The 144,179-nt window shown below is 41.2% G+C and overlaps 3 protein-coding genes across 8 annotated transcripts; all 3 read left to right on the top strand.

Annotated features, from left to right (window-relative positions):
- The first annotated feature begins 937 nt into the window (after positions 1 to 937).
- Positions 938 to 22,115, top strand: tmem41b (transmembrane protein 41B). The gene is made up of 7 exons (XM_078415391.1): positions 938 to 1,205; positions 5,410 to 5,524; positions 9,638 to 9,766; positions 11,457 to 11,550; positions 15,491 to 15,595; positions 16,916 to 17,054; positions 19,030 to 22,115. Exons 1-7 carry the CDS (start codon positions 1,082 to 1,084, stop codon positions 19,197 to 19,199), a joined length of 876 nt encoding a protein of 291 aa, XP_078271517.1. The 5' UTR covers positions 938 to 1,081; the 3' UTR covers positions 19,200 to 22,115.
- Positions 22,116 to 28,527: 6,412 nt separating this feature from the next.
- On the top strand, positions 28,528 to 112,580 carry dennd5a (DENN/MADD domain containing 5A). Of its 3 annotated transcripts, XM_078415388.1 has the most exons (23): positions 28,528 to 28,739; positions 57,966 to 58,037; positions 58,917 to 59,026; positions 62,481 to 63,153; positions 73,485 to 73,672; positions 73,916 to 74,233; positions 76,765 to 76,974; positions 78,349 to 78,583; positions 82,340 to 82,490; positions 82,962 to 83,055; positions 84,689 to 84,820; positions 86,010 to 86,162; positions 92,620 to 92,707; positions 93,205 to 93,286; positions 95,302 to 95,430; positions 97,200 to 97,321; positions 99,752 to 99,897; positions 102,237 to 102,355; positions 103,726 to 103,907; positions 106,627 to 106,709; positions 107,200 to 107,323; positions 107,812 to 107,980; positions 110,381 to 112,580. In XM_078415388.1, exons 1-23 carry the CDS (start codon positions 28,646 to 28,648, stop codon positions 110,562 to 110,564), a joined length of 3,858 nt encoding a protein of 1,285 aa, XP_078271514.1. In that variant the 5' UTR covers positions 28,528 to 28,645; the 3' UTR covers positions 110,565 to 112,580. The 3 variants fall into 3 exon arrangements, with proteins under 3 accessions (XP_078271514.1, XP_078271515.1, XP_078271516.1); XM_078415389.1 differs by lacking the exon at positions 57,966 to 58,037; XM_078415390.1 differs by lacking the exons at positions 97,200 to 97,321; positions 99,752 to 99,897; positions 102,237 to 102,355; ... (3 more) ...; positions 107,812 to 107,980; positions 110,381 to 112,580 and having other exon boundaries at positions 92,630 to 92,707.
- A 17,651-nt stretch (positions 112,581 to 130,231) lies between these two features.
- Positions 130,232 to 140,880, top strand: sinhcafl (SIN3-HDAC complex associated factor, like). 4 transcript variants are annotated; one of them, XM_078414816.1, is made up of 8 exons: positions 130,232 to 130,314; positions 131,879 to 132,024; positions 134,403 to 134,502; positions 135,639 to 135,759; positions 136,253 to 136,403; positions 139,038 to 139,187; positions 139,613 to 139,710; positions 140,684 to 140,880. In XM_078414816.1, the coding sequence occupies exons 2-7, from the start codon at positions 131,897 to 131,899 to the stop codon at positions 139,677 to 139,679; spliced, it is 717 nt and encodes a 238-aa protein (XP_078270942.1). In that variant the 5' UTR covers positions 130,232 to 130,314; positions 131,879 to 131,896; the 3' UTR covers positions 139,680 to 139,710; positions 140,684 to 140,880. The 4 variants fall into 4 exon arrangements, with proteins under 4 accessions (XP_078270942.1, XP_078270940.1, XP_078270944.1 ...); XM_078414814.1 differs by lacking the exon at positions 140,684 to 140,880 and having other exon boundaries at positions 139,613 to 139,864; XM_078414815.1 differs by lacking the exon at positions 140,684 to 140,880 and having other exon boundaries at positions 130,246 to 130,334; positions 139,613 to 139,864.
- Positions 140,881 to 144,179: the final 3,299 nt, after the last annotated feature.

Genomic DNA, 144,179 nt, shown 5'->3' on the forward strand with positions numbered 1-144,179 from the left:
ACATTTTTTTATGCAACATCATTGCCCAAGTATCAGAAGTGATTGCATGTCAATTTCCAAAGTAATTCTCTTATGGCATCTCATAGTGAATCTGGTGGCCTGTGTTCTTAAGAGACATTGATGTTTGATTAATGTGAGGCTAGTTCAGGTTGGTATTGTGTTATAACTGCAAAAAACAAAGTGTTTCTAATTCATGAATCGAGTTATATCCAATTCGTGTTATGGAAACTCTTTATAGCAGAACGACCAGTACAAGAATTAAAAACTCAAATGTAACTTTTCAAAGCTAAATAGTTAGGTTTGAGAGTTCTATGTCATGTTCAGTTATAGAACACAGTTGTGAGTCACTGTGATGGATGTTGGTGTTGGGGTCGTGTGTCCTGTGTTCTTTTCTTTTTTGCTGTGTCTTGTGACTGCTGAAATTTCGTTCGGTATTTATACCGAATGACAATAAAGTTCTGTTATGTTATGTTATGTTATGTGGGGATAGGACAGGAAAATAGGGATGAGGAAGAAGACCTGAATAAATGGCAAAGGATGCAAATAAGACCAAATGGTCCATTACTCCTATTTATGAATCTAAGCGGCTTTAAGAGATGAATGGCTGGCCCCACTTCACTTCTTACTTCACTTTCTGTGCGAATATTTTTAAAAGATTTATGAATGTCTTTTTTAATTTATTGCTTGTCTTGTTTTCCTTGATCCTGATTTAAGTTCTACTTATCTATACTTTTATCGTCGAGAGCAGTCCTGTCTGATTGAAGCATTTCTAATTCTTAACATATAGCATCGGCGATATTTTGATACTGAATTTTAAAATGCCACGACCTTGGTGTAGTTGATTGCAATTTGGAGAGCAGAGAGAGAGAGAGAAGGAGGGGGTGGAGCGAGTGTGTTCGCTGACAGTGCACCCGCCGGCCCACGGGGGCGCCGCAGCTCCCGGTGCGGCCGGCCGCTTGGTGCGCGTCCCTCCTGTCTCCTGCTGCACTCGCGGGAGGTGAGAGGGCAACAGCGCCGGGCAGCCGCCGGTTCCTGTTCATCCTTCACCGCTTCCCAGGTTCCGCCTTGACTCGGGATAAACATGGCGAGAAGGAGAGCCGATGTGGGACAGCAATCGGGCTCGGTCCTGAACCATGTCAGCCCACGGACAGCGGAGCCTGCTGTGGACGACGAGAGCGGCCGAAGCGGCAGCGAGGACGTTAAAGGTGAAGGAAGGGTGGGGGAGCGTGGGACGGAGCCGGTGCTTGCTGCGGCTTTCCGTTGACGACAATGAACGGTGACAGGAGCTGATGGAGTGATGGGGACCCTCCCTCCCTCCCTCCCTCGCCAGCCGCTCCCCCCTTCCCCCCATGCCAACCGTCTCGCCTCCGAACCCCCCCCCTCCCCTTATGGGCCTGTTTCTCAGCTGTATCTCTAAAGTCAGCCAACCTAGCCTCTAATACACGGGGTCTTATCCTCATGTGCGGCGCCTTATAAAAGGCCTTCTGAAAGTCCAAGTAAACCACATTCACCAACTTTCCCTTTGTCTATCCTCCTTGTTACTTCCTCAAAGATTTCCAATAGGTTTTTCAGGCAAGATCTCCCCTTAACAAAACCATGTTGACTTCAGTCTATTTTATCATGTGCTTCAAGTTCCCCAGAAACCTCATCCTTAATAATGGGCTCTAAAATTTTAACAACCACTGAAGTGAGAATAACCGGCCTATAATTTTCTTTCTTTCGTCTCACTCTCTTCTTAAACAGTGGAGTTACATTTATGATGTTCTAGCCCTCTAGAGCCATTCCTGGCTCTCGTGATTTGTGAAAATGTAGTTGTTTTTTATTGCCATGTGTACCAAGGTACAATGAAAAGCTTTAAGGTTGCGTGCAATTCAGTCAAAGTAGAGGCGTTGCTACCAATGTCTCCATAAGTTCTACAGCTACCTCTTTCAGAACCCTGGGGTGTAGTCCATCTGATCCATTTGACGTTTTTGTAAATTCTAGGAGCAGGATTAGGCCATTCTGCCCATCAAATCTAATCCATCATTCAATCATGGCTGATCTATCTTTTCCTCTCAACGCCATTCTCCTGCCTTCTCCCCATAACATTTGACACCTTTTCTGATCCATCTCTGCTTTAAAAATACACAATGACTGGACCTGTGGAAATGAATTCGACAAATTCACAACCCACTGACTAAAGAAATTTCTCCTCATCTCCTTTATAAATGTACGTCCTCATCCACCGACAGACCTTTCAACTTCCCAAGCACCTTCTCCTCTGTAATAGCGACTGAACTCACTTCTTTCCTCCGACCCTCTTGAATTTATGGCATGTTGCTGGAGCCTTCTTTGAAGATTGATGCAAAAAAAGTATTTGGTCCGTCCACCATTTCAGTGTCCCTCTTTTCTACTTCTCCAGTGTCATTTTATAAAGGTCCAATGTCCAATTTGACCTCTCTTACTCTTTGTATATCTGAAAAAAACTTTGGTGTCCTCTTAGTTTTTAGTTTAGAGGCACAGTGCGGAAACAGGCTCTTCAGCCGACCAGATCCGCGCCGACCAGCATTCCCCGCATATTAACACGATCCTACACACACTAGGGACAATTTTTACATTTACCAAGTCAATTTACCTACAAATCTGTATGTCTTTGGAGTTTTATATTATTAGCTCGTTCATATTTCATCCTATCCTTATTGATTTTAGTTGCCTTCAATTGATTTTTAAAGGCTTCCCAATCCGCTATCTACCTGTTAATCTTTGGCTTCTCTTTTGCTTTGATGGTGTCTTTGACTTCCTTTGTCAGCCACAATTGCCTAATGCTCCCTTTATTGTTTTGTTTTCTTTGTGATGAAAAGATCCTGTGTTTTTCATATTACTCCCAGAAACTCCTGGCACTGCTGCCTCACTGTCATTCCTGCTAGGGTCCCCTTCCAATCAACTTTAGCCAGCACCTCTCTCATGCCTGTGTAGTTTCATTTACTCAGCAGTAATACTGATATTTCAGATTTTGACTACTAACTCTTAATCTGCAGGTTGAATTCTATCGTATTATCATGCCTCCTCCTCCCCACCCCTCCGTCTCACCTCCTGCTGTTGTGTTTGGACACAATCGCAAACTCTGTTCCATCACTTTAACCCTCTGCTGAGTTGCGGCCAGTGATAAAAATAGTTCAAATATATGGCAGGATGTAGATCAACTCCAGACATGGGTGGAGAAATGGCACATGTAGTTGAATCCTCGCAAGTGTGAGGTGTTGCACTTTGGGAGTTTGAATGTAATGGGAAAGAGTATGGTTGATGGTAAGTCCTTAACAGTATTGATGAACAGAGGGATCTTGGGGTCCAGATCCATAACTCCCTGAATGTGGCCACACAATTTGATAAAGTAGTAAAGAAGGCTCGCCTTCATTGGTTTGGGGCATTGAGTCAGGAAGTCATGATGCAGCTTTATAGGACTTTGGTTAGGCCGCATTTGGAGTAAAGTGTTGCAGGAAGGATTTGGCGATTGTGGAGAGGGCGCAAAAGAGAATTACACAAAATGCTGCCTGGATTAGGGGTTATTAGCTATCAGCAGAGGCTGGACAAACTTCGATTGTTTTCTCTCAAATTCCAAAATTGAGGGGAAGCCTGATAAAAGTATATAACATTATGAGAGACATAGAAAGGGTAGACAGTCAGAACCTTTTTCCTAGGAAGAAAATGTCAAAGACGAAAGGGCAAAGATTCAATGTGGAGGGGCAAGGTTTTAAGGAAAAGTGCAGGTCAAGTTTTTTTTCACAGAGGGTGGTTGGTGGAGGCAGATAAGATAGTGGCGTTTAACAGTCTTTTAGATAGATACGTCAGTTTGCAGGGAATAGAAGGATTATAGATCATGTTTGTGCAGGCAGGTGAGATGCGTTTATCTTGGCATTGTGGGTAAAGGGCCTGTTCCTGTGCTGTACTCTGCTCAAAGTTTCTCAACAATTACATGAAAATGAATCATTCACTTGACACGGAAATAAACTTTGGATACGGAGATAGTATCACATCTTTCTGCCTCTGATATTATTTGACTCCACCCCTGCCTCAGCATAAATACTGAAGTTCTTATCCATGGTTTTGTTACCTCTAGAATTGCCTGTTGCAATGTACCCCAAGAAATGCTGCCATTTGTAAGTTTCAAAATTGATCCCATCTCATGATAAAGCCAGCTTTCAACCTACCTGCTGCTTGCTGAACTATCTTGTGTTCATTATAGTGGTGCATTGATTTCTATAATCGTCAATCTTCAAACCATTTTATGTTCTCACCTCCCTGCTTCGGTAATGTCCTCCAACCCTTTAAGATATTTTTTTGTTGTTAAAAGTCTAAGAAAATACAAACTTAATAAGTAGCTCTCTCATCATTAGATTCTCTTTGTAGCATTGTGTTTTCATTCAATGTTATGGTCGCTGTTATCAGATGGCAGTTATAGTGTATGTCAACAAGATTATTGGTCACAAGAGTCCCTTTAAACAGACATGGGAATAACATGCAGATGTGACACAGCTTGCAAAACAAAAATTGTGTATCTGGTAGTTTTAGTTAATCAATGAATAGAATTTAATCACACTAAAGATAAAATGGTCTTTCTCATCAAACCAATAGGAAAATTTCCCAACTATTTTTGTAAATAATTGCCTTAATTTCAATGAAAGAGACTATTGTGAACTTATCTATCAATAATAAAGTGATGTTTTTAAAGTAATTTGGTCAAGAGAAATGAAATGAAAAGTTTACAAGTATCATATCAACCATGTTGTTATGCCTGGCAGAGAAGATTGTAGGTTCAAGATTTGAGCACGTATCTAGATGTGCCTTGTGTTGATCACAGGGTGTAGTGTATTGTTGTAGATATCACTCTTCAAAGGTGTTTAGTTTAGAGATATGGCGCAGATGCAGGTCCTTTGGCTCACCGAGTCCGTGCCGACCAGCGATCACCCGTACAGTAGCACTATCCGACACACTAGGGACAATTTATAATTTTTTTACTGAAGCCAATTAACCTACACAAATATTTACAAGAGATTTACATTCATAATTTTATAAATATACTCTTAAAAAAACCATTTGAACAGGTTTGACACAGGGCAGAGGCTTGGTCATCTGTCAAGGGTTTCCAGAGAGATATTTGGTTTGGTTTGCACATATCACTGTCGCAGTCTGAGAGGCCTTGTGGCTGCTCAAAGACTCATTGTTTGCAGGATCCCTATGGGCTGTGCAATGGACCTTCCTGATCTGGTAAGGTGTTCATGGGAATGTAATAGAGGGCCGTCCAAGGGATGCATCAATGGATGTGTATCAAGGTCTTTGAACCAGAACTATACATGTATCTATTTCATGCCATGTTTTGTTAATGGTGCAATGTTTTTTACCTAATCAGAGTGTTTTTTGTTTTTATTTAAGTGCAAACACCAGAAGGGGGTTCAACCCGAATGTCTCTCTTCATTCTTTTTTCTACCTTCCTCTCAGCTGCTTTTATTATGTACTTAGTGTACAGGAATTTCCCAGAGCTTGACGAGTAAGTATAAAATTGCAAGGAAAAAAAAATGGTCATCGTGTTAACTGTATCTGAATTAATCATGTTAAAACACTAAATATTACTCAGAATTGCTTGTGTTATTCTGATGATTCATAAGAAAGAATAATGACAATTCTGCACCGTCAAATTATTGATGGATCTGCGTTTATTTTATCATTCTATCGAGGCTCACTAGAGTAATAACTTGGTCTTCAGGTTATACCATGCTCCCTTTACCATTCACCTGAATAAGGATAAAATATTTGTTTATTGTGTCCTCAAGAGTAGCACTTCAGTCAATATGACATACTGAACTGGAATATTATTTTGCTTAATCCTGTCCCTATACCACCTCCTCACATCTATCCAGTAATCCCAACCGTCTGTAGATGAGCATGTGATCCATGGATGAGCATGCCTCTTGCTTGGATGAGCTTCAGGTGTATTTAGTACCCAATCGTATGATAATGCTTTGGCACTAAATGCTTTTAGATGTGTTGTACAACATGATGCAACTCAAATATTAAATTGCCTTGTAATGTTAATGGAATAGCTAACTTTTTTGTATGGCATCAAGTTTATCTTCTACCGCTGGAATCTTAGTACTACAATTCAAACAATAACTGTAAAATGCAAATTGACCATTTCTTCAAGTGTAAAAACAGTGAGTAAAGGATCATCAAAAAAAAGTGGTACATTTTCCAGACAAGATTGATGAGGAATTGACCAAATGTTTCTATTCTGGCCATCTGTAATCATGTCATGGTGCCCAACCACATTGGGAATACCAAATACAGTAGGTGAGGTTAGAGGTGGTGCATGTGGACCTCTGTCTCACCTGGAAGGACTGCTGAAAGTCCCTGGAAAGATGTAAGGAGAAGGTAAAGGGACAGGTGTTACTTCTCCTGCAGTTACAAAGGAAAGTACTTGGGGAGGAGCTGGTTTGGGTGGGAAGGGGTGAATGAATCAAGGAGTTGTGGAGGGAGCTATCTCTGCAGAAGGTGGAAAGGGGTGGGGATGAGTAGACGTGACTAGTGGGTATTGAAGATGGCAGAAATGTTGGTGAATGATGTGCTGCATGCTAAGGCTGGTGGGGTGAAAGATTAGGATGAGGGGAACTCTATCCTAGTTCCATCCGGGGCGAGGTGAGCCAGAGCAGAACTACAGGATGCAGAGGAGACATGAGTGAGGGAACCATCGATGACAGCAGGAGAGAAACCATGTTTACTAACGGAAGACTGAAGAAAGACAGCTGAGATAACCTCGAAAAATTAATTCCCTGTCTCATTTTCAAATCTACCCGTGATGGTGTATCACTTGGCTCTGCAAACTTTTCACATCCTGTATCTCTGCTGTCAAAAGATATGATTAAAGATTCAAGTAACATTTTCAAGTTTCTTTCATGGTTCATTACTTCACTTTAGGTTGGAGAAATCTCTCATTGACTCCTGATCAGTGTCAAGTTAGTGATCTCTAGGGGCTGTGATGACCACAGTGGTGCTGTTATCTCAATTAGATGCAAATCCACTTGGCATCCAATTTCTGATTTCCATCTAGTTAACCCATGCTAACATGGTTACATCCTTGAATGTGAGCAAGCACACAAGGTTATGATGTAACTGCCATTAAGTAACTTAATTGTCACCTAGTCACATTTGAAAATAGGTCTGGAGTATAATTAGAAAATTTAAAGTAATGTGAAATAATGTTGGAATGTATACATGTGGATTTCACTGCTCATTTTTTTTAACAGTCTTAAAGTCATGCAGCATGGAAACAGGCCCTTCAGCCCAACTAGCCCATGCCGACCATGATGCCCTAATTACATTAGTTGCACCTGCCAGTGTTTGAACCATATCTCTTTTAAAAGGTTTCCTATCCATGTACCAGTTCAAATGTCTTTTAAATGCTATTATGGTACCTGCCTCAACTATCTCCTCTGGAACTCATTTCATATACCTATCAGCCTCTGTGTGGAAAAAGTTGCCCCTCAGATTTCTATCATATCTTTCCCTTCTCACCTTAAACCTATGTTCTCTGATTCAAGACTCTCCTACTTTGTGTAAAATACTTTGTGTTCACCCCCTCTATTCCCCTCATGATCGTATATACCTCTAAAAGATCACCCCTTAGCCTTCTACACTCCAATGAATAAAGTCTTAGCCTGCCCAACCTCTCCCAATAGCTCAGGGCCTCAAGTCCTGGCAACATCCTTGTAAATCTTCTCTTCACTCTTTCTAATTTAACACCATCCTTCCTGTAGTAGCATAACCACAACTGACACAATACGTTGTGGTCAGTGTCTTGTACAACTGTAACATCCCAACTTGTGTATTCAATGCCCAGACAGATGAAGGGCTATGTACCAAAAGCATTTTTTACCATCCTATCTTCATGTGAAACCACTTTCAAGCAACTATGTACCTGCACTCCAAGATCCTCCACTGTACAACACTCCCCAGGCCCCTGTCAACGTCCTGGCCTGATTTGACTTCCCAAAATGCAACACTTTGCACATTATCTGCATTAAACTCCATTAACCATTACTCATCCAACATGCTGAACTGATCAAGAACCTGCAAAAAAAATTTGATAAACATCTTTGCTGTCTACAATACCACCCAGTGAAGTATCATTTGCAAACTTACTAATCATGCCTTGTATATTGTCGTTCAAATTATCGATATAAAACACAAACAGCAATGGGCCAAGCACTGAGGCACACCACATCACAGGCCTCTGGTCTGAAAAACAACCTTCCACCATCACATAGTCTCATGGACACCGCCTGCTGGGCTTCGACTCTCTCTGGACCTTTTTATTTCCAACTGCCAGCGTGACATTAACCGCCTTGACCACCACTCCCCTTACCCACTTCAGTCTCACCACCTCTGAAAGCACAACCCTCCTAGTCTGAAGAAGGGTCCCTACCAGAAATGTCACTTATCCATGTACTCCAGAGATGCTGCCTGACCCACTGAGTTACTCTCGCACTTTGTGTCTTTTTTTTTTCTTCGTCCATCACCCTCTGCTTCCTTCAATGAAGCCAATTCTCAATCCAGTTGGCTAGCTCTCCCTGGATCCCATGCGATCTCACCTTCTAGAGCAGCCAACAACTTCTAATGACAATCTCTTAATTCTATTAAAATAAAAATGCCCCCCATCCTGAACTCTTGACTCAAAACATCAACTATCCATGTTCTCCAGAGCTGCTGCTTGACCAATAAATTAGTCCAGCACTTTGTCTATTTTTGTAAATCAACATCTGCAGTTCCTTATTTCTCCTTTTAAAAGCTTTCCCATAACTTGTCTTTTTTAAAAAACAAATTTTTGGTCTAATTCTATTCACTGTGGTTTGATAATGATTTTTTAATTTTGCCTTTTCTTTCTCCCTTTGTCAATCTCCTTTGAATGTTTTTATTAAAAGTGATTTTGTGAATGATTCATGCAATGCTGCAGCTCAGTGACTGTTCTGCTCATTGTTCCTCATTGCTCCTATTCTGCTCATTGTTCCAAAGCTATTCAGCACTTCCATCCTCTGCTATAGTGCAGGCTTTTTGCTTGATTAACTCACTTATAAAATGTTAGGTTTTAATTGTATTGAGGGCAGCAGTGAGTTTTCCCCTCCCTAACCTTCCACCCCTAAATTCCTTCGGGGTCCAGATGGTCATTAATCATAATAAATAATCAACCATCAATTAAATGTAACCTTGAATTATATCGGTAAATAAGTTCAGAATACTGGCAGTTTGGAAAATGTTTATGAAGAAACCTTTGGGCAGCACAGTGGCACAGCGGTAGAGCTGCTGCCTTGGAGACCCACGTCCGCTCCTGACTACGGGTGCTGTCCGTGAAGAGTTTGTACATTCTGTCTGTGACTACATGGGTTTTCTCCAAATGCTCCGGTTTCCTCCCACATTCCAAAGACATACAGGTTTTTTAGGTAAATTAGATTCTTTAAATTATCCCTAGTGCGTGGAATGCAAAAGTGGGATAACATCAAACTAGTATACGGTTGATCGATGGTCGGCATAGACTTGGTGGGCTGAAGGGCCTGTTTTCAACTAAAACTCAAATAATTAATTAATCATTCTGCTTTTTGGGTCTTCATAGAGAGGAGCGAAAAACCATTGTAATTCCTAAGGACATGGATGATGCCAAGGCATTGGGGAAAGTTCTTTCCAAATACAAGGACGCTTTCTATGTACAAGTGTTAGTTGCATACTTCACAACATATATTTTGTATCCTTTCATGTGCAGTTAGCGCAATGTCTCCACAGTAGAAGGGTGGGACATTAAAACCTACATCTATCATCCTCCTGGTCTTTTTGACATGCAATGTGCTATATCTGACATACCATGGTAGAATGCAAGGTTTTAATGCTATATACAAGTTCCTGATTTTGATGCAGATGTTAGTCTCCGTGGGCTGTAGGATGAAAAACAGAAGTCACCCTTGTATTTGCAATTCTTTGCAAGAGGATGATGTAATAAAGGCAAAACTTTTGAAATCATGAGGGTGGTTTTGGAAAGAGTTAAAAGCAGACATTAAACTGCGTGAGTTATTGGTGGGGTTGGGATGAGGTGGGGGAGAAGCATTACAGTACATCTCGTGTAAGAAAATAACTGCAGATGCTGGTACAAAAATCGAAGGTATTTATTTCACAAAATGCTGGAGTAACTCAGCAAGTCAGGCAGCATCTCAGGAGAGAAGGAATGGGTGACGTTTCGGGTCGAGACCCTTCTTCAGACTGATACATCTTTATGTATCTTTAAGTACATCATTAAGTATATCTACTTTACTTACAGTGCACCTCGTTCACTTCAGTCCTCCAGAGTGGCCAGAGAAAGGAATGGAATCAGTTGTGTAAACCAAGTTTAACAAATGATGGGAGAGGACAGAATTTGTCTCCAAGATGGAATTGGCAAAGACTTCTGCTGGTCCAGTTCCGAATGTCAAATACCCAGTGTAATAAGCCTGATCTAATGGAGATGGCTGTTTTACATGTATTGTGGCATGGGGATGACACTGAGTTGGGCAGTGACCACACCGACATTTACAGTAGGGTGAATTCACACAATATACACCCTTCTGTCTCCACTCATTTTATGAAATCTTTTAATTTAATTGCATCCACTTTGACTTTGTCATGGAGTCATACAGCACGGAAATAGGCCCCTCAGCCAAACAGCACCCGCCATATAAAATGCCCATCCAAGCTGGAACCATTTACAGGCGCCCGGGCCATATCCCTCTAAACCTTTCCTATCTATGTACCTGTCCAAATGTCTTCTAAATGTTATTATTGCACCAACCTCAACTTTTGTTCTGGCAGCTCAGCTCGTTCCATATACACTCTCTGTGTGAAAAGGTTGCCCCTCAGATTCCTATTAAAATTTTTGCCTCTCATTTTAAAGTTCTTAATTTGCCTAACCTGGAAAAAAAGACTATATATCCACCCTATCTATTCCCCTCGTGATTTTATACACTTCTTTAAGATCATCCCACAGTTTCCTTCACGTCAACAAATAAAGTCCAAGGCCGCCCAATCTCTCCCCATAGCTCGGGCTCTCGAGTCACGGCAACATGCTCATAAATATTCTTGGGTTTAGGTTCATTATTTCCAGCTTAACGGCATATTTTCTATCATAGGGTGACCAAAACTGAACAGAATGTGCATGGTTGTTTAACCTGATTGAACATTGATGAAGTAATTGTTGTAATTATATAAAGAAATAAATGCATCTGTGTTGTAGGAATAAGGAGATCTTCTGCGATAGCTAGTTGTACATATGGAAAGATTTAAGAATTGTTGCCAGTTGCATAACACTTAGAGTTACAAATGTACAAGCAGGATGATCATGTTATCAGAATGTTTCAAGGCATATTACAATTTTTTCAAGAAACAATCCTTGACTTCATTCTTTAAAGTTTACAGACCTTTGCCATACCAGGTTCCATATTTCTTAGCATCCTTTCTGGATTTCTGTACCCTTTTCCATTGGCGCTTTTCCTCGTCTGCCTGGTAAGTTGAATTTGATAGAATAAATATTTATTGTTGATATGGAATACTACATAACAATTCTGTTCAGATCTGTTCAGTAGATTAATATCCGTTTTATCTAGTTTATCTGAACCATTTAAGAAACCCTGCTGCTCGTTTGTTGAAGTACAATAGCTGGAGGAATAAATGGACAATTTTCTGGTAGCGCACGGTAGCGCAGCGGTAGAGTTGCTGCTTTACAGCGAATGCAGCGCCGGAGTCTCAGGTTCGATCCTGACTACGGATGCTGCACTGTAAGGAGTTTGTACGTTCTCCCCGTGACCTGCATGGGTTTTCTCCGAGATCTTCGGTTTCCTCCCACACTCCAAAGACGTGCAGGTATGTAGGTTAATTGGCTGGGTAAAATGTAAAAATTGTCCCTAGTGGGTGTAGGATAGTGTTAATGTACGGGGATCACTGGGCGGCACGGACTTGGAGGGCCGAAAAGGCCTGTTTCCGGCTGTATATATATGATATGATATGATATGAAGTATATGGGGAAATATCCATTATGTTTCAGAGGTGGTAATGGTAACATAACCAAATTTCAAATTGTATAAGCGACCAACTTGTATGATCTTTAAAAGATCATTTAATGAAAAGGAATGAACACTCAAGTCAAGCATTTTACACCACAGAAGCAGGCTCTTTGGCACACTCCATCCATGAGTCAAGTCGAGAGTAGTTAATTGTCAGGCGAAGGTGGGTAATTGTCATAGGTACAATGAGATTCTTACTTGCTGCAGCTTTGCAGGCCCATTAATGCTAAGCACAAATAAATATACAATAAGCAATATAATACAATAAATTAATAATCAGTAATACTAGGTAACCAGACCGTAATTGTTACCAAACTGAAGTTTGTAGTGCAACCAAAATAAAATCTACAATAGATTGTAGTCGCTGAGGTGGTGGTGTTCAAAAGCCTGATAGTTGTTGGGAAGAAGCTGTTCTTAAATCTGGGGGTCATAGTTTTCAGGCCCCTGTGCTTTTTTCCTGATGGTAGTAGTGAGATGATAGGATGGACAGGGTGGTATGTGTCGTTGGTGATATTAGCTGTCTTTTTTAAGGCAGTGCCTCCTGTTTATCCCTTAGATAGTGGGGAGGTCAGTGATGACCAAATTTTCTACTACTTCCTTCTTTCTTGGGTATTCAAGTTACCAAACCAGGCCATGATCTAACCAGTCAGTATGCTCTCTACCACGCACTTGTAGAAGTTAAATAGAGTATTAGGTGACATACAGAATCTCCACAATCTTCTAAGGAAATAGAGATGTTGATGAGCTTCCCTTTTGATTGCAACAATGTTCTGGGCACAAGACCGATCATCAGAGATATGCACGCCCAGGAACTTGAAGGTGTTGCCTCTCTCTACTGTTGTCCCGTCAATAAAGACAGTTTTAAAGATCCGTGACTTTCCCCTTTTGAAACTCCTTCTCAATCTCCTGAGTGTACTCGGACTCATTGTTACCCATTATTCGTCCAACAAGGATGGCATTATCGGTGAATTTAAGGATAGTGTTGGGGCTCTGTTTAGTTGCACAGTAATGGGTATAGAGTAGAGCAAGGGAGTGAGCACGTAGCCTTGAGGTGCAACTGTGCTGATGGAAGTGTTTTTGCCTATTCGTACTGATTGTGGTGTGCAGATGAGGAACTCAAGTATCCAACTGCAAAGGAATAAGCAGAGACCCATTTCACGGAGTTTCATAAGTTTTGAGGAGATGTTGGTTTAGTTTAGTTTAGAGATACAGCATGAAAAGAAGCCCTTCAGCCCTCTAAGTCGACGTCAACCATCGATCACCTATTCACATTAGGTCCGTTATCCCACTTTCTCATCCAATCCCTACACAGGGACAATTTACAGAGGTCAGTTAACCTATGAACCTGCATGTGCTTGGAATGTAGGAGGAAACTCGTATAGTCACAGGGAGAATGTGCAAACTCCACAGGGATCGAACCCAGGTTTCTGGCGCTGTGAGGCAGCATCTCTACCAGTTGTGGCACTGTGTTGCCCATTTTTGTTGAGCTGCAGTCGACGAACAGCATCGTGGAGTAATTGTACTTATTGTCCAAATGGTCCAGTGCATTGTGGAGAGCCAGTGATGTCTCATCCCTCATTGATCTATTGTGGCAGTAGGCAAATTGCGAAAGCAGCAGTCAATATGCGTTGTAACCAATTTCTCAATACATTTCATCACCATGAACATTCGGTCGGTAGTCATTGAAACATGTCAACTTGTTCTTCTTTTGCGCCACTATTATAGATGTCTTTTTAAATCAGGTGGGGACCTCAGATCTTTTTGCCCATTTACACAAATCCCAGAGAGACACAAAAAGATGGAGTAACTCAGCGGGACAGGCAACATCTCTGGAGAGATCAGAAGAAGGGTCTCGACCTGAAACGTCACCCATTCCTTCTCTCCAGAGATGCTGCCAATCCCACTGAGTTACTCCAGCTTTTTGTGTCTATCTTCGGTTTAAACCAGCATCTGCAGTTCCTATTGCACAAATCCCATATTAGTTCATATTCTTCAATATCTTAGGGTAGACACAAGCAACCACAGATGCTGATTTACACACAGAAAAACTACCTCTTTGAAATATCTTTTACAGGCTTTATCTTGCTCTAAATGTTATACCCTTTATCCTGTATCTGTACCCAATGGGTGGTTTCTGATGACTGGATAGCACCAACAAAAAGCTTTGACAAAGCTCGGTATATGTGACAATAATAAACTAATTTAGACTAAACTAAAACTAGCAGATGGAAGACATCATAAAATGTTAATAACTAGGGAGATGCAGGGGTCCATCCCCCTCATTGAAAGTGGCAACATATTTTGATAGGATAACTTCTTGATTCTCGTAATACTCCAATAAAAGTTTTAAAAAAACCTTTTACCAGTGCCCCTGTGTGTTTTTTACAATGGCGTTGAAGCAAATCATGACATGTACATTTTTCTGGTATCAGTGATATTTTTCTTCTTCCTTTTATAATGGCCCTTGAACTGAACAAATAGTTAAGAGATAATCAAGTAGGGTAGATTTGGAGTACATATAGGTCAGACAAGTTAACAATGAGTTATGCACAGTACCAGTATGGGTTTCAGTGACAGTGCAGGTATAAAAGCAGCTTGTGAGCCCAAAATAAGTTCTTATTTTCTAAACCCTAAACCTTTATTTAATATTCTTGATTTAACTGTGATATTTTAACATGCTCTCTTGAGAATTCAATTGAAAACTTTTGAAGCTCCTGTCCTGTTGATGAAAACGGCAGGAATTTGGGACTCAGCGATAAAGTTGCTGCCTTACAGCGCCTGAGACCCGGGTTCTATCCTGACTTTGGGTATTGTCTGTACTGAGATTGTACGTTCTCCCTCTGACTGCTTGGGTTTTCTCCAGGTGCTCGGGCTCCCTCCCACACTCCAAAGACGTATAGGTTTGTAGGTTAATTGGCTTTGGTAAAAATTGTAAAGTTTCACTAGTATATAGGATAGTGCTGGTGACTACTGGTCAGCATGGACTCGGTGGGCCGAAGGGCCTGTTGCCACACAGTATCTCTAAACTAAACTAATGTAAATAATTGAAAATTGTGAATTAGCGTTTGATATTTATCACTTAAAAAAAAAGATGTTATGTATTTCTCTTCTTGATTCTTGGATTGCGTTTAAAAAGGTAACCTTTTTAAAATCTTGTATTTCTGTTGACTTTGCATTTACACATGTAACTTTTAATTTTTTAATCTTGCGTAACTAACTAGTGGAGATGAATAAGCTTTGAGTTTGTTTGCACAAAATAAAGGAACAACTTAAAGAAATGCCTGCCATAGTGCAATCAAGTTGAAGTCCTTAATGACCATTATTTGTGAGGGAAATCTTTTGTTTTAAAACAATGTGGATATTTTTTTCTTCAATAATTCCAGTGTTCCGGTCTTGGGGCTTCATTCTGCTACATGCTCTCATATTTAGTTGGTCGACCAATTGTTTATAAATATCTAACTGAGAGAGCAACAAAATGGTCACAACAGGTAACATCTATTTTTTTTAACCTATTTTTACTGGGAATTTACATGGAATGCAATGGATGAATGTGCAGTTTAAAACAATGTTTTAAAATGAAGCACAATTTTAGAGATGATGTAAGGATGCCGTTCTTAGTGCTTAAGAAATTGTATTTTTGGAATAGCATGTTCACCATCTGGTTAATCATCTTTACAAATAAAATGTATTTGTTCGTCTGTACCAAATTATTTTTGCTGCACTACCTGGGCAAACATTTTCCCACTAGTAGTTACAAGATTGCCAGCTAAAGAAACATTTTATTATGCCCAAAAATGTTGCCTGTCAAGTTGAAAAACAAAACACTGAGTCTGAAAATCAAAAACATAAACAGAAGATTAGAAATATGGATGAGATCTGAGGGCCATGTGGAAAAACCTGGCCCTCAGATCTCATCTAAATCTTTGCGGTGTACCCCTTTCTCCTTAAACCTGTTTTGGATACCCTTACCTTGGGGAAACGTCTGACTGTCCAACCTTTCTGTGCATCTCACAATTTTATAAACCTCTATAGGGCCCCTCACTCTTCTTCACTCCAGGGTAAAAGTTCCAGCTCATTCAGTCTCCCCACAACTCAAGTCTTCCAATGCCAGCAACATGGCAACTTACCCACGGATCCTCTCCACACCTCCTCTATCCCAATCACATGCTCCACCCCAGCATGGCACAGTGATCAGACCTCCATTACACACTCCCAAGAGTGAATCCACCGATGTCCTGTACAGCTGGAACATGAAGTTACGGTTTACGGTGTCGCTTCCCCATCACTCTCCATCTTTCAAATATTGCTTTATGTCCATGTTAATATCTCTAATGATCTGGCCAGAGTTCAATTTTTTTTCTCATGACGTTGACCAGGAGGATTGATAATGGCAGGCTGGTAGATGCTGTCCACATGGACTTTTGATAAAGGTCCGCCTGGTGACTGATCCAGAAGGTTAGATTGCATAGGATACAGGGTGAGCTAGCCAACTGGATGCAAAATTGCCTTGGTTGGTATCTACTTCCTAGACATTGGAAGTAGTTTCTTCTATCAGTTCTCCCAGAAGATTTAGCTTCCAAGAAATAGCCAATACCACTGAGTATGAAGAAGGGTCTTGACACGAAATGTAGTCATCTGTTGCTCTGTACATTCTTGCAATATTATTAATATATTTTCTATATATTATGTAACTGGTAATGTACTTAGCCTAAAGTGAATGCAAGAGAAATATTCATGGCTGAAAGCAGTGGACTGCAAATCATTTAAAATGCACCTAATTAGCAAATGCTTTTAATTCATTTTTGCAGGTCGACAAGCACAGGGATCATCTTATTAATTATATAATATTTTTAAGAATTACTCCTTTCCTGCCGAACTGGTTCATTAACATCACGAGTCCTGTAATAAATGTACCACTGGGTGTCTTTTTCATTGGCACATTCTTAGGTAAGTGTGTGTTATTTCTTGAAATATTTTTTTTTGTCGTAGCTTTCAGTTGGTCCTAAGCAATGGAACTGGTAACATATGTGTAGTAGGAGTAGCATACCTCCCTGACTGCCTGCTTTTCTATTAAATAAGATCATAGGTGGTCTTTTACCTTGTGTCAATTCCCCCCATGTCTTTTAATTTCTTTAATATCCCAAATTCAAAAGAACTTACTCCAGCATCGACTCAATATCTAAGCCTGCTCTCTTGGGTAGAGAATTCCAAGGTTTCACATACATCTGGGTGAAGGGGTTTCTTCTTGTATCAGCGCTGAATGGCTGACCCTTGGTTCAAGAAACCCCAGCCAAGAAAGTATCATCCTTGCAACCACTTTGTCAAACCCTGGGAGAATTTTGTATGTTTCAAATAGAACATGACTTTGAACGTGGGGTGAAATAGGTCCAATCTTCTTAATCTCTCCTCACAGCCCCAACTTTCTAGTCTGGTGAATTGAGGGTACAATCCCTCCATTGCAAGTAAACGTGTCTTATTCAGCACTTGGCATACAGAATTGAGAGCACTAATGGAATTGGCGCATTATATATAGATGTGTTATTGACAACACCACTGTGCTGTGAACCTGGAGGGAACCAACTTGAGTGCTAATCTTTCTATTGGCTTTGCAGCAACAATGAAACTGTTCAATTCATTTCATTCTATTGAGTTTTGATGAAGAGTGAGCCACTGAAACAATGCAATAGATGCCTGAGGGGAACTGGTGTAGGACAGGATGGGGCAAACGGCGCAGAGACGGTGCTGAGATGTGAGGCTGGTGTGTGGCCACTGATGTATTTTTGTTACCGCAGGAAAATCTCTGGGCTGGGGAGAGCTGTGCAGCCAAGCAGAGAGGGGAAGGCTGCAACTTCCATCATATTCAACTGGAGGCGATGAGGGAGACCATGGGATCTGGGCAGCTTATCAACACATGAAACTTTTGCTGGTCATCCCCAGCAATGGCTTTCTCTTTCCATTGTACATTGCTTCACATTGAGCCAAAGGGACAATGGGATCACCATTTATTGCTGCCAGGTGGCAAGGGCTCCTGCTAATTACCTGACACAATAGCACAGACACTTGAGTGAATGTCTTTTCAGATACATTTTGCTTTTCACATGATTGCATGTTAGGATTCCAGATTAGAAGTCAAAAACAAATTAATGCTCTGGCGTGCAGGATTTAGGATTGTAATATGGATCAATAAGTCCTGTTGAAATTTCAAACATTGTTCTTTCGAAAACCATAATGAAGATGGGGAAAATAATTAAAAAGTGCCAGATCAAATTGAATGTCTGTATGTAGAGCTAATAGATTTTATTTTTATAATACTTTGGAACTAGGGAAGAGAGGAGGCTTTGGTGAGTAGATTCACAGATACCACCACCATGTTAATTCTGTTTTGCCCTCTACAGATGCTGACCATTTTCACCGTACAGGTCCTCCCCAGGGTACACAACCCGAACAAATCGGAAATGTGGCCACAAACCTATCCCACCATTGCAGAAGATGCCTGCAGTCCCACCCAGTGGCAAATCTATCTCACCAATCTCCCAAACACTCACCCATATGTATGGCCTATACATAGGTAGGGCACTTGAGCCAAGGACACTGCCCTGAGAAACTGAATAGAGACTAGGCCTAATCTTAATCATGTCGAATGTTTAATGCACTCTTCAGTGGTTGATTGGTGATCAAGCATTGGAGTAATATTTTTGTTGTTGCTTGTCCAGGGATACTGACTTAATTACTGTACTCTTCTCCTTGCCCCGGTTGAGTTTAGCGAACCCAGCACTGACCTGGAGGCTTGGAAAGTCACGGTGTACTTATCATTCAAATAATCTTTTCAAATAAACTTGTTTATCAGAGTTCTCGTGATAAGAGATATTATATACAATAGCCATTGAAGAGAATATTAAACTTTTTTTCTGTTTCCCTTTAGGCGTAGCACCCCCATCATTCGTGGCTATCAAAGCTGGCACAACTCTTTACCAACTTACAACGGCAGGAGAAGCTGTTTCTTGGAATTCAGTTTTTGTCCTCATGTTCTTGGCAGTTGTCTCCCTCCTTCCAGTGTTTTTCCAGAAAAACCTGAAGCAAAAGTTCTCTTAGCTGTATTTCAATCTTACAACTCATAACTTGGATCAGAATTTATCTTTAAGAGAATGTCCACTAAGTGGGTTGTAGTAAAGAGTATATTTGGAATTTGATACATCTGCCATTTTTTTATGAAAATGCACATTTTAAAAATATGACTTAAATTAATTCTTTATTCATTAAACCATCACCTTTCCCTGCTTTTACTTCCTTGGCATTGGCTGAGTTACATAATATAGTGAAGATCGCTTGCTTTTATATTGACATAGCTACATTATACAATAAAATTCTAAACTGAGTAAAGTACTTGCTAGTATTGCAAGTCTATCCCAAATTCACTTACTTGTCCTTAGCCACAAACTAAAAGCAAAATACAGTGTCAATTGTAGAGAATGGAATAGAATTCTGGAAGTGTAGAGTGAAAAGTGGAACTACTGCTGCTTTTACATTTACCATTACATTGGGGGAAGATTCTCTTTAACAATAGTTTTTTCCTGTTTTTGTGGTTCAATATTGTGGAAACATTTATGCAGGGTTCTTCAAAGGTTCTTTTTAAAAAGTGGCATACACCTTCAACAGTATTAAGAACTGCAATAAATTCTCATTCTTGATGTATTATTATTTGTATCATACATGTTTTTGATCCCAAAGCAATTATATGATATCACAATAGAATTTCCCGATGCAAATCTTTATTGGAAAGGATGAAGTCTAGATTCTTTATTGTTATTTCTGCATTCAGCCCCAATGTACTATCTTTCTTTTTTCTCCCGGGTTTGGCTTTACATTGTAAATTTTCACGTGTTGTATGATCCTACAAAATAAGTAAAAGTGCACTGTTTACAACTGTACATTTCTTAAAAATGTATTATAATTTGTCTTCTGTACTGATAATTAAAAAATGACCACTAGGTGGCACGTGACTCTCAAAACCTGATGTTATAAAGGTTATGATAAGGTGAATTTCTAGTTCAAGCTTGTTTATTTGTAGGAGATGTGAAGCAATAGCTGATGTTCCTCCTACAGTTATGACAGTTGGGAGAGGTGGAGGAGAGTGAAATTGAAAATTCCTAGGCTGTTTCACGTATTATCAAGTTGCAGTTTGAAGGGGCCTGAGGAGAAAAGGTAAGGTTTCCCATTCGGTAAAGATTTAGTGTATGATTGAAGGAAACCAATAGGATCAAGGAAAAATAGTATCACAATTGATGGTTTACTTGAGAGTTTGCCAGACAAATATTGCTGCCTTGCATATCAAAAAATAACAAATAATCATTATTGTTTAACTGTTAAATTGCTACTAAATATTCCATAGAAGTGATTTCCAAAATTTTCATGATTCTTGCAAGATTAATGCAAAAAATTTGCAATTGCTGAAAAATGTATCAAAATGCTTGAATTCCCAGCAAGTCAATTGGCTTCTTAAAAGAGGCAATGATCAAAAATCAACTTAACTTGCTAATGCATTTCCATTTTATTGGGAAATATCTTGGTTCAAATCAATGAAAGAAAAAAAAACCAAATGGAGACACAAGAAACTGTAGGCACTGGAATCTTGAGTAAACAAAAAGTGTTAGGAACTCAGCGTCAGGAAGCATCTGTAGAGGGAAATAGACAGATGACCCGAAATGTCAAATGCCATGTCAATGTATGTTTCTTCCCAGAAATTAATCGTTTTTTGTAACCCTGGCTTGATGATCCTTGTATGAGTTGAAAGCTTTGTAGTAGGGCAAGATTACCCGAACAGTTTCCGGGAAGGTTCTCCCTTCACATACCATGAGAAAGTTCATCTTTGGGCGGAGGTACAAAATTTACTACTTACTGCATGAAATTATTTTTCCCCAAGTTATCTGTCTTCCTTAGACCATCACCTTGAATCATTGTTCTTTGGTCCTCGAGCCTTCTAATGAGTTTCTCCTTATTCAATTTAAACCTTTAAGATTTTGAATACTTCTCCCCAATTGAATGCCTCCAAAGGCCTGTTCCGATGCCCTACTATTCTGTGTTCCATGTCCTCTATATTTTAAATGGCATGAAAAGTAGCCTAGATCTCTACGTAAGGATTCCTCGTGGCAACTAACTAATTTTATCTCAACAAAAATATGGTTGAAAAATGTCAATATATTAATAATTATAAGATCATTATAGATGCCTGTTGTTACTTTTGGTTAATCTATTTTTTAGTCATTCATGCAATCTATCATTTATATTAAAATCTAAAAGCAAAATACTGTAGATCGTGGAAGTCTGAAATAGAATAAATACTGGAGATCCTCGGCAGTTCAGGCGGCATCACTGGAGAAAGAAACAGAATTAACATTTCAATCAATGATCTTTTGCCTAAACACATTCATTTGTACTTGCCTACAATTACTATTTCAAAGCAATTGATTTGTCGGATCAAATAATGGGTGTCAGAGTTATGGGGAGAAGGCAGGAGAATGGGGTTAGGGGGGAGAGATAGATCAGCCAAGATTGAATGGCAGAGTAGACTTGATGGGCCGAATGGCATAATTTTGCTCCTATCACTTATATCTTTAATTGTTTTTGGAAACGAAAGATCATTGAAACTCAAGAATCACAGCACAGGAGGCTATTTGGCCCAATCTCCGACTGTTTATGCTGATAATTGAATTTTCTTTCATTTAAATTAATGTTATTTGCCATTTTTATTCACTGTTCACATGTTCATTAAAAAGCTTGTGGGTGTATGACAGGATACGTTTAAAAATAGATGATCCTATCCAATAGCCTTCATACCTGTTTTGAAGTGATTTTTACATTAAATACTGAATACCTGGTGTGATCTACAGAGAGTCGCTATTTTCGCAAGCAGCTTTAAAATTCTCGATCAGAATGCAGCAAAAATTGTAAGTCTATACATTGCCCCCGTTCAATGGGTATCTCTTTTAAAAAGCTTGCTGACTCTACTGGTTTAACTGAACACCTGCGATCGGTTGGCTAAGGCCTACTGGATCTCCTGGAAGCTAACTGGGTAAACAAACAGCCCAGGAATCCTCCCTGAACAATAGGGGCTAAAAAAAGTCAAAGTTCAATTCCTAAGTGAATTGCGCATAGCTGGAGTACTAGATATGCTATTGCAATTATTCTTTTTGTTTTCCAATCATGGGGTAAATTACAAGGATTTATATTTCTGATCACTGATCATTTTCTTTAACTTATCTAATGGAACTGTTTAGTTGAAACTACTTAATACAGTGTTCTGCTGAAGTACATGTATTTATCTTTTCAGCACTCATACTGATGGCATAACTATGAAGTAAATAAGTGAATTGTGTCAGAGCTTTTTGCATCCTGGTAACAATAGACACAGCTCAAGAAGGTTGATATCTTTTTGAGAAACAAATTGAACAAATGTAATGTTTTACTTGCTAAATTGTTTGGTTCTTCTCCAGACACGCTGGAAGATAGTAACAAATTACAACTTAAGAACCAACTCGATAACATTAAAGTGTGTGGTGTCGTAGATAGTTGAGCAAGCAGGCTGAGGAATAGTTAGTGGGGTTTTTGAAAAAAGTGTCTTTTTTATTTTGTATTAACATGAAAGCTGCCTCAGGTGTAGGAGCAGATTATGGCCAAACATTGCAAACACACTTGAAAACGAGGTTTCTTCTCATAATCAAGAGGGAGGGACACTCCCATAATCCCAGTTTTATGCTTCACCTTATCAAAATGGTCCTTCCAGTTCTCGGTGTAAGCCCAGCTCCTCTGCACCAAATCCCATGTTAAAGGAAGAAAGGTCAGTTGGCTCAATTGCCAAGGAATATAGTATTTGCTTTGTTTCCTGAGGCCAGTTTCAATTAGTTGACAGGCTCATCAGTTTGTGGGCTGCCATTGGATATGAAAACGCAATCCTGCCCATGTACTGCAGGTCATTGATCTGAATACTGAGGCTCGACATATCTCCCAGACCTGAATCCGTTTTATGGATTCAGCAAAAGACAACACAACACACAAGCAAGATAGAGAAGAGAGGGTGGCCTTGGTTAACACTGGATTTATTCAGGAAACTTTTCATTTCCCACCTTTTAATTAGGTTTCAATTAGACCAATGTTTTGAGGAACAGTTCTATTCAACTGGAGAATAATTTTAGACTTCCTGCCATGCATAGACCATTCTTAGTGGTGTTCCATTCAGCTGGTGTTATTTATGAGGGAATATTTCACTGTCAGTAAATACCCTCATGGTGAAGATGAAGACTGGCATTCCTTGAATGTTTTCAATGGGTGATGCTTGCTGCAAAACCTGATAAATGTTTCCAACTGTCACCATGTAAGATAATTTTAACAAGCAAATGTTAAAGAATGAAAATAGCCCCCTCCAAAGACCTATCTCCTTAAATTCCATTATTATCTATGGAGACATTGAAATCTAGGTATTTCTGTCACAATGTTGTTCCCTTGTCTCCATCTGAAACAACTTTTTTTGTTCGTGCTGCCAATTTGCTCTTTATTTTCCACAAAGTCTATAAGAAAAACAATAGAAAAAAGGGAAAAAAGCAGGGTAAAACTGTGCAGTGGTTCGTGCTGTTGCTTCAAAGTTCCAGGGACTTGGGTTCATTCCTGACCTTGGGTGTTGTCTCTGGGGACTTGAGTATTCTCTCTGTGACTGTATGGGTTTCCCCTAAGTACTATAGATCCCAAGGATGTGCCAGTTAAGTTACTTGGTCACTGGAAATTATTCTCCAGTGAATGGTGAAAGAATCAAAGCAGTATGTTTTGTTTGTATGAGTATGATTGTGTATATGAGATGAGTATGTTTGAGAAAAAATAAGTTGCAAGGATCCACAAAATGAGACGGGAATGGGACTGATGTGATTGCTCTGTGGAAGGATAGCATTTCCCCCATGGGCCAGATGGCATCTTCACATCATAATAATAAATTACTATAAAACCTGTGCATTTCTACCTCTGGTGAACAGCTGGAAAAACCTAATTAAATCTCTTATTTCATTTGTATTTCATTATATTCAAGTAACCATAAGAAATAGATGCTGGCATTTTAGAAGTGTTTAGAATATTCAGTCTCGGGTGAAGAAAATGTATTGATATCTTGAGAAGCAAAAGAAAGTTAATGAATTAATCCTGGTACACCACTCCACCCCACTATGCAGGCCAGTTGAATTAAGTTTATTCCCTATTCAATGTTTCATTTGCCAACGTCATCCAATATGCAAAGTCAAGACACTAGAAGCTAATAAATCATATTAAAAATGTAAAAATTCTAAAATACAAATTACATAAATAAACATTCACAAAATTAATCTAGTGAGTAACTAATTAAATAAGGATCCCTAAATCAGTTATTAATGCTTACATAAGGCTGGTTAATCTCAACCAAACGGCACAGTGTTACAGTGGTGGAATTGGTGCCTCACAGTGCCAGAGAAATGGTTTTGATTCTGACTCTGCTGTCTGTGTGGAGTTTGCACATCCTCCCTGTGACCCCTTGGGTTTCCTCTGGGAGTTCTGGTTTCCTTCCACATCCCAAAGACGTGTAGGTTCGTAGTTTAATTGGCCTCTGTAAATTGCCCCTACCATCTCCCAACTCGCACACCCTCTGTCACGCTATATTCTTACTTCTCTTGTCATTAAGCTGGAAAGAGTACAGAGTACAGAGGAGATTTATGAGGATGCCACCAGGATTCGAGGGCCTGAGCTAGAGATTGGGCAAGCTTAGACTTCTTTCCTTGGAATGCAGGTTGCTCACTGGAGATCTTATAAATGTGTGTAAAATCATGAGGGGAATTGACAGGGTGAATGCACCAAGTCTTTTACCCAGGTTAGGGAATTGGAGGACAGGATTAAGGTGAGAGGGGAAAGATTTAATAGGAACCTGAGGGGCAACCTTTTCACTCAGAGGGTGGTAGGTATTTAAGAGACACTTGAACAGAAAAGGTTTCGTGGGATATGAGTCAAATGTGGGTAAATGGGAGTTTGGACTCAAAACATCATTGTCCACAGATGCTGCCTGACTCCAGCACTTTGTGTTTAGCTCAAGGTTCCAGCATCCTGGAACAACTCTATGACTCTATTAAATGGGACTAGCATAGATGGGGCATCAAGGTTGGCATAGGCAGGATGGGCTGAAGGATCTCTCTGTGCTGTATGAATATGACTCAATGAATTTTTCTGCAGTCTTGTGTGTCTTTATATTTTACTGCCATACTGAGTAGGTGTCACATTGTCTGAATCTGGAAACTTTGAAAGCTGTTTGTGGTGTTAAATATGACATAATATTCTTTGAAGAAGAATAAAGACTAATCCCACTGATCTGACCAATAACAGAAGTTAAATTGATTGGCCCCTGTCTCAATGCTTTTTCTGGAACAATGTGCCCGCAGAAGAACACTCACATTGTAACACAATGACTTCATTTCAAGATGAGGATTTAATGCGCATGTAGTGCAAGCATGTGACAGCAATAATATGGTTGCATACAAGCATATGCATTATTTGAAAAAGAGGATCTACTGCTTTGGAATTCTATCAGCATGTAGAAAAGCAATGAGACTAAATCATTTGTTACAATTAATGCAAAATGACCTTTTGATATAATACCAATTGTGTTTCATCATCAAAAGTCAATTCCTCCATTCCTGGTGTCTAATAGCCCTCGCCTATCACTCTGAATAATTCACTAATCAGAAAATATAGTTTTAATGTTCCTTGTTGACAGGTTACTGTAGGGGGAAACAGAATCGTGAGGATACAATGAATGTCAGACCTTTGTTTATTCAGTCACTTGTCCGGATTCACACAAATTTGTTTTTATGTGATATTCACCTGAAAGATTAGCTAGGTTTATTTCTCTACAAACAGAACGTGGAACAAAATAATATCTTTGAGCGGACAAACATTGTCTGCTGTAGTGATGAGTGCCCCAGTGTGAAATGGTCGAAATCAAACGGCCAAAGAAGGAGCGGTATGAAAGTCTAAATACTTTAATTGAAGGGAGGCACAGTGTATTCTGAAAGCTGAATGTGATTGATATTACTGGGAGGCATCAGTGATAAATGATCTGAGTGGAACAGGTCAGAGCTCATTTTATGTCCATTCTCCAGTCTGCTGCCTGCTACTATGAAATTCACTTGCAAAATTAATTGCTGAGGTAGAAATTATACTAACATTGAAGTTTTGTTAGACCATTTGGGCGAAGGAGGGGGAATGGAGGAATATAAGAACAAATAGTGCATTTGTGGGTAAAACAAGTGTTTGCATGGATGGTAAATGGTAACTTGATCTAATTAGACTAAATAGGCTTAATGAAAGTAATTTCATTATAATATCACAGATGCATTCTTCTTACCAATTGTGGTGTTGCAATCTCTTCCAGCGACTCTCCATTGTTGTTTCATGGTGAGATTATACTCTAATTTCTCTCAACAACTTAGGAAAATGCAAGAAATACTCACGCAGCATCTGTGGAGAGAGAGAAACATGGTTAATGTTTCAGGTGAAGACCTTTCATCAGAAACTTTAGATGAAAGGCCTTCGACCAGAAACTTTTTCTTTCTTTCTCACCAAAGATAGTGCCCAACATACTGCTTTCAAAGCAATTTATGTTATTTTATTTTAAATTTCTCGGATCTGCCTTATTTTTCTCACCATCCATCAGCCCATGGTTGAATGGTCAGCTTTGCAGATTGCTTCATTTTTTCTGAAGTTGCAAGAGTATTTGCAATCTTCAGTGAACATCCTACTACTCTGCGCTTGGGATGAAAGAAAGACTCATTGTTGAAAATGGTTGGGCCTGGGAATCTATCCTGAAGAACTCTTGCTGTGATGTGATCAGATTTGGACGATTCACGTTCAACAGCCACAGTCACTTTCTTAGTGCAAGGTATGGTTCTAACCATGGGAACAGTTTCCCCTTGATGCCCTTTGACTTCAGTTTACCACAGACTGCTTGAAACCATTCTGTTAATTGCTATCTTTGCCATCTCCACAACATTGAATAAGCAATCAGTTGTCGTCATGGTTATTAAATCCCCTTTGACCTGTTCCACCCTCTCTCTGCATTGTCTACCTTTCTTTGAAATTTCTCTTCAGAGATTTGTTGATGATCTAATTGTTGATGATCTAATTCTGGCCTCTTGAGCATCTTCAGTTTAATTTTTTGCAGGATTGCCAAGGCTCTGCACACATAATTGTTCCCAAATTTCATTTCTTCTCCACCCCTTTGATCAAACTCTTTGTCATCTGTTCTAATTTACCTTGATATGTTTCAGTGTCAAATTGTATTCAATAATGTTTTTGCTAAATGTCGTGGGACATTTTATTATGTTTTAAACTAAATATAATTGGCAGATATTGATTCAAAATAATAGCTGTAGCTGGGCTAGCAATATCAAAATAAATTCACATGTACACCCATCTCAATAAATCAGCAAAATATTAAAAAGAAAATCTGTTCCTTTGAGAACTTTGTCCTTTTACTCATAATTTTGGTCCATCATGCACAATACTAGACCGTGAAAGCTACATTATCTAATCCCGTTTTGCTTCAATATTCAACACAAAATAAAAGTACAGTTAGGTATTCTGTTATCTGAAGAAACATGCGGGCACAGCCAGAGATGGACAATAATAAACAAGAATGTGTCATGTTCACAGATTTCTTTTTCCAGATTTTTTTACTGTGCTAAAATGAAATGATGTCACTATTGCAGGCGAACAAATCCACTTTTACCAACTTTCCATCAGCTGTGAAAAAGGCATAGATTTGCATTATATTTTCACCTGAAGTTTGTATTTTGCATATATAGAAAAGTACTCTGTTGAAATAATAACTTTCGAACTGAGATAGAGGGGGAAGGGTGAGGAGGAGGGAGTAGGAGAAGTATGGTGTGAAGGAGGGAGTAGGAGAGGGGGGTGAGGAGGAGGGAGTAGGAGAGATAGTGTGAGGAGGAGGGAGTAGGGGAGATAGTTTGAGGAGGAGGGAGTAGGAGAGATAGTGTGAGGAGGAGGGAGGGTGAGGAGGAGGGAGTAGGAGAGATGATAGGAGGAGGGAGGGTGAGGAGGAGGGAGTAGGAGATAGTGTGAGGAGGAGGGAGGGAGGATGAGGAGGAGGGGAGATAGTGTGAGGAGGAGGGAGGGATGGTGAGGAGGAGGGAGTAGGGGAGATAGTTTGAGGAGGAGGGAGTAGGAGAGATAGTGTGAGGAGGAGGGAGGGATGGTGAGGAGGAGGGAGTAGGAGAGATGGTGTGAGGAGGAGGGATGAAGAGAGGCAGGACAGTTCTCAGTGGCTGCCTTTGTGAGGCGGGGTCTTATTGCAGCTGAGTGGTGAGTTGCTCCTTTAAGGGTTGTCTGCAGCCCGGCATGCAGCGCTGTTCCGTGCTAGGCGTTGCAGTGCGAGCAGTGATGGAAGCGTCGACGGCGAAGCCGGGTTGAGGAGCAGACTGTGCATAGCGGCCACGGGGATTCTCAGCCCAGCGGGCACCATGACTGCCAACACCGCCGGTTGCCGCTTTGCAGATTACTTCGCCGTATCTGGTCTGGACGTGGAGACGGGGTTGGAGCCGGACGAGCTCTCGGGTGAGTGTTTTATTTTATTTACAATGTAACCAGTCGCTTCTGTGATTGGAGCCGAGCAAACCGCAAACTTTAAACCCCCCCGGCCTCTTGGCTCATTGTACTAAAGATGTACGCACAGGAACAATTCGACAAAGTAAATCGGAAGCAGAGTGATTATAAGTGTGAAAAGAATGATTCGGTAGGTGTTTGGGTCGAATAATACCAGCGTTGTTGCCATTCACTCTTGCAGGAAGTGATGATGTAGTAGTGCTAGCTGCCTTTTGACAGTTCGCGCTCTGGAAATGGAGTTTGCTTTGTCCACTGTTTAATTGAATAACAGATTCTGAAATGTATAGCATCACTTTGGGTTTGATATGCCAAGTTCTATAATGTTGAGCAAATCTTGCAATCATGCAAATATTCATTGCTGCATAACAATTTTACAGAAGTGCTGTTATTTGCGGGTTTTTTTTAATAGTGTGTACATAATTCATGCTTACATTCCTATATCTGATAGAAAATTTGACAAATCCGCTGTGTTTATTAACCTGCAGCACATAATTATGAATGTATTAATTTGCAGGTTGATGTTTGCATGTGAAGATACAGACATGGAAAACACTGGTTTTCAATTTGCTCTTTGACTGTATTAAATGTAGTATTAACATTTGTGAGTGAACAACAGGAATTCTGATGACATGTTTTAAGATAAATCTGTTTTTGTAAATTGGGAGCAATTTGATCAAAGTCCTGTTAGTCAAGAAAGTCATGTTATTGCCGACATATATCTATCTTTCAGGGATGCTACTTTTTGACACTTACGTCGGTGCAGCTTAACCGTCTCACGATGAATATTTTGGATGTATATTTGCTTTCGATCGTTGTAATTGTTTTGTGGTATGCCCTGTCATTTTTTTTTTTTACCAGTTTATCCTACATCGTTTTATAAGTCGTAGATTTTATAGGTAAATATTTTGAAGGGATGTCGTTCAAATCTACCTACCATTACATGCATTCAACCTTCAGTGCATAATTTGTCCAGGATTTTCTTCCACCACTTTGTCTTCAGTGAGCTAAAGGAACATGCTGCACTTTTAAAATTTCTGGTACTACTTTATAAATACTGTGGAAGTATACGATCTTCCCAATTAACTATTATTTTGTGGCAAAAAAAATAGTTCTCGAACGTTAGGTGCGGCAATTTTATCTGAAAGAGTCATAGAGTTGTTTACAGATTGGCAATGCTTTCGTGTCTTCTGTATGTTTGGAAATGTCTGTTTTTTATAATTCCGGCGAAGTCGTGGCACGGTTCATGTGCAGTATTTTTACGTGATCAAGTTCTTGGAACTATAATTTATTTTGCACGGCTCGCTGTACTTTTCGTTGCTGGATTATTGGGTCTGGGTGATTCTTATAAACAATGGAGAGTGCCTTTGGAAGATTGTAGCGAGAGTTGACTCGAATCATCTGCTTTCAAATTGTCCTTGGGGTCCATCCACATCAGTTCCTCTCAAGCGAGGCTCAAAAAGGATGATGTCATTGCAACAGAAACTCTCTACAGGAAAGGCAGCAACTGCTGTATGTTTCTCTCTGGGGAAGCTAGCTACAGGACCAATCATACCAGGGGCATTGGTGTAAAGCGAATGCGGTTGTGCGCGGTATTCCAGAATACTAATGGCCAAATAATATTAATAATTTTCTTTTAATGACACAGTTGCTCGATTTGAACTAGGTTTTCAAGCACTGTTTTATAATGTGCATCGGAACATTTCAAGGCTGTCAGATACACCGGGTATGAAACGGAACAATGAAATTCGTGCTGCAGCTTTACAGGCACATTAAACGCTATCACAACAAATACAATCATCAAAGATAGTCTCAAAACGCTGGGGTAACTCAGCGGGGCAGGCTGAGTAATGTCTCCGGACATTAGTAATGGATGACGTTTCGGATCGAGACCCTTCTTCAGACAGATTCGAAATGTCACCCATTCTTTCTCTCCAGAGATGCTGCCTGTCCCGCTGAGTTACTCCAGCATTTTGTCTATTTTCGCTGTAAAACAGCATCTGCAGTTCCTTCCTGCACAGTACAATAATCATTTGTTCTCAGGAAAACCAGATGAAGATAGTACAAAAATCTAAGGTACATTGCAACAATATTAGTGCAACGTCTGTAATAGTTCAGTGCTGAGATAGGGTTATGGTCAGGGTTATTTCCCTCTGAATGTGTATTTGCTTTGTACCATATTAATCCGTTACAGGTTATTTTGGTACAAATAGTGAATATAAATCTTATTCTTAAAATTGAACTCAAAATTTCACAAAGATTTTTATGGTTTAAGCTTCGGAAATATTTTGGAATCTGAGGGAAAACTTTTGTCAATTGGTTTCAGATATTATAACTGCTGTTGCAGTTATTTAGAAGCCCATTTCAAGTGTGGTATAATTTGTGATGAACTCAAAACATAAAGTTGTAACTCATTGACAAGTCTGCTATTTTAATGAATGCCACTATTGGAGTATAAATTGGCATACAGTACTATGTTAAAGGCATTAATTAGTCTTAATTTGGAGGTAATACTTTGTCAATGGAGTTGGAGTACGGAAAGCAAGTACCTTCTAGGAATTAGTAGTGCAGAGGGGTGAACTAAAAATCCAGCCACCTGAATTCCAATTCCAATATGGTAGTTGGGGATTTTGAACTTGTCCATTAAATAAACTAGATTTTAAAAAATGAATACCTTTTATCATCTCAAACTCTTTTCACAATTTCCATGTACATCACGTACCAGAGTCATGTATCATGGCCCATTTGGAAGTGGCTGCAAAGATGTGTATAATTTAAAGGGGTAAACATGGGAGTCTTAGACTACATATCGCATGAAATCAGGGCATCAGGACAAAGGTGGTGAAAGTTTTGCATTTGCTCATCGGCAATGAAGGGTGTCATCAATATTGTTAAACAAGAGAGTATGTATGACGGAACTGCAGATGCTGGTTTAAACTGAAGATAGTCACAAAGTGCTGAAGTAACTCAGCGGGACAGGCAACATCTCTGGAGAGAAGGAATGGATGGCGTTTTGGATCGAGACCCTTCAGATTGAAAGTCAGGGGAAAGGGAATTGAGAGATATAGACGATGATGTTGAGAGATAAACAACAATGAATGAAAGATATGCAAAAAAGCAAAGTATGATGTCTCCTCCAACCTCATCTACTGTATCCGTTGTTCAAGGTGTGGCCTCTTTTACATCGGCGAGACCAAATGTAGACACTGCAATCGTTTCACTGAACACCTTCGCTCAGTCCGCTTGGACCTACCTGATCTCCCGGTTGCTACACACTTTAATTCCCCTTCCCAGTCCCACACTGACCTTTCTGTCCTGTCCTGCTGAGTTACTCCAGCATTTTGTGTCTATCATCTGCATATGTCAGTATACTGTGCCCATATTTACATTTGTAATAATCTATTTCCACAGTAAGTACTTGCCTGTTTTGATTTGCTTTGGTTAAAACTCCATAAGAGTCAGAAACGCATGCTTAGAGAGATTGTGATCCACAACTGGTAAAGCGAAGGTGCCCCCTTCTGTAGATGCAAGATCCATCGTGATTTTATTTGACCTGAGAATGGACAGTGTGAGTAATCCTTTGTTCATATCTACTCCACAAAGAGTCTTGGAGTTACACAACATGGAAACAGGCCCTCTGCCCAACCTACCTGTACCAACCAAGTTGCCTTGCTGAGCTAAGTTTGGTTTTAGTTTGGTTTAGAGATACAGTGTGGAAATGGGCCCACCGAGTCCGTGTCGATCAGCAATCACCTGTACACTAGAACCTATCCTACATGCTGGGGACAATTTACAGAAGCTCTCCTTTCTCGCCCTAAACCTCTAGCCTCTAGTTTTGGATTGCCCTACCGTGGGTTCAAGACTGTGACCATACAGGTCACCCTTCAACCTCCTTCGCTCCAGGAAAAAACAGGCCCAACATGTTCAGTTTCTCCATGTAACTCAAGCCCACCAATGACATTGTGAATCTTTTCTGTATCCTCCGTAGCTTGAACACATCCTTCCAGTAGCATGGGGACTAGAACTGTGTACAATAACCCAGGTGTGGTCTTACCAGCAAGTGGGAGAATGAATCACCATGCTTTCAGGAGATCAGGTGCCAGGCCTCCTTGGTGCTCATTTAATTTTTCCATTGTAATCTTTCCATTATAGTTGTCTAATGTTAGTCGATTGCTGCCATAAATATCCATCAAAAACCGCCAGAAAAGGAAGAATGTCATACATTTAAAAGTAACAATGTTAACCAATGAAAAAGGTATACTTTCTCCTCACCATTTCCTTTTCTTCTTATCCCCAACCAGTTTAAAAGACATGTACCACCTGCAAGGAAATGACTTTCTCATTTCTAAATTAACTTTATGTGGAAAACAGGAACCAGTGCAGGGGAAGCCGAGAAATGGGGGCGGGAAGTCCTGAAATGGGAACTGATACTGGAAACTCTTTAAGAGAGGAATAGTTCAGCTTCTACATTATTACAAGTTGTCTTGTTTTAGCTACTTGAATTATGCTGAACATGGTTCAATTGCTGTGAATGGAATGCTGTTTTAATAAGAACGATGAAAAACATTCCTTGGCTAAATGTGTTCTAATACTATCACAACAAAGAGAAACTAAACTCAAAACAAAGACAGTAAATTCTGGAATGAGTGTTGCCCCGCCCAGAATTATGAGTCTTTCTTTCCTTTCCCATGTGGCTTCTAGATTAGGCATTCAGTTGCAAATGCCTTGGTTTCCTGCTATCATGTAAGGTTGCTTTTCCAACATTTTAACCTAGCTGCAAAATATTCGTTTTTCAGATATTTAATCATTCCATTATCTGTTTCTTTTTTTTGCTTTTCTCTTTTTTTGTTTCCTCCTGAAGTTCATTCAAAAATCCTGAAGTTCTGACAGTTTCAAGTGAACATTTGGGTAGTGAGCAGTCCAGTATCTCTCAAAGATTTAATCATATGCTGGTTATTAGTTGCCTCTATATATTAAGGCAAGATATTTTGAAGCATTATGAAATGCTGAGCTGCTGATGACAAAATTATTGATGGCTAGAGTAAGGGTGTCAAGGAGAAAGCAGGAGAATGGGGTTGAGAGGGAAGATAGATCAGCCATGATTGAATGGCGGAGTAGACGATCGGCTGAATGGCCTAATTCTGCTCCTGTCTCTTATGAACTTATAAATAAAGTTATGAGCATTTGAGAAGGATTTGTGATGCTGATGGATTTTTGTCAATATGTCTGAAATGTACATAATGCTTTTTGATTGGATTCCTTCTGCGAGGTGAAACCGGGTAGCATAAGTAGCATCGACAGATCACTTCCAGATAAGCACTATGCCTTTGATGTGTGCTTTGAAAGGGAGAACAATGACACACCAACATAAGCCCCTGATGTCCCTCTGTTCTCTGTCCCTGAGATCAATGTCAAAGCATCTTCAAGTGGGCAAATCTCTGCAAGCATCCATCCCAGATAGTGAACCTGTGCAAACCAACTAGCTGAGGCATTCAAGGACATCTTCAAACTCCTGCTTATGAGGTTCCTATCTGCTTCAAAAGGATATTGAAACATTAATAAGAGCATGGTGACCTGCCTCAAATCATATTGTTTGGTAGCACTTGCATCCACCATAATGAAGAATTTTCAAAGATCAGTTACAGTGTGAATCAAATACTGCCTCAGAAATGACCTGGATCTGCTTCAATTTGCTTATTGCCACAATGGGTGAATAACTGATACCATCTTATTGGATCTCCACTTTGCACTGGATCATCGAACTTAGGTAATGCTGATGTTTGTTGACTGCAGTTCAGCATTCAGCACTATTATTTCTTCAAAACTCATCACCAATCTCCAAGGCCTGGACCTCGGTTCGGTGCCTTACTTTCCATCTGGACTTCCAATCGCAATCAATGTGGATTGGAAACAACATCTCCATCACTGACCATCAACACGTGTGCACCTCAAGGTTGCATTCTTAGACCCCTCCATTAATCTCTTTATGCCTCTAACTATGTGGTGAAGCACAGCTCAAATTCCAACTACAAATTCACCAACATCACCACTGTTCTCGGCCGAATTACAAGTGGCGAAGACTCGACGTACAGGAGAGAGATGGAACACCTGGTTGAGTGGTGTGGCACAACAACCTCTCGCTTAACGTCAACAAGACCAACCCAGTAGGCAGAAAGAGGAAGTCAGGAGACCACATGCCAGCTTTAATTGGTGGGTCAGTGATGGGGAGAGTTAGCAGCTTTAAATTCTTGGCCATTAACATCTTGGATGACCTTGCCTGAGCCCAGCATGTAGATGTAATCTGATTTCCACCCCAAACCACTGATTTGCTTTAGTAGTCCTGAGCCTCCCAGTCCACCTCCCTTTCCCTTCTCCCACCACCAAAGTCACTTCTTCCTGAAGTTCCCTAACCGTTACTCAACTCTGTTTGCAATCTTCTCGCCATCAGCACTCCATTCCCATGGACTTTGTCCCCTGTGGTGCATTTTCCATTGCAGAAGGCTGCAGCACCCTTTTGATAGTCTGGGGCATCAAGCTCGACTGACAAGCTCAAGCATCAAGCAGCATGCAACCTGTGACCGAAATGGTTGTTACCGTTCTGCGACAGCACTCATTTACAACACCTGTAGCCTGAAGAGAACAGGAAAGAAAATTAAAGATAAACTAAGAAGCAAAGATTTATACCCTCCAGATTTCAGAACATTTGAGCTTGCTACTTGTCACAGTGATGAAAACAGTGTGTTCAAACATTTGGAACTGCAATCTGCTAAATCTAGTTTTGTTTTGTCATAATTTTGGCAAGTTTAATTTCTCCTTTTTTTCTAAAGAAAAAAGGTGTCTGAGTTTGGGAATGCAGAATAGTACCATTGTTGGGCGGTGGTTAAAATGACTTGTTAATCTTGAACTTGCAGCTGAAGCATTCTGTTTTTATATACCGTCTCTCGCACTGAGTTGTTTTGTCATTCCAGTTCAAATTGAGTCATTTTATACTGAGCAGTTGGTGGTTGTGTTACTGTCCTTAATGGTGTAATGTTACTGCTGCTGCTTTTGTGCAATGTGGCAAGAAGCAGGTCTGAGGATGTCAATACTTTGCCAAAAGAACGACCTCTTCTCATTTTTGGTGCAAAGATGTTCTCTAAAATAAAATGAACCATATGGAATGTTTGACAGTTCAACAAGATACCAAGAGTATTGGGGAAAAATACCAATTTTGTGCTTTTTATGTTCAGACTTTGGTAGCACTATGGCTAACTTTAAAGTCTACAATGAATGTAATAGATTGTGGCCCTGAAGTAGAGAGGTTGAAGGTAAGAAAAGGACTTAGCTGGTATTTGCATTTGATTCTAGTGATGTGGGAAATTGCTCCTTGTCTTGGCTAAAAAACTATCGAGCAGATGCAGTGACAATGGCCATGGGAGGAAAAATGGAAAGAATAAATTTGGGAAGGAATGGAGTAAGGACGCGAGAAAGAAAAACATAGTACAGCAAACCCTCATTATAACGGACCATGGGGTGGGGGGGTGAGTGGTCTCTCTTATTGCTGATTTGTTCACTATAATCGATTAAGGGATTACTGTGTAATAGAGTATCATTGCATAAGTAGGAAATAAAGAACTGCAGATACTGGTTAAAACACAAAAGGACACAAAGTGCTGGAGTAACTCAGCGGGTCAGGCAGAATCTCTGAAGAACATGGATAAGTGACGTTTGGGGGTGGGACCCTTCTTCAGACTCTTGATCGGGAACTGGGCCTGGACTCCAGGTGAGTTGAGGTGAGGATCGGCGGAGTCATTGGTCGTGGCCAGAGTGTGGCAGGGTCGGCGGTGGTGGCGGCAGGCGTGGCCTGGAAGCTGTGTGGGCCAGCGGTGACTGCAGTAGGTCCGGCCTGGAAGCGTCCAGGGAGGTGGTGCGGGCCGGCGTCACCAGGTAGTGACGTTTGGTAGGTCCATCCGCAAAACCAAAACACGTTATAAAGATGTCCGTCATAACAAGGGTTTACTGTATCACCCAGTGTGGTTGTTATGGTTCTATTGAAGATACAGTTGCAAAATGAAATTATTGGAGGAGGCTTAGAAATCTTTAATTGCCATTTGCATTCTTTATATTGGAAGTTGTTCTGCACAGTGATTAAGCAGAAACCACAATGGAGGATTTATTTTAAACTTTCACCTCTCTCCCTAATTTTGAATGTTTTAATCCCTCCTATTCCCAAAACCGCGTTATTGTATTTTGGATGGAATTAAGCAATCTCACTGCTCTGGAGATTTTGTTGATACCAAAAGACAACTCAATCTCCGGACATTGTGGAAACATGCCACTAATTTCATAGGTTCAAAGACATGGGTACTATTTTTGCTCTTGCCCTTGCATGCATTCCTGTATGGCGCCATCCCTTGGGACCAGTTACATCCACCAACAGTGATGTCAGCATGCTGGCTCAGCACCAACACGGTTGAAGAATGAGCACCCTATTTTGGGCAATAAAATCAGCAAGTATGAAGTATTTTACCATGTACACATTCAAATTGAAAGCTTCCCTGATCATAATCTCAACCCTGCATTTTCTTGTCTCAATCGTATCAAGAATCTTTCTGCTTCTTTTGAAAATATTTGAATACCCTGCTTCCATTGCCCGTTTGATAAAGCGAGTTCCAACGAAAATGAACAATTCCGTGTCTTAAATGGGGAAATCCTAGTTTTAGATTACCTCATTAGAGAAAACATCCTCTCCACTTCCATCCAGTTGAGTCCCCTCGAGTATGTGTGTTTCAATTTAGGGTGGTACAGTGGCGGAGTGGTAGAGCTGCTGCCTGGCAGTGCCAGAGACCCGGGTTCCATCCTGACATCGGGTGCTGACTGTGCGGATGTTCCTCATCTTGTTGCTCTTCCAGATCTTGTTGGGGACAATGTTTTCTTAAGATCTGCCTGCACTTCAAAAGTAATCCACTGGTTGCAAAGCACTGAGAAATACACCCATCAGAGCAAAGTTGCTGTGTGGATGAAAATTCCTGCTTTTTGATCTTCTCTTCAATTTGTCACCTGTTTTGGCGTAAATTTGTTTTTGGGTTATATTAAGGTGAACATGAGCAGTTTAAGAATGGAAGTCATAATTTTGAAAAGTCGCTGATTAGTTTAGGAAAATTATATTGTTATGCTACAAATACAGGGTAGCAAATAGGGGGTAGGTCCTTTTGGTTTTCAGACTTGAAATAGACTAAGACAGATGGCAGATACTGAGAATTGGGACTTCTAGGTGGGATGTGTTGGCATGAAAAGCAGAGCAGGTGACACTATTGTACAAAATCCCTCTTAACTCAAATCTCGATCTGTAACAACAGAAAGGTACATGTGATAAATGTTGCAGAAGAAAAATAAATCACCTCAGATTTTATCAGACTCCGAGGTACCTGCACAGTAGTGGAATTGTGTTCTGGTCTTGTATGATTGGCGCATCTCCTTGTAATGTGTATATCTCCTGAGTTTTACCGTATGGCAAAAGTGCGTTCACACTACTTGGTGGACATTATCTGCGCTACGTAACGATAACCTTAATAAAAAAGGTGTCATTTAAATTTTTAAATAGCACTCTTGGATTTTCCTAATGGGTTGTTTGGACCTTGAATTTTATATTTACCAATTTGACCACTGTTTTGTTGAACATGCACAGGAGGATAAGGTGCACTGATATAAATAACGGTATAGTGGTACCAATGAGAAAAATAGAGTTGAGTTTTGTATTATTGGTTTTGGTATTATTACAGAATAGTCTTTGGCTTTTGGTAGAAGTGCAGTAGGAGGATAATTGCAGAAGCACATGGATATGTTTGTACTCCTGGAATTTACCACCATGATGAATGGGTATTGTATGTTGACATTAAAATGAATGTGAAGACTTGGTGTCAGCGGTGAGGGGTATAGTAAGGCATGGTCATTGCACTTGAAGGTAAGAAGTAAACTGTTAGTGAGTATACATTTCAAGGCCATGCATTTTGAAGAGACTTTTACATTAAATCTTTTAGTTGAGGGTTTGAAGAATTCCCAAGGTAATTTGAGCACAATGTAAATTTATTATTCTACACCTTATTGCTATATCTGTTTCACTCTACCCTTCTCACTGATCTATACACAACTTTCTGGTGTTGACCTGTAAACTCATTTCCTCCAATGCTTGCCAATCAGTTATTTTGCTTCTCCTAGCTGGTGTGGTTTTGTTACTTGCTACTTTGAGATTAGAGTTACCACCCCAAACTTGATTATCTGTATGTTTTCAGTGACAGCATCTTTTTAAAAACTGTTCCCCATCTCTCTGGTTTTCTAGAATATATTTTCTGAGCGATTCATGTAGAAATCATTGTTAGTTTCAAAGATGATATATCTCTTTTCCTTACGAAATGACTGGATAATATGGATTTTATAACATGGAGCTTACAAACAACATAATAAAAAAACAACCTGCTGGAGGAACTCGGTGGGTCAGGCAGCATCTGTGGATGGAAGGCTGCTTGACAAGGGGTATATTTGCTTTCAGAAGTAAACTTCGGGATATACAAGCTGATTATATTTCCATCACCAAAAACAGCATTATCATAATTAACTCTAACAGGTGTACAAACCTGAAGATTGTGCGTGTGCAAACACCATTGTTTATTTCTGGGAATTAACTAATTCACCGCCAATTGGACCAAAAAAATTCATCGTTTTAAACCTTTATAAATTGTGACACTCCTAGTTCCTGTCACCCGACATTACCAAGTCACTCTTCAAGTATGAGTGTAGCCATGAGTGCTGGTTGACCATCTGAGCAAAGTGACCATGTCCTCACGACTTCATTCATAATAGAGCCAATGTAAAGTGGATATTCTGCCTCCTTGCTTTTCTCAAAATAGAGGCATCAAAACTAATGTTAGTAGATGTTGTACATAATGAACTGAGCCATTGCGTGAATCTAAAACACCATTTAGCAAACCAAGTTTGTGCTTGGTTATTTTCTTCCATTCATCTCACTCATCAAAGCATATGTGTCTTTCCCGGGGGAACTGAAGATTTATCTTTTCTCAGTACATATGAATGACTTGAGAGAATTGCATATACGAATTTCCTAATTTAGCACAGGCTGGGGATGATGTCTTTACCTCTCTTGGTCTGTAAGGATTAATTATTCAGTCAATAAGCTTAATTATTCTACTAATCCATTTTATTGATGAATTAGTATTAAATGTTAAATGTTTTGTGAAGAGTAAAATATTCTAGCAGGTTTTCTTGACTACAAAAATATTTTTGCAAATATCAATGATTCAATTTTGTATTGCACTTTATGTGGGTTACAAATTAATCTTAATTCGAATTATTTTTTCAACTGCTTTGAACAAGTTTTTTTAAGTGCACTTGGTACCTGTTTTGTGTACAGGAATCACCTTGTTCAAACCTTTAAATTTTTTGTGAATGCGTAGGCTTGAATGCGTGGATCAAAGATTGCTGTGGGCCAAATGGGCCTCATTTCATGAAGCATTGGCCCCAGTAATGGAAAGTTATTTGAGTGGGATGGGCTTCACTTGAATAGAGCTGGGGCTCGTATCTACGCTGTGGATAAGAATCCGAATGGAATAGTTGGAGAAGATGGTTCAGGATGAATGATAACGTAGATGATTAATGATAAAAGGCAAGTCATTATCAGAATGTGTCGGGATTGACATGGATCATTACTTGGATAGAAAAGGTTTAGAGGGATATGGGCTAAATGCGATAAGGTGGCACTAGCCTGAATGGGACATCTTTGTCAGCAGGGACAAGTTGAGCCGATGGGCCTGTTTCTGTGCTGTATGATTCTATGACTTATCAAACACTCACCATTTAATATATATTCACTTGTTCCATCATCTGAACTATTGAAGGAAACAGTGGTGGAGTAACTCAGCAGGTCAGGCAGCATCTCTCAAGAACATGGATAGGTAACGTTTCGGGTTGAGGACATCCAAACTATTAATATAGACTGTCCACAGCTGGAGCACTGATCTGATTCTTGAAGCAGGTCATTAGTCAAAGACTCAACCGGAAAATGACCATTTAATTCTTACTCTTTGGTTTTGTCTGTAAACCAATTCCTAATCCATGTCACTATATTATCCCATTTCAATGTGCCAGAACTTAATTACCTTTAATATCCTCATGTGGCATGTAATCAAAATGCCTTATAAAAGATCAAAGGCACCACTTTTGCTTGTTTCCCCTTATCTATTCAGCTAATTACAACCTTAAACAACTGAAACAGACGTGTCAGAATGATTTCCTTTCCCAAGTCCATGTTGACTCAGTTGAACCCTATCATTTTCTATGTACACTGCTACAACTTTGTCAATCAAAGTCTAGCATTTGGATTCTAGTTGTTTTGTAGCTCCTTCCCACCCCCCCACTCCAATGTGTTTTTTGTTCCCCAGAAGCTAGATTTATTTCAGCTCCTCATTCATCCTTTTTCCATCATGGTTACCTGTATTTGTTATCTTTTTCTTTATTACCTGACATAATTTCCTTCAGTAACAAACACATGAACTTTGCTAACCTTTCCCTTTTTAGCTCTTTGAAGAAGCTTTTTAATTTCCTTTTCAGATGCTGATCAGTTTCTCAATACACACCTATGGTCTATTACTATTAGTAATAACAGTAGCCACTAGTAATAATGATTACTGTTAGTAACAATCGTCTTACTATTAGTAATAGTACATTCTATTTCGATGGTTGGACAAAAATAGTGCTCTTTTGTTTTGACTCCTTTTGCCAGATGTGCTAGGGTGTGTACGACTGGAATTGCTGGATTTTTGTCTTCCCCGTTTCATCAAATTTGAGAGAACCAAACCTTAATGTTCTGAATGTGGGCTGTGAGAAACCGATCAACGTTTTGGACACCTGTGGTGTTTGTGTACCCAAAGAGTTGCCCTTGACAACAATGATGTGAAAGATATAATCTCTCTCAACCACAAAGTTACTGAAATGAAAAGAGGGGAATTTTGTTACTCCCCTAAAGAAGGTGGTGGGTGAACCATTGATCTGGGGGAAGTGAACTGGTCATTTATGGTGGTTGCTTCTCAAGAGATGATTGATTGGTGCATTGATTATGTGAACTGTTGCGACTATTAACCAGCGCTAAGCTCCTAAACAAGGAAAGGTAGAAAGAAAAGAACAGGGATGCTGACCTTGGATATTACATTAAGATTGCACCCCCAACCTCAAAGGCATTTCACTGCAGATTAAGAAATGCAGTTTCATTGTAATTTACTAAAACACCAGGCAGCAGTAACGACACCAGTGACCTAATTGTAAACACACGGGACAGGGAAGATTCCTGTCCTACATCTATTGATCCTGATTATGTATTATGTACAGCTGTTTGAAGATCAGTTTTAAAGTTGAATCACCTACATTTGGACACTTTAAATTTGGACAAAGTGGCAAGTAGGAACATTTTTAGCCATGTTGATTAATTAGGAGGGAAGAGAAAAACATAAATTTGACAATTAAAATGGTTTATCCATTTAGATTTGGGAGCGATTTTAGTTGCGAGATACAGCGTGGAAACCGGCCTATTCGACCCACTGAGTCCACGATGACCAGTGATCACCCACCCGTACACTAGTTCTATTCTATACACGAGGGACAATTTTACAGCAGCCAATTAACCTACAAACCTGCCAATCTTTGGACTGTGGGAGGAAACTGGAGTAATTGTTATGGCAGTTCTCAGTTGCTTAGTTTTATTCTTGGAATTGTGCAGCATTTTAATTTTGTGCTGATCTTTCTGGGTTTTGTGCCTCATTCAATGAAATTATTCATGTTACAAAAGCAGGAAAAAAAGACTCAACCAAAATTCTTAAATCTCTTAAATCAAGGGAAGCAACAGCCAAGAAATCGGATGAATGCACTTAAGGGACTTTTGTTACATTTCTGCCCGAAATTCTGAGTGTAAATGATCTGTGAGGAATCCTAATTTCCTCACTGCAGTACTCTCGATTTTAGTTCTGTACAAAGGTTTCATGAAGGTTTTTATATGGTGATTTCCTGTATTTTAAGAAGAATTACATTTTTGCATAGTGACTACAGTGAAGTCAAAATAAGAAGAAATGCAATTATGAAAACCTTGGAGACACAAGAGACTGCAGATTGTTGAAATGGAGCAAAAGCAAACCATTGGAGAAACTTGTCAAGTCCAGCAGCAACTGTTAGGTCTCAACCCGAAATATCACCCATTCCTCTCCAGAGATGCTGCCTGCCCTGCTGAGTTACTCCAGCATTTTGTGTCTCAACTGTTATGGCTTATTCATTTGTTTTCAAAACAGCAGTGTTTGGACTGAAAAAATATTACTTTAGAGAAAAATGAACTCATTTTTGCACCTTTCATAATCTTGTTTGAAATGCCTCATAACCATTCATGTACCAATGAAGTATTGTGCGTGCTTTTATGTGAAAATTTAACAATGAATTTGCACACAAAGCACTTATAAATAGCTGTGTAATCACAGCCAGATAATCTGTTTAGTAATCTCATTGTCACTTCCCCCCTCTCCCCCCCACTAACACATGAACCATTCTACGTTTCCTTGATAATTATCTGCTTGATCAGTCATTTTCACTTCCTTTCCTTCCATATCTCTAGTCTCCCTCTCCCCTGAATCATTCTGAAGAAGGGTCTCGATCTGAAATGTCACCTGTTCCTTAACTCCAGAGATGCTGTCCCACTGAGTTACTCCAGTATTTAGTGTCTGTAATCTGTTTGGTAATATTGATTGAAGACAAAATATTTGACAGAACTCTCTGGTTAATCGTTCTATTTGAAATGGTGTGAAGGATTTGACCTCGATTTTAATGCACTCTAAATAGATGCATTAGATGGGTTACAGCAGCAAGTAAAATCTCCTGTTATGAGACTGCAAATTTCATTTCCACACTTTGCAGATTAGATATGTGCCACCTTGGAGTTAGGCCTGAGGTTAGAGTTGGAGGATGGCAGGTGGCCAAGAGTTAAGAATATTTAATTGTCAAATGTACTCGCAACGGAACAATGACATTCTCGCTTGCAGCAGCATAACAGGCCTGTAAACACAACACTCAAAGATACCATTTAAAACATTTCAATAAATTAATAACACCAATACTCGTGCAAAAAAAGCCCCTCCTTAAATCAAAGACAATCCATAGATAAAAGTCCAATTAGTATTCAAGAGCCTGGTGGGGTGCTGAGAAGAAGTTAGTCTTGAATTTGCAGTGAAATAGCATTACAGTATGTAGAAAGGGCAAAGTAGGGCATGATCCCTTTCTGTGATGAGTGAGTTTAGAAGTAGACAGTTATTTTTGATAGCTGGTTCATTGGAGTCTTGGGTCAAAAACGGTACTAATTTACTGTAATACAATGGGGAAAATGAGAAGCTTAACCTGGGGTTGAATTGAGGTTGCTGCTTGTAACGGAAGGTACAGAGTAGATTGTGCATGCTGCCCTCTTTACTAGGAGGTTTCTACTGTTTGCAGAGCTGCTGACTGGCTTAAATCTTAGCTAAGTGGCTTCAATTGAGCTGGATGTCTTGAATGGCCTTCTTATCGAGTCCACATCACAAAATTAGAAACTGTTCAGCCAGAGCTGAACACACTACTCGACATCTGCAAACAATGGCATCTTGCGCTTCTTGTGCGTAGTGGTGGAAAGATTGGTGGAAACGGGGCGGTGACGTGAACACTCTTTCCTTGTCCCCTTTTAATGGTTAAATGCTTTCTTTATTATCACGTGTACCAAGGTACAGCAAAATACTTTTGCATACAGATCAGCAAGACTATCACCATATTATAAGCACCATCCCCCAGTTTATATAGAACAGGCCACTTAGTCCATGGGCAAGAGGCACCATTTTAATGCCTCTTGCTGCTGGCCACATAGGCTCATTGCAGCCATGGTCTCCAATCCGGTAAGCGATCGGTGGGCTGGGAGACCGGCTGGCAGTGTGTGGCGGGCCACACTATCACCAGTGATGTTACCTGAGGTCACTTTGCAGCCAGTGATAGTGTTCACACCATGCCACATTCTGTGGGTATCTGAATGATTATACTGGGACTCAAATTTGTCTTGGTATTGCCTCTTGGCATCCTTGATGGCTTTGCAAGGATCATAGCGTGCTCTCCTGTACCACTCAGGATTGTTTGACATGTCTGCGGTGGAACTGACCATCACCTGTGAATGTACCTTGCAGTTCATCCATAGTTTCTCATTGGGGAACACTCGGATTGTCTTTGTCGGCACACACTCCTCTACTTACTTGCTGATGAGGTCAGTCCTGGCAGTGGTGCACTCATTCAGGTTGGCTGCAGAATCCCTGAACGTGGACCAGTCCACTGACTCAAAGATTTGACTAAGAGTTGGCCGGCAGACCACCTAACAATATTAAAAATATATATTAACATGTTGTAGTGGGTCTGGACGCGGTAGGAATAAGGCAAGACGCCAGGTAAGTGTTAACAGTAATTTAATCCAGCAACAGAACATCCACTCTCACTTCAGTCTCAAACACGAGTTATCTCTCCAGCCCCTTCAGGCAAACCCCCGTGGCACTAGTCCTTCCCCCAGCCCTGTCCAACCCGTGCCCAGGGGGATGATCCAGGGAGTGGCCTAATCCCCAGGTACTGCCACACTGTTCTGTTTTTGTTTTCCTCGTGGCTGAGGTAGATTGGAGATTTAACTGTCATGATACTCCTAATAAATCTAACTATCCCAATCAAATCCTACCTATCCTCCCAATAGACAATAGGTGCAGGAGTAGGCCATTCGGCCCTTCGAGCCAGCACCGCCATTCACCGTGATCATGGCTGATCATGTACAATCAGTACTCTGTTCCTGCCCTCTCCCCATATCCCCTGAGTCCGCTATCATTAAGAGCTCTATCTAACTCTCTCTTGAAAACATCCAGAGAATTGGCCTCCACTGCCTTCTGAGGCAGAGAATTCCACAGGTTCACAACTCTCTGAGTGAAAAAGTTCTTCCTCATCTCTGTTCTAAATGGCCTACCCCTTATTCTTAAACTGTGGCCCCTGGTTCTGGACTCCCCCAACATTGGGAACATATTTGCTGCCTCTCGCGTGCCAAATCCCTTAATAATCTTATATGTTTCAATAAGATCCCCGCTCATCCTCCCACCTTTTCCCTCTCTACTCTGCAATGTTCTTTAACCTGATCTTAATAATTCACATTACATCTGGTTCCTCACAACATGTTCTCATTTATTATTATGGTAGTTTGCATATTTGTGCAGATTTTAAGCCATTTCATTTTGTTTTTCCACTTACTTTATTCTTGTGCATAGTTTTTGTATACCTATAATATAACTATCTCCTATTAATGGCCTTGCCTTTCCTGCTTTTATTATATTTCGGCTTGTTTCATTTTTTAGTCCTGGTCTTCTTGCTATTTCCAATTCTTTGCCAACCTTCTATGTATTCTTTCTGCTGAAACATTGTTCCCATCAACAAAGTTTCTTTGTTTTTTGCAATGACTGTTTTGTAGGAAAATAACTGCAGATGCTGGTACAAATCGAAGGTATTTATTCACAAAATGCTGGTGTAACAGCAGATCAGGCAGCATCTCAGAAGAGAAGGAATGCGTGACGTTTCGGGTCGAGACCCTTCTTCAGACTGATGTCACGGGGGGGGCAAAGGAAAGATATAGGTGGAGACAGGAAGATAGAGGGAGAACTGGGAAGGGGGAGGGGAGAGGAAGAGAGGGACAGAGGAACTATCTAAAGTTGGAAAAGTCATTGTTCATACATTGATGACTAAGTCCGGGTTGTTGCAGAGTGAGTGGAGGGCTGCACGTTCAGGAGGGGAGAGGTTAGAGTGAGTCAGGGGAATGGAGAATTTGAGGTGGTTAATGTCACGCCGGCAGTTGGAGATGACATTAACTGCCTCAAATTCTCCACGCCGGCAGTTGGGGATGACAAGGGAGGTGCTGTGGTAGTCTGGCGTGCTGACCTCTACCGGACCGAGGCCAGACGACAACTCTCAGACACCTCTTCCTACTTATCCTTGGACTATGACCCCACCGACGAGCACCAGACCTTAATCATCAGCACCATCACGGACCTCACCATTTCCGGCGCTCTACCCTTTAATGCCTCCAAACTTATCGTTCCCCAGCCCCGCACGGCCCGATTTTACCTCCTACCTAACATCCATAAACAGAACTGTCCCGCCAGACCTATTGTTTCTGCCTGTTCATATCCCACCAAACTTATTTCCACCTACCTCGACTCCATCCTATGCCCCCGGTCAAATCCCTCGCCACCTACGTCCAAGACACCTCACATGCTCTCCGTCTCCTCGATAACTTCCGGTTTCCAGGCCCCCACTCCCTCATCTTTACCCTGGATGTCCAGTCACTCTACACTTCCATCCCCCACAAGGATGGTCTCGAAGCCCTCCGTTTCTTCCTCGACCGTTGAACCAGCCAATCACCATCTACTAACACTCTTTCCCCCCCCCCCCCCCCCCCAGCAGAGCTGGTTCTTATCCTTAACCACTTCTCCTTTGACTCCTCCCACTTCCTCCAAACCAGAGGCGTAGCTATGGGCACTCGCATGGGCCCTAGCTATGCCTGCCTCTTTGTCGGGTACATCGAACAATCCCTGTTCCGGACGTACACCGGCCCCATCCCCGAACTCTACCGCCGCTACATCGACGACAGCATTGGTGCTACCTCTTGCACCCATGCAGAACTCACTGACTTCATACACTTCACTACCAATTTCCATCCTGCTCTTAAATATACCTGGACTATCTCCGACATCTCCCTACCGTTTCTGGACCTCACCATCTCCTTCACAGGAGACAGACTAGTGACTGACATCTACTATAAACCCACTGACTCGCACAGCTATCTGGACTACACTTCTTCTCACCCTGTCTCCTGCAAAAAGTCTATCCCCTACTCCCAATTCCTCCATCTACGCCGCATCTGCGCCCGGGATGAGGTGTTTCACACTAGGACATCAGAGATGATGTCTAATTGTGAATCCCCTATTTCCTTTTATCCCCCACTTTCCCCTCCCTCCGGCTTTACATGTTACTCCTCTTCTTCATTCCTTATCTGACAAATTTATATCTTCTTTTCACCTCTAGCCTTTATAACTTACTCCACCCATCTGCCAATAATCTCCCTCGCCTGTATCCACCCCTTCACTTGCTAGACTTTATCTTGCCCCAGCATTTCTTTTCCAGCTTTCTCTCCCCACCCACCCACTCCAAAGACGTCCAGGTATGTAGGTTAATTGACTGGGTAAATGTTAAAATTGTCCCTAGTGTGTGTAGGATAGTGTTAATGTGCGGGGATCGCTGGGCGGCGCGGACTCAGTGGGCCGAAGGGCCTGTTTCCGCGCTGTATCTCTAAATCTAAAATCTAAAAAAAAAACTCCATTCAGCCTGATGAATGATCCCAACCTGCACCATCGTCTGCAGTCCCTCCAACACTTTGTTTTTGCTTTAGATTCCAGCATCTGCAGCTTCATGTGTCTACAGGTGTGTATTCTTGTCTGTATTTGATCTGGAGGCTTGGGCGGCTCTTTGCAAATATGCAGATCCTCGTGTTATTGGAATCCAGCTTGTAATTTGATGTGGTGGAACAAATATGCACAAAGCATGTTGGAAAATTGCCAACTTGCCTAACAGCAAGTGCATGTACCAGTTTGTGTTTTGTTATATTTTTAGAGGAATGTGACTGTTTCCCACTATAGTTGTTGAAGTGGTGATTTATGAAAGGATATGGTTCCAGACGTTCCGATACTTGGCAGTTATCAAACTTCAACAGACTATTTGATCATGGGGTGACCTCAATATTATTGAATAAATATTCTTCACCCCAAGTTATTGATATTTACATTTAAAAAAAATATTCGGGTGTCATTGTTTCATTTGCACTTTGTATTTCATATCCCTGCAATTGTTTCTCAATGTATACAGCAAACGCATGTTATTATGGACCTCTTTATTACGGATTTTGGATACAGCAGACGAAACTACCGAACTTCACTGCCAGGCCAGGCTGCCGACGCCAACTCAGCCCACACCGCCACCCCTGGCTGTTTCCAGGCTGGACCTACCAACCTTCACTGGGTTGCTGATGCCTGCCCACACTGCCATCCCGGCTATTTCCAGGCCGGGCTGACTGCCGCCATCACCAGCCCAGCGACTTCCTCGGTTGCTTCCAGGCCATGCCTGCCACCACCACGACCCTTTCTGCACTCCGGCCGCCCACAGGCCGTGACCACTAACACCGCTGATCCTTGCCACTCCCCTGGCTGTCACCAAGCCAGGGACATCAAGTCGCCTGGTTTCCAGGTTCAGTACCTGGCCAAGTGTCTGACGAAGGGTTCCGACCCAAAACATCAACTATCCATGTTCTACAGAGATGCTGCCCGACCTGCAGAGTTACTCCATCTCTTCATGTTGTTTTGTGTATTTGTAGTTCTTTGTTTCTTCTACTTATACAATGATGCTCTATTACTCGATAATCCTGTACTTGGTTCGAGCAGACAATTGGCAATAATGGACACCATTTTCTCCCCTCTTCCCCACCACCCCACTCCCCCCGTGGTCTGTCATATTGGGTCGTTGCTATATTCTGATTCAGGAGAACAGTCATGAGTGGCACATTGTTCGTAACCGACAGTTCAATAATCTGAGGCAAGGCTGGTTTATAGGGATTAATAAGTTTTGCAAATGTAATATCATGAAAACAACACCCGCTGAGAAAATGTGTGAATTATTTGTTACATAATTGATGACCCAACCTGACTAAACCAGTTTTCTCTTTGCAGTTTCTCAGTGTACTTGTTATTCAGTGTAGTTTTTGAATTGAAATCTAATAGTGTGCTTTTCTACACAATTGGGTTGCCGAGTTATCTTTTGAATCAGGCCAAGCGACAGTTCAGCTTTGAGTTCAGCAGATTTGGGTCAATGTGATATGGCAGGAGACGTACTAAATATAAAACTAAGACTGCCTGTGGTTTGAATGACATAATTTCTTGACTGGGTGGGAGAGCAATTCCAATGTTAATTCAACTTTGTGTTCAATCTAAATTAAGAGATCCTTACAGAATTTCTACTGTTATGCCAATTGAAAATGAAATGCTCTTTTTGGTTTATTTTGATGCTTCCCCATTTGAGTGATACTTGTATTGTATATTGGAAGTGTCCTTCATTTTAATTATAGAATCATGATTTAATCATGATTTAATTTTCTGAAATGCTGGGCTTGCAGCCTTGAGTTTATAGGGAGAAATTGGACAGGATGGGAGTTTTTTTTTTTGGAACATAGTATGCTGAGGGGTGACCCAATTGAAGTGTACCAGATCATAAAGGGCATGGACAAAGTGAGTGCTTGGTCTTTTTCCCGGGATAGAAGATCCTTAAACTAAAGGACATAGACTTAAGGTGAAAGGGGAGATATTTAAGAGACACATCAAGGGCAACTTTTGGTGGGTAATCAATATCTGGAATGAGCTGTCAGTGGAAGCTATAGAAGTGGATACAATAAGGACTTTAGGGGTTTAGTTTATTGTCATGTGTGCTGTGGTACTGTGAAAACCTTTTGGGTTTTGTTTCTTTTTGTTTTAAAAGACATTGTATATATATTTATGGACAGGATATATGCCAAATATGCTGTTGGTCCTCCGTGTACTGCCAAAACAGTGCAGACCTGCCGAGGCATGGGCTCTACAAGATCCCTGAAGGTATCCTGTGGTATCTGGCACCAAAACATTAGCAGCAGATCCTTTAGCAGCACCCCACAAGCCTTGCTGTTTCAGAGATGTTCTGACCCAGTCGTCTGGCCATAACAATTTGGCCCTTGTCAAAGCCGCTCAGGTCTTTACTCCTGCCCATTTCTCCTGCATCCAACACATCAACTTCAAGAACTGACTATTCACTTGCTGCCTAACATTTAAACACAACCCACGTTGACCAAAGTGCTGTACATCAGTACAGTTACTAAAACAGCACATACAATAGCACACAAACCTAACAACACAGACATAAACAGTTTACAGCGCCCCCTCAAAGGGCCTCAAACGCTAGGGAATAGAAGTAGGTTTTGAGTCTGGACTTAAAGGAGTCGATGGAGGGGGTAGTTCTGATGGGGAGTGAGATGCTGTTCCACAGTCTAGGAGCTGCCTGACCTTGACAGGTGCCATTGTAATAAGGTAATCAATGTTATTCACTTCACCTGTCAGTGGTCACAATGTTTTGGCTCGTCGGTGTACAGCGGCAGTAGATGTCAAATGAGGATTTGTCATGGTTTTAATCATAGTTTGTATTTCTTTAGGGACACCAAGTTGCTGTTATAGAATTCTGCCCTATCTGACATTAACATTAACAAACTCCTTGTTCTGTTGTATCTCAACTACATTCAGATTCGGATTAGTTTATTGTCATATACACTGGGCTCACAGCTCACAGAGTAAACGGTGTACATAGACTAATGATAAATACAACACTGAGAGCAAACCAGCAGAAGAGTGAAAGATTGTGGTGCAATCTGAAGTTGGGGAAATATATTAAATGCAAGAACGGAATAACTGAGGTCGAGTTAACAGTCAGAGTGTGTGGCCACGCCTCTGGGAAGGAAGTGTGCAAGAAATTGCTGGTTCAGGAGTTTGAAAGCAATGGGGCACGGTAGCGCAGCGGTAGAGTTGCTGCTTTACAGCGAATGCAGCGCCGGAGACTCAGGTTCGATCCTGACTACGGGTGCTGCACTGTAAGGAGTTTGTACGTTCTCCCCGTGACCTGCGTGGGTTTTCTCCGAGATCTTCGGTTTCCTCCCACACTCCAAAGACGTACAGGTATGTAGGTTAATTGGCTGGGTAAATGTAAAAAATTGTCCCTAGTGGGTGTAGGATAGTGTTAATGTACGGGGATCACTGGGCGGCACGGACTTGGAGGGCCGAAAAGGCCTGTTTCCGGCTGTATATATATGATGATGAAGTTGGACGTCTGGGCTTCCTATCAAGTCAAGTTGTCAATTTTATTTGTATAGCACATTTAAACACAACCCACGTTGACCAAAGTGCTGTACATCAGTACAGGTACTAAAAAAAAGCACATACAATAGCACACAAACCTAACAACACAGACATAAACAGTTTACAGCGCCCCCTCAAAGGGCCTCAAACGCTAGGGAATAGAAGTAGGTTTTGAGTCTGGACTTAAAGGAGTCGATGGAGGGGGTAGTTCTGATGGGGAGTGAGATGCTGTTCCACAGTCTAGGAGCTGCAACCGCAAAAGTGCGGTCACCCCTGAGCTTAAGCCTAGACCGCTGGACAGGCAGTAGCCCCAAGTCGGCCGACCTGAGGGACCTGGAGATAGTGGTGGATTAGACGATTTTTGATATGGCTGGGGGGGGAGGGGGGGGGAAGCCCATTTAGGCCCATGGAGGAGCTTGAAATCGATTCTATACCGTACTGGGAGCCAGTGGAGAGAGGCCAGAATCGGGGTGATGTGGTCCCTTTTATGGGTACCCGTCAGGAGTCTTGTTGCGGCGTTTTGGACCAATTTCAGGCGGGACAGGGATGATTGGCTGATCCCAGTGTATAGGGTGTTGCAATAGTCCAGGCGGGAGGAAATAAATGCGTGGATGATTTTTTCTAGATCTTCAAATTGGAGGAATGGTTTGATTTTAGCTATGGTATGTAACTGGAAGAAACTGGCTTTTACCACAGAGTTGACTTGTTTGTCAAACCCAAAAGCTATATCTTCTCCCAGAAGGTAAGAGAGAGAAAAATGAATGGCCAGGGGTGGAAGGCATCCTTAACAATATTTCCCGTTATCCTGATGTAATGCGACATGAAGATGATCTGGAAGGAAGGACATAATAAGCCTATGATGGACTGGGTAGTATTCAATACTCTGCAGGTTCAGGAAGTCAAGAGCTCGGTTGAGATGATCCAGTCATGGTACTTTCCATAGCCCATCTGTTGATTTTTTTTTCTTGATTAGTAAGGGTGTCAGGGGTTATGGGGAAAAGACAGGAGAATGGAGTTGAGAGGGAAAGATAGATCGGCCATGATTGAATGGTGGAGTAGACTTGATGGGTCGAATGGCCTAATTATGCTCCTAGAACTTATGAACTTAAGGAAAATCATCTTGGGTGTTCTAAATCTTCTAAGACACCTAAGAAAGTAAATGTGGTGATGTGGTTTCTTGGACATTGCATCAGTGTGAAGGGATCGGGTTAGGAACTTGAAGCTATCCACCATCTCTACAGTTTTATTAATGAAGCAGCGTTATGCTCTTCCCCTTGCTTCCGCGGGTCAACTATGAACTCTTTTGATTTGCTGATTGTAAGGTCTAGGTTGTTGTCTTGACACTATGATACTCGGTTCTTGATCTCTTTCCTGTACTTTGTCTCATCGTTGTTGTAGATCCGGCTGACAACAACGGTAAGATCACCAAACTTATTGAACGAGTTGGCATTGTATTTGACCACACAGTAACGGGTGTACAGAGAGTGGAGCAAGGGACTGAGCACACATCAGCACGCAACACGCAGTGTTGAGGATCAGGGTGGAGGAAATGCCACCAGGAGATCAGATGGTTAAAGCGGACCGAGCGCAGGTGTTGAGCGAAGCGATCGCCGAGCCTGCGTTTGGTTGGTTAACGCGGACCGAGCGCAGGTGCACTTTTCTTGGGTGCTTAGTGAGCCTCCATGAGAAGTTTAGTTTATTTAGTGTTCAACAACAATCATTCTTGGGATTGTGGACTAATTTCCCTGGTAATGCTTCGAGGAGAATGGCATCATTTGATGCACATCTGATGCGAATATCACTTCAGCTGTTTAATCCAGTAAATGGTCATTATCACATTTTACTCCATGGTGAGTACATTTTCAAATGCGGAGCACTAAAATAAATAAGTGCTATGTGATCTAATTTCCAAACTGATGCTTACACATGCAGGTGAGACCTAAACTGGAGGGCTTAAATTCAAAATGAAAAAGAGAGAATGCTGCAAATATTCATCAGATCAGGCAGCATTTGTGGAGAGGGGAAGATTTTAAGGTTGATGGCCTGTCATCAGAGATTTAAATAGAAGATTATTGCAAATGAATTCTCTCAGGAATTTGGCTGAATCTGCTTCACTGAGATGTTGAGTGACCTGTTGAACTAAGTATCAGATGTCCTAGTGTGGAAACAACCAGACAAATGAAGGAGAAGTGAGGTTGGCTGAAGAAGGGTGTGAGGAGGCTCTTCTGGAGCATAAACCCCAACATGGATCATCTTTTCTGAATGGTCTATTTTTGTGCTGTGAAGGCTATGAGCAAGCAAAGACGTGCTTTAAACTGTATTAATTTCAATGCAAGAGGCCTGACAAACAAGGCCGATGTCTTGGGGGCATGGATAGGACTATAGGCCTTGGATATAATAGTTATGACAGAAACATGGGTGAGGAAGAGACACGGCTGGCAGTTCAGTGTTCCAAGGTACAACTGCTACAGGTGGCATAAAGATGGAGGTAAGAGAGGAGGGTAGTTGTGTTTTTTAATTTGGGAGAATGTTGCTGTCGTACTAGGAGAGGATATTCCTCGGGAATCATCCAGTGAGAGTAAATGGGTGGAATTGAGAAATAAGAAGGGAGAGATCACTTGAAGGGATTGTACTAAAAGCTCTCTAATATAAATTTTGAAAATATATTACAAGTAAAGTGAGTAACAAGAAAGAGAATAGGTTCCCCTAAAGACCAGCAAGATTATCTATGTGGAAAGCACAGGAGGTTAAGTCTTTATTTACCAGGTGGAAAGACATGGATGCTCGAGAACTTGGGGAAGTTAGTAGTGATGAAGAGAAGCCACAATGCAGAAGAGGAAGTGTTGGAGGTCTTAAAATACACCGTTTAAAATGAAGGTAGATAACTCTCCTGATCAAGTGCACTGTCGGACATCATTGCAGAGAGCATTGTATCACAGCCATGGGTGAGGTGCCGGAAGAATGGATGGTGGACAATGTTGTGCCTTTATTTAAAAAAGCTTAGGGACTACAGACCAATGTGTTTTAAATCAGTAGTGGGTGAGTTATTGGAGGGAATTCTGAGAGAGGATCTACACGCATTTGGGAAGGACAGGACTGATTTGGGATAGTTGGCATGGCTTTGTGCATAGAAAATCATGTTCTCACCAATTTGAGTTTTTGAAAAGATGAACATGAAGATTGAGGGCTGTGCAGTAGATGTCGTCAACACGGGCTTCAGCAAGACCTTTGACAAGGTACTGCATGGTAAGCTAGTCTAAAGGGTTAGATATACAGGTGCTCCTCAGCGTCGGATGGGGTTCCGTTCAGAGAAACCCATCGCAAACCAAAAATATTGTAAGTCGAAATGCATTTAATGCAAATGGTCACTTGGCCGGAAGCGAGCTGCGGCTCGCTACGGGTCGCTGCCGTCTGCACCATCGCAAAATCAAAATATCGCAAGTTGAAGCATCGTAAGCCGGGGAATACCTGTAATGGAATCCAGGGTGTGCTAGCCAATTGGATATAAAATTGGCTTGAAGATGAGAGCGAGAGAGAGAGAGAGAGAGGGAGAGGGAGAGGGAGAGGGAGAGGGAGAGGGAGAGGGAGAGGGAGAGGGAGAGGGAGAGGGAGGGGGGGGGAGAGGGGGAGAGAGAGAGAGAGAGAGAGAGAGGGAGAGAGGGAGAGAGGGAGAGAGGGAGGGAGGGAGGGAGGGAGGGAGGGAGGGAGGGAGGGAGGGAGGGAGGGAGGGAGGGAGGGAGGGAGGGAGAGAGGGAGAGAGGGAGAGAGGGAGAGAGGGAGAGAGGGAGAGAGGGAGAGAGAGAGAGAGGGAGAGAGAGAGAGAGAGAGAGAGAGAGAGAGAGAGAGAGAGAGAGAGAGAGAGAGAGAGAGAGAGAGAGAGAGAGAGAGAGAGAGAGAGAGAGAGAGAGAGAGAGAGAGAGAGAGAGAGAGAGAGAGAGAGAGAGAGAGAGAGAGAGAGAGAGAGAGAGAGAGAGAGAGAGAGAGAGAGAGAGAGAGAGAGAGAGAGACAGAGAGACAGACAGACAGACAGACAGACAGACAGACAGACAGACAGACAGACAGACAGACAGACAGACAGACAGACAGACAGACAGACAGACAGACAGACAGACAGACAGACAGACAGACAGACAGACAGACAGACAGACAGACAGACAGACAGACAGACAGACAGACAGACAGACAGACAGCCATTGGTTTTAGTAATGATTGTAAGTGGCACGGTGAGAACATTTGCGGATTACAGTGAAATTGGTGGTATGATATGGTGAACAGTTGCAGTCTTTCCCCCAGGGTATGCGAGCCAAAATCTGGTGGGTATAGGTTTAAAGTGAGAGGTGAGAAATTTAAAGGACGAGAAGGGCAACTTTTTCACAGAAGGTGATGTATAAATGTAATAAGCTGCCAGAGGAAGTGCTAGAGGCAGGTACAAGTCAGATACTTGGATATATGGATAGGAAAGGTTTGGAGAATATGGGCCAAATTCAGGCAATTTGTTCAGCACAGATAAATTGAACTGAAAGGGCAGTTTACATGCCGTAAAGCTCTAACTAATTAAATTGTCGATTGCTTTTTCTCTTTTCCTAAATACATCCTGCCTAATAACATTGTGATTTTTAGCCATGGATTGACTAACAAAGATAATGTGCAAATTATAAACTAACACACATGAAATTCACATTTCATCAGTTTTGGTTGAGTATTAAAGGCACAGATTTTGGCCATTTAGCCATTTGTCATGACCAGTGATTATATTTTAAAATTGGCTATCTAGTTTGTAGCCGACTAAACCCTTTTGCACAAATGCTCCATAGTTTGCTCTTCCCTTTTGCCATCTCTTCTACCACCATAATGATAGCATTACCGTCAACTTTTTAAGTATTATTCGCAAGAATTCACTCATTATTACAACCTTTCCTTTAACAGCTTAATTAAAGCCCAAAATGTTGATAAAACCTTTTACAATATTTGGTTAGTTTAGCAGCCATTTTGTCAACTTTTCTGAAGCATCTTGTAATGTTAAAAGCGCATGGAAAGGTTTTGTATGGTCATCTTGAGAGAACACTTGCTCGGGCTGAATTCCAGGCCTGTTCTAAGCCATTGTGCTTTTCTAATATGCAATATATTCTGTTATTCTAGTTTAATAATTGTCTAAACCATGGGCACTTTTCTCTTCCTTTCTAAAAATGTGGATGAGCGTTGGGCAACCTATCTTCTTTCAGTACCTCTTCAATAGCGTTGCTGATATAAAGAACTTGGCTTAACATGATGGGGTGTCCCAATTTGGAGCACTGTAAATCTACTCGAAGACAGTTGTATCAAGTGCCCCCGATGAATTGATTAAAATTATGAGTCAGCAGAAGTTAAATGTTATGATAGGGAAAGGAGAGGAGTGAGGAAATTATAGTCTTTCTGCCATTAGTATGATCCTAAAATTGTTGCATCATGCGTGGAGATAAATATCTCCCAGTTTAAGATTTTGGTGTTTAGTCTTTCCTTATTTTTCTAGAGTACTAACTTTTAGCAGTGCTAGAATCTGTCTGATGTCTATCCATTAGTTTTATATTGTGAAGTATTTGTTTAACAAAGCTTTGTATTCAACATGTGATTTTTTTTTTCAATTTAGGAGAAAATAACTCATAACATTTTGGATCAGTTAATCTTTTGAATTTAATCTTTGATTTTTTTTTTCCTCAGTATTTTTGTTTTAATCATCTGTGCACATCTTGTGATAGAATAATTTTGTTTGCCATTTTGGTGAACAAGCTGGCCTTGGTCAGATACTAAGATAATGAATTTGATCCAATATTTTAAAAGTTGATTTTGATTTGATTTTAAGAGTTAAAAATACATTCTTCTCTTTAGATTCCATGATTTGATTCTGAAGTTCTTTTTATTCCATCCACTAAAATGACATTAAAAACTCTGGGTTTGTTATAAACCTGTCCTGCGTTTGATATTAACTGGATAACAAAAATATAAATATAGGTTATCAAAGCATTTTTCTAAATATTTTTCATTATCCATGCACTTTTTTACTGGCCAGGTAAAGTCAATTAATATTTATGTATTAATTTATTTTCTCTTTATGTACCAGGAACAAATCAGTTTGTAATTAATTGTTATTTTATTTGTTATTTAGCCTTATGCCAGTTCTTACAGGCTTCTAAAGGCAGAGATGGTGCTGGGCGTGTCAGTTCAAGTGCAGATGAAGGTAAAATTCCTCCTGATGGTCCTATGTCATCCTTGTGGCTCTAGTGACCTTTTGATCTTTTAACTTTCCAGTTCCTTCTTTTCACAGCTATGATGCTTAGCAGGTGACGGGATTGTATTCTGGGCTTCTCGCTTGGATACAGCTTTGGGAGCAGCTTTTTTTTCTAATTATGTGGTGTTTTCATTAAGCATCTTCCTCTTCTGAAAGGACATAGCCTCTGTGTGTGTGTTTTTTCTATCTTATGCATAAAAGCACAGCAAGCTTTCAGAACTGTATCTGACAAACAAAATCTAACAGATCGTAGTACTGTTTGTAACTTCTTTACTCATCTGCAAAACAACAATGACTAAAAGTAAGAATTTCCCTCCCAATTGAAATAGTAAAAAAAAATCTTTGCATTATTATTCATTTGTTAACCTATTTGAATTTTTGAAGAATAGTTTTTCAAAAGAGATCCTGATTCGTATTCCAACTTGTTTTCTGATGAGAAGCATATTCATATTTACATGAAAAAATTCACTAAACACAGTTGTGTTATGATCCTTACTTGAAATAATTCTAATAAGGATGAAACTGGATTATTTTTTGACAGTTATGTAAGATCCAAACCATTTTCATTCAAAAAAAACCCATGTACATTTAATGCCTTATCAATTTTGGCGTTAATAATTTACATTGTCTGATATGCAATATTTTTGTGCTTTCTCGATCGCTCTTTATGACTTAGCATTTCCTGAATTCTGCTTTTATTTTTGTAGGATGACCTTGTTTTGATTCATTCCGCTCGTCCTTGGATTTTGGTCACTGCTGTGATGTGGTGTTCATTTCCAGGTTGGAAAAACGTTTTAATCAATATATGTATGTTTTATTTTGTTTCAGGTGAAAACTATGAGCAGAGCCCATTGCGTCGAACTTTTAAATCTAAAGTGTTGGCTCACTATCCAGAAAATGTGGAATGGAACCCTTTTGACCAGGATGCTGTTGGGATGGTTAGTATGCCTAACATGTTCTGTGAAACTGGTCGATATCCAAACAAACAAAGACTTTCTTTTTCTAGAAAATGAATAGATCCACTTGTTTTTTCCTCCAGAATCCTGGGTGGCAATTGCGGAACTAGTTCATGTGGTGAGTTTCAGATTTGGCCGTATCACGTGAAAGCTTGAGCTGAAAGCTGATGCTACCGTGAATGAAACGTAGCAAAATTGGAAATGGACACATCTTGGACATCAGTTTACCTCAGAGCAGGGCTGAAAGCGACATCAACTGTTATTGTGATTAGCAGTATGAAATGGAACTGAGGGGACAGATTAGATGAATTAAGTTCACTCCTTTTCACCTAAACAACAGCCAACAATGGCCTGTTTCCTTTATCATTGTTACTTTTTTTGCATATCTTTCAATCATTTGTTCTATATCTCTCTTTGTCACGGTCTATATCTCTTGATTGTCTCAGCCCTGACTCTCAGTCTGAAGAAGGGTTTCGACCCAAAATGTCACCTATTCCTTTTCTCAAGAGATGCTGTCTGACCCTCTGAGTTACTCCAGCTTTTTTATGTCTATCTTTGGTTTAAATCAGCATCTGCAGTTTCTTCTGACACAATTATTTTTGACATATGGATTAACACGTTAAATTTACTTCCAGTTCAAGTGTGAACTTAAATTTCTTGGTATCAAATAAAGGGATATGACTGATTTCTATGATAGATGTCCTCAGCAATCCATGTAAATTTTAAAAAGCACATTTGTAGCATTTCTAATTATTTTTTTCCATTAATCACCCCGATTACTGAAGTTAGACTTGCTGCTCTGTAATTCTATTCATTTTCGAAAACTAATGGTGGATGATGACACCACTGAACAGTGGGCCAGTCAATTTCCCTGAGCCATGTGTTGGAGATACCGCTGGAAAGAAGTGGCATTAGAAACGAAAATGTGAGGAATCTGTATGGGATAATATGTTTTAAAAGTAAATCCAAGCGTTTTCCTCCTTCAAAGTTTAATTCGCTCTCCTTCAGTTTATGTAATGAAATACAGATAACCTTGAACATAGGTCTGGCTAAAGGAGGTGAATGACAACAACTTGCTTGCAAAAGGGTTCCAAAGGCAGAACAAAAATATTAATTTGCCCCACTTGAGGATTCATTTTTTTTGTTGCTATTTTTTGTTTTTCCATTGCACTTCTAAGATGTGGACACTGCAGTTCCAGTACTGAATCAGCTCCTATTGGTTCAGTTTTCTCTCTTTGAAATGTTATCATAGAATCACAAGTTTACAGCACAGAAATGGGCTTCTTTGGCCCACCTTGTTTATGCCTATCTATGCCCACTTTTGGCCCATCTCCCCCAATGTCTTTCCTCTGCAAGTACTTGTTCAAACACCTTTTAAACATTGTCATTGTATCAGCAACGTCCTGTAATTTGACTTGCGTTGAATGGAACAACTTGGGGCAATTGTGCTAGAAAAAGGAAGGAAAATGGGTAATTTGAATTCAACAACTTAATTCAAAACCATGTTAACCTCAATTTTTATTTTTCTATTGTTAATACTTTTTTTAAAAAAAAAGGTTGTTCCCCTAGAACTGCTTATACCAGCAATAATTTTGATTTGTGCAATGGATAATAGCTTGTTGATGGAAATTTAATTTTGGAAAATCTTTGAAATATTAATTGTAGGCAATGCAAATGAATGGTGTTTGTCTTTCAAAACACATACACCTGCGTGGCCTTTTTGCAGACTTTTCAGTTGTCTCAATCCCATGTATACTGGCCTGAAAGTTGCTTCAATGCAGATAGACTACATCATCTTTGAAATGTGCGCAGGGAATAGAGGAATATTGATGCAGGAGAGATTAGTTTAGCTTGGCATCATGTTCTGCACAGATATTGTGAGCCTCAGGGCATGTTCCTGTGCTGTCCTGTTCTAAACTCTTAAAACTTCATATCAGAGCGGAGTCTGCCTTTAATATAAAGGCAGAGTCAGCACGGAAACTTGTCAGGCCAACGTCATGTTGATCAAGATGCCACATCTAAGCCAGTCCCACTTGCCTGTGTTTGGCCCATATCTCTCTAAACCTTTCCAATCCATGTACGTGTCCAAGTGTCTTTTAAATGATGTTCTCGAACTTGGCTCAACTGCCTCCTCTGGCAGCTCATTCTATATACCCACCACCATCCGAGTGAAAAAGTTGCCCCACAGTTTCCTGTTATATCTTGTTCTTCTCACTTGAAACCTGTGTCTTCTGGTTTGTGATTTTCCTACTCTGAGCAAAAGATTGTGCATTCACCCTGTCTGCTCTCCTCACGATCTTGCACACTCTATAAGATCATACCTCATCCTCCTGCACTCCAATGAATAAAGTCCCAGCCTAGCCAAACGTTCCCTATTGCTCAGGCCCTCATGTCCTGGCAACATCCTCGTAAATCTGCTTTGCACTCTTTCAAGCATAACAACATACTTCCTATAGTAGGGTGATCAAAACTGAACACAGTTATCCAAATGCGGCCTCAAGAATGTCTTTTGCAACAGTAACATAATGTCCTAATGTACCAAAGCCGCCTTTACCACCATTTTCATCTGCGATGATGCTTTCAGGGATCTATATATCTATTTTTCTTGATTCCTCTGCTCTATGACAGTCCACCAGGGCCCGACCATTCACTGCGAACGTGCTGTCCAGGTTTGACTTCCCAAAACACAACACCTCCACTTATCTGCATTAAAGTCCATTAGCCATTCCTCACTTCAGTTGCCCTGCCGATCAAGATCCTGCTGTAATTTTTGATAACCATCTACACTGTCTACAATACCAACCATTTTACTGTTGTCTGCGAACATATTAATCACGCCTTGTACATTCTCATCACATGCCTCCAGTCTGTAAAACAGCCATCCACCACCACCCTCTGCTTCTTTCCATTAAGCCAGTTCAGTATCCGTAGCTAGTTCCCTCTAGCTCTGATGGAATCTAGATACACAGAGCAGCCCACCATGCAAAACCTTATCAAAGGCCTTGCTGAAGTCCATATGGACAATGTCTTCGGCCTTGCCTCCAACCCATTTTGGTACTTTTTCAAAGAACTCAAATTCATAAACACAATCTCCCACTTGCATTTACGAAGGTGTTGTCAGGACTTGATGGCCTGAGCTCTAAGGAGAGATTGGGCAGGCTAGGACTTTATTCCTTGTAGCACAGGAGAATAAGGGGTGATCTGATAATGATGTATAAGACCATGAGGGCAATAGATAGGGTAGATGCACAGGGTATTTGAGCCAGAGTGGGAGTATCAAGAACTTGGGGATAAGGGTTTAACGTGGGAGGAGAAAGATTTAATGGGAATCAATTTAATCAGAAATCTGTGGACCCTAATTTGAAAGTCTTTGGTTTAAAGTAATGTGTTCCCATTGAAGTGCATATAACGCTAACATTTGTCTTTTTTGTTCAAGCTCTGCATGCCCAAAGGCCTTTCCTTTAAAACGCAATCTGATAACCGAGGTCCTCAGTTCCATTCGTTTATCATCACACGTGAAGATGGTTCTCGCACCTATGGATTTGCCCTCACCTTTTACGAAGAGGTGGCAAGTAAACAGATCTGCAGTGCAATGCAAACACTGTATCACATGCATAATGCAGATCAATACGACATCCTTCATACCTCATCTACAATCTGCATAACCTCCTCTGAGAATATCTCTGACAATTGCAGTGACATATCTACCGGAGTGACAAAGCTACAGCGTTTCAACTCGTACGACATTAGCAAGGATACGCTGTATGTCTCAAAATGCATTTGCTTGATTGCACCCCTCCCCTTCATGCACGCCTGTAAGAAGGTTCTTGAGCAACTCCATCAAGCTGTGACTTCTCCTAAACCACCTCCGCTGCCACTGGAAAGTTATGTTTACAATATCCTCTACGAAGTGCCACTGCCGCCAGCAGGAAGGTCTTTAAAGTTTCTGGGTGTTTATGGCCCAATTGTTTGTCAAAGGCCAGGCACCAGTGAGTTGCCTCTATTTGACTATCCAATTCATGAAATGTTTGAACTCTTGGGTCTGGAAAATGTCCTCCAACTCTTCACCTGTGCATTGCTGGAGATACAAATCCTGCTCTACTCCCAACGTAAGTCTGGCGTTTTAAGAAATGATTTTACACTTTATAGAAGTATGAGTGACAACTACAAGAGATTTCAAGGATTGTGATCTAATTTGGATCCTCGTATCAATGTTAAAATAAAGAAGAAGAAAAGATGCCAGCAAATTGCTGGTTACTTAAGATGATTTAACATGGATAAAAGGGGGTAAAATTAACTGGTGAAATCTTTTGAATGATCAAATGCAGATTTTGTGTTATTTAAGATTTTATGTTTTGGAAGAAAATCCTTTACAATATTTCCTGTGATGATAAGTGTTTCTGGTAATTAATCGCCCTGTACAGTGCACCTTCCAGACCTATAAGAAAATAACTGCAGATGCTGGTACAAATCGATTTATTCACAAAATGCTGGAGTAACTCAGCAGGTCAGGCAGCATCTCGGGAGAGAAGGAATGGGTGACGTTTCGGGTTGAGACCCTCAGACCTTCTCACTAGCTTGCTTTTGTGGCTTTTGGGTGCATTTGAACTCAAAATGTTTTCTTACTTTTTGTCGTCATCCAATTTATTGGGAGCCCCAGTCCCCACCAAATTAATTTAATACCTGGGCAACAACCTAATATATCCAACCTAAACTCTTCCACTTCTTTTGATAGTATAGAACTTGCACTTGAGCCTACAATTCTGGATTAATCTGCGGATTGTCGATTGTCCCATTCTCATTGACCTTTTACCATTTAATCTGTATCTTTTTTTAAACTTCGCAATGGCGATTTTCAACCTCACGAGTCGACCTCTCTTGGGTATGGCAACACCATTTATCCCCTTTTGGACTGTTCTTCGACTGACCAAACATCAGCTGGCCAAATAAGCACTACACGAGCTGAATTCTTTGTAAGCATAGAATGCATGGTTATAGGATTAAATATCCCAGCAAATTAAAAGCCTGTGTTTTCAAGAGGCCTACTAGTTTGCAAGTACCAAAGTACAAATTTTAGCCAGCTAACAATTTGAGTAGGAGGCAGGTATTATAATGAATAAACAACATCAAGAGTTTTATATATAACTTATGCTTTATTAGCAATCAAATTACAAATGAGATTTGCTGTGTATTAATATAATTTTCAGGCTAACTCTGAAGAAGGGGCCCAACCCAAAAGGCCGCCTATCCCTTCCCTCCAAGGATGTTGTATGACCTGCTGAATTACTCCAGCACTTTGTGTGTTGCTGAAGATTCCAACATCCTTAGTTCCTTATATATTTCCCTAAAAAGCTGACATGCTGATATCATATAGGCAGTGCATTGAATATAATCGCATTTGTTCAGGCAATTAGGAAAATGCCAGGATTATTGTTATGTACGAGGTTATACATTTTGGAAAGTGAGGTAGGCTGTGGTAATGTTCAGTGATGAGATTCATTTACAGCTGCTGGGTTGGAAATTTGAAATGCATAGTGCCTGTTTTAAAAAAAAAATTCTGTAATAGGTTTTGCTAGCACAGAATTGATCATCAATTTCATTGGGGATTTCTGCATCGGAGATAACTGTCTGTCAGATAACTGACATGTTTATCCACCATGACATGCAGCACGGATAAATCAGCAGCACCTCACAGATATCACGGCTGCAATGTTAAGGAAAGCATATGGGCTGAAAAAACTGAATGGGGCTCATTTTTCAAAAATAAGCATGACTTAACAAGAAGAATAAGTTCTGTCTGATTGGAAGGTAAATGGGCAGTCCTTAAGATTTTGATGATTACATCATTGAAAACCAACGTGGGATTTTCATGATTGCAGAAATTGCATTCAATGTCTTTGCTTTCTTTGTAGCAGCCTGATTAGTCCGATTGTTTTTCCCAGCCGCCTTTCGCATTTCTCCTTATTCAGGCCTACTCGAATCTGGTTTAACAGCTTCTGCTACAATTTGGATATTGGGCATCATGTTTGCAATTACCATGTAGTTTTTGAAATTGCTTATCAAAGTATGAAATTGCTTGTGTGTCACCATGGCAAGATCTGGGATTACTGATGTTTCTGTAGATGACCTCGAGGAACTGGCTTGAATTCCTTACATATTTTCATTTTAATGTTTGTTTCTGTGTGCATTAAAATTTCTCAGCCATTTTCTGTACACCATCTTCTGCTCGAGGTCAAATCTATCTGTTTCTGATCGTTTAGTTTAGAGATACAGTGTGGAAACAAACCCTTCGGCCCACCGAGTCCGTGCCGACCAGCGATCACCCTGTACACTTAGCACCATCCTACAGACGAGGAACAATTTACAATTTTCCCAAAGCCAATTAACCTAAAACTTGTACGTCTTTGGAGTGTGGGATGAAACCGCAGCACCCGGAGAAAACCCATGTGGTCATAGACGGCACCCATAATCAGGATTAAACCCAGGTCCCTGACGCTGTAAGGCAGCAACTCTACCTACCACTGTGTCACCATGCTGCCCTGGGTTGCATAACTCTCATTTTGCTTAATTTCAGACAAGTTATACACTTGTGTTGCATCTTTTGTTATTTTTACAATGCAGTCTTTGTTCACTCTCGGAGCAATTTCCAAGAACCTAATTTCCCACTTAGTTCCCAGTGATATTCTTTCTCGCATGCCCATCAACGGCTTTCCGCACACCTGGTATTTCTTGGTTATCCTCTGCATAAACAAATCTAGGGTTGCCAGTGATGATTTATAGTTGCCGACTAACCAACACATTTTAGACATGTGGGAGGAAATTTATAGCATTGGAAGAAACCCATATGGACATGGTGAGAATATGCAAACTTTACACAAGCTGGAGTCGAGATTGAAAGCGAGCCTGGTTCCTGAGAGCTGTGAAGTCCAGCGATTAACAGCAATAACCGTTCAGTTAAGGTATCAATTGTGAAGTGAGAGAAAGTTAATGTTCTGACCAATTATCTCATGGCTAATTGGTACATGGCCAGTTGGTTTTAACTAAAGGTATGAATTGATATAGAGTTAGGCCACAAGTGAGTCATAGTCTTGTTGAATGTAGCAAGAGGCGAGAGAGAGGATAACGAGTTTATTCCTGTTCCACTGCGTCTACAGATTTAAATTAATGATCAAAGTTTACAGTTAGTGCAAAGGTAGGAAAAGCACAGGAGAATGTAGTGGATTAAAAGCTGAACATGAGCAGATCAGCATGCTGGACAGGTAGATACAAATTATTCCAGGCACAGGGAACTACAGATGCTGCAATCTTGCATAGAACACAAAGTGCTGGAGTAACTCAGCAGATCAGGCAGCATCTCCAGAGGACATGGGTGGGCAAAGTTTCAGGTCTGAAGACTGGTCCTAATGCAAAACGTTGCCTAGCCATGTCCTCCAGGGATATTTTCTGATCCACTGAGTTCTTCCAGCACGTTGTGTTCTTTATAAATTACTCCATATATTTAAAAAAGAACACTTATTGAAGTAATACATTTTGGGAGCAAGACTGGAAAACGCATCTGAATTTTTTTATGCAGGTGTGCTGATACATGTATTCAAGAAAAATACTTGGAAATATTGAGTTTTAATTCTGTGTCGTGGGTTTATAAACTGATTACATTGTAGTAAAGTGCCAATGTAAGAAAGCTTCCTACTTACAGGAGAGACCAGAATTTCGAATCATAGAAATTGAAACAATCCATTCTGTGCACTGACCATCAACTTCCCATTCAACTTAATGCTCATTAATCTCATTTTTAATTCTCCCCACATTCTCATCAACTCCACCCAAATTCCACCATTCACGAGTCACGAGTCAATACACCAGTCAATTAGCAGTGGCGAATTAGCCCATGTATGTTTGGAATATGGGAGGAAACGAGAGCCTAATAAACTGCTGCATTCTGTTGTCAGTACATTTGACAACTAGATAACAGAGTTGGCTGCCCTGAAAAGTTAGATGGCATGGAATCCAGAGAGAGCAAGCTGACTGGATAGAAAATTGGCTTAATGGAAGGATGGAGCGGGTGATGGTGGAAGGCTGCTTTTCTGGTGTCAGAGGTTATGGGGAGAAGGCAGGAGAATGGGGTTAGGAGGGAGAGATAGATCAACCATGATTGAATGGCGGAGTAGACTTGATGGGCTGAATGGCCTAATTCTACTCCTGTCCCTTATGATCTTATAACTTTCTGACTGGAGGCCTGTGACTCGTGGTGTGCCTCGGGGATCAGTGTTGGGCCCTTTGTTGTTTTGTGGTTTACATCAATGATTTGGATGAGTACTGTAAGATATTACGGCAGCAACATGTAGACAGAAACAAGCACAGGTTTTCAGTACACGCCGTTGCCAGTGTGGGTCGGCTTTATTTTACAAAAGTACACTGCGCATACTTGCACATATTCACGCGACTGATAAGATAATGAATATATCACATGACACAAATTACACCATTCTGGTACTCAGTTCTTAAAGTTACAGTTAATTTAGTTTAGTTTAGAGAAATAGCGCGGAAACAGGCCCTTCTGCCCACCGGGTCCGCGGCGACCAGCAATCTCCATTTATTAACACTATCCAACACCCACCAGGGACAATTAAAAAAAACAAACATTTACCAAACCAATTAACCTGCATACCTGTACGTCTTTGGAGTGTGGAAAGAAATCGAAAATCTTGGAGAAAACCCACGCAGTCACGGGGAAAACGTACAGACAGCGGCCGTATTCGGGATCGAACCCAGGTCTCCGGTGCTGCATTCGCTGTAAGGCAGCAACACTACCGCTGCCCTTAACATTATATACACGACAAGTACGTACAAGGCATGATTTGTAAATTTGCAGATGCACTATAGTGAGTGGTATTGTAGATAGGGAGAATGGTTATCAAAGATTCCAGGAGGACCTTGATCTGTTGGGCAAGTGGGCAGAAGAATGGTTAATGGAGTTTAATGCAGATAAATGTGAGGTGTCGCATTTTGAGAAGACTAACCCGTCTGAACCTTCACAGTAAATGGCAGGGCTCTGGGGAGTGTTGTAGAGCAAAGGGATTGAGAAGTGCAGGCACATTGTTGTTTACAATAGGTGTCACAGGTAGATAAGGTGGTCAAGAGGACTTTCAGCACATTGGCCTTCATCAGGGTATTGAGTTTTGAAGTTGGGATGTTCTGTCACAGCTGCACAAGGTGCTGATGAGGCCATAGTTGGAGTATTGTGTTAGAAATTGTGGAGTGAAAGGATTGAAGAGTTGATAATTTTGAAGCCACAGAAAAGAATGTAGGGTGGGGGAGGGGAAACATTGGTGCATCCAGGTAGGGCACATGAGATGATGGGGAGGAAGAAAGGTGGGTATGGGGGAGAAAGGAGAGGGCTAGGCTGGGTTGTTAGAGGTTACCTAAAATTGGAGAATTTAATGTTCATACCATTTGAATTGTAAGCTACCAAAGTGGAATATGAGGTGCTGTTCCTCCAGTTTGCATGTGCCCTCACTCTGGCAATGAAGGAGGCCCAGGACAGAAAGGTCAGTATGGGAATGGGAAGGTGTGTTAAAATGGGAGATTAGTTGGGCCTTGGTGGAATGTGCGCAAGTGTCTGGTGAAATGATCGCTCAGTCCACACTTGGTCTCAATGTACAGGAGGTCATATTGGGAACACCGGATGTAGTAGATAAAGTTGGAGGAGGTACAAGATCTCAAGGCCCACAGCTTCTTCCTCAAGTAGAGACCTAATCAGTTTCCCAAGATAAAGCTTTCCATTCTTGGACATCCGAGCTGTCCTCTTTCCTCAGTAAATCTGGTTTCCCCATCTGCTGTCACAGATGGATCCCACATCTGTGAGTCCTCTGTCTCCCGTAGTTCTGCTCTCGCTCCCCTTCCCACCATCCAGGGCTAGAATTCCTCTGCTCCTCACTTTTCACCCCACCAGCCACTAGATCCAACACATCATCCTCCAACGTAATCCCACCACCAGTCATGTTATCCCATCCCCACCCTTTTCTACTTTCGGTAGAGACCGCTCCCTCTAAAACTCTTCACTCATCCAAACCAGCCCCTCTCCAGGTGCTTTTCCCAGCAACCTCAGGAGATGTAGCACATGTCCCTGTTCATCCTCCCTCGCCTCCAATCAGGGACTCATTATTTATTTAAGTTACATTTTTCCAGTCTCTTTCCAACTATACCAAAAACAAACTAGATACATGGGGATAAAAAAGAACCTGTTCTCGAACCTGAACCTGTGCTGTTTGAATGCTGAAAATTGATTGTACATGAACCGATCTGCAAAATTATTGTAATGATTTACACGATTTTCTAAATTAAACTATCAGCCTCATGAAGCGGCACTGCAATGTTTTTTAAGAATCAGATTTTATTTTAAACCAACCATGGTGACTCATTTTCTAGAAAACCTAGATGCTAACATTATCTTCCTGAGATGAGAACACTCTAAATAATTGCTTATCTAGCTTTTACATCTGTGGTGGTGTTAAATTGACAAACACGGGTTCTGCTGACTGCATTTTGGTAGGTTGTGTATTGACACTTGTTAAAATTGTATTGACGTTTGTTGCAGTTAATGACCCAGTTTTGTACACCACAATGTTTTTTCAAACTTGTTTTGCAATCTGGAATGAAGTATGTGAAAACTGAACACGTGGACGGTGACCAGCGTATTCAAAAAGACCAATGGATTAAATAAACTAAGATCATTATTAGGAGCCACAAAGGAGCCACACAGTACCCATTGTCCCCACTCTTGACTCTTTGCACATCGCTTATTAGTTTGTATAACACGCTTGGACATTCAGACAACCTCATTAGCAGTACGGGTTGAACACCGGCATTTTTCGCCAACTGATGGTCCACCCACTCCTATAATCTGAACAAAATTACAAGAGCTCAGTTGAAATTTCCTGATTGGCCACAGATGGCATTGCAAGTCGTGAGCTCTCTTTCTGGTCATGTACCTCCGTCGTGAAAGAGTTATTGGTTTACATCTAAACCTTGAAATCACTCCTTGGCCTTGCCTAATTCAATCTCTGCTGGCCCATGTTTAAGTTTACCGTGTTTGAACTCTGCCTGGCCCCCACGCACAACCCCACAAACCCCGCCTCCCACCATTCTGTTCAACTTTCCGCTCACCCCTTGGAACTCTGAAATTCCTGTCAAGCCTTCTCTAATTTACTGGGCACCTTTAAAAGACTGTTTCCCCAAATCCCCTTGAACTGTGCTCCTAATCTTCTCTCCTAACTGTTTCTCAAAGATAATACAGTGAACCCTCATCTTAACGACCCCCTTAAAACAGATGTTGGACATAGCGGACAGACTTGCCAACCCATCCCTGGCTCCCACCATCTCCCCGGCTGTTTAGAGCCCCAGCTTCCGACCCCACTCCCAACTCGCAAGGTGCACTAGCGAGCCCACCGCACAGTCCAGTGACACGGCTGTTGTTGCGGCTCATGTTGTGGCCCCTGGGGACAGCGTTTCTTTGAGCCGCCACCAACTGAACACGCTCGGTCACCGTGGGGCTGCTGTTTCTGGCTGCTCAAGTACTGCTGCCTGCTTCTCCCATCGCACTGTGCAGTCAACCTCTTTTCCCCACCCCCCACCTCCTTCACCTCCCCCCACAGTCGCCACCTCCTCCTTCTACCCCGGAGTCGCCGACATACTGCACCTTGGAAGTGACAGCAGATGAGAAGGGAGGAAGCCCCATAGTGGCCGAGCATGTCCTGTTGTTGGCAGTGGCCTGGCGAACACAGGTCCTGTCGGGGGCCATATCGTGAGCCTCAACAACGGCCGTGTGAACTGGTGAATATGGGCTTGCTGGTGCAGACCAGTGGCATCGCTGTCTAGTTTTGAAAATGATAATGACACAAAGTGCTGGTGTAATTCAGCAGGTTAGCATCTCTGGAGAACATGGGTGGATGACCGTTCCTCATTCATGATTCAGTCGGCTAAGTCACATGGCTGTTGTGAGGCTCACTTTGTAGCCCGCGACAGGGCCCGCTTTGGTCATGCTGCTGCCGAAGGTGGATGTGCTCGATCACCGTGGGGCTCCCTGCCCTCTCCCCTCGCTTCCAAGATGGAGTCTGTCGGCGACGTCAGGGGAGAAGGAGGTGGTGGCGGTGGGGGGAGTAGTGGGGAAGGGGGGGTGGGAAGTGGCCGACAGGACAGTGCAATGGCAGCAGCGGTCATGTGGGCAGTGGACAAAGCCAACGCCCGCAGCAAGAAACGGGGGAAGGGGGCAATAGACAATAGGTGCAGGAGGAGGCCATTCGGCCCTTCAATGTGATCATGGCTGATCATTCTCAATCAGTACCCCAGGGAGGGAGCTCCACAGTGACCGAGCGCATTCTGTCAGTAGTGGCGACCCAAAGAAAGCTCATTCTGTCTGCAGTGGCTACAACGTAAGCTGCAACAACAGCCCACTGTGTGGCGGGTAAAGAAGGCCTCGCTGGTGCACCTTGGGAATTAGGGGTGGGGCCAGAAGCCGGGGCTCTAAACAGCCGGGGAGGCAGTGGGAGCCGGGGATGGGTTGGCAGGACATTCATTCACATTCAGTTTACATTTTATGTTTGTTTCATTTAAGTTTCTAACACTTCATGGTGCTTTAGAGACATGGGGAAGGGTGTCATTAGTGGGCCAGGGGTGTATATTTGTTTCATTATCACATGACCTCTGTTGGTTTGGCAAAAGAGGTCATCCAGAAAGGCTCTGGAACCGAGGGTGCCAGGAAATCTGTATTCAACTTGTATATGGAGGATATTGTAGGGCTTTTTGACAGTTTGGGGCAGTAATTCAAAGGAAGGAATTATTCATTAAAAATTGTAAGAATGATAATGCAGTTTGAATGTGGACGTTCGAAATCTGTGCTGAGGTTTAATAAAGTGTTCATTTTTTCATGTTCAACTGCATGCAAATTAAGAATGCAACTACTTCGATGGAATTAGGAGTTAAATTTCAGAACCTCATTCTACAGAAACACCATTGTTTTGGTTGACATGATAAAGTTGATTGGGAAATGTTAACGCAAAATTGTAACCAACTATCATGGCATGAGAATTGTCCTGTAAAATGCTGTAATAATGAATGGTTATACAGATTGAAGCACTCTCGTCTGGCACTGACTGGTGCTGCACCACGGAAATTCAACCGATCATCTTCCTCTGAGCAGGAGTACTGTTCAGTTTGGACATGTCGTAGAGTGATACAGTGTAGGAACAGGCCCTTCGGCCCAACTTGCCCACACCGGCCAACATATCTCAACTACACTCCTCCCACCTGCCTATCCTTGGTTCATATCCCTCCAAACTTGTCCTATTCATGTACCTGTCTATCTGTTTCTTAAACATTGGGTATAGTCCCAGCCTCAACTACCTCCTCTGGCAGCTTGTTCCATACACCCACCACACTTTGTGTGAGAAAGTTATTCCTCAGATTCCTATTAAATCTTTTCCCCTTCGCCTTGAACCTATGTCCTCTGGACCTCGATTCCCCGACTCTGGGCAAGAGATTCTGTGCATCTTCCCAAACTAGTCCTTTCATGATTTTATACATGATTGTATCCTGGGTTACATAATGATTTCCAGAACTGTCTGTAATCTGAAGTTTCACCAAGTTTGAAATGTTGTCAGCTGATACAGATTAGTACAGACCTTAGTTAATTTTAGATATTAGTTGGGATTGGGTTGTTGATCTAGATCTGCACTACAGATTCAAAACATGCCAATGCACAGATACTAGACTGATGCAAGTTGAAACTCTTAATATTCTCGGCAGCACTTTGTTTCCTTCCCTTTACTGCCATTTGGCTATTGGGGGAAAATGGTAGCAAATGACAAAGATGGGATTGATCTTAAAGCTGAAGAATCATGTGATCTGTAATGTAACAATACTAGTCGTAATGAAAGATACCAGGGATTTCTTGCATTTAGGAATTCTCTTTAAGACTTTTGGAGATTTACTTCTATTTTTGCTGACATTTTTAAAATCAGTTGTTTGTATAATCTTTTGTGTATTCTTTAATGTACTCGGGTGTGCCACTCATCATTTATCTGTGTGTTTGTGCAGGATGGATTCCTGGCTGAGAAAATTATTTAAGACTGTGATTCAAAAATTGAATATTTACCATGGCATACAGTATTAGAAAAACTGTTATTAATGTTGTTGTGTTAGGAACTTGAGATGTTTATAACTGTAAAAGCGATCCGAAGAACATAAATTTCCACTCATTGCCTATTTTAGTGTCTTTACGAGAACATCAAATATCACCATTTGGCAGATGGGAAGAGTGGAAAGGGTTGTCATTGGCCGTGGTGTTTTCAGATAAAATATATTGTCTTGAAAATAATGTTGACTATTGTTCATAAAAATCTCATTTAAATGTGTTTGTGTGCTTTTTATTTTTGACTAACAGATTACCAGAGACTGATGACAGTAGCAGAAAGTATCACTGCAATACTCTTTCCCTGTCAATGGCAGCATGTGTACGTCCCTATCCTGCCTGCATCACTCCTTCATTTTTTAGATGCTCCTGTTCCCTACTTGATGGGTTTACATTCCAATGGACAGGATGATCGGTCCAAATTAGAGTTGCCACATGAGGTGAGTCTCTTACGATTTTATTTTTAAAAGAAGATATTCTTTTGTTTCACTGAGGACCTTGCTTGAGGAAAATTGAATAATCCTGTAGCAGACCAGAAAAACCTAACTGATTTGTTCCTTTCTCTTCATAAATTGAGAGATTGATGGTGTCATTGTCACATAATTGTACAGCAATATCGTAGCTTGCATTTCTGATCGAAAAAAATACTTTAAAATCTCTAAATATATATTTAACATTTTCAGGCAAATCTGTGCTTTGTGGATATAGACAACCATTACATTGAGCTGCCTGAAGACTTGCCACAGTTTCCAAACAAATTAGAATTGATTCAAGAAGTCTCTGAAATCCTAATGGCTTTTGGGATTCCACCTGAAGGGAACTTGCACTGCAGTAAAAGTACCTCTAAACTGAAAGATTTCAAAGAGAGCAACGTGGTCTGTGATAAGAAGAATGGAAATGTAGCTGGGCTGGCACTGAGCACATATGAATTACTAAAGGAAAATGAGACCATGGTAAGACTGCAGGCCCTTGTGAAGAGGACTGGAGTCAGTTTAGAGAAGGTTCGTATTGAATTTATTTTGTTTTCAAGGTCCTGTTTGAAGTTGTTTCCTAAACCTGTGTACTTAGGAAATCTGGGAAGCATTGAAAAATTCCCTGGTGAACTCCTAAAATAAGCTTATTCTATTCTTACATGGATTGAGCTGAAAAATCTTATTATGTTGAATCATTAGAATGTTAATGCCCGCATATGTTTCATTGTAATGTGAAGACTTGTTTTAATTCCCTTTATTAATATTAGCAGTGCAAAAATGTTATTGAAAGATGGGGAAGAAAGGGTTACAAGCATATTAATACATTTTGTGTAATTTATAGAAAATATTGAGGAGAAATTGCACTGGCAAGATGCATTTATATGTGTTGAATATTTTCACCTTCTAAGAATTTAGACTTTGCCAATTAGAGGAAGTTATGCAAGTTGATTTTCTTAATTGTAAGTAAATTGATATTGACACCCACAATAAAATTTGGTCTTGTTTCTGTTTCTGTTTCTGGACATTAAGCAGGCTACAAATGGGAGGCATTGTTCACAAATTAAAACTTACTTTTGATTAAGTAGTATTCGGAATGCTTTTTGACATTTTATAAAAGGGGACATTTTCCTTCCAATTTGTTCTCCTTTTTGTTTTCCTAGTCTGTAATCAATTTCCTGTTGATTGCTGCTTTTCTCCCAGTGCCAAATCTTGGAGTTGTGGGGTTAGGGGCTTTTGTAAAGCAACTCTTAGCCGACAGAATATATTTGATCTTCATTCAGCATCTTCATTCATCTTTCAAGACTTTCCATCTGTAACCTGCTGAGGTCCCTGATGTGACCTGCTGAGGTCCCTGATGTGAACTACACTCTTGATCTTGATCTTGACCTCCACTCTTGATGTTACTCATCTTCAGCTTGGTCTGCTCCTGAACTCAATCCCAGTTTCACCCAACTGTTTCACTTCAGGTAGACACAAAAAGCTGGTGTAACTCAGCAGGTCAGACAGCATCTCTGGAGAAAAGGAATAGGTGACATTTTGGGTCGAGACCCTTCTTCAGACTGAGAGTCGGGAAAGGGGAAATGAGAAATATAGAAGTTGATGTAGAACAAATGAATGAGTGATATGCAAAATTGTGCCGATGATAAAAGGAACAGGCCATTGTTAGATGTGGCCTAGGTGAAAACGAGTTACAGATAATGAGAATCAACAAGACCTGGGATGGAGAGAGAGGAAATGCAAGGGTTAGTTGAAGTTAGAGAAATTAATATTCATACCTCTGGGTTATAATATGAGATTCTGTTCCTCAAATTTGGCCTCATCCAGAAAATGGAGTAGCCCAGGATAGAGAAGTCAGTGTGGGAATGGGAAGGGGAATTAAGTGTTTGGCAATCTGGAGATCAGGTAGGCCCCTGAAGATACAAGACACTTAAGACACAGGCCCAAGTAGCTTTTGCCATCTCTGCTGGCCCAATCAAGTGAAAGCGGAAGGCCTGATGTCTGTGGCCCCTCCCTACTCCCCAAACCAAAGGGATAGCAAAGATCTGATCTGCCCTGGAGCCACAATGTCATTCTTTTAATTTTGAATGGTTAATTCCAAAAGTTTGAATGAAATTATAATTCATCAAAAAATATCTAAGGTTTTTGTTTTCTTATCAGTACCCAAGTTATTTGGCCATAAATTTTAATTAAAACTAGTGGCTGAATATTGTATTTGGTGCAGGTGATGGTAAGTGAATTCCTATTGCACTGGCAGGTTGCCAATTTCCATTACGTATACGTTTTCTCTTAAACATTAGCCGACTGGACTTGCTGGACAGCGAACACAGCCTTTAATTAACAGCTACAAAAGAAATTGATTATTTCAGAAGTACTTGGTAACTGTGCCAATAAAATGTTACAAGTTTAACCAATTGCAAAACACTGAACGTACATGATTCTACTGTGGTATCATTTTTAGATTAATTCATTTTAAATTTACTTCACATATTAATTGAAATAAAAAATAAAATTGAATTCTCTGCCTTTATGTCATTAAAAATCATGTAGTTATTGTTTAATCTCTTTCTTACTTATCAATTAATGTTTATTTCCCTTGATCTGTTAGATCCAAAGTGCATCAAATATTCCATTGAGAACTGATGAAAATAATCTAAGTCAAACACATCATATATGTAACTTTTAAGGATTAGTTGTTTAATGTATTCTCAATAATAAGCAGATAAACTTATTCTATACCTGTCCATATAATAGGTTGTTCTGATTCGTGTTTTGAAATGGACTTTTGCTATAAAACAGATATTTAATCCAAGTAGAAAATCTATCTTTATTTGGGAGCCTTATGTTTTATAACCAGATGTTTTATGGTTGTAAAATGCTTTGTAACTTCCCAGTTTCTACTTTGTGGTCTTCAAAGGGATAGTAATTTTTGGACAAATCTGTTGTCAGTTTCAGTAACAAACTTGTCCAGCAGCGAGGCAACCTCTGTTAATTTTCACTCTTCTTCCCATCACAATCTGACTTGTTGGGTGTGATGATCTTGTCTAATATTATTGTGGCAGATGGAAGTAAAAGCTGGAAGTAACAAAGATTTTAAAGTTCATTGTGACGAGGAGGAACTGAAGATGCATCAGCTTAACATCCAGATCAGGGAGATCTTTGCCAATCGCTTCACCCAGATGTTTGCTGATTATGAGGTGTTTGTAATTCAGCCAAGCCATGACAAGGAATCCTGGTTCAATAACCGGGAACAAATGCAGAACTTTGATAAGGTGAGTTAAGCTCTTAAAATGCAAACTTCTCTGCTTTCTTGGTCACTATTATAAGATACAGAGGAAAACTTTTTTGTTGTGTACTATCCAGTCAGCGGAAAGACTAATCATGATTACAATCAAGCCATCCACAGTGTACAGATACAAGATAAAGAGAATAACATTGGGTGCAAGGCAAAGTCCGATTAAAGAGATTCCGAGGGTCTCTAATAAGATGGATGTTAGGTCAGGACCACCCTCTAATTGATGGTAGGATGGTTCAGTTGTCTGATAATAGCTGGGAAGAAACTGTCCCTGAATCTGCAGTTATTCATTTTCACACTTCTGTACCTCTTGCCTGATGAGAGAGGGGAGAAGAGGGAGTGACCAACATGAGATTGGTCCTTCATTATGCTGGTGGCCTTGCCAAGACAGCGTGAAGTGTAGCTGGAGTCAATGGAAGGGAGTTTGGTTTGCATGTTGCTTTGGGCTACGTCCACATCTCTGCAATTTCTTATGTTCTTGGGTAGAGCTGTTCTCAAACCATGCTATGATGCATCCCAATAAAATGCTTTCTACAGCACATCTGTAGAAGTTGGTGAGAGTTATTGGGGACATGCTGAACTTCCTAAGTATTCTATGGAAGTAGAGGCATTGGTGTACTTTCTTGGCCATTGCTTCGATATGATGGTCCAGGACAAGTTGCTGGTGATCTTTACTCCGATGAACTTCAAGCTTTAAACCATCTTTACTTCAGCGCCATCAATGTATACAGGATATGTGTACCGCTTCACATCCTGAAACCAATCACAATCTCCTTTGTCATGCTGACATTGGGAGAAAAGTTGTCTTGGCACCAGCGTATGGGGTTCTCAATCTCAGCAAGGTAAAAAAAATGGGTTCATAGCAATGTACAGTTTTCAAAATAAATTATTTAATTGCATTTCTCCAGCAACAGAGACATTAAATTATTGATTTAAATGCATGTACTTGGCATCCACCCGGAAGCAAGGGTGCAGTTTGATCCTTCATCCTACCTCATTGCAGATCTTGGACATTTCTTATGTAAGTGTAACGCTATACTGCTCAAACACTACATTCTGCACTCTGATATTTTTCTCTGTGCACTACTGTTGTACTTGTGTATGGCTTGGTCGTACTCATGTGTAGCATGATTTGACTGGATAGCCTGCAATGAAAGCTTTTCACAGTATCTCGGTACACGTGACAAAAATAAACCAATGCCAATACCAATTACGCAAGTGTATGCCAGTTGGAAGTAGGCCTGACAACTCCAGACAAAGTTTAGACCATCGTTATTTGTGAAGTTTTTAAAACGAGTATTTCACTTCCAATTGATTATTGAATGTTGTTATTGCATTCCTTTCTTTGCAGGCTTCTTTCCTTTCAGACCAGCCAGAGCCTTACCTACCATTTCTGTCCAGGTTTCTTGAAACACAAATGTTTGCATCATTCATTGATAATAAAATAATGTGTCACGACGATGATGAAAAAGACCAAATTCTGAGGGTATTTGATACCCGAGTTGACAAAATAAGGATTTTGAATGTTAGAACGCCGACACTCCGTACATCTCTGTATCAGAAGTGTACGACTATTGGTGCAGCAGGTAAGGGTTTTTGCTTTTAGTAATTTTTTGGAAATCTGGGCATCATTGATAAGGATGGTATTTGTTGCCAGGGGAAGTACAATGTTTGTGCTATTCTGTACTTAACTTCTCTTTTTCAAATTGCTATTGTTAGTTTGAGAATGTTTCTGGATTTGGCAAATTCAAGTGTGCTTATCGTTGAAAGTATCAGCACAATTTGGTCTTTGTTCTCACAAACATTTAGCATCAGAATAAGCGACATACAGGAAATGAGTAGGAGAAACGAGGAACTGCAGATGCTGGTTTACCAAAGAAAGGCACAAAATGCTGGAGTAACTAGTGGGATCAGACAGGGATGTAGCCTAACCCACTGAGTTACTCCAGCATGTTAGTCTTTCCAGGAAACTGCAGGATATATATCAGGTACAGAAATGGGTGGAATAATGGCAGCTGGAGTTTAATCAAAGGGTATTTTATTTATCTGAGCAAGTGTGAGGTGCTGCACTTTGGGAGGTTGAATGTAAGTGGTAAGTATACCATTAATGGCAAGACTTGACAGCATTTATGTACAGGTTCAAGTCTATAGCTCCCTGAAAGTGCCTGCATTAGAGAGGAGTAGCTATCAGGAAAGGATAAACAAACTTGGATTATTTTTTTTCTCTCGGGTATCAGGTTGAGGGGAAGACCTGATTTTTAAAAAAAAACTTTTATGGGAGGCATAGATCGGGTAAAGAGGCATAATCTTTTCCCAGGATGGAAATGTCAAGGACTTAAAAGTACTGGAAATATTAAAGCACAGCTTTCAGATGAGAGTGGTAATGTTTAAAGCAGATGTGTGGGGTCAAGTTTTCTTTACACAGAATGGTGGGTACCTGGGATGCGCTGCCAGGGATGGTGGCAGAGGCAGATGTGATAGTGGCATTTAAGAAGCTTTTAGATAACCACATGAATGTGCAAGGAATGGGATATTTCGGAGCGTGTAAGCACATGCAGGCTGGGGTGGCATCATGTTCAGAATAGACACTGGGCCGAAGGGCCCTTTTCTGTGCCGGTATCATGAGCAGATACCTTGCATTTTTGTTAGTAACATAGTTTGTTCCATAGTAATTGGAAATGACATTGTCTGCAATAATTGAAATTGCCAGACCAAACTATTGCTCCAACTTGACATCATCATAAATATGGGTGGGTTGACCAAACTTGATTTTGTGAATGGAGACTGAATGGCCATGACGGATTGAACATTTGGTAATTGAACAGTATTTATTTTACTGGACTGGTTAAACTGCATTTCCAGATCTAGCTTAGTTTCATTTTGCACACTTTGGATCATAATTTTTAAAATCCCATATTCCTGTTCATAATTAGTTCTTTATGTTTAACTAGAACAGGATGGACCTGTTGGGCCCAAAGCTCTCCTGCGTTGGTCTAGCACCCTCCCCTCCCTCACTCACCCCCCTCTGACCATCTCCACACATTCCTCCCACTGGCCTCCCTTTCCCCTCCCTGCACTATTCCCATTGGCCCATCATCCCAACCTTCACTCTTTCTTTCATCAAAGTCCATAATCAGTTCCCCAGCCCCTCTCAGCCTCTGTCGCTATCTCTACTCTTTCCTCTGCCATCTGACCTCGCCTAGACCCACTTATCGCTTGCCAGCTATTGCCCCAACAACCCTCCCCGTCACTCATGTACACTGGCTATCCTCTCTACTCTTCAGTCCTGGTGAATGACTCTCCATTTGCCTCCACGGATGTTTCTCCAACAGTTTGCCCAAGATTCCAACATTTGCTATCTCTTGTGGTTCCACGAGTTGAATTACTTTTTGGGATCCAATGCTCAAGAGTAAATCATTGGCTGGGCCACCCAAAAATGTTCTTGCCTTCATTTTTAAAAAAAAGTATAGGATCTTTTAGCATCCACCTGAACACAAGTTCTGGGAGTGCAGCTGTATCTCTGAGCTTCACCAGAGTGCCAGGCGTCTTCTTTGTGCATTGGAGTGGGTGTTGAGCTCTCAAATCTGTCTCCTGTGAAATTGCTACCAATTGATCCCATATGATTGACAGTGGTTGGGATTAAGTATCCTGGCTGGGCCATCTCTCTCCTCTGCCTCCCATCCGTTTCCATCATTTGTTTTGTTTTCATTCCCATGTGCCCCAAAGTCAATTTTTCATACGATACGGTATGATAAAACTTTATTCATCCCCGGAGGGGAAATGGTCTGCAGCACACAACGGGGCACACGGAAACCTGAAAGTAAAAGTGAAAAAAAAAGAAAAGGACAAGCGCCTGTTGGCTGCCTGCCTTGTGCACAGCGCCTAAACCGGAACGAACGAACAAACAAACAAACAAACGAACACAGGCTTCGAAAACTAGAGTGCTCCCCCACACCGGGTCCCCCATTGTTCTCCCACCATCCCTCACGACAGTCACCCCACGCCAGGCCCTCCATTGTTCTTCACGGTGATCCCCCCATGCCGGGTCCCCATTGTTCTTCATGGTGATCCCCCCAGGCCTGGTCCCCATTGTCTTCTCCTACTCCTTCACGCTCCGCCGCCGAGGCTCATAGAAACATAGCAAATAGGTGCTGGAGTAGGCCATTCGGCCCTTCGAGCCTGCACCGCCATTCAATATGATCATGGCTGATCATCCAACTCAGTATCCGTACCTGCCTTCTCTCCATACCCCCTGATCCCTTTAGCCACAAGGGCCACATCTAACTCCCTCTTAAATATAGCCAATGAACTGGTCTCAACTACCTTCTGTGGCAGAGAATTCCACAGATTCACCACACTCTGTGAAAAAAAACGTTCTCATCTCGGTCCTAAAAGACTTCCCCCTTATCCTTAAACTGTGACCCCTTGTTCTGGACTTCCCCAACATCGGGAACAATCTCCCTGCATCTAGCCTGTCCAACCCCTTAAGAATTTTGTACGTTTCTATAAGATCCCCCCTCAATCTTCTAAATTCCAGCTCCTGTTGCCACCGAGGCCCCACCACTGCCGAGGCTCCTTCGGCCCAGACAGGCCTCACTGCCCAGCTTCTCCGCAGTCTCCTTGGAGACCTGTGGGGCAAGTCGGGCCTACCAGGGCTCATTCCGGTTCGCGGCACGGTTGCCCGGCGGGTGGATCGGGCCCCTGCGGCTCCCCAGGACACTCCCGCCGCGCAGCATCTCCCCAGGACGCCTACTACTTTCATTCCCTAGTTTCCCTTTTCCATTGCCTTCGCCGCCTCTCAAGCCTTGTTTCTCATGGGCTAAGATTGAACATGTGTTTCATCTTCCCGCATTCACTAAGATTAGCTGTTTCTCAGAGCTGAAGGCTGGGTCTATTATAGTTTTGGTTTTGTAATTTCCACAACATTTAACCTCAAAGGGTCCTCAAACTTTTCAAAAAGATCTTCCACAGAATGTAACCTTGGGCATTTCTGGCTTTGTTTATTTTATTGTGTATTGAAATTTTGAATATGATCCTTCAAAAAATGCCCCAGTGACCTTAACTATCTTGCGTGGATAAGCCGTTCTTAATAATTCACAACAGAAATGAATGTATGTGGAGAATTTTAACCAAATAAAAATCTGTTGAAAAAATGATTGAATAATATTTATACTCAGACCTCACAAACAGTTGCCTTTTTTGCATTTTGATTTAATAAAGTGTTGTAGGGTAAATTTTCTGCTTATCCATTGGGCAGAAGAAAAGTGCTTTCTACTTTTTTGCTAACGAATAATGGAAAACATAAGACATTTTTTAATGATTGATGTCATTGTGCTCTCCAGAGAAGGCTATTAAGCTGAGACTTGCCAAAATTGACCACTCTGCAGTACACCCTCACCTACTAGATATGAAGATCGGCCAGGGAAAGTATGAATGTGGATTCTTCCCAAAACTACAGCCAGATGTGCTCTCCTCCTCACCAGTCTGTAACAAGTAAGTCTTTCTGATATATTCAGCTGCACAGTGAAATTATCCTACTATATTGTAGTTCAGTTTAGTTTAGTTTATTGTCATGTGTACCGAGGTACAGTGAAAAGCATTTGTTGCGTGCTAATCAGTCAGCAGAAAGACAATACATGATTACAATCAATCCATTGACAGTGTGCAGATACATGATAAAGTAATAACGTTTAGTGCAAGGTAAAGCCAGCGAAGTCCGATCACGGATAGTCCGAGGGACATCAAAGAGATAGACAATAGTTCAGCACTCTCTGGTTGTGGTAGGATAATTCAGTTGCCTGATAACAGCTGAAAACACAATGCCATGAGATTCTGGTCAGAGGCCAGGGGATGCATGAGGGTGGAACAATAATACAATTGCTGAGTATTTTCTGCATTCATTTAAATTAAGTGTACAATTGTGTGTCTTGTTTCATTCCTATAATGTGCTTAATCATTTAAAAGGTGGGTGAAGAGAAGTGCGCCAGCCCAGTGGAGGCGAAAGGACAGGCAAAAACAGCACACCGAACACCTACACTTGGATAATGATCAAAGAGAGGTGAGTCTTTTCAATTGTAGTTTTTCACTTTCAATTTGTGACAATATTTGGCCATACTTCAAGCATTCAAGTTTGCTTCATACAGTATTTTATCAACAATTGCAGCAGGATCTTAATCAGTTGGGTATGTGGGCTGAGGAATGGTTCATTGAGTTTAATACTCAATGCATTTTGCATTTTGAGAAGTCAAACCAGGGCAGAACCTTCACAGTGAATGGCAGGGCTCAGGAGCAGAGGGATGTCTGAGTACATTATTCACAAAGTGCTGGAGTAACTCAGCAGGTCGGGCAGCATCTCGGGAGAGAAGGAATGGGATGAGAAGGGATGTCTGAGTACAGGTACATAGTTCCTTGAAAGTGGTGTCACAGGTAGATCGGGCGATCAAGAAGGCTCATTGGCTTTCATAAGTCAAAGTATTGAGTATAGAATGCGTAGGAAAGAACTGCAGATGCTGGTTTAAATCAAAGGTAGACACAAAATGCTAGAGCAGCTCAATGGGGCAGGCAGCATCTCTGGAGAGAAGGAATGGGTGACGTTTTGAGTTGAGATCTTTCAAGAGTCGAGACCTGAAACGTCACCCATTCCTTCTCTCCAGAGATGCTTCTTGCCCGCTGAGTTACTTCAGCATTTTGTGTCTACGTATTGAGTATAGAAGTTGGAATATTATGTTACAGTTGTACAAGACATTGGTGAGGCCACATTTGGAGTAGTATGTTTAGTTATGGTCACCCTACTACAGGGAATATGTTGTTAAACTGAAAAGGGTGCAGAGGAGATTTATGAGGATGTTGCCAGGACTTGAGGGTCTGAGCTCAGATTCGTGCTGAACTCCACACCTCCTGTTAGAATAACACACTTCCACCACAACCTCTGTCTTCTATGAGTAAACCAGTTCTTAATCCAAAAAACCTAATCACTTAATCCCACTTAATCTCAATCTTCTGGATGAGCCAACCATGAGGAATTTTATCAAATCCATCAAAGTAATAATGTGTTCTCATGGCTCTTTTATCAGTATGTACACTGGCACCTTGAAAAGCAGTTGTGGAATCTAAAGGTAATAATCAAGATTTTTGAAGAAATTGTTCTGGTATTTCTCGCAAGAGATGGTTAAAATTCCCTTTCAGTTTGAGGATTTTTCAGATTTTCGAAGTACTATTCTGGAACATAATCATTACTGTTATTTAGCTAGCATGCTATATTATATGGGAAAATAACTGCAGATGCTGGTACAAATCGAAGGTATCACAAAATGCTGGAGTAACTCAGCAGGTCAAGCAGCATCTAGGAGAAAGGGAATGGGTGATGTTTTGGGTTGAGACCCTTCGAGAAGGGTCTCGACCCAAAACGTCACCCATTTCCTCTCCTAGATGCTGCGTGACCTGCTGAGTTACTCCAGCATTTTGTGATACCTGCTATATTATATATGTGTATTTTGAAAAATATTTGGATTGCTGATTATATGAAGTCTTAAACTTTCCTCCAGTTCACCATGTTAGTCCATTTCACCTTTTAAAAAAAATAATTAACCCATCTTTTCCCTGAATGGGAGATCTGTTGAGTTACAATATGTGAACTGCTGGTTTTGTTCATGTTTATTTATATTACATGTACATTTTTTTTTAAATTGCAGAAATACATCCAGGAAGCTCGGAGTCTTGGCACAGGCGTGCGTCAGCCCAAGTTATCCAACCTCTCGCCATCAGTGATTGCACATACCAACTGGAAGTTTGTTGAGGGTCTGCTGAAGGAATGTCGTACCAAAGTAGATACACTTTTGTTGCAAGCCCTTGTTTTTCCCTTTAGAAAGCACTGACTATGTTTGGGGAAAGAGTAACCTTTTTAACAGTTCTCCCAAATCAAAGTTTTTCACGTGCACACCTAGGTTTTGAATGTTGTCAGATTATAATTTTTGTAGCACAGCTCTATCGTGCCTGTGCATGCATTTCAATGGTGATCACAGGACAGTAATTAAAAGCAGAAAAGTATGCTTCCTTTTTCTCTTCCCCGGCCTGATTGTGACCAATACTCTAAACAGTTTTCTTTACTGAACACGGTGAATGGCGGTGCTGGCTCAAAGGGCCGAATGGCCTACTCCTGCACCTATTGTCTATTGCCTATTGTCTATTGAAAAGTACAAAATAAAGAATTTAAAACAGTTGGAAGAGTAGGTCGACACAGAATGCTGGAGTAATAATAATAATAAATTTTACTTGTCATATGTGGGTTGGCACAGGGTCAACGGTACATTGAAATGTATTTGACAAGACAACGGGTCTCCTCAGCAGTAATACTCCAAGGATAAATAAGATTAAAAAATGACATTAGTAAGGTAAAAAGACAACTCAGTAACTCAGCTGAACAGGCAGCATCTCTGGATAGAAGGAATGGGTTATGTTTTGGGTTGAGACCCTACTTCAGACAGAAAGAATAGGTCATGCAGCCATCCAAGCAATCTCCTCCATTCAGTTAGAGAAAGGCTGATCCAGTTTTTGGCTTCAACGTCATTTTCTTGCACCCTGTCCTTTTTGGTTCCAGTGTTTGTCACTCTAGTTGCAATATATTCAATGATTCTGCCTCCACGGCTTTGGGGCATGAGATACCAAAGTTTCATGATGCTCTGAGCGAAGAAGTTCTAATTTTGTTATACGTGTAGTTCCATATTCAGAAGCTATGTCCCTCGTTCTCGATGATCCCTTATTCTCTTGGTTTCAATACCATCAGTTTTCTTTAGACTTTGTTTGTTTAATGAAGATTATCTCTTGTTCTTCCAAACTCCAACTTACCAAGATTTGTACCTTTGTATCATCAGCGAATTTGGTTGCATGCACTCATCCTTCTTCCAAGATTGTAAATAATCGCTCCTAAGAATTAGACGTTCTGTTTTTCTTTTCTAATTGTCCAATATTGTAAGCTTGAGTTGTTTATTGATCTACAAAATTTCTCTGTTGCAGACTAAGCGCATGTTGGTGGAGAAAATGGGGCGTGAAGCTGTTGAATTGGGTCATGGGGAGGTGACACTCACAGGAGTGGAGGAAAATACATTAATTGCCAGCCTCTGTGATTTGTTGGAGAGAATATGGAGTCATGGACTACTGGTCAAGCAAGTAAGTAACCAAATACATGGTTATAATATATAATTACTGTACTGTTCACTAATAAGGCCTATTTCGAAATAACCTGATGCATGGAATAGGACTCGATTCTGTGTGAAATATTTGTTGATCCAATTATATTTTATCTTGATATGATCTTGCGTGATATTGCATATGGTAATTTAAGATATCTTGATTTGTACCAATAGTTGTTAGGCTATCTATGAGCTAATTTAGGAATGCAGATTTACAGTGATTGACCAAGGAAATTTCATTCTTCAATTACGTGGAATTTCTTACTGGTGGGTTGATTTCATTTCCACGGCCCTGTGTATTTTGTGGAAACCATAAATTAAAACTTAACGTTGTTCAGGGAAATAGACAGCAGACAATAAGCAGGGTGCCCGGTTGGCAGGATGCAATAAGAGTTTCTTTGGGTATATTATAACCATTTGAACTCAACCACTTGGAAGCTGAAGCTGGTTGTTATAAAAATCTTTATTCATTAAGAGAAGCAAACATTCTCTTGGAGACCTTTTTAGTAGAATCCCAAACTCAAAGTACATCAAGTTTATATGTTTCAAAGACAACAATAAACAAACAATTTAATAACTAGCATCTGTCAATAGTCAATAGTTGTTTATTTGTCACATACACATAAATGTGTAGTGAAATGAAACATTACCCGCAGTTGAACAATAAGACCAATAAGAATAATCAATAAAAATGCAATAACACATACAATCACAAACTAACACCAAACAAAAAAGAAACATCCATCACAGTGAGTCTCCTCCAGTCCCTCTTCACTGTGATGGAAGGCCACAATGTCTTTTCTCTTCCCCTGCCGTCTTCTCCTGCGGTCAGGCTGTTGTCGTTGTCACGTTGGGGCGGTCGGGGCTCCCGACATTGAAGCCCCCGCTGGGCGGTGAAAAATCCCGTGGCCTATTCCAGGCCGCGCCGGACGGTGAAAGGTCCGCGGCGGGCCGACCCAAGCCCCGCGATTCGGGGCGGGCGAACACGCTGCCTCTGCCGCTGCCGGTGCTCCCGATGTCGGCCCCCATCCAGGGGCCTGCGGGCTTCCGACGTCCACGCGGCCCGCGCCGGAGCCTCCGGAGACGAGTCGCAGCCGCTCCCGCAGCATCCGCAGGCAGCCAGCGCCGCAGGTGGTGAGTCCGGGCCGCGGGCTCTGCGAACCAGAGCCCCAGGTGGTCCCAGGTGCATGGCCGATGGTAGGCCGCAGCGGGAACGGGGACACGACACAGAAACAAAGGTCGCGTCTCCGTTCGGGAGAGAGAATTTTACAGTTCCCGTTCCCCCCCCACCCCCGCACACACACACATAACATACAAACCCTACACCATATTAAAACTACAATTCATACAAAAACAACAAAAAACACAAAAGACAGACGGACTGCAGGCAAGCCGCAGCTGCGACGGCAGCGCTGGCTCCTCCCAAAGCTCCTTGTGTCTGTAATAAAGGATCAACTACAGTTTCAATGGCATACCAAGACAGCAATAAACAATTGACTCCAGTTTCGCTAGCTGTAATTACTGTTTTGAGTGTTGGCAAGTTTGCAAAATTACATATTTACAATGGTAGCATATTGTAGATTCCAAACAGCTTTGCTGGGATACAGTTATTCATATAGTCTAAAAGCTTCTGAGGACAGAGAACTCAGATGCCCAAAATTAGTGTATTGAGGGCCAAGTCTCTTGAGTACACGAATACCCCAATTATCAATAGACAAATATGCCAATGGCATCCCTTGATGTGCCAAGTGACAAACAAGTCTGGCCTGGAAGCTTCCTTCATCTCCATCACAATGGTCTCTCACGGTCATGTGAGCAGGCAGCCTGTTTGCAAAGCTGTCCTTATAATTTGAAATTGAATACTGCTTTTAAGGTACATCAGAAAGATATTCTGAAGACTGGTTCTTATTTTGAATTAATGGTTGCTACCTTCACATAATTTCATAACCCTTGAATAATCCCCGACGGTATATTCTTCCTTTGCACTTTGACCACTAATTTCTTTATAATCAGTGTGTGTGTGTGCTGCACGTTGAAGAGGTTATTCTCGACCACTGTCCATGCCATGGATAATCTCTGTCCATATGTTATAGTTAGAAGTATTACAAGTTAGTTTTAGCACACAGTGATGTTGTAATGAATCAAAGATGACTTGTAGCTGTGAATTTTCTTGCACTGTTCATGCAGCTTTTTCTGATGTTAATCCCACCGCTATGCCTTGCTTTTAATTACTGGGGAAGTGGTTCCAATACCATTGCAGGGTCAAGTAGAAACTTGCTGTGTATTGGAACAAGACGAGGAATTAACGGAGATTAGGAAAGCTTCTAGGGTTTGTTGGCTTTCTATGACAACATCGAGTTTCTATTTAACTGTAGCAAATTTTCAAAAAGATACAGTACTTCCTATTATACAGGAGCCCATTGGCTTTATTGTAAGCTGCTTGTAATATTGATCTAGCCTTCTAATTACTGCCATTTAAAGTTTTCTTTGTCTGTGTGATACACTAAAATGCACTAACCAACCCATTTATCAGCAATTTAAATTTTCTTTAGCATTCAAGGAATTTACAAATAACCAGACATTGTGTGGATTGAGAGGGAAGTAATGCAAACAAACATCCCAGACTTTAATGATGACAAATGTTGGTGTTTAATAATCCTTTGTAAACTGGTTAAAATAGAGCTGTGCATCCTAGCATTAAAATGCCAATTGTTACTGATGATCAAAACTATCAAAGGACTTGTATGTGATTTTTTTCTACCTTACACAAACATAGGAATCTTTTTTTAAAAAGAAAGCACACTTGAAAAACCATGACAATTTGTAATACTAAATTCCAATACTAAATACTTACAAGTTAACTCAATTCAACTGTGAACTACCTGAAACTTATGTCTCTTAGAAGTGTTTGTCTCCAGTGAATGTTCCACCCTCTGACCCACATCAGATTATAAATCTGGCCCTCCTTTCAAAACTGTTCAGTGTGATGGCATGAAATGATTTCTTCAATTTTCTCAGCAAACCAACTGTTCCAAAATCACCTGCAATAAACGCAGTGCTATAAACCCAGCCATCTTGGATCAGAAGACTTGGGCTCTGTGCTGATCACAGTTCGCATATCTCCATCAGAATTGACCCAAGTGTGATTTTATGTGTGTTACAAAATCTGATAATACACATGCACATCTGAACATTTGAGTGCCAATTAATAAGGTTTGTTTTCAGTAGTCAGCTGGAAGTTTTGCTTTTACTTGACAGCCTTTCCTTGCGTTCATAGGATCTAAAAAGATGCATAGAATGTTGTTGGTGTTGCATACATCAATTATTGACCTGATTTATTTGATGAGTATTATTACAGAATGATCAAAAGTAGAAACAATGAACTGTAGATGCTGGTTCACAAGATAGGACACAGAGTGCTGGAAAAACTCAGTGGGCCAGGCAGTGTCTCTGGAGAAAATGGATAGGTGATGTTTCGGGTCGGGACCCTTCTTCAGACTGATGATGTTCTCTTCTCTGAGGATTTAAATTTTCCCTTGGTTTGTCCCTTAAATGCAACGCTGCTTGGCTTGGGATATTTTGATTCTGGTCTTCTTGAAATTGCCTTCCTATATCTCTGATTACTGGAAAATGCTTGCACATCAAGCGATCTTTGGTCACCAGGTTGTTGCTGGTGAATGAGAGCCAGTAGATGGTGTTCTATTAAATTCCTCATTGTCTGTGCAGACTCTGTTCACGTGCAGTAGCTCTTTCTATCCAGCAGAGGATAGATGTTTTATTGTGCTCTCAATGGACTCGCTGTGAATGAATTAATAAGTTTATTGGCAATGTATGTGCCTTGGTGCTCCGCTCACAAATGACAACACAAACATACAGTTAACAATTAAGAATAAAGCTTAACTACATCAAAACAATAAGGATACAACATTACCGTCTAAACATGTGGGTGAAAATAAACCAAAGCAAAAAAGTGCAGCTCGCTTTTTGAAAATGACTGCTTTGAACCGAAGAATGATTTTCCTTGAACATGAAGCCTTGAAGTCTTGGTTAAAATGTTGTGTTCAATGTAGGTGAAACAGAATCACATCGCATTGTTAACCATTATCCATTCACAACAACTTGGGGTTGATTGCCTGGAATTTGTACTGTAATTATTTTTCTAATCTACAATTCTATTTGAGATCTATGATAGCTGCCAAAGAGGACATGTAAACTCTGCACGGACAGTACCTGAGGTCGGGATCGAACTCTAGTCTCTGGTGCTGTAATAATAATATTCGCCCCACACCGGAGAAATTTACTGTGAGGCAGCAGCTCTACTGCTGCGCCACTGCCGCACTGAAGGAAAACTGCTTCTGCATTAATTCATCATGGACCTTGCTGTGCACAAGTGATCCAGTTCCAAAAACACTTTTTGTGAAATGATTACCTCTCAGTTAGTCATTTCTCGCGAAGTTAATGTTGCGATGTGCAGCCCCGCTGTAAAAAAACTTCTGCAGCACCATGTCATTTTGTCTCAGCTTTCAGCTTCCACTGAGCCCAAACACATGGAGTTGGGCTGTAAGACATTATGCTGCTTTTTCTTCTTGTGACTTTTTGGCAGGGTAATAAAATATTTCGTTCTATAGCAATTATTGATGCCATCTTGATTGTATTTTAGTTGTTCAGCGACTATTATAGACAATAGACAATAGGTGCAGGAGGAGGCCATTCGGCCCTTCGAGCCAGCACAGCCATTCAATTAGATCATGGCCCCGTTCCTGCCTTCTCCCCATACGCCTGACTCCGCTATCCTTAAGAGCTCTATCTAGCTCTCTCTTGAATACATTCAGATAATTGGCCTCCATTGCCTTCTGAGGCAGAGAATTCCACAGATTCACAACTCTCTGACTGAAAAGGTTTTTCCTCATCTCAGTTCTAAATGGCCTACCCTTTATTCTTAAACTGTGGCCCCTTGTTCTGGACTCCCCCAACATTGGGAACATGTTTCCTGCCTCTAACGTGTCCAACCCCTTAATAATCTTATACGTTTTGATAAGATCTCCTCTCATCCTTCTAAATTCCAGTGTATACGAGCCTAGTCGCTCCAGTCTTTCAACATATGACAATCCCGCCATTCCGGGAATTAACCTAGTAAACCTAAGCTGCACGCCCTCAATAGCAAGAATATCCTTCCTCAAATTTGGAGACCAAAACTGCACACGGTACTCCAGGTGCGGTCTCACTAGGGCCCTGTACAACTGCAGAAGGACCTCTTTGCTCCTATACTCAACTCCTCTTGTTATGAAGGCCAACATTCCATTGGCTTTCTTCACTGTCTGCTGTACCTGCACGCTTCCTTTCAGTGACTGATGCACTAGGACACCCAGATCTCGTTGTACGTCCCCTTTTCCTAACTTGACACCATTCAGATAATACTCTGCCTTCCTATTCTTACCACCAAAGTGGATAACCTCACACTTATCCACATTAAACTGCCATGCATCCGCCCACTCACACAACCTGTCCAAGTCACCCTGCAACCTCATAGCATCTTCCCCACAGTTCACACTACCACCCAGCTTTGTATCATCTGCAAATTTGCTAATGGTACTTTTAATCCCTTCATCCAAGTCATTAATGTATATTGTAAATAGCTGCGGTCCCAGCACCGAGCCTTGCGGTACCCCACTAGTTACTGCCTGCTATTCTGAAAGGGACCCATTTATCCCCACTCTTTGCTTTCTGTCTGTCAACCAATTTTCTATCCATGTCAGTACCCTACCCCCAATACCATGTGCTCTAATTTTGCCCACTAATCTCCTATGTGGGACCTTGTCGAAGGCTTTCTGAAAGTCGAGGTACACCACATCCACCGGCTCTCCCCTGTCAATTTTCCTAGTTACATCCTCAAAACATTCCAGAAGATTAGTCAAGCATGATTTCCCCTTCGTAAATCCATGCTGACTTGGAACGATCCTGTTACTGCTATCCAAAGGCTCCGCAATTTCGTCTTTTATAATTGACTCCAGCATCTTCCCCACCACTGATGTCAGACTAATACAATCAATCTTAATACAATCACTTCTTCCGCTGCCCCTACCCCGAGTGTTCAATGTGTTATTAAATATTGATATTTTATGAACCAATTACTGTCTGTGCAAGCCAAGAGTGGCAGTATCCAGAAGTGAGAGTGTTCGGAGTTCCATAGACAGCCTTTACATAATTGTAAGAGAATCGTGTAGGTAATGTGATGATGATGCAGACAGCACATCTATACAGGAAATGAATGCACCACCTTGTACCCCCAGCATAGGTTTCTTCAAGTTGTAATCTTCTGATATTTATTTTTCAACCATGTTTACCATATCTACTGTTTGGAAAGTTGTCCTGTTGATTGAAGTGCACTGTACCAATGCCAAATGTTACATTGCCCACCCTATATTTTGTGATAGGGTAAATCAGCCCTCTGGTCTCATCTGTTACATTACCAGGAGAGTACAGAGAAAAAGGAAGCTTTGCTTGGAACCACCAGCAGCCCAGGTAAGATGTTTTCAAATCTTTGAATATATTTATTTCGCCCAGAGTAAATTTCCATGCAAGAATTCTATTGGACACTTTGACATAATTGAGGATGGCAGTTCTCTGGATGGAAAAAATTAAGATGGACCCAATGGTGTCCTTAACCATCTAAAAAGAGAAAGATGCACATATATATTGGATGATATATTTTCTTTTCTTTTGGTAAAGACAATAGTATTCCTCTAATAAACGATGCATGGGTGAACCAATAAGGTTTTTAGGACAATCTGACAGTTGATGTTCAGTTTTAGAAATGCAAGACTTTTATTTCCAGATTCTTTTTTTTTTAACAGAATCAAGTTCTCAAAATACCCTTTAAAAATCACCACAATAACATGCTCACTGCAATAAATCCACATGGCTAGTGTCAACTAATCTAGGATGTGCAGTGCGGAAATGAAGCTATAGATATGTTAACGTTGCAATTAGCTTATTTCTTATTTTGTCTTTATTCAAAGGTTTCATCCAGGATCAAGATAGGAGGAAATGTGATAGTTCTTGCATGCCTCCCTTGAAGATCTCTCTCACACGGGACATGAGGTGTGTTTATTATCGTCTCCTGCTGTTTTTTTTAAATTATAATTTGTTTGGGAGTAAGTTATGGAGTCATACAACACAGAAGCAGACACTTTTGGCCCACCATGTCCATGCTGACCATCAAGTACCCATTTAGATTAATCCCCAGCATTTTACCCACAGCCTTAATGCAATGCTGATTCAAGTGCTGGGCCACATATCTTTCCTGTATGAACAACCTCTGGTAAAAGTTTAATAACTTGCCATATACTCTCATCTGCAACATTCTTTTACCATTCACTGACTGGAATGATGTATCTGAGAAGAGGAGAATGAAAATTAGAAATACTGGACCGGTTTTGGGGGAAAAACAATCTTATTCATTCTCCGACCAATTAAACTGATAGCCCATGTTTTTTTTTTCTTTGTGTACATTTCCCGCATAACTTTGGCAAGACTGCCAGCATAATTAAGGGCCCCAGTTACTCCCTCTTTTTCCTTCACACATCAGGCAAGAGATGCAGAGGTTTGAAAACTCATAACTAGATTTAGGGATAGTTTTTTCCCCACCTGTTATCAGGCAACTGAACGATCCTCTCATCAGCTGGAGTGTGATTCTGACCTCTCACCTACCTCATCGGAGATATTTGCACTATATTTAATTGGACTTTATCTTGTACTAAATGTTCTACCCTTTATCCTTGTACTGTAAATGGTTTGATTGCAATCATACATAGTCTTTGACTTGGTGGCACACAAACAAGAGCCTTAAATTATCCCTCTGTACACTTGACAATAATAACTGAACTAATCTAAGATAGCTATGCAATGCCATCTAATGGGCAGTTCAGTCTAAAGGACTGTATTTGGTAAACCAAACCATTTGTGTTTATTTGCTGAGCTGTCTGCATATTGTGCAAAACCAAATGTGACATGAAATTATTTTGTCATTTAAATTTGTCAATCCTTTCCTCGTTGAGTTTTTAAGTTCTAGTTTAGATAAACAGTATGGAAATGAAGCTTTTGGTCCACCAAATCCACGCCGACCATCAATCACCCATTCCCTCTGGGAAATGTAGAATAGATCATTGTCAGCTGGGAGAAGGTAACAACAAAGCAAACCGAGATAAAATGTAGTTGGAGACAGTAAGATGGGGGAGTGGGGAAGGATGGAGAGAGGGGGTTACTTGAAGTTAGAAAAGTCAATATTCATACTGCTGGAGGTAGTAACCGATGTGTTGTGGGGACTGTTGGCAGAGAGAAGGATGCTGGACAAGCTGTTACAGATGGAGTAACTGCTCTGTTACATTTGGTGTTGAAACTCCTGAGAGTTGTTAGAGCTGCATTTATCCAGGTAGGTAGAGGATCTTCCATCTTGAATTGTTCCTTGTAGCAATGGTGGATTTCTGGAGTCAGAATGCAACTCAATCACTGCAGGATACCCAATATCTCACCTGTTCTTGTACAGGATTGTGTGATACATTTACAGTTGAATGTCAACAGTTGATGATAGGAGATGGTCTTTTCCGGACAGTCGACATGACATGAATGTTATTTCCACCTCTCAACTCAAGCCTGAATGTAGTGGTGATAATGCTGCATTTCAGCACATACTGCTTTGTACTTGCATATGGAAGTTGACACAGTGGAATCATGAGCTAACATTTGGCACAATGACATAGTGGTAGAGTTGCTGCCTTACAGCGCCAGAGACCTTGGTGCTATCTGTACGAAGTTTGCTCCCCATGACCATGTGGGTTTTCCCTAGGTCTCTGGAAACAAATCAAATCAATTAATATATGCTGTGGCTGTTTTGGTAATTTGGCATTTCTTGTCATAAAAATAAAAAAAGCTTTGCCAGGCAGCCTGCAATCGCTAGATTATTTATCAGCAGTCCCTCTTCCCCAGTAATTGATCTATTTTATAAAATCTACAATTATGAATACCTATCAGAACCCATTCAGATCATAAAACTGTGCCATGAAGTCAACTTGGGCTGGAATGGGTTTCCTTATTGTCTGAATTTGTTTCTGTTATAGGCATATACAGAATATTGGTGAGATCAAAACTGATGTGGGCAAAGCTCGAGCTTGGGTGAGACTTTCTATGGAAAAGAAACTGCTGTCTAGACATCTCAAGCAGCTGCTATCAGACCATGAGTTAACAAAGTAAGGAATATAGCGTATTATAATTGCAAATTAGAATCTAGCCACATGATTTCTATGCTAAAGGGAAACTTAAACTCTGATATTTTATTTTCATAGCCAAGTTTACACTTACAATTAAAAATCTCACATTATCTTCGATTATATACTTCGGTAATTCTAGTTTTGATTCCACACTGAGAATTGTGAGAATTTTATTAAAATGAAATAGTCCTCCTTGATTTAATAGCTGGGCTAAAGATGCTGGTTACTAAAATGAATCTATTTAGACCTCCTCCATCCCTTAACTTGGGAAGGAAGAGGGATGCTCGGTTATATGCTGGGTTAAGAAGTGTACCAGTTTTGACTTTATTCAATCTGTTATACAGTGGAAACGTCGGGATGGATAAAAATAGGCACGTTCCCGGTAATATTATAGTATGGCAATCGGAATACACATTCATTGACAGTATAACTTTGCTCATTTGCATGTGTGCACATTTTATGAATTCCAAATTTTCTAAACACAGTCAGTTAATTTCTAAGTAAGTATACTAGTTTGCCAGTTGGTTATTGCTAACTAAATTGCTGAAACGATGGTTGATGAAGTACCTTTCCTTCTCTCCAGAGATGCTGCCTGGCCCGCTGAGTTACCCCCGCTTTTTGAGTCTATCTTCGGTTTAAAGCAGCATATGCAGTTCCTTCTTACACATTATACAAGGAATGGTTGTTCTGCCCTTGTAGTTATTGAAGGATTCTTTGGAGACTACATCTCATGGACACAATCATTTGCTTTTATACAGATCAATAGCTGAATGTGATCTGATTTTAATAGGACTACATTCTGCAGGAGTGCCGGTTAGAAACATTCCAATGCAGCTCTCATCTCCATAAACACTAACAAAAGGAAAACAACATTGTTTTGGCCTTAATAACAGGCATATTCAAAGCCTTAATCACAAGATATTGGTAGCTTGAAATTAATTAGTTTGAGCCCCTTCTTACAAACTCTCAGCTTGTGTCCAGCAGCTGTATGCAAACCAGCATTTGGGAGACTAGTGGGATGGAGTTGCTTATTGCTAAGGTGTTACAGCCATTTCCTGCCATGTGGGAACTCATTTTGTGGCCAGAGGAGGCATGCATTAAGGAAAAATACCAAATATTCATGTTTTTAGAAACAAGGAACTGCAAATGCTGGTTAATACATATTAGAAGCTGATCCGAGAAGCTGTCTGAAGAATTCAATGACTCAGTGATGCCTTATTGTCACATGTACTTGGGTACAGTGAAATTCTGTGTTTTTACATACAATACACAAAGTACCAAAAAGAGTCGCTGTGTTTCTGGCACCGACAAAGTTACAAAGTACTCATTAGAGTCATGTTGGTGCCTCTTTGTTTTCAGCGGCGCCCCCATCAGGTCTTGCTGGTGTAGATCAGCTGTATCGGCGCCTAGATTTAAGATGAAACGATTCAGTCTGAAGAAGGGTCCCAACCCAAAATGTTACCTGTCCTTGTTCTCCAGAGGTGCTAGCTGACCTGCTAGGTTACTCCAGCACTGTGTCGTTTACAGGATGTAACCCATACATAAGTCGAGGAGTGTCTGTACTACCTTCCTTTAAACAATCGTTCACCTTGTGTATCAAAATCTCTGTGCATGCTGCCGTTACATTTAATTGCATATATGACCTTTAATAGTATCAAGAGACATCCTAACATATTGACATTTGATTGAACTTTTAACTTATCTTTCTTATGAAGATATTCTTACTTGAATTTATCTTTTAATTTTAGAAAACTTTATAAACGCTATGCCTTCCTTCGCTGTGATGATGAGAAGGAACAATTCCTGTACCACCTCCTTTCATTCAATGCAGTGGATTACTTCTGCTTTACAAATGCATTTACAACAATCAGTAAGTGAATGTGGATATGCTAAAAAATAACAAAGACATTGGATGTTTGAGGATTTTAACAGTAATTTCAACTAAAGCATTTTTCCACTTTTATATAAGCATATGTTCATATTTCTTGATGTGCATTTATATTGTATAACAGATAACAGAGCTTTATTTGTCGTTCGGTACCGAAGTACCGAACGAAACTACATAGCAGTCATAGAAAAAAAAAAAAAGAACACAAGACACATAACCCCAACACAAACGTCCATCACAGTGACTCCAAACACCCCCTCACTGTGATGGAGGCAACAAAACTTCCACTCTCATCCCCACGCCAACGGACAGACAGCTCGTCCCCGACCGACCCGCACAGTCCCCGCACCGGGCGCTGAAACGTCCCGCGGCCGAACCGGGCGATGAAAGGCCCGCGACCAAGCCTTGCGCAGCTAAGTCCCGTGGTCGAGCCGCACCGGGCGATGTCAAGTCCGCAGTCGAGCCGCACCAGCGATGAAAAGCCCCGCAGTCGAGCTGCACCGGGCGATGTTAAGCCCCGCAGCCGAGCTGCACCGGGCGATGTTAAGCCCCGCAGCCGAGCTGCACCGGGCACTGTTAAGTCCAGCGGCCAAGCCGCACCGGGTGATGTAAAGTCCAGCGGCCAAGCTGCACCGGGTGATGTAAAGTCCAGCGGCCAAGCCGCACCGGGATGTAAAGTCCAGCGGCCGAGCCGCAGCGGGCGATGTTAGGCCCCGCAGCCGAGCCGCACCCCGCGCCGTGAGGAAGAGAAAAGTTCCCCCCCCTCCCCACCCACCCACACCAACACCCCCTCCCACACATACACAACCAAAAAAATATATATAAAAACCATCCCAACACCGACACACAACAAAAAAAAGACGGACAGACTGCTAGTCAGCCGCTGCCGTTAGGCGCCGCCACGTGATTCATACCTTAGTGAGAAAAGTTACGTATAACTTCAGTGTTTTTTAAATCATTGCAGTTCGTGTGATCTGCAACTTTATAATAAAAAATATTGTGTTGCTAAAAATCATATTGCAATTTGAAGCAAAAGAAATCATCGGGTTTACTCAAAGTTCAGATCAACTGGAGTTTACAGAGGTTTTTCACCTATTGCACCACCCCACACCTGTGAATGATGTTGGAATTAATTTCTTGCTGTGGGATATTACCAGCAGTTTGTTTAAACGTTTCTAATATTTGCTGCCATCCATCTGCAAAAATGTAAATTCTTGTCCTTTTTACCAAGATGAGGTGCTTGGAAAGTCCTTATTTCTCATATTTATCTGATGACAAAGATTCAGCCCCAATTTTATGGTAAATTGTTATTCTTAATTTAATAAACAACATTTTTAGATTTAGATTTAGATTTAGAGATTGCAAGGGGCTCAAAAGATCTGAAGCCCATGAGGATGATTTTTTAACACCACTATTGATCCTCAATTTGCTGGACTGAAGCATTTTGAGATACCCCCCCCCCCCCATTGGATTGGCTTTTCGCCTCATCTTTTTTAGCCCTGAAGTTCTGTTAATAACTTCTAAGTTATCAACGAAGAGGCAACAAAAAATGTGAGTCTAGGACTTTGGAAAATGATAGAGGAAGCATTTCCTCTCTTCAATCAATGTGGATGAAGGACATTGAAATGAAAATTAAAGCAAATGAAAGATTGGAAAAACAGCCAAGGATGGAAATCCAAAACCTCTTAAAAACTACTTAATATCTTTAGGAATGAGACTCAGCTATTTGAATTGCTCCATTTTATGCTGAAGTAGTTGTTTGCAGGATTGTAAATCTCGTTATTAAATAGGTGCTTGGTAAATGTCAGCCCGGATTTCTAATAGTTATTTTAATTGACAGGTAATTTCGCAAATTCTGAAAATCATTAAAATGCTGAGGGCAAGCTGCAATTTTATGCCATGAAAGAATGTTCAGGTTGTAGTTCAAGGGAATCTTCCATTTTACCAGTTGCTGGGAGATTTCCAAGTTAATACATTCAGTTTCATTAAACCTGTTATTATAGTTGCTGCACATCTTGGGCCATTATCCAGATAAAAGCAGAGAAAAACATTTCCCATTTCTTGCACAATGCAATTTAAAGGTACTCTATGCAGATTGTTTTATGTAAATTATTAGGTCGTAAGTGATCGGAGTAGAATTAGGACATTCAGCCCATCGTGTCTACTCCACCATTCAATCATGGCTGATCTATCTCTCCCTCCGAACCCATTCTCCTGCCTTCTCCCCATAACCTCTGACACCTGTACTAATCACAAATCTATCTATCTCTGCCGTAAAAATATCCACTGACTTGGCCTCTACATCCTTCTGTGGCAAAGAATTCCACAGATTCACCACTCTCTGACGAAATAGATTTCTCCTCATCTTCCTAAACGTCCTTTAATTCTGAATTGTGTATTTTATATTTACAGTGATTCCATACAATGTGATGGTCATACCCAGTAAGAAGTTAGGCGGCTCCATGTTCACAGCAAATCCCTGGATCTGTATCTCAGGAGAGTTGGGAGAGACTGGTATCTTACAAATACCCAAAAGTATCCTTGAAATGACATTTGAGGTGAGTGTACAACACAGCGCGGAAACAGGTCCTTTGGCCCACCATCGACCAGGATCCCCGCACATTAACATTATCCTACAGACGGGACAATTTACATTTATACTAAGCCCATTAACCTACAAACCTGTACGTCTTTGGAATGTGGTAGGAAACCGAAGATCTTGGAGAAAACCCACTCAGGTAACGGGGAGAACGTACAAACTCCGTACTGACAGCACCAGCAGTTAGGATGGAACCCGAGTCTCTGGCGCTGTAAGGCAGTAGCTCTACTTTGTTTAGCTTGTTCTCTAAAACTGTTCACGTGGCAGATTTTTACCTTCTGGGGGAAAAAGCAATAATGAAAGTACATCTGGACCAGTTCGAGATGGCACGTTTGCTGTATTACACAAGATTGATAGACCAAGCCCATATTCTCAATAGTTTAGAAAAATGAGATCTTATTGAAACATAAATTTTTAGAGAACTTGGTGAGGTAGATACAGGGAGAATGTTTCGACTAATGTATCTAAATTAATAAAGACTAATAACTTTAGGACCAATAAATCTATCTGTTGGTTATTGTCTTAGAATGAGGGGGAGGGTATTTAGGCATGGAATTTCTTTGAGGGTGGTGAATCTGGAATTCTCCAGCCTTATAGGCTCTTCGGGCTATTGGGTTCATTCAAAATGAAGGTCAACAACTTCCTAGACATTAAGATTTTCAAAGCATGTGGAAATATTGCACGAAAATGGGACCGTTCGGAGATCAGTCATGATCTTAACGAATAGCAGAGCAGATTCAAAGAGTACAAAATGGGCTATTCATGCTCCTAATTCTTAGGGAGTCATAGAGTTGTACAGCACAGAAGCAAGGCCTTCAGCCCACTTCATCCATGCTGACAAATGCCCCATCTAAGCTAGTTCCATTTAGTTGCATTTAGCCTACATCGTTCTAAACCATTGTGGCTAAAGGAATCGGGGGGTATAGAGAGAAGGCAGGTACGGGATACTGAATTGGATGATCAGCCATGATCATATTGAATGGCGGTGCAGGCTCGAAGGGCCGAATGGCCTACTCCTGCACCTATTTTCTATGTCTATGTTATCCAAATGCTTTTTAAATGTTGTTATCGTACTTGGCTCAATTACTTCCTCCTGCTATTTGTTCCATCTACCCAGCACTCTTTGTGTTGAAAAATCGCCCACAGGTCCCTATTAAATCTTTCCCCTCTCACCTTAAACTTAGTCTTTGATTTTCCTGCCCTGGAATAAATAGCTGCATTCATTCTATCCACCCTCATGATTTTATGCACCTCTATAAGATCTCTCCTCGGTCTCCTGTGCTCCAAGGAGTAAAATGCTAGCCCGCTCAACCTCTCAATACAGCTTAGGCCCTCGAGTCCTGTCAACATCCTTGTAAATCCTCTCTGCACTCTTTCCAGTTTAATGGCATCTTTCCGATAGCAGGGTGATCAAAACGAACACAATACTCCAAGTGCAGCCTCACTAATGTCTTTCTCAACTGTAACATAAAATTCCAAGTTCTATAAGAAAATAACTGCAGATGCTGGTACAAATCGATTTATTCACAAAATGCTGGAGTAACTCAGCAGGTCAGGCAGCATCTCGGGATGCTGCCTGACCTGCTGAGTTACTCCAGCATTTTGTGAATAATTCCAAGTTCTATCCTCACTTCCCTAACTGATGAAGACAAGTGTTCCAAAAGCTGCCTTCACCACTCTACAGTGCCCTCCATAATGTTTGGGACAGACCCATCATTTATTTATTTGCCTCTGTACTCCACAATTTGAGGTTCGTAATAGAAAAAATCACATGTGGTTAAAGTGCACATTGTCAGATTTTAATAAAGGCAATTTTTATACATTTTGGTTTCACCATGTGGAAATTACAGCAGTGTTTATACTGCAGTATGAGACAAGACAAAGAAAAAAAGCAGATGGATCACTCAGATGGAAATTATTGTTTTTTTAAACTCCTGTGCTTCTATCAACAACTCAAGTGAAACTGACCTGACCCCACGCTAACGGCAGCTTTTACAATCCAGCTCCTTATATTATTTCATTATTATGTTTTTATAAATATTGCAGTAAATGAGTGATCCAACTGCTTTTTTTCTTTGTCTTGTCTCATACGGCTTCCCAACTGAAAAGATTTGTGAAGCATGCATTTTGTGGCTCTCTGATTTAGCTCTGAAAGTTAAAACAACAATCGTGTTAGGTGGGGAATCTATTAATTACAATAAAATGATCTTTTTCATGTTGAGGGCAAAAATGATTTGTTTCCTTTCTTTATTGAACTGTAAATACCATCTGATATTCTCTTGCTTTTTCTCTGTGTAGTGTCAGAACCTGGGAAAACTTACAACAGTGCTGATTGGCCATGATAACTCAGGGTTGTATGCCAAATGGCTTGTGGACAGTGTTGTGGTTCGGAATGACATAACGGGACACGCATACAGGTATGTACAGTAATTTTAAATGATCATGCAATGGTTTTAGGAGTTTTATTTAAGATTAAAGGTGTGCAAGCAAAAAGTGAATATGATTATTCAGGTGATTCCTTTCTCTATGCCCAGAAAGTGGATTCTGTTATCTCTGCTTCCTCTTAGAAGATGTAGTGCAGGGAGAGAAGATATTAGTAGGAAGGAACTGCACATGCTGGTTTCAACCAAAGATTGACATAAAAAGCTGGAGCAACTCAACGGGACAGGCAGCATATCTGGAAAGAAGGAATGGGTGACGTTTCGGGTCAAGTCTGAAGAAGGGTCTCGACCCGAAACATTATCCATTCCTTTTCTCCAGAGATGCTGCCTGCCCTGTTGAGTTACTCCAGCTTTTTGTGTCGATCTTCGAGAGAAGATACCTGCCAAGCCTGCAACCTTTAGCTACCTCCAGGAAAATGAACAAAACTCCAGAATGCCACTTCAATTTGATATGCTAAATCTGATGTAATTCTATTGCCAGACTTGTATTCCCCTCCATGTTCAGCATTTTACAAGGGGCACTCCTTTGTAACACATTCATTGACACTTCATTCCCAGATACCACTCCTGGCCTTTTCCAATGCAGAAAATGCAACACCTGCCCGTTTATCTCTTCCCTTCCCAGTATTATAGCAGGATCTTGATCAATTTGAGGAATGGTTAATGTAGTTTAATGCAGATACGAGCGAGGTGTTGCATTTGGGAAGTCAAACCAGGGCAGGATCTTCACTGTGAATGGCTGGTCCCTGGGGGGTGTTGTACAGTAGAGGGGTCCAGGGAGTGCAGGTACATAGTTCTTTGAAAGTGGCATCACAAGTAAATAGGGTGGTCAAGAAGTATTTCTGTATTTTGCCTTCATCAGTCAGGGTCTTGAGTATAGAAGTTGGAAAGTTATGTTACAGTTGCGCAAGATGTTGGCAAGGCCACATTTGGAAGATTGTGTTCAATTTTGCCTCAGGATATTGTTGAGCTGGAAAGAGTGGAAAGAAGATTTACAAGGATATTGCTAGGGCTTCAGGGTCTGGGCTACAGGGAGAGGTTGAGCAGGCTATGGTTTTATTCCTTGGAGCGCAGGGGGATGAAGGATGATCTTAGAGAGGTGTAAAGATCATGAGGGGAATAGATGCTGTAAATCCACAGTCTTTTACCCAGACTAGGGGGGTCAAGAACAAATGGACGTAGGTTTAAGGTGAGAGGAGACACATTTAATAGGAACCTGAGGAGTTGAATGATTTTAATAGATAGATTTAAAAGGAGAGAAATTAAAGGGGAAAATAATAATTTATATGCATTGATTTGTCAGTTCTGCAGCATAATGTGGTCCATTCTATTTATTCTGTTGCCAGATTTCCATGTGGCAGGTGGCTAGGAAAAGGAATAGATGATGGGAGTCTGGAAAGGATTCTCGTTGGCGAGCTTGCATTTGCCACTATGGAAATCGATGAACGTCACTGCCGCACTCCCCCGATGCAGCAATCCCCAAGTATGATAAGGAGATTTGTCAATATAACTCCTGCCAATAGACCAAGTAAGTGAAGCAAATGAATCTAAAAAGGCGACATTAGAAGTGAAAGGAAGAGTAATTTTTAATTTCAATTGGATTTGCAGCAACAACAACAGAATCAAGGGATATGGTGAGAAAGCAGGAACAGGGTACTGATTTTGGATGATCTGCCATGATTATATTGAATGGTGGTGCTGGCTCAAAGGGCCGAATGGCCGACTCCTGCATCTATTTTCAATGTTTCTATGTAACATTCTTCTCTTGATGGGACTATTTAAAAATATTTTTAGTTGTTTGCTTGTTGTAAATTGCACAGAATGTCCAACATTGGTTCAGTCTTCTAGAGTCATCACGTTCATCTGTGGAGAATAATTGATTTCAAAATCTTAGTATAATTATAGGGATATGATTGATTGAACAATTTGCCAGTATCAGTTTACCAGTGGCTAGAGAGAGAAAACAAAAGCAAAGTGAACCAAAAATAGTTACTAAAGATTCCACTTCCTTCATCAGTTAAACTGGTATTGGTTTGTGTGCTATCCAGTCAAATCATTCTATACACGATTACAATCGAGCTATGCACAAGAACAATGGTTTGTGTAAAGAGAAAAATACCAGAGTGTGGAATATATTGCTACAGCATTATAGCATTACAGTTACAGAGACACTGTACATAAAAGAAAAGCCAGGTTTCGCAATGAGGTAGGTTGGAAGATCTAGACTACACTCTAGCTCATGGGAAAATGGTTCAGTAGTTTTTAGTTTTAGAGATACAGCGTGGAAACAGACCCTTCGACCCACCAAGACTGCGCCACCCAGCGATCATCCGTACACTAGTTCTATCCTATACACTAGGGACAATTTACAGAAGTCAATTAACCTGCTAACCTGCATATCTTTGGAGTGCTGATCGGTGACAACATCGCCTGCGCACTGACCATCCAAATGGGTGCACCTCAAATCGGGGTGCCTGGCCCCTTACCCTACTTTCTTAAAACCCATGACTATGTGGATAGGCATTGCTCCAATGACATCTGTAAATTCACTGACAATGCCATGGTGGTTGGCTGAATCCTAGTAGCTGGCCGAATCTAACACCTGGGTGAGTGGTGACGTAAAAACAACCACTCCTCAACATCAAACCAAGGATAGACACAAAATGCTGGAGTAACTCAGGCAGCATCGCTGGAGAGAAGGAATGGGTGACGTTTCAGGTCGAGTTCCTTCTTCTGACTGAAGGACCAAGGAACTTGACTTCAGGGGACGTCGGGAGTTTACGTGCTAGTTTTCATTGGTGGGGCGGTGGTGGAGAGAGGTAGCAGTTTCATATTCCTGGGACTTAATGTGACCTGTCCCCAGCTCAATACAAAGATGTAATCTCGAAGGCGTACCAGTGCCTTTATTTCCTTCGAAATTTAAAAATATTCAGTATGTCTCCAAATACTCTTTAAAAAAAAAAAACTACAGATGTCCTATAGAAACTATCCTGACTGGCTTCAGCATGGCATTTCCAATGCACAGGAACGCAAGAGGGTACAGAGAGTGATGGACTGTTATCACGGGCACAGGTCTCCCCACCATCAAAAGCATCAACATCAGGTGCCACTTCAAGGAGGTTGCATATATAATTCGGGATCCCCACCAGAACCCTAATCGTACATTAACAACGGACCACCTTTAGCGCACCTTGGACCTTTTTAATTGTGTTTTGCACGATTGATTTTTGCACAGTCCTCTTTTAGAAATGTTATGTATAATCTATGTGGAATTTGTTTTTGCATATTTGTCTGCATTTTTGTGCTTGTGATGCTGCTGCAAGCAAGATTTTCATTGTACTTGTATCATATCATATCATATACATACAGCCGGAAACAGGCCTTTTCGGCCCTCCAAGTCCGTGCTGCCCAGTGATCCCCGTACATTAACACTATCCTACACCCACTAGGGACAATTTTTACATTTACCCAGCCAATTAACCTACATACCTGTACGTCTTTGGAGTGTGGGAGGAAACCGAAGATCTCGGAGTAAACCCACGCAGGTCACGGGGAGAACGTACAAACTCCTTACAGTGCAGCACCCGTAGTCAGGATCGAACCTGAGTCTCCGGCGCTGCATTCGCTGTAAAGCAGCAACTCTACCGCTGCGCTACCGTGCCGCCCTGTACCTCTCTGTACTTGTGCATATGATAATAAACTCGACTTGACTTGCATTTGAAGGGGTGTAATCTTACACTGACTTGTTTACTCTTGGCATCACAGAGAGGCACAGCACAGAAACAGCCCACCAAATCTGCACTGACGTGCAACCTCCCATTTACACTAATCCTGCATTAATCCCATTCTTCTATTCCCCACTTTCTCAATTCCCACCAGATTTCACTACTCACCTACACACTAAGGGCAATTTATGAAAGCAATTAGCCTACCGACCCGTATGTCTTTGAAGTATGAGAGGAAACCTATACCGTTGAATAGGTTTATACATAGATATACCTATTCCATTGAACCTATACAGCACAGGGTGTCAACACAGATGGTGTCCAAGGACAGGATTGAACCCAAGTCGCCTGCATTGTGAGGCAGTGCCTCTACCCGCTGCACCACACTAACACCATGGTTATTGATTTTGTATTCATCTTTTTAGTAGATTTCCTTATTTTGTATTCTGTAAACAATAATATTTGAAAATTCAACAAAGAATAAGCAGAACTTGCTCTGAAGAGATTCCTTTATTCTTGTAGAGCTAAACACTGGCCAAATACAAGAATCTGTAGGTGAAGCCATCAATGGGATTGTCAAACACTTTCACAAGCCTGAGAAGGAGGTGAGAAACTGATATTTAAATATTCATCAGAAAAACAATATTTCCAAAATAATGGAAGTTTCATTTTGCCCAATGCATAAAAATTTATTTTATTAACATTTTCTTTGAAAAGGATTTTTGTTGCAGTTATATTATAAAATAGATAACAAAAGTGATATTTTTTTCAGAAACAGGACATTTGTTCAATTGCTACCGCATTGCTTATTGACCTGAACTTCCCTTGAAGTTGGGTATTAATATCACATAATCCAACTTTATGGTATATTATTGAGTACCATCATACCCCAGAGTTGTATTTCGTTTATGGTTGAGTTTTAAATACATTGATTCCAATTATTCTTATAATTTCATTGAAATGTTTAGCTCCCTCAGTTTGATATCTCCAATAATATGTCACTTCCAATCAGTTGTTAATCTTAATGGAGGTTTTCTAAGCTATGGTGTACTTAAAAACCAATATGTCTGCCTTTCTTTTGTGATTGTAATGTAGAGGGGCAGCCTGACATTATTGCTCTGTGGGGAAAATGGACTAGTGACAGCTTTGGAGCAGGTGTTCCACCATGGATTCAAGTCACCTCGACTCTTCAAAAGTGTTTTCATTTGGGATTTTTTGGGTAAGTATGATGTAAAAAGAATTGAATACTACCATTGAATAATTTGCTGTGGGATAAATTTACAGAGATTTTTCAGAAAAGCCCATCGTGAATTTGATCCTTCTTGGAATGAAATTAAGTGCTTAAAAAATACAATGATGTCTCTAATGAGTTGGATGCAGTCTGTGTAAGAAGGAACTGCAGATGCTGGTTTAAACCAAAGATAGATACAAAAAGCTGGAGTAACTCAGCGGGGGGACAGGCAGCATCTCTGGAGAGAAGGATGCAGTCTGTAATTACTTTCCAAAATGGCTGGCGTGTGAGTCAGGGTCAGGGTTGGCAAAATGCAGCATTGTTTCAAAGTATTGTAAAAACTAGACTTGGAAAGATGAATTAAAATGGTCCAAAATAATATGAAACATTATGCGGGATAAAGGAAGAGCCTGTATTTGTTTACAAATGTCAACTGGCCAAAGTTATAATGCTTAATTTTATTTTATTGCTTGCAGAAAAAGCATTTGTCTACTTTGAGAGTTTGGAACATACAGAACAAACCCAGGAAGAGAACTGGCAAACTAGGGCTAAGAAATTTTGCACGTTTGTTGCTGCCATTAATACTGCTCCTCGGAACATTGGCAAGGATGGAAAGTTCCAACTACTTGTGTGTCTGGGGGCAAGGTAATAAACTTATTTTTCTTTATCTTTCCAGGCAAAACCAAATGAATTCTGCAGTGTTGATTAGAATTCTTACTTTATCCCTTCTAAAACTAGTCATGTTGTATTTTTGATCTGAGAAAATGACCAAAGTACAAAGATATCAGATGTAGTGACCAAAGACTTAAGACTTATGGTTGACACGGTGGCATAGCTGGTAGAGCTGCTGCCTCACAGCGCCAGAGATCCGGATTGGATCTTGCGGCCGTTTCTGTGTGGAGTTAGCATGTTCTCCCTGTGACAGCGGAGGATTCCTCCGGATGCTCCGATCTCACACACAGCATAGAACAGTACAGCACAGGAACAGGCCCTTTGGCCCACAATGTTTGTGCCGAACATGATCCAAGTTAAATTGATCTCACATGATCTATATTCCTCTATTCCCTGCACTTCAATGTGCCTATCTAATATCCTCTTAAACTCCAATATCGTACCTGTCTCCATCACTACTTTTGGCAATGGGTTCCAGGTCGCCACTACTCTGCATATAAAAAAAATGTGCCTCGCACATCTCCATTAAACTTCTCACCTTATAGCTTTGCCCTCTGGTGCTGGACATTTCCATCCTAGGTAGAAAGGTTCTTATTGTCTTACTTATCTATGCCAGATCCTACAGACATGTGGATTTGTAGGTTAATTGGCCCCTGTAAATTGTCCTTAGTGTGTAAGGAGTGGATGGGAAAGTGGGATAACATGGAACTAATGTGAACAGATGATCAATGGTCAGAGTGGACTTGATGGGCTGAAGGGCCATTATCCATGCAATATCTTTCAATCATCAATTGAAGCAGATTTCACGAGTTTTATGGTGTTGACAATGGAAACGTGTAAATGAAGCAAATCAGGGACTGAGGGTGGATCCTTTGGGCCTCTGAGCAGTATCATGAAACAAGAAAGGAGTCTCTTGTGGACTCCTGGATGCCCTATTATTATCAGCGACACACAAAGTGCTGGAGAAACTCAGCGGGCAGACAGCGTGTGTGGAGGAAATCTGAAAAAGTGTTCCGACATGAAATGCCGTCTGTCCATTGCTTCCATTGATCGCTACCGGTCCCACTGAGTTCCTCCAGCATTTTGTGTCTTGCTCAAGATTCCAGTAGCTGCAGTTTCTTGTGCCTCTGTTTTATTATTGCATCAGGTGTTTTGAAGAAGTGTGAGTGTGAATGAGCTGTATTTGCTACAAATCACAGAGAAATCTTGAGATATTGGGGTCCAAGTCCATAATTCCTTGGCAGTAGCAACACAAGTAGATAGAGTGTTAAAGAAGGCATATGGTACGCTTACCTTCATTGGTCGGGGCATTGAGTATAAGAGTCAGGAAGTCATGATTCCGCTTAAGAGCACTTTGGTTAGGTCGCATTTGGAGTATTGCATGCAGTTCTGGCCACCCCATTACACGAAGGTATTGGAAAAGGCACAGAGAAGGTTTACTAAAACAATGCCTCAATTAGGGGTTGTTAGTTACAGAGAGATGTTAGACAGACTTAAGTTGTTTTCTCTGTAATGCTGGAGGTTGGGAGGAGACCTGATAGAAGTGTATAAAATTCTGAGAGACATAGATAGGGTAGACAGTCAGGATGGAAAGATCAAATCCTTTTTCCCAGGATGGAAAGATCAAATACGAGAGGGCATAGCTTTTAGGTGAGAAGCTCAAAGTTTAAAGGAGATGTGCAGGCCAAATTATTTACACAGTGGGATGTGAGTGCCTGGAACGCGTTGTCAGAGGTGGTAGTTGAGGCAAAGACTATAGTGACATTAAGGAAACATTTAGACAGACATATGGATATGGAGGGTATGGAAGGATATGGATCATATGCAGGCAAAATGGAGTTGGTCTTTGCATTCTGCTTGGCATAGACATTGTGGCCAAAGGGCATGTTCTGCTGCAGGTATCTTTGGTGTTCTAAATCCAAAATAGCAGAATTAAAGGCATTGAGAAATACTTTTAATTAGATGGTCTTATGTAAGAGTTAAAAAACAGAAGAGACTTTAGATTTCATTGTGAAGGAGATGGGATGTTTATAAAGTGCTAGAAATTGTTGCCTTTCTTCAGATGACAGATTAGGTCCATAAGTCCATTTGCTTGCACAGGTAGAGCAAGGAATGTTATTCATTAGAAAATAAAAATTCCATCAATCATTTCAATTCTCTTTAAATATCTAAGGAGGAAATCAAAATGTTTTATTAACTTAAATTGTCATGACATTCTAATAATCTATTTGTCTCTTGACTCTTCATCTGCATCTTTCAGTTGGTTATTTTATTAATAATTCAGGACTGTTTTTTCTTCTGTTGTGAATCATATTTCTCATAATTGAATGAATGGATTGATCTGCCACTGTGCCTCTTATTTTCATCTGACAGGGATCATCTCTTGCATAACTGGATTGCGCTGCTTGCTGATTGCCCCATCATTGCTCAGATGTATGAAGATACAGCTCTGATTAAAGACCACACTCTAGTTAACTCCCTCATCAGAGTGCTGCAAACCTTACAGGAATTTAATATCACACTGGAGACGTCGCTGGTCAAAGGTATCGACATGTAACTCCATTCACCAGCATCCAAAAGAAGACCATACAAAAAATGATGCATACGTAACACACAATTTTGCAAATGCAAAGGGAACCTGCTCTTGGAGAAATCAACAACTTGTTTTGAAGTTACAGAAACTATTTGCCATATAATATATGCCCAGAGCTGTTTTGAACCTATACCCAAGTTTGAATAGGCTATTGTGAGGTTTGAGAAAATGTGCATATGTGCAGATTTTTAATGTTGTTGTCAATTGTAGGTAGTCTTTCTTGGTTGTACAGTGTTGCGCAGCCTATCCAAGAATGATGCTTGTTTCAAACGTTTTTTTCGAAAAGAAAAGTATTAAGTTTGATTTATTTTGCTGCAGATTGCCAAGACTTGCACTGTTAACCTGCAGTTTAAATAGTATCTGAATTTTTAAATGTATATAAAGCCAGTGCACTGAATTATGCACAGCATTTACTTTGTAGCTGCTAAAAAGTGTGTGTGTGTGTGTTTGTATGTGTGTGTGTATAAATATATAATGTATACATACATACACTGTGTGTGTGTGTGTGTGTGTGTATATATATGTAATATAATGTTTGTATGTGTGTCTGTGATATACATAAACAGTATTCTTGTAAATTAAACTAGAAAATTGTTAGCATTTTTTCAAATGTTGATGAGCTAGGATTGAAAATAACATGCTGATATTGTGCTGAGAAAACACGGTATTCGTAACATTTTTGATTTAAAAAAAAGATACTCTTCCTCAGTTTTCTGTTTACCTTCTGTTACATGGAGTTGAGAATTGATATCCCTTAATGTTTGCCATTGGCATTCAACTTCTCATGAAGTCACTTCCTGAATTTGTGCAGTGCAACGTTAAAGTCCAAAAAGCTGTATGTTCACAGTATGTTTTAGTGTGCACATGTATGGCTTATGTTTTTTAACACATTTTCTGGTTGGCTGCTGCTGTCTATTGTAATACCATCTATGGCCCTGGGATTATGAGAGGAATTTCTACCAGCAGGATTATCACACTTAAATTCAATCTTTACTCTCTTTACATTTTGTGCATATGTCAGGTATTAACATTCCCGGGCATGAAAAATATGTTTTTTTGAGTATCTGGGTTTTCTTTTATATACATCTGTGGGATTACCCCCTATTTATCACATAAATATACTTTAACAAATGCGTTCTGGATTTCTTACTCTGATGTAATAAGGTAAAAATGATTTTCCATACAGCTGTGATTTTTAGACTGAAGTTTTAGACTTTATCAAATTATATTGTTGCAAGTTACTTTTCTGTAAACTGGGCTGCATCCACAGTTCTCTAATATTCCTGTGAAAGTTTTATTACAGTAATAAAGATTTAGCACAATATTATTTTTACTAGCAATAATATCAGTATTTGCTGTGTTTGTTGTGTCAGTGAACTTGGTAATAGCCATATTTAACATCCAGATTGATGCTCACATACCTTGAAATGTCTGCAAAATCAATTAAAAATCAACAAATCACTAATTTACATTTGAAGCAAAATGACCATGTGTAATAAATAGCATAACTTTAGCCAGAGGGTGGTAAATCTATGCTACCAAGTCAATAGACAATAGACAATAGACAATAGGTGCAGGAGTAGGCCATTCAGCCCTTCGAGCCAGCACCGCCATTCAATGCGATCATGGCTGATCACTCTCAATCAGTACCCCGTTCCTGCCTTCTCCCCATACCCCCTAACTCCGCTATCCTTAAGAGCTCTATCCAGCTCTCTCTTGAAAGCATCCAACGAACTGGCCTCCACTGCCTTCTGAGGCAGAGAATTCCACACCTTCACCACCCTCTGACTGAAAAAGTTCTTCCTCATCTCCGTTCTAAATGGCCTACCCCTTATTCTTAAACTGTGGCCCCTTGTTCTGGACTCCCCCAACGTTGGGAACATGTTATCTGCCTCTAATGTGTCCAATCCCCTAATTATCTTATATGTTTCAATAAGATCCCCCCTCATCCTTCTAAATTCCAGTGTATACAAGCCCAATCGCTCCAGCCTTTCAACATACGACAGTCCCGCCATTCCGGGAATTAACCTAGTGAACCTACGCTGCACGCCCTCCATAGCAAGAATATCCTTCCTCAAATTTGGAGACCAAAACTGCACACAGTACTCCAGGTGCGGTCTCACCAGGGCCCGGTACAACTGTAGAAGGACCTCTTTGCTCCTATACTCAACTCCTCTTGTTACGAAGGCCAACATTCCATTGGCTTTCTTCACTGCCTGCTGTACCTGCATGCTTCCTTTCATTGACTGATGCACTAGGACACCCAGATCTCGTTGAACTCCCCCTCCTCCTAACTTGGTATCTTTCGGTATTTTTAAAGCAGAGATTGAAAGGTTCTTGTTTCGTAAAGGTATCAAAGGTTACGGGGTAAAGGCATGAGAATGGGGTTGAGTGGGAAAGATAGATCAGCCATGATTGAATGGCAGAATAGCCTCGATGGGCCGAATGGCCTAATTCTGCTCCTTGTGAACTTATAACGGAAACTAGTTAGTTTCTGTTTCCGGAAGCACATGAAACAGTAAATGTTCCAGCTTGGGTTCCTGTCTTGGGAAAGATTTTTCTTTGGGGATTGAATGCTAATATGATGAGGGATGATAGATTCCCATCCCGCATGGTTTAATTCATTAAATGCCAAACTAGGTGCAACAAATGTCCAGTGAGTTCACTTGCACATTTAGATGTTCTTGCATTTAATTTTAAACTTTCTATATATATTAACATATGATGAGCGTTTGACGGCACTGGGCCTGTAGTCGGTGGAGTTTAGAAGAATGAGGGAGGACTTCATTGAGTACGTAAAGAATAGTGAAAGGCTTGGATAGAGTGGATGTGGAGAAGATGTTTCCACGAGTGGGAGAGTCTAGGTCATCGCCTCAGAATTAAAGGGTGCTCTTTTAGAAAGGAGGTGAGGAGGAACTTCTTTCGTCGGAGGGTAGTTTTATCTGTCAAACTCATTGCCTCAGAGGGCTGTGGAGGCCAAGTCAGTGGATATTTTTAAGGCAGAAATATATAGATTGTTGATTAGTATGGATGTCAGAGGTTATGGAGAGAAGGCAGGAGAATGGGGTTAGGAGGGAGAGATAGATTGAATGGCAGAGTAGACTTGAGGGGCTGAATGGCCTAATTCTGCTCCTATCACTTATGATCTTATGATGATCCTGTGAACCAAAATTAATGGATTGGACATAGCTATTATTGCTCATTTAACAAGCTGTGTTTTAAAATTTGCCATTGTATGTTTAGATTGTTAATCGTTTTTGTGTGACATTGGAAGATCCACCACATATTTTCTTAACAAAATAAACTGAATGATTGCAAAATAACATGATGACTGAGAAGGAAGTGTAAATTAGAATCTGTAAATCCAATATCAAATCAGATTCAAAAAGAGAATGAATGAATAAAGAATAGACTAAAATAAGAATAGAATATGCAAGAAAAAATGTAAAATTTCATATTTTCAATTCTTTCTGCATTAATGAAAACCTGAAGGAATGAAGTGGCACTTGTAATAATTATGTTTAATATAAGAATTTAATAATTATTAACACATATTGTTAAAAAAGTATGTGTATTAGGACAACTTTCCATGTTGAATTTAATTAGTATCACCAAGTAGATTAACAAAGAGGTAGAGAGATACCATTTTCAAAATGCTGTTGACTGAACATCATAACTTGGAGAGTAATTTTTCAATATTTGAACTTAATTGTACATCTTCTCTAGCTCCGAATTTGCTGCAGTGCTTGTCCATCAGTAAACAAATGTGCCAGGACAGTTGCTTTTATTTTCTGGAATAATATTTCAATTGGGCCAATAGAAATTTGACATTGCCAGGTAGAAACCAGAATTGCAATTCAGGGTGTCAGTCTAATAGTTTAGTAACTGCACCTAAGAATAACACCACCAATTGGACATAATGGCTTATTTGTCTGTACCATTTGATGCTTTTTTTTAATGACATAATTTAACAATTGTATCACAAGTGTACAATAGAAGTGAGGAGAGATGACAAACCAGGAACTATAAAGTACAAGGTAACAACTAATGATTAATAAAATGAGCCTGGGAGAGGCTTCTTTATCAAGGCAGGTCAGAACTTGAAACATCAGAAGGAGTATCTGAGGCAAATAGCATGATACATCTGGGGGGAAACTAAATGAACATGCAAGGAAAAGTAATCTGTTATGATAGCAGATTTAGGCGAAAAAAATGAGTACATTAAAGGCAAATGGTGTATTATTAATTTTAAATTGTTTTATTGTTAGAATTTGAAACATGGATGGAATCAGCTTTCAGAATTTTTATGTATCAGCAATGGTACATTTAATATTCTTAGTTTTTGACTATATCGTAAGTTTGTTTTGACATATATATTCAATACACATTTACAGTGAGGTGTCTACATAGCGGGAGTGTTGTGGAGCAGAGGAATGTCGGAGTGCGTACGTTGTTCCCCGAAGGGTGTGTCACAGGTGAATAGAATAGTGAAGAAGGCTTTTGGAATGTTGGCCTTCATCAGTCAGGAAATTGAGCATACAAGTTAGCACCTTTCGTTATAGTTGAAATAGACATTGGTGAGGTCCCAAGTATTGTGTTCAATTTTGGTCACACTGGCACTAGGAAATGTGCCATTAAGCCAGAAAGAGGGCACAGAAGATTTATGAGGATGTTGCCAGGATATAGCCTAAGCTACAGGCAGAGGTTGAGTAGGCTAGAACTTTATTTCTTGGAGCACAGAAGGCTGAGGGGAGATCTTGACGAGGTGTATAAAATCATAAGGGGAAAGGGGTGAATGCACAGTCTTTTTACCAGGGTTGGGGAATCAAGAAATAGAGGGGAGAGGATTAAGGTGAGATGGAAAAGATTTTATAGGAACCTGAGGGGCAATCTTTTCATGCAGAGGGTGAGGAGTACTGTACATGGAAAGGGCTGCCAGCGGAAGTAGCTGAGGCAAGTACAACAACAACATTTAAAAGGCATTTGAATAGGTGCAGGGATATGAACGGTTTAGAGGGATGTGGGCAAATTGGACTAGCTTAGATGATGCATCTTGGTAGGTGTGGACAAATTGGGCCAAAGAACCTGTTTTCACACGCTATGACTTCATGTAGATAATGTGGACCATTCTGTTCCGAATTTCAATAGAGAAATGTTTCCCTTTTTAACAGTGGTATTATTTTCCAAACATTTCTTCTCTCGCCCCCGTCTTTCTCACTCTGTCACACACATACGCACCACATGACTGCACACCAGCGTGTGCAATTTATAAATCCTCAATGAATATTTGGACTTGCAGACTAGAAACTGGGTCACACGTTTTGTATCCAATACAATGAAAAGGCGATTGTAAATTGTAAACGAAGAGTGGAATTTGCCCCCAAGTTACACAGATTTGAGAGTTTCCCGATCTTCAATGCTCCTGATAATGCACTGAAGATATACAAGGAACTGCAAATAGTGGTTTACAAAAAAACTTACAAAGTGCTGGAGTAACTCAGTATTTGAAGTTTATGGTGAGAGATGCAACTGACTTCCTTACCATTCTTTCTTTAAAAATGCTACTTATATTTTCATTTTATTAGTCATGTACCTTAGTGCTACTAAAGATTTTAAAATAAATTCTGTAAACCTTAATCGAAATACATCTTCTGGTATTGTGAATTTCAATTGTGATAATGGAGTTTCTCCAAAACGGATCTTTCTCTAAAACACTCTTTAGGAGAGTCGGAAGGACAGAGGAATAAATTTGTCTTGCCTTGCTGGAATGAGAGCATTTAACATCTTTTGGAACACTCATGTTAGAGCTTGGAAGTGTTAATTCAATCACTTACTTAAAGGTTCTCTCATTAAATGCCCTCAGTACTAACTTCACATTCTTAAAATAATATTGGTGCATTAACTTCAATGACGTGTCTACAAAAATTCTGTCGTGACAAAAATCTAAATTGTAGCTCCAATTTTTTGGACTTTTAGTTGGTACAGTTCTCATATTTTTAGCAATGCATATGTTGGTTCGATTGTCATAACGTTTTGTGATTAATACTCTTACGAACATTTTATAACAAGTTGTACAGAAGATCGTATAAAAAAATAATTATTCTCAACTACTTGGTCTCCCAAGTAGCTAAATGTTAATTATATATATATTTCAAATATATTTTGATATGGAGCAAAATAAAAGTGTTGCATCTGTTTTATTTCTGTAGGGGATTTGCTGTAGTGATGTACAGGGAACTTTGACCAGTCATGTTTTAAAAAAAATCATCCTCTGGGGAGGCCACTGAAGAGAATTACATTTAATAGAAACTATAAATAATTATTATTCAATTGAGATTTTGGTGAGGACATATGTTTAGTATAACTAACTTGTAACTGTGTACAGAGTATTTAAATTGTATTAATGATATGTCAATAGTGACAAAGTATGTATTTATAAGTGTACGTATATTTTTACATTACAACTTTGCTCCTGAGCAGATAATGACTAATAATTGAACGAGATTTGGGTTTTTTCAAAGGCAGTTTGTATTTAATGGCTTAATAACCCTGTTATCTATTCTGTAAACAAAACTAGATCTGTACTGTATAGAAATCTACAACTGTTGTAGTTAAAACTGTCCTTATAAATAAATGTAATTGTTTGATAATTATTCTCTACCTGTCTGTGTACAGAAAGTTGTTATATATTGAATGTTAATGTGCAATGTGGATTTTTTAGTTCCATTGTTTTATTTTAAGTTTATTATTAGCTGTATTTCATTTCATAATAGTTCATTGGTCAATTGCAATACTGAAACTTGATCACTATTGAATATAATTCAATAACTAAACATCAGTTACGTAAGGTTGTACCAAAAAATTGTCAAAACAACAGATTATAGTTATTTCACTGATAGACAATAGACAATAGACAATAGACAATAGGTGCAGGAGTAGGCCATTCAGCCCTTCGAGCCAGCACCGCCATTCAATGCGATCATGGCTGATCACTCTCAATCAGTACCCCGTTCCTGCCTTCTCCCCATACCCCCTCACTCCGCTATCCTTAAGAGCTCTATCCAGCTCTCTCTTGAAAGCATCCAACGAACTGGCCTCCACTGCCTTCTGAGGCAGAGAATTCCACACCTTCACCACTCTCTGACTGAAAAAGTTCTTCCTCATCTCCGTTCTAAATGGCCTACCCCTTATTCTTAAACTGTGGCCCCTTGTTCTGGACTCCCCCAACATTGGGAACATGTTTCCTGCCTCTAATGTGTCCAATCCCCTAATTATCTTATATGTTTCAATAAGATCCCCCCTCATCCTTCTAAATTCCAGTGTATACAAGCCCAATCGCTCCAGCCTTTCAACATACGACAGTCCCGCCATTCCGGGAATTAACCTAGTGAACCTACGCTGCACGCCCTCCATAGCAAGAATATCCTTCCTCAAATTTGGAGACCAAAACTGCACACAGTACTCCAGGTGCGGTCTCACCAGGGCCCGGTACAACTGTAGAAGGACCTCTTTGCTCCTATACTCAACTCCTCTTGTTACGAAGGCCAACATTCCATTGGCTTTCTTCACTGCCTGCTGTACCTGCATGCTTCCTTTCATTGACTGATGCACTAGGACACCCAGATCTCGTTGAACTCCCCCTCCTCCTAACTTGACACCATTCAGATAATAATCTGCCTTTCTATTCTTACTTCCAAAGTGAATAACCTCACACTTATCTACATTAAACTGCATCTGCCATGTATCCGCCCACTCACACAACCTGTCCAAGTCACCCTGCAGCCTTATTGCATCTTCCTCACAATTCACACTACCCCCCAGCTTAGTATCATCTGCAAATTTTAGCATTTCACAAAATATGTGAAGTTATAAAAGGTTCATTCATTTGCTGAGCTTATTCTATGCAATAATTATGCAAAAAAAATTATTGATAAATTCAGAGCCAACACTAATTGTAAATTCAGAGCCAACACTAAACATGTTCCCAATGTTGGGGGAGTCCAGAACAAGGGGCCACAGTTTAAGAATAAGGGGTAGGCCATTTAGAACTGAGATGAGGAAAAACCTTTTCAGTCAGAGAGTTGTGAATCTGTGGAATTCTCTGCCTCAGAAGGCAGTGGAGGCCAATTCTCTGAATGCATTCAAGAGAGAGCTAGATAGAGCTCTTAAGGATAGCGGAGTCAGGGGGTATGGGGAGAAGGCAGGAACGGGGTACTGATTGAGAATGATCAGCCATGATCACATTGAATGGCGGTGCTGGCTCGAAGGGCTGAATGGCCTCCTCCTGCACCTATTGTCTATTGTCTATTGAATTACATTTAGCAACCCAATTTTCCAATTGTATAAAGCTTTAGAAATAATAAGAATGTATTGTGTTGTATTGTGTTCAGTTGTCCCAGCATTTTTAACAACTTTTAGTGATATCAGCATTGTTATGTTATCTGATGTTAACAAGTAACATAGCCAGTTGATTTTACATCTGAAAAATATTATCAGCCAATACTACATGTATTGTAATATTAAAATAATATTTGGAAGAACACACAACACACAAAATTATGAGCAGAATTTGGCTTCCTCAATCATACCCGCCATTCGATATGGTCATAGGTGACTCACCCCATGCCTTGGGTTCCTTCAGTGTCAGTTCCTCATAGCTCTCAGTTCACTAACATGTTAATAATTTATCTACCTTCACTTTAAATACATAGCGATCTAGCCTCCACAACTCTCTGAAATAGATCATTTCAGAGATTCACTACTCTCTGCAAAGTAATACTTTTGCACAAGCAATTCTCAATTTAAAAGTTTTTAAAAATTGGTGCCAAGAAAAAAGGATTTTTGCTGCCATTAATTATAACTACAGCCCTGGTGCACAAACTTTTTGACATAGAGGGTTATTTAGATGACCCTTGTTATTCTCTAGGACTACTTGTGCAAGTGCCTTATTTTTCCAGATATCACCAGTTATTTAACGCTTTGAAGGTATAGATAATAGAATGTATTAATAACATTTACATTCAGATTACAGTGAAATAACAGGAAACTATCAAATGTTTCCTTATATAAAATGAATGGAATTAATAAATAAATAATATTTAACCCGGCAGTGTTTGAGTGGTTTGGCTCCATATTGTAGCGGCATCATCTCATTGATTTTAAAATAATCCACTTGCTCACTGATCAAATTAAACTTTATTTATTAAAATACATTACCATCACATTTAACATTGATTTGATTTGTTTTGGTCAACAGACTCGATCACTACAACAAATACCTTACAGATCCTTCCTGGGTTATGGTAGGGAATCTTGTTTTGCAATTCTTAATGATAAAGATGATAGCAATAGCCAAAGCCTGTCTTCTGTTAAAAATAATATTTTTTAAAGTTTTGCTGCAGGCGAATTTTAAGTGTTATTGACCGATTTTACAAAAAAAAGGCTCTGCTGCCATCCTGGACATCTATCTCTAGATAGGATTCGCAAAATGGATATCAACGTGTGAACGAGAATGTGTTCTTCCTGGCTTTGTGTCAAAAGTCCTGCTTGCATCAAGAACGATTGCCTACAGCCTTACAGCTGCTGGCAAATCCTTGCCGCTGGTCCCCCAAATGCACCTTCATATGTTTGGGCTCCATAAAAGTCAGAGGTTCATAAGCTGGAGAGGACCAGTAATTTCCAAATCAGGTTACTGAAACTTTTATTGTTTTGCCTGACATGCCATGCACATTATTCTTTCCTCTCATTTGTGCATGGAGATGAGGAAAACCTTTTTCAGTCAGAGTTGTAAATCTGTGGAAGTCTGCGGAAGGCCAAGTCTCTGAATGCATTCAAGAGAGAGCTAGATAGAGTTCTTAAGGATAGCAGAGTCAGGAGGTATGGGGAGAAGGCAGGAACGGGGTACTGATTGAGAATGATCAGCCATAATCACATTGAATGGTGGTGCTGGTATGAAGGGCCAAATGGCCTACTCCTGCACCTATTGTCCATTGTCTATTGTGCACTGCCAAAGTCTGTTATTGCCAATTTACAGCTATTGTTTTCTAAATGTAGACCACTGAGCTTTCAGTTTTACAAATAGGTGGACCAAGGCTGGTCTTTATCCAAGTAAATATCAACCATCTGATCGCAGGCAGAATAGTCGGCTCCAACTAGGAGATTATATATTTGAGCGATGTAATTAGGAGAGATGAGAGATGCTCAAAACGACAATAGTCTCTATATTTGACTGGCCAACAAAATAAAACAAATTCACATCAACACAATGAGAGTGAAAGAATGAATCAACCCATCAAAAGCATCATCATGCCACAGAAGAGTACAAGGGATTGGGCCTGGTTATGCTTTGTGCAAGAATAAACAAGAACGGGTCAGGTGCCAATATGAAGGCCTAAATAATCGCCAGTAACTACATCTACTCTCTGATTAACTATGATCGTTACATATGGCTGTGATTTCTTTGATTGTTATTTTTATATTGGGATACATTATTCCAAGGACCTCCTGGTTGAGCTCATAGGCTGATAATGAACAGCAGTGATAATGGAGGTGCTATTAGAATATGAATGAAACTTGTTAAGAGTGGTTCGTACAGATGACGAGGTTTAACGTATGAAAGTAATGGCCATGAAAGATTCCACACAGTTTCCGCACTGGGATTTGGAACTTTCTGCTTTTAACTGGCGACTACCATGCCAGTTTAATTTTTATTTCATTACATTCTCTGCGTAACTTTATCACAGGTTTATGTTTTTTTATTGCATTTCTTTACACACTAAAGTTTGTAAAACAAAATAAAAATTAAGCCACCTTTTCTCACTTTCTGACCTCCTGATTTTATTTTATTATGCTTTCTGCATTAAGACACACAAGCATTTGCAAGCAGAGAAAATTCACATGGTCACAGGGAGAACATACAAACTCCGCACAGATAGCACCCGTAGTCAATCAAACCTGGATCTCTGGCGCTGTGAGCCAGTAGCTCTACCACTGGGCTGCCCCAGTGACTACAGTTATTTACTGCCGGTGGTTCTGATCCACACTAGATTTCTTGCACACGACTTACTTTATTTAATTCTATAAATAATTTGTCCATTCTTCTTTGTGTACATACTTTCTCCTTGACAGTATTTATTTTTTTAACTGTCCTGGCAGACCCATTGTTTCTGCTTGTTCATGTCCCACCAAATTAATTTCCACATTCCTCGATTCCATTCTATCCCCCCGGTCCAATCCCTTTGTACCTATGTCCAAGACACCTCACACACTCTTTGTCTATTCAATGACTTCTGTTTTCCATGCCCCTAGTCCCACATCATGTCCAGTCACTCTACAACTCCATCCCCCACCAGGAAGGTTTTAAAGCCCTCCGTTTCTTCCTTGACCGCAGAACCAGCCAATTTCCATCTCCGAATACTCTCCTCCGCCTAGATTAGCTGGTCCTTACCCTCAACAACTTCCCCTTCAACTTCTCCCACTTCCTCCAAATCCAAGGCGTAGCTATGGGCACTCGCATGGGCCCCAGCTATGCCTGCATAGTCCACATTAGGCAGGAAATGGTTTTGGGTAGACTGATGGGACTGAAGGCTGATAAATCCCCAGGGCCTGATGGTCTGCATCCCAGAGTACTTAAGGAGGTGGCTCTAGAAATAGTGGAAGCATTGGAGATCATTTTTCAATGTTCTATAGATTCAGGATCAGTTCCTGTGGATTGGAGGATAGCAAATGTTATCCCACTTTTTAAGAAAGGAGGGAGAGAGAAAACGGGTAATTATAGACCAGTTAGTCTGACATCAGTGGTGGGGAAGATGCTGGAGTCAATTATAAAAGACGAAATTGCTGAGCATTTGGATAGCAGTAACGGGATCATTCCGAGTCAGCATGGATTTACGAAGGGGAAATCATGCTTGACAAATCTACTGGAATTTTTTGAGGATGTAACTAGGAAAATTGACAAGGGAGAGTCAGTGGATGTGGTGTACCTCGACTTTCAGAAAGCCTTCGACAAGGTCCCACATAGGAGATTAGTGGGCAAAATTAGGGCACATGGTATTGGGGGTAGGGTACTGACATGGATAGAAAATTGGTTGACAGACAGAAAACAAAGAGTGGGGATAAATGGGTCCCTTTCGGAATGGCAGGCAGTGACCAGTGGGGTACCGCAAGGTTCGGTGCTGGGACCCCAGCTATTTACGATATACATTAATGACTTAGACGAAGGGATTAAAAGTACCATTAGCAAATTTGCAGATGATACTAAGTTGGGGGGTAGTGTGAATTGTGAGGAAGATGCAATAAGGCTGCAGGGTGACTTGGACAGGTTGTGTGAGTGGGCGGATACATGGCAGATGCAGTTTAATGTAGATAAGTGTGAGGTTATTCACTTTGGAAGTAAGAATAGAAAGGCAGATTATTATCTGAATGGTGTCAAGTTAGGAGGAGGGGGAGTACAACGAGATCTGGGTGTCCTAGTGCATCAGTCAATGAAAGGAAGCATGCAGGTACAGCAGGCAGTGAAGAAAGCCAATGGAATGTTGGCCTTCGTAACAAGGAGTTGAGTATAGGAGCAAAGAGGTCCTTCTACAGTTGTACCGGGCCCTGGTGAGACCGCACCTGGAGTACTGTGTGCAGTTTTGGTCTCCAAATTTGAGGAAGGATATTCTTGCTATGGAGGGCGTGCAGCGTAGGTTCACTAGGTTAATTCCCGGAATGGCGGGACTGTCGTATGTTGAAAGGCTGGAGCGATTGGGCTTGTATACACTGGAATTTAGAAGGATGCGGGGGGATCTTATTGAAACATATAAGATAATTAGGGGATTGGACACATTAGAGGCAGATAACATGTTCCCAATGTTGGGGGAGTCCAGAACAAGGGGCCACAGTTTAAGAATAAGGGGTAGGCCATTTAGAACGGAGATGAGGAAGAACTTTTTCAGTCAGAGGGTGGTGAAGGTGTGGAATTCTCTGCCTCAGAAGGCAGTGGAGGCCAGTTCGTTGGATGCTTTCAAGAGAGAGCTGGATAGAGCTCTTAAGGATAGCGGAGTGAGGGGGTATGGGGAGAAGGCAGGAACGGGGTACTGATTGAGAGTGATCAGCCATGATCGCATTGAATGGCGGTGCTGGCTCGAAGGGCTGAATGGCCTACTCCTGCACCTATTGTCTATTGTCTATTGTCTATTGCCTCTTTGTAGGGTACGTTGAACAATCGCTGTTCCAAGCATACACTGGCCCTATCCCCGAACTCTACCTCCGCTACATTGACGACTGCATTGGTGCTACTTTCTGCACCCATGCTAGAACTCACTGACTTCATCAACTTCACGATTAATTCCATCCTGTACTCAAATTCACTTGGACCATCTCCGACATCTCCCTACCATTTCTGGATCTCACCATCTCCATCACAAGAGACAGACTATTGACTGACATCTATTACAAACCCACTGACTTCCATAGCTATCTAGGCTACACTTCTTCCCACCCGGCTTCCTGTAAAGACCATCCCCTACTCCCAATTCCTTCATCTACGCCGCATCTGGGCCTAGGATGAGGTCTTCCATACTCGATCATCGGAGATGTCCTCATTTTTTAGGAATCAGGGGTTCCCCCTTCCATTATAGGTGAGGCTCTCACTAGGGTCTCATCGATATCCCGCAGCTCCGCTCTTGCTCCCCCTCCCCCCATTCGCAACAAGGACAGAGTCCTTCTTGTCCTCACCTTCCACCCCATCAGCCATCGTATACAACAAATTATCCTCCAACACTTTTGCTACCTCCTAAGGGATCCCACTACTGGCCACATCTTCCCATCTCCACCCCTTTCTGCTTTACGCAGAGACGGTTCCCTCCGCAACTCCCTGGTCAACTCGTTCCTTCCCACCCAAACCACCCCCTCCCCAGGTACTTTCCCAGCAACCGCAGGAGATGCAACACCTGTCCCTTTACCTCCCCCCCCCCCCCCCTCGACTCCATCCAAGGACTCTGAATCTTTTCAGGTGAGGCAGACGTTCACTTGCACCTCCTTCAACCTCATCTACTGCATCCGCTGTTCCAGGTGTCAACGTCTGTACATCGGCGAGACCAAGCGCAGGATCGGCGATCGTTTCGCTGAACACCTCCGCTCAGTCCGCCTTAACCTCCCGGTTGCTCAGCACTTTAACTCCCCCTCCCATTCCCAATCTGACCTTTCTGTCCTGGGCCTCCTCTATTGTCAGAGTGAGGCCCAGCGCAAATTGGAGGAACAGCACCTCATATTTTGCTTGGGTAGCTTATGAACATTGACTTCTCTAACTTCAAATAGCCCTTGCTTTCCCTCTCTCTCCATCCCCTCCCCTTCCCAGTTCTCCCACCTGTCTTACTGTCTCCGACTACATTCTATCTCTGTCCCGCCCACTCCCCGACATCAGTCATTTCGGGTTCCTTCTCTCCAGAGATGCTACCTGTCCCGCTGAGTTACTCCAGCATTTTGTGTCTACCTTCTCTTTGACAGAATTTGCTTTATCACAAAAGTCCTCTTTATTTTAGGAACACATTGTATTATACTCCATTAAATAAATTCTGTCATATTATGGTCACTCTTTCCTATTGAATCCTATACAATATTATTAAGTAACCATTGTTTTTGTTACAGAATACCCTTTCTAGAATACCCTGTTCTCAATTGCTGCTCAATAAAGATCCTGCCTGCACACACTTCAGGAATTATTTTTCCACAGTAGTATTGCTAACTTGATTTGGTCAGTCTATGCGTAGATTTATTCACTAAAAAGATAGAAAATTCTTTGAATTCACTGTGCAAGAGGTCAGTGCGGGGCCCAGTCACTGACATCTTCACGGGAGAGCAATTGGATTTTACGGGAAGCAAGAAATGGCAGTTTAATGCAGGAAAATGGTACTGAGGCAAAAGACTATCCCTGGTCTTACTGATTGGCATGATGACACAACGCTTTAATTTCTTTCTGTTCTTATATTGTTAAATGTGTAGCAGCCTCTCAGTGCTGACAGATACCTAAATTTGGAATTATACGTGAGTCATCAGTGGAAATATTCAAGAGTTCACTCATAGTTTCCAATGTTTCAAATGTCGGGCTATTATTTGAGGCAGCGAAAAAAACCCCTAAAGAATCAGCCTAAAGAATGGTTCCAACCTGAAATGTCATTTATAGGAACATAAATTTTGGGAAGTCAAACCAGGCAGGACCTTCAGAGTGCCCTGGGGAGTGTTGTAGAGCAGATGGATCTGGTACAGCTACATAGTTCCCTGAAAATGGTAATAAAGATAGTTATCATAGAAAATAGGTGCAGGAGTAGGCCATTTGGCCCTTCGAGCCAGTACTGCCATTCAATACGATCTTGACTGATCATCCAGAATCAATTGCTGCTTTCTCCTCATATCCCTTGATTCTGTTAGCCCCAAGAGCTAAATCTAACTCCCTCTTGAAAACATCCAGTGAATTGGCCTCCACTGCCTTCTGTGGCAGAAAATTCCGCAGATTCACAACTCTCTGGGTGAAAAGTTTTCCTCATCTCAGTCCTAAATGGCCTACCCCTTATTCTTAAAATGGTTCTGGACTCCCCCAACATCAGGAATATTTTTCCTGCATCTAGCCTGTCCAATCCCTTAATAATATTATGTTTCTGTAAGATCCCCTCTCATTCTTCTAAATTCCAGTGAATACAAGTCCAGTCGACCCATTCTTTCATCATATGTCAGTCCCGCCATCCTGGGAATTAACCTGGTGAACCTACGCTGCATTCCCTCAATAGCAAGAATGTCCTTCCTCAAATTAGGAGACCAAAACTGCACACAATACTCCAGGTGCGATCTCACCAGGGCCCTGTACAACTGCAGTAGGACCTCCTTGCTCTTTGACTCTAATCCTCTCGCTATGAAGGCCAACATGCCATTTTGCTTTCTTCACTGCCTGCTGTACCTGCATGCTTGCTTTCAGTGACTGATGTACAAGGACACCCGGTCTTGTTGCACCTCCCCTTTTCCTAATCTGATATAATTCAGATAATAATCTGCCTTCTTGTTCTTGCCACCAAAGTGGACTACCTCACATTTATCCACATTATACTGCATCTGCCCACTCACCCAACCTATCCAAGTCACCCTGTAGAAGAAGGGTCTCGGCTGGAAATGTCACCCATTCCTTCTCTCCAGAGATGCTGCCTGTCCTGCTGAGCTACTCCAGCTTTTTTGTGTCTATCTTCGGTTTAAACCAGCATCTGCAGTTCCTTCTTACACACCCTGCAACCTCATGGCATCCTCCTCACAGCTCACTGCCACCCAGCTTTGTGTCATCCTTGGCAAACTTGGAGATGTTACATTTAAAAATCAAAAATTACAGCACGATTTTGATCAATTGGCCAAGTGGGTTGAGGAATGGTTCATGGTGTTTAATGCAAATAAATGTGACATATTGCATTTTGGGAAGTCAAACCAGGGCAGGGCCTTCACAGTGAATGGCAGGGTTCTGGGGAGTGTTGCAGAGCACAGGGATCTTGGAGTGCAGGTACATGGTTCCTTGAAAGCAGCATCACAGGTAGATAGGATGGTATAGAAACTTTTGATACATTCATCAATACGATCATGGCTGATCATCCTTGGCTTTCATCAGTCAGGGTATTGAGTTGAAACATTATGCTACAGTTGTACAAGACATTGGTGAGGCCACATTTGGAGCAATGGTCTGTTTTGGTCACCCTGCAATAGGATGTCATTAAGCTGGATGGAGTACAGTGAAGATTTATGAGGATGGTGCCAGGACTTGAGGGACTCAGCTACATGGGGGGGGTATGGTCAATGTGCAGAGTCAGGCCAAGCTTTAATACAGAACTGAGGGACAATTTTTTCACTCCGAGGGTGGTGGGTATATGAAATGAGCTGCCAGAGGAGGTAGTTGAGTCAGGTACTATAACATAATTTAAAAGGCATTTGGACAGGTACATGGATAAGTTAGGTTTAGAGTGATAATGGCCAAACGTGGGTTTGGGATTAGCATAACTGGGACATCTTGGTTGGTATGTCTTGCATATCTTTTATTCAAGTCAAGTCAAGTTTATTTGTCACATACACATACAAGATGTGCAGTGAAATGAAAGGTCACCCACAGTCCAGCAATAGAGCAATAAAAATAAACAATTTCACACACAATCACAACCAACACAACACAAAACAAAAAAAAGAAACATCCATCACAGTGAGTCTCTTCCAGTCTCCTCCTCACTGTGATGGAAGGCCAGAATGTCTTTTTGCTTCCTCTGCCGTCTTCTCCCGCGGTCAGGCTGTTGAAGTTGCCACGTTCCAGGCCGCGCCGGATGGTGAAAGGTCCGCAGCGGGCCGACCCAAGCCCCGCGATTCTATACCTCACTACATCACCGTCTATATCTCTCGTTTCCCTTTCCCGACTCTATAGTCTGAAGAAGGGTCTTGACTCGAAAAGTCACCCATTCCTTATCTCCAGAGATGCTGCCTGTCCCACTGAGTTACTTCAGCACAACATTGTCATTATAGCAGTAGTGTACTGAGGAAAACCTACAATCCATTGGAAAATATTTCTTTCCGACCTAAGTTTGAATCATTCCACCGTCTGAAAAAAAATGTCAAATGGATTTCAGACATATAATATATAAAATATATTACAAGGTCTTCAAATGTACTCCGAACAAACTTGGCAAAGAAAGATTTTGGAAAAAAAAGAAAAATGTTGAATAACGCAATGAAATGTACTTGGATTGTTTTTCACTCTTTTGTATTTTACAGCTGACTCCAAGTGCTCTTTTTACCTATTCTATAACAACTTACATTTTAATAATAGCTTTCAAACTATTAGTTCATAAGTGATGGGAGCAGAATTAGGCCATTCGGCCCATCAAGTCTACTCTGCCATTCAATCATGGCTTATCGATCTGTCCCTCTTAACCCCATTCTCCTGCCTTCTCCCCATAACCCCTGACACCTGTACTAATCAAGAATCAATCTATTGCTGCCTTAAAAATATACATTGACTTGGCCTCCACAGCCATCTGTGGCTATGAATTCCACAGATTCACCACCTTCTGATTAACAAATTTTTTTCTCATCTCCTTCCTAGGCTATTGTGAGGCTATGACCTCTAGTCCTAGACTGCCCCAGTAGTAGAAACATCCTCTCCACATCCACTCTATTCAAGCCTTTCACTATTCGGTAAGTTTCAATGAGGTCCCCCCCTCATCCTTCTAAACTCCAGTGAGTAGAGGCTGTCAAACGCTCATCATATGTTAACCCACTCATTCCTAGGATCATTCTCGTAAACCTCCTCTGGAACCTCTCCAGCTCCAGCACATCCTTCCTCAGATATGGGGCCCAAAATTGCTCATGATACTCCAAATACGACCTGACCAGCGTCTTATAGAGAGAGCTCTTAAGGATAGCGGAGACAGGGGGTATACAATACAATACAATATATCTTTGTTGTCATTGTACAGGGGTACGACGAGATTGGGAATGCGCCTCCCATACAATGCAATAAATTAATTAGCTAGTCAGTATTAATTTATACAACCCAATGAAACAAATTAGAACAGTTTTAAACAGAATAAAGTACAGTAGATCTGTGCCGGTTCACTGTGCGATGCGACCATCCGGCTCAGCATGGGGAGATGGCAGGAACGGGGTACTGATTGAGAACGATCAGCCATGATCATATTGAATGGCCTCCTCCTGCACCTATTGTCTATTATAAAGCATCAGCATTATATCCCTGTTTTTGTATTCTAGTCCTCTCGAAGTAAATGTTAGAATCCTCAAGACCTTCTCAGGTATGTTTACGGACATAATTTGAGAGCTGAGACCAGGAGTCAAAAAGCTTGGTCGGGTTAGGAAGCAATAAAAAGTTATAGAGGGGTGAAAAGTTTAGAGAAAGTATTTCTGACCCCAGCATCTGGTACCTAAAGGTTGTTGCCGAAGGTGGAGCGGTGAAAACTGAGTACGTGTAAGAGACCAAAAATGGAGAATTATTTGAAAATAATCATACTTTAAATTGAGGTGCAAAATGCTGCCTGCTTCGTTTTGCCGCGGCCTCTCAGATTTTACAACGTGCATTTCACACGCAAAAAAACAACTTTAAACGTGGTCGAGCCTGCGTAGTTTTAGGGGAGCAAAGGAGATAGTGAATTGCTTTCTAAAATACTGCGTCAGAAGGATAAATAAGTGAACCACGTGGAGGAAGGAACTGCAGATCCTGGTTTCCACCGAAGATAAACAGAAAACATGTTGGAGTAACTCAGCGTTACTGCTGCCTGTCCCGCTGAGTTACTCCAGCAAAGAAGTCAACCATGCAGACGAAGGCCTTGTAAGCCACTGCAAGGGCATCTCTTTGCCAAAGACTTTGGTAATACTGTCTATAGCATTCCCTGTTGCCATTAATCGCGCTGGTCACCATTGCCGCTTTATCGGGCTGAGCCAGGGTACACAATTCACTTGCAGCTGGGAGCGCCGGGATTTGGAGTCTGAGAGCGCTTTGTTGTGTTCGTTACAACAAGGAATGTCACCCATATAAACTGCAGATCCCGACATGCCGCACGCAACAGAGCGGGGGACTGGGAGGCGGCGCCCATATATGTGCAGGGCGCCTTGCTTGCGGTACACCAGCGTTCTTGTGTGTAAAGGTAGTGAGTGACACGAGCTGGGGCGCTCTGACCCACTTTGGAAAGACAATAACAACGAGGAGGTTAGTGAAGTTTGGTTTTGGTGAGTACACACTTGTTCTGCTTTCACCTGGTAAAAGGTTGTTTTCAGAAGCATGGCATGTGGCATCACACATAAAGGAATGGACTGCACCTCTGGGTCCGGGCGCATGGCGTGTCGACCACACGCTTGTATTCTTTGTAAATGTAACATCAAAAAGTGTTGGGAAGAGAGTGCGTTTAAAGAGTGTGTTTAAACTGAGACGAGACACAATAGGAACCGCGTGAATCTTTTTTTGACTCGACCCTAGTTGACGATGTTCAAAGTGTAAACCTCATGAACAATATAATGTCGAGGTGCGAGTCATATCCTCTTCTTAGCCCCGCTGTGTTCTTGCCATCTCGGCGAGGACCTCCCATTACGTTGGGGTCATTGCAGTGCAGTGATCGGATACAAAGAAGGTTCAGGGTGAGCCAAATCTAAACTACATGCGTGCATTGTCTAGGCAGCACAGCGACCTGGGGGCAAAATGTCCGTGTAAAGCGGTAGTGTAAAGTCCCTGGGTAGTGTTGCCATGGTGGGCTGCGCTGTTTACCACCCCCACCCCTGCCCTGTTTAGACTGAGAGTTAGTTGTGTGTGTGGTCTGTGCAGCGATGGCGTCGCCAACCCGAGGAGTTCAGAGGGAGGGACTGGGCGAGGGGAAATCCTCATCGTTTTACCAGAAAGTCTCCCTAGTGAAAGCGGCCACGTTCAGAACGTACAAACTCCGTGCAGACAGCACCCGCGGTCGGTATCGATACGGGATCTCAGGCAGCAACTCTACAGCAAGGCAGCAGCTCTATCAGCAACGCCACTTGATTTTTGCATCGGTCAACCAACTTCAGCGCTGACTGTTTGCAACCATCGCTGGAGTTTGTTGGCTACAGTCCAGTGGTGCGCACTTCCATGCTTCCAGACCTCACTCACAGACCGGCGGAGAGGTTAAGCGCTCCCCTTTCTTTATTTTGATGTCATTAAAGCTGGTTTATTGTGTTAGTGCCGCTGGGATGGAAAGGTCGGCCTGGCCGTGGCTGGGGGGTGGGGGAGAAGCGGGGGGGCTGCTACAAGCGCTCACACCGAGCACGCTGGCTGCCACATAACGGGCTCCATGTCCACAAGGCTCCTGCTCAACACATGCACCCGGGCGACTTAATCTTGCCCCCGTCCCACCCACTGTTCACTCTTCAGCACATGGAGTGGGAAAAATAGGTGCTGAGCATCTGATGTCGCAGGGTGTGTGTTGGAGGCGTGCTACACAATGTCTGGCGGTCTTGTCTCTGGACTCTGCCCAATGGTCAAAAGCTGGGGCTGGGAGTGGAATAAGCGTGGACTGCGGTCCGCTTAAGGTGGGCTTTAATCTGCTCTCAGCCGCGGAGGCAGCGAGAACTGATTCAGCCCAGTACAATAGACCTGGCGTACAAACAAACATGAGACCCTCCCTCATGTCACTTGAGGTCAGAAAACGTAGAAATAATAGGACCGCGTGATGATCGAGCCTGTCTGAATACACCTACAGATGAAAGTTTGTAAATAAAAACCTCCTGAATTAATTTAACGTTTCAACCAGTGTCGACGGGGAAAGACAATGTTTGGTTTCCACAAATCCAAAATCTACCGGAGCTTAGAAGGCTGTTGCATTTGCAAGACCAAATCTTCCAGCTCCCGTTTCACCGACAGTGGACGATATGAGGAAAGCTTTAAACTTTGTTTCGGGTAAGACGATACATGTATCCTTCTCTTCTCTTCTCTCCCCGCCCTCGGGCCGGGCGCACACGCGTTGCCTTCAGTAGCGGAAGCGCGGAGTCCTTGAGCGCACTTCCTTATTTAAAATGTTACTAGGCAAATACAACGTCGTGAAGTTCTCACCGAAAGCTTGCACATTCTGTCTGTCGGACTTCCTTTATTTATGGCATTTTAGAATTTCGTACTGGGGGGCAAAAAGTAATCTACCACGAGTAAATAGTGGAGTCTGCAGCAGTCAACACAACCAGAAGAAACGGGCACAGTGTATTTGGTGGGTGGGGATGAAGACATATCTGAAGAAGGGTCCCAATCTGAAACCCATGTTCTCCAGAGATGCTGCCTGACCGCTGAGAGAGAGAGAGAGAGAGATAGATAGATAGATAGATAGATAGATATTCACAAAATGCTGGAGTAACTCAGCAGGTCAGGCAGTATCTCGGGAGAGAAGGAATGGGATAGATAGATAGATAGATTCTTGATTATTACGGGTTATGGGGAGAAGGCAGGAGAATGAGGTTGAAGGGGAGACACTTAGATCAGCCATGATGAGAATGGTGCGGTAAACTTGATGGGCCGAATGGCCTAATTCTACTCCTATCACATAAACCTATGCAAGGGCTGAAATTGATAACACACTGCCCAGAACAAATAAAAAGGAAGTGATGATTCATTTGTAATTACTGGATGAATTGCTTGTTCAACAATGTGGAGGAAGGAACTACAGATGCTGGTTTAAACCGCAGATAGACACAAAAAGCTGGAGTAACTCAGTAACATGCAGCATGTCTTGAGAGAATGAATGGGTGATGTTTTGGGTCGAGACCCTTCTTCACACTGTTTAACAATAATCTTTTGGAGAGTTATATAGCATAAAAACGGGCTCATCAGCCCACTGCATCAATGCCGATCTTCATCCCCATCTATGTTGAGTAAGAAGGAAGTGCAGATGCTGGTTTACGCTGAAGAAAGACACAAAATGCTGGTGTCAGGGAGCATCTCTGGAGAAAAGGAATAGGTGACTTTTCGAGTCGAGACCCTTCATCAAACTGAGAGTCGGGGAGGGGGTCCTTTTCTCCAGAGATGCTGCTTGACCCGCTGAGTTACTCCAACATTTTGTGTCTATGCCTGTCTATGTTAATCCCACTTGCTTGTATTAACTCCATATCCCTTTCTTCCTCATTCATTTGCGTCCTTGTCAAGATGCCTCTAAAATGTTGTCACTGTTCCTTCTTCCACCACCACCTCCTGCTGCTCATTCTGGGCACCAATATGTCTTTCTATAAACATCTGTTCCCCAGGCCTCTTTTTAAATCTTCCTTGCATGTTAAATCTCTGCCCTCTAGTTTTGGACACCCCTACCATGGGAAACAGATGCTGGCTCTGTACCCTATCTATACCTCCATATCCTTTGCATGCTGAAAAAAATCTAGTCTATCTAATCTTTCTTGATAACTCAAGCCCTCCAACTTGGAAAGGTCATTAGTTGGACACAGATTTCTTCTCCTTTTGTGTGTTTCGGTTGTGGATGGGGTGGTGCGAAGAGATTCAAAACTGAAAAACGCATTCCACAAAGGGACTGTCCATGTGCCACTGGGGAGTTAATTTTAAGGGGGTGATTAATGGCTACCTGGGAGCAGATTTCCATCACTTTGACGTTGCTCTGTGCAAGTACCCTCTGAAAGAACTTTTTAGTGTGATCAAATTTACTTTGGAATCTATTCGCTGGAGTCAGCTTCCAACAGAAGTGAGCAGTTGAGATTTCCAGCGTAGTGTAATTACAACCATAATGATCCAAAGTGCCTTGCAAAATGTTTAATTTCAGTGGTAAGAATTCTGGGAGAACTGAATGTAATTGAAAACAAACCTATTCTGACATGACCTTTAAATCTATTCATAGCCTTTCACTTGTTGTTTGACTAGGATTCACCCATTTGTTGTCTGTCACGCTTGACTCTGATTTGTGCTTGGGAGATACATAATCCCTTTATAATGGAAGCCGTAAGGTGGGATAAAATATAAACACAAGTAAAATATAATTGAATGTTGACTGGGGTTACATCAAATTTAGTTTAATATGAAACTTTTAGACCGCTTTTGGGTTAGATTCACTGATTATTCTGTTTCAAACTCGGGCCATCTTACAGTTGGAAAAGTGGTAGATGCTGGAGGCCTGTACTGTAGCTCTGACAGCTGTTGGAAGTTGACTTTAATGGATTGATTTTCCACCTACAGAAAGTTTGTTAAAACAATCACTTGAGCGTTTTCTTAAATCAAATCAAAAAATCAAATTGCAATGAAATCCTTTAAAATTTATGTCTAGAGTAATTTTTATTTTAAATTTCCTGCAGTTTGATAGAAGCACGGGTGGGAGACATCTGTAATGCATGTGTTCTTCTGGTGAAGAGATGGAAGAAACTGCCTGCTGGATCAAAAAAAAATTGGTGTCATGTAAGTATGTGAAGACCTGCGAGGACCCATGTTAACAAATGCCTATATAGTTATATGGAATATGGCATTTGAGGTCTACCCGAGGACAAGTAAAGATTTATTCCGGTGTTTCAGACGTATTCAGTATGTGTGTGCTTGAGGGTGAATAGGATTATGACTTGTAAAATGCTTTTGGCACAATTTTAATTAAAAAAAATCACAATAAAAATAAATCTCATTATTTCAATCAAATTTAGTTTGCTGGAGTTCCAAATATTTAGACATTTAAACAAGGGATTTACATCTGAAGTAATTCCTCAGCTATCAGAAAAGTAGCATCAATCTGATTTCCGTTAAGTTATTCAGTGAAACAGCTTTCCATTGTTGTGCGTGGAGAAAGCTGATCAGTCTAGAGATGCACAGATGTCCATAAATTTCACGATCGGATTTGCACTTGCACAGTCTTGTAGTGTTGTAATGTTTGGTCTGTTGTGCATGTTCTATGAATAAATAATTTGGATACGCTGTAAATTGCACACCAAACATTATACTGCCTAAAACATTATATCTGTACTCAATGCATATTTAGCATAAGGTAAATATTTATATAGTTGACACTTTTCTCATTTTAGTATAATCTGCCGAATCATTTAATTGAATCTACAGAAGCAAATCATGATTTTAACTTTTAATTTTACGGGAGAGGTTGAATAGGCTGGGTCTCTATTCCTTGGAGCGCAGGAGGATGAGGGGTGATCTTCTAGAAGTGTATAAAATCATGAGAGGAATAGATCGGGTAGATGCACAGAGTCTCTTGCCCAGAGTAGGGGGATCGAGGACCAGAGGACATAGGTTCAAGGTGAAGGGGTAAAGATTTCATAGGAATCTGAGGGATGCGTTTTTCGCACAAAGAGTGGTGGGTGTATGGAGCAAGCTGCCAGATGAGGTAGTTGAGGCTGGGACTATCCCAACATTTAAGAAACAGTTAGACAGGTACATGGATAGGACATGTTTGGAGGGATATGGACCAAGCGCAGGCAGGTGGGACTAGAGTAGCTGGGACATGTTGGCCAGTGTGGGCAAGTTGGGCCGAAGGGTCTGTTTCCTCACTGTATCACTCTATGCCTATGACCTGCCCCCTTTCCCACCCATCTCAGGTGGTTGATGCACGAGCTGGTCCAGGCCTTAAAACACTTGTGAAGCCTCAGAAAATGAAACCCAGTAATGATATTAAAAAGAAGAAATTGAAGCGTCTCCAGCAAAAACTGAAAAGACAGAGTAAGTCCTTTGCATTTATTTAGTTGTTAATGGTTGCTTTTATATGTGACTCCTCTTCCTGCAATTCTGCCAGCTCCAGCCAGATTTGAATGTTTTAAAAAGTAAATGTGGTTTTGAACTTTTAGTAACTTTGTTTACTTTGAGTAAATATACTTTAGATGGCTACTAGCTGTTTTGAAAAATATTCTATCTCATGCATTTCAATCTACTTGCACAGTTCAACCTGTGCATAATAGCATAGGTTGGATTATCTCTCAGTTGTAAAATAGCATTGGATCAAATCTAGCAAGTTGAAACCATGCACCAAATGAAGTTCCCTGAGCCACAAACAGTTGAATGTTTCAACAAGGAAGTATTGTTAAAGAAGATTTAACATTTGTTTTTCAATCGTACTGACTATATTTAACTATCCTCACTCTATTTTTTCATTCTATTTTGGTACCTAGACCAAAAAAGTCTGGTGGCCTAATATGTTTGTGTTCATGTTGTACAGATTTGGATGCTCGTAGCACAACGTCTAGTATTTCACCTTCACTGTCGCCTACCTACAGCAACCAATCTGATGAAGAGTCAGATACAGAAACCCAGAAAGCTCTTTCCTTGGAACCCGTCTTTTCATTTCTGGATCTGACATACTGGAAAAGGTGATTTGGGGGGTTGATTACTAATTAATGCCTCTCGGTGGCCAACTATTAAAAGTATGTGATTATGAATGATTCCATGTATACTTCTCAATACGTCTGCCTAATCATTTTTGATTTCTGTTCCATCTGTTTCAAATGCATAGCTGCCACGATGCCTATACATATTTTGTGTCCTTTTGGTTTAAATGTTAGTGACCTTTCAAAGTGTTAGACAAGGGTCCACCAAAAAATTGCCACATGTATTCTTCCTTTAATCAGCTTTTCGAAAGTAAGCAGTATGCCAGATTTATTTTGTAGGGGGTGGAAAATCAGCGGGGTTAGTGGTGATATGTTACATAGGCCATCGGACCACCAAAATATATTTTAAAATTGATGAAAGGTTTCAGTATCAAGCTTATCAACATTTGGACTGATTGCTGAATTTGATTTTCATCACAAACTGAACCTGGATTTTAGAGTCGTGTGTTGAAATGGGTTATTCAGTCTCTATTCTGTCCCACCATTCAATTCGATCACAACTGATCTGTATCTAGACCTTGTAAGTCTTGAATTAAAAGAAGATGGACACATTTGATGTATACATGCTGGAGTGTAAGTGGGTGAGGGAATTTGATTGAAACATAAAACCTTGAGGTTTCTTGACAGTGGATAATTCTTCATGTTTGGGAATTTAGAACTAGGATTGCTTGTTAAGGCCGGAATAAAGTAGGTTTTTTTTCTCGGGTATGGGAGTATTTGGGACATGGCCTCAAAAGTATAATGGAAGCAGAATCACGATTTTTGACACGCATGGAAAGATATTTTGTAAACGGGTAAAGGTTAGCAAGATAAACAGCAATGCAGAGTTGAAGTTACTCTCAGATCAGATTTGAGAGGCCATTGGGCTCATTCTGGGTTAATGTTTGTTCATATGGTATTGGTTTATTATTGTCATGTGCACAGAGATATAGTGAAAAGCTTTTCTTTGTGTGTAATCCAATCCAATCAGATAATATAGGTAGGAAGTAACTGCAGATGCTGGTTTATACCCAAGATAGACAAAATGCTGGATTAACTCAGCGGGATAAGCAGCATCTCTGGAAAGAAGGAATGGGTGACATTTCGGGTCGAGACCCTTCTTCAGACCTATTCAGACCTGTCTGAAGAAGAAGAGATCAGAATCAGACTGGCCTTTATTGTCATCCAAAAAAACAAGTCTTTTGGACGAAATTCTATTACCCACAGTCCAACAATAAGAGAAATAAAAATAAGCAATAACACACACAATCACAAACCAACACAAAACAAAAAAGAAAAAAGAAACATCCATCACAGTGTGTCTCCTCAGGTCCGCAGCGGGCCGACCCAAGCCCCGCGATTCGGGGCGGGCGTAGACGCTGCCGCTGCCGGAGCTCCCAATGTTGCCCCCCACCCAGGGGCCTGTGAGCTTCCGATATCCACGTGGTCTGCGGCCCAAGCCTCCGAAGGCGAGTCGCAGCCGCACTTGCAGCGCCACCACAGCCTCCAAAGGCAGCCAGCTCCGCAGATAGTAAGTCCGGTCCGCGGGCTCTGCGAACCAGAGCCCCAGGTGGTCCCAGCTGGAGGCCGGCAGCTCCAGGTGTTTGGCCGATGGTAGGCCGCAGCGGGAACAGAGACACGACCCAGAAAACAAAGTCGGGTCTCTGTTCGGAAGAGACAATTTTACAGTTTCGACCCCCCCTCCCCCCCCAAACATAGTACACAACTATAAAAAACACTACATCACATCTAAACACGACAATTAAGACAAAAAATGACACAAAAGACAAACGCACTGCAGGTGATCCGCAGCTGCTGTGCAGCGCCGTCACTTCCTGAGTTTTCCTGATGATTACAGAATATATATTTTTAGTAATGTAGCAAACAATTCCAGACAAAATGACCATTGTCTGCCATGAGGTAGATTGGAAGGTTGGAACTATACCCTAGCTTATTACAGAGGGAAAGAAGCAGTTCCTGAATCCAGTGTTTCATGCTTTCAAGCTTTTGTATCTTGTGCCCTTGGAAAGTGGGGAGAAGAGGGAATGACCGAGGCGGGAAAGGCCCATGATTATCTTGGCTACATTCCCCGAGGCAGCATGAGGTGTCGGTGGAGTCAATTGTGGGGAATCTCGTTTGTGCGATGGACTGGGTTACATCTGCAATTTCTTGCGGTCTTGGGCAGAGCTTTTCCCAAACCAATCTGTGAAGCAACCCAATAGTATGCTTTCTACATTGCATTCACAGAAGTTGGTAAGAGTCTTTGGAGCCATGCTGAATTTCCTTTTAGTCTCCCGAGACTAATGCAGATAGTGAATGTGATGCTCAAAATTTCAGATCAAATTAGCACAGAAATACAATGTTATTGGAATATTTAAAAAAAATTGCCATCTTTGTGCGAAGTTACTCCTTTTTATTATTTTAGAAAAACAAAAATGTAATTTATCTTTGTTTCAAGACAGTATCAACTTTTAAAGTGAATCTGTTGTAGGGGGTTAACACATGAGATTAGTAGCTGTAGAACATTACTATCTTTATTATTGTCAGTTACGTGAAAGATGCTGAGTTAGTTAAGTTGTATACTGGAAATCGGTACTATTCAAACTGCACGTCTAATTTTATTTTTCTTCTACACAGGCAAAAAATTTGTTGTGGCATTATCTACAAGGGTCGTTTTGGCGAGGTGCTGATTGATCCTCGTCTTTTTAAACCTTGTTGTGGTACAAAAAAGGACTCTAAAGCTACAACAGAGGTTGAAACAGCACTTCAGATTATTCAAGGAAAACGGTAATGTGTTGTGCAACAACTGGACATTCACCTCTGGCCATTTTGCCTGTATTTGTCTTTTTGTCTCCAGTGGCAGACTTTTAAGAATTTGATATCATTTTGTCCAAGTCATCTCATTTCTTTTGATGAGTAAATGGATTTCTCTTGATCAGTGACTGCTTGAAGCAGTGAACTCGGCTTTATAAATCTCCAGTGTGCTAGTTATTTTAAAAGTAGGCTGGTCATTCATTGACGTTTTGTTTGAAATCTCCAGGCATACATTTGAAATGGATTTTTGATGTCATTATGTTTAAAGAGAATGAATTAATTTTGTTTAGGTGGCATTTTAAATTGTAGAAATGTCTTCCTGGAAACTTTTCTATTTTATAGTTTTAAGTTTAATATTGTCAAAGTGTATTGCTGTTCATTTGTCCATTATTTCCCAGCTCGGCACCTCAACCTCACCCCCTGCATCTCACCTTGAACTCCTCACTGAATCAATGGATTACTTGAGCTCAATAACCAGAGTTGCCAAATTATTCTGGTATGTGGGATGTGCAATAACCTTTTTTTGTATTTTGGTACTTTTGTGCAGTGGCAATTTTTTACTGTTCCTTAACTCACTGGAAAATTGAGGAGTATTTTCTGTTACCTACCTCAGTGTATTTTTGATTATATTAATTTTTTTAAAGAGTAAAATCATGTGAAATAAACGTTTTGTACTTAACTTGCTGTTATTGTATACCAGCCTATTAATGGTTACCTAATGGAGGACCCATCTTTGGACCATTTTTTAATGCATTTTGAGTTGTTGGTGATGGGTAGAATTTGTTTTGTTTTGTTCATTGCTTTTTATTTTTGAAGTGGCGCAGTGGTAGAGCTACTGTCTTATAGCGCCAGAGACCCAGGTTCGATCCTGACTACGGGTGCTTGTCTGTACGGAGCTTGTACGTTCTCCCCGTGACCTGTGTGGGTTTTCTCAGAGATCTTCACTTTACTCCCACATTCCAAAGACATGCGGGTTTGTATGTTAATTGGCTTGGTATAAATGTAAAATTGTTCCCCATGCGTGTAGGGTGGTGTTAATGGGTGGGGATCGCTGGACGGTGTGGGCGGTGGGCTGAAGGGCCTGTTTCCACGCTGTATCTCTGAACAAAACTAAGAGAAGGACAAGTAAGATTCCTCGAGGATAGTTCTGCTACCAACCAATTTCACCAAATTTGGGTTAGAAAACAAGTAATTTGGGCATCATTGCATTATTTTTCTCTTTGCTCCCTTACTCTCACCTAATCAGTACATTCCTTCATGAATTTGTCTTGAAATATTTTAATTGTTTGGTTAAATGGTTTTCCTTGCAATTAACTTGTGTAGTATGTACGCCGATGAGCCAAAACATTATGACCACTGAAGTGAATAACATTGAATTTCTTGTTAAAAATGGCACCTTGTTACAATGGGTGGGATATATTAGGCAGCAAGTGAACAGTCAGTTCTTGAAGTTGATTTGTTGGATGCAGGAGAAATGGGCAGGAGCGACTTTGACAAGGGCCAAATTGTTATGGCCAGACGACTGGATCAGAGCGTCTCTGAAACGGCAAGGCTTGTGGGGAGCTCCCGGTCAGCAGTGGTGAGTACCTACCGACAGTGGTCCAAGGTGGGACAAACCACAACCGGGCGACAGGGTGTTGGGCGCCCAAGACTCATCGATGCGCAAGGGCAGTGATGGCACCAGGGTGCACTGTGGGAAGACGGTGGAGGGAGTGTGATGCTCTGGGCAATGTTCTGCTGGGAAACCCTGGGCCCGGCCATTCATGTGGACGTCAATTTGACACGTGTCACCTACCTAAACATCCTTGCAGATCAGGTACTCCCCTTCATGGCATTGGTATTCCCCGATGGCAGTGGCCTCTTTCAGCAGGATAATGCGCCCTGCCACACTGCACACATTGTTGGGGAATGGTTTGAGGAACATGATGAAGTGTTCACGATGTTGCCCTGGCCTCCCAATTCTCATGATCTCAATCCGATTGAGCATCTGTGGGATGTGCTGGATCGACAAGTCCGATCCACGGCGGCTCCACCTCGCAACTTACAGGACTGCTAATGTTTTGGTGCCAGAGACCACAGGACACCTTCAGGGGTCTTGTAGAGTCCATGCCTCAGTGGGTCGGCGCTGTTTTGGCAGCACACGGAGGACCAATAGCATATTAGGCAGGTGGTCGTAATGTTTTGGCTGATTGGTGTATAATGTGTTGAGAGATAAAATGTGTACTTGCTTTGGTGGAGGGAGGTGTGCAGTTGCAGGGAATGCGTTCCCCTGGACTAATGTGAGGTTTAGATTTGTCTTAAATTAGATTTGGAGCTTCTCAGATTGTGGGCATCACCTACAAGGTAAGCGTTTGATGCACATCTTTAAGTCATAGAGTGATACAGTGTGGAAACAGGTCCTTCGGCCCACCTTGCCCACACCGGCCAACATGACCCAGCCATTCTATTCCCACCTGCCTGCATTTGGCCTATATCCCTCCAAACATGTCCTATCCATGTACTTATCTAACTGTTTATTAAATGTTGGGATAGTCCCTGCCTCACCTACCTCCTCTGGCAGCTCGTTCCATAGAGCCACCACCCTTTGTGAAAAAGTTACCCCTCAGATATGTCCTCTGGTCCTCTATTCACCTACTCTGGGCAAGAGACTGTGCATCTACTTGATCTAGTCCTCTCATGATTTTATACACCTCTATAAGATCACCCCTCATCCTCCTGCGCTCCAAGTCAAGTCAAGTCAATTTTATTTGTATAGCACATTTAAAAACAACCCACGTTGACCAAAGTGCTGTACATCTGATTAGGTACTAAGGGAAAAAAATGAAACATACAGTAGCACCCAAACATAACAGCACATACAAAACAGTTCACAGCGCCTCCTCAATGAGCCTCAAACGCTAGGGAGTAGAAATAGGTTTTGAGCCTGGACTTAAAGGAGTCGATGGAGGGGGCAGTTCTGATGGGGAGAGGGATGCTGTTCCACAGTCTAGGAGCTGCAACCGCAAAAGCGCGGTCACCCCTGAGCTTAAGCCTAGACCGCGGGATAGTGAGTAGCCCCAAGGAATAGAGTCCCAGCCTACCCGCCTCTCCCTATAGCTCAGAGCCTCTAGCCATGGCAACATTCTCGTAAAGTGTCTTCCAAGCTGGTGGTGTACCATTAGATCAGTTCCATTCTTCCAAAGCATGTAATTCCATGATGAAGGACTAATTAGTTAAATGCCGCTAAATCAGGATTTCAAACCCACATATCATCTGTTGATTTTGCATTGTGATCCCGTAAAACTGATTTGGGAGGTGCTATCAGTAGATGAGTAACCACATTGATTTTGCAAATGGTACACCCTGCAGCTACCATGTATTGCTGGTGGAAGGGAAGAAAGTTTAGGGTGGTGTTAATCAGGCTGTTTTACCTTGGGTAGTATTGAGGAGTTTGTATTTCTGGAACTGCACCGACTCTAGTAAGACTCTAGCAGGACACGGTGGTGCAGCGGTAGAGTTGTGTGCCGGAGACCCAGATTTGATCCTGGCTACGGGTGCTGTCTGTATGGAGTTTGTACATTCTCCAAGTGACCTGCGTGGGTTTTCTCCGAGAACTTTGGTTTCCTCCAACACTCCAAAGACCTACAGGTTTGTAGGTTAATTGGCTTGGTATAAATGTAAAAATTGTCCCTAGTGTAGGATAATGTTAATATGCAGTGTGGGCCGAAGGGTCTGTTTCCGTGCTGTATCTCTAAACTGAACTAGTAAGAGGAGAGTATTCCATCACCATCCTAACTTGTGCCTTGCAAATAGGAATGGTCTTGGAATATTTGGAAACATATCATTCACTGCAGCATATCCCACAGTGGGCAGTAGCTTCCTGAATTTGTACCCAGCAATAATGCAAGAGTCAGAAGAAGGGTCTCGACCCGAAACGTCGCCCATTCCTTCTATCCAGAGATGCTGCCTGTCCCGCTGAATTACTCCAGCATTTTTTGTCTGTCTTTCTATCTGACTGGCTGAAAAATGTTTTATTCCTTTTGAAGTGTTATGATAGTCTCATTAAAATGTCCTTATTTATGATTGAAGATTAATCAGATGTTTTCTGTTTGAAATATCTTTTCCTGTGGTTATAAAAAGGAAACTGGTCTTAATGGATCCTTATTTTAATCATTTCATTTGTAAATCGTGTTTTATAGCCTTTTAAAAAGGAATATCCCCTTTCATGAGAGTGAATTGATTAAACGTTTTTGTTCCATCTGGGTTAATAACTGTATGCTAAATCAAGCCGTAACTGCCAGGCAAATTATTTTGACTTGTGTACTGGGCAATGATGCTTCTATATTGCATCTAAGATGTATATTCTGAAAAATGGGGAAATCCCCACTTTTGGCCTTTGTACACTGTATCTGCAACAAACATTTTGGTTTAAAATGACCAAGCAAAGGTTATGGAGCAATATATTTAGTTACAAATCGGCTTTCCCTTTGCCAGGTACAGTTGACCTATTTAGGAAGCGACAATAATCAGCAGAGGTAGATATTAATTGTGAAGAATATTACCAATGCAGCTGGTAGAGCTGCTGCCTGCCTCTCAGCACCGGAGAGCTGGAGTGCTGTTTGGAGTTTGCACATTCTGTGACTGTGTGTGTTTCCTCCAGATTCTCTGAATTCCTCCCACATCCCAAAGACGTACGGGCTTGTAGATTAATTGGCCTCCGTAAGTTGCTCTTTGTGTGTGGGAAGTGGATAAGAAAGTGGGATAATATAGAGCTGGAGTTAACAGTTGATCAATGTTCGGTGTGGACTCATTGGGCCGAAGGGCCTGTTTTGTTTTTACTGTATCTTCAACCTTAAACGACAGTATCAGCCTGTAAAGAAGAACCTCATTGATACTTAGTGCTGAATTAGGTTGTTTTCAGGGTAGCATTTGGTAGAATTTGTGGGTTTGTTTGTGCTCTTGGAGCAGGGATGGGGAAGAATGACC

This window comes from Rhinoraja longicauda, chromosome 18 (assembly GCF_053455715.1).
Source record: "Rhinoraja longicauda isolate Sanriku21f chromosome 18, sRhiLon1.1, whole genome shotgun sequence".
In the NCBI taxonomy this organism is placed as follows: Eukaryota; Metazoa; Chordata; class Chondrichthyes; order Rajiformes; family Arhynchobatidae; genus Rhinoraja; species Rhinoraja longicauda.

What these genes read in the sequence shown, in the direction of transcription:
- tmem41b (XM_078415391.1), top strand. Translation starts at nt 1,082, where the DNA reads ATGGCGAGAAGGAGAGCCGATGTGGGACAGCAATCGGGCTCGGTCCTG. An exon ending in AATTTCCCAGAGCTTGACGA is followed by an intron (nt 5,525 to 9,637) that starts GTAAGTATAAAA and finishes GGGTCTTCATAG; the next exon opens with AGAGGAGCGAAAAACCATTG. An exon ending in CAACAAAATGGTCACAACAG is followed by an intron (nt 15,596 to 16,915) that starts GTAACATCTATT and finishes TCATTTTTGCAG; the next exon opens with GTCGACAAGCACAGGGATCA.
- dennd5a (XM_078415388.1), top strand. Translation starts at nt 28,646, where the DNA reads ATGACTGCCAACACCGCCGGTTGCCGCTTTGCAGATTACTTCGCCGTA. An exon ending in GGAGCCGGACGAGCTCTCGG is followed by an intron (nt 28,740 to 57,965) that starts GTGAGTGTTTTA and finishes TTTGTTATTTAG; the next exon opens with CCTTATGCCAGTTCTTACAG. An exon ending in CTGGAGTCAGTTTAGAGAAG is followed by an intron (nt 74,234 to 76,764) that starts GTTCGTATTGAA and finishes TTATTGTGGCAG; the next exon opens with ATGGAAGTAAAAGCTGGAAG.
- sinhcafl (XM_078414816.1), top strand. Translation starts at nt 131,897, where the DNA reads ATGTTTGGTTTCCACAAATCCAAAATCTACCGGAGCTTAGAAGGCTGT. An exon ending in AGCTTTAAACTTTGTTTCGG is followed by an intron (nt 132,025 to 134,402) that starts GTAAGACGATAC and finishes AATTTCCTGCAG; the next exon opens with TTTGATAGAAGCACGGGTGG. An exon ending in CAAAAAAAAATTGGTGTCAT is followed by an intron (nt 134,503 to 135,638) that starts GTAAGTATGTGA and finishes CACCCATCTCAG; the next exon opens with GTGGTTGATGCACGAGCTGG.